We start from the raw sequence: 144,179 nt of genomic DNA, 5'->3' as shown, positions 1-144,179 counted from the left end.
GAAAAGAAAAGGGAAATTTTCTTTATTTATTTATTTTTAGGCATGCATTTTTCTTACTTTATTTTATTATCAAAATTTTCCAGAGACTTTTATAAGTGAATATAGTTTTCCAATCATTTTTCTAATATAAATTAGTTCCTGAGAAATAAAGAGTGTATATTGGACGTGGGACCCGCTAGTGGCGTTAAGTGCGATAAATTCGACCAATTAGGTTATGTTTTGTATAATATACTAGGTGTTAAGAGATGATTAGAGGTTACTTAGATGGTTTAATTTTGGAGAGACAAAAGGATAAGATTAAAACCCTAATAGGGTCAAATGTCATGAAACCAATGGAGGGTGGACTTTGACCACTATTCATCACCTTTACTAAATACCCAAAATTGATCAAAATTATCTTCATTCTTCAAGCTTCTTGGCCGACCTTCACCTTGAGAGAAAAGAAAAGAAAGTTTCGCCTATATATTCCATTTCTTGCACAAATCTTGGAATCTAACCGATTAAACCTTGAATTAGTCCACACAAAAGACTTGCTAAGGGAGTTTAAAGATCTTGGTGGAGTTGTTTTGGAAGAAAAACCACTAAGCTACTACCTTTCTTGAGGGGTTAAGATATTTTGCTTGGAACCCACTCTTTGTTCCTAATAATGGCCAATTGGTGCCTTATGGTAGCTAGTTAGGTGATTTTATGGAAGATTTTATGGATTGGAGTGGAGTTATCTAAATTTCTATTTTTTTTTTGACAATTTTTCTGTTTTCCTATGATAGATATGGTTGGCTTGAATTGATGGCTCTAAATGGTGTTAAATAGACTTCTTGTGCGTTAATTGCGATTATTTGCGGAAAATTTCAGCTTGTGCGGAAAATTTCAGGTTAGGGATTCAAATCTGCCATGTTCTGACCGGATTTATTTGAGCATGTTAGAGGCCGAATCAGGCTTAGGTTAAAACATAAAAGTTATAGAAAATGGTGTTAACTATCTGCCTGTAAAATTTCATCTCAATCGGAGCACTGTAGCATATGAAATGACCGAAATACCCTTGACTGCCCATGAGCCCTATTTTGCGCCTAGATTTCTATTTTCATGGAGTTTTCCATTTTTGACCTTGAAAATGCATGGTTTAGCTTTGGAGGTCTTCATAAGAAATGTAGGTTTATGTCTTGGTTTCGAAACTCCATAAGATTCGTTTCAATCCGATAAGTGTTGTTTCAGATATGGATATTGTGCCGAAAGGTGTATTTGATAGTCTATGATGTGTATGTGGTTAATTTGAGATAAATTGGTGTTGCTTGTAGGATGGAAAAGTAAGAAAATTAAGGGGATATGCTGTCCAATCTTTGAAAGCATTTGATTGCTTTGAGTTTGAGTTGAAGGGCTTGGATTTGGGCAAGGCAATGATATATGATGGATGGTTCCTGAGCCGTGGAGGTGAGTGACCCTAAACTATTTCCAAAGCTACTTATGAACTATTTCCTACATTCTTTATTCAATTGCATATCATGCGTGCTTGCATGGGAGTTCATGGCATGATTTGACTTCAATGAGTTCTTAGGGAGTCTTGTGCTGAACACCAACGTTTCCATCACTTGTTTATGTTCATCTGGAGCTCAAAAAGGGGCTCCCTCTTACTGTTCAACGTGAAATGATCTATTTGAGCGTTGGATGTTTAAGTGCAATGATTTCACTGGCTCACCAAAGCAAAAATACGTACATTTGATCTTGGAATCATGACATCATCGAAATGCATTATTGTGAAATATATTTGATTACTGATTTTACTGGTTACTCGCTGAGTTTCTAACTCACCCCAAAACTATTTTATTTCCCCTCCACAGGGCTCGAGGCGAAGGAAGCGTTTGTATTAAAGTTCTTCGTATGAATGGTTGGATGATCTCCTGTACCGTTGGAGTTTTAGATTTATCTTGTGTAATATTTGAGACTATGATTGTACTTGTACTTATGTGAGAACTGAGGACTTTTGTTTTATTCTGAAAATTAGTATTGCTCGTATCTCTTGCGGTTTTAGTTTGTAGTATATGTAAATTGTGAAATTTTTGATGTATATTTAGGACTTATCTTGTAATTTATTTGAGAACTGTAGTGAACGACTGAGTCCCGACGAGAGTTGGGCAGGCGGCCCGCCGAACCCTTTGGTTCGCCTTAGGGGGAGGTGGGGCTGTCACAATTCTAATAGCCATATTGGGAAGGATCCTTCACACTTAACATTCTTAATCAACTTGACTGCAAATTGAGTCAGAGAATGACTACAACCATTTTTAGCTCTGGGAACAAAAGAAAATATGCAACAGTCAAAACCTGTTTTAGGTCATCAATGTCTTCTAGGATTGTTTGTAAGTTACAATCCTGAACATTGCCTGTGTTAATTGGGCTTACTACTACACTTTTGCAATCAAATTGGATCTCTATATTTGTCAATCCTACATCTTTTGTCATTTTCAGTGCACTTCTTATGGCTAGTGCTTCCTCTTTGGTTGCTTCCACTCTCCTCCTTTCAGTGATTCCTTTTGCTTTCATAATCCCTCCACGCCAGTTCCTAGCTATTATCCCCAACCCTATTCTTACTATTTTAGCTGAGATTGTTGCATCAGTATTTATTTTGATCACACCTTCCTTAGGTGGTTCCCAACCATGTTGCAGCTATCTGTCCGCTTCTGATGAAGTATTTGGTCTTGTATCTGTTTCAGTCTCTGCTTCATATTCAGTCCATTCCTACTGTGCTTTGTCCACTATCAGTTTTGCATCCACGTTCTTACTCTGGAATGTCATCTTGTTTCCAGCCTTCCAGATTTGCCATAATATATTGACCGTAAGCTTAATTCTATCCATTCCTTGTTCCTCCTTAGCGGATTGCATCACTGCATCCCACCATCTCCATATGTTACTTTGCAACTCAGTTATCCTCTCCCAACTCACAGGAACTATCTTCCACACCACTTGAGCCTTTGGACAAAAGAAAAAGATGTGCTCAATGGTTTCAGTATCCTCACCACAGCAATTACATAGGCTGCTTCCCTTCCTAATTCTCTTATAGATGGCTTCATTAACTGGCAAGCTATTCTGCAGGCACCTCCATAGAAAATGTTTTAGCTTCATCTTAATGTTTATACTTCATAGTCTTTTCCACATAGCGTGTTTCCTAATTTCCCAACTAGTTTTTGAGCTAGGTTCTATCCTTCGACCCTGAGTCTCACCCTCTGGTTTTGCTGTAGCATGTCCAGTCTTCACTATATACACACCAGATTTGCTATGTTTTTAGTAGAGTCTGTCCTTTCTTCTATATAAGCTGAGGGGAATGCTAGTTATGTACTCTACATCTTTTGCATTAAACCATTTCTGCAGGCAATCTGTCTTTCACTTCCCCTCTCAATCAATTCATGAACATGACATAACTGGCAATCAGCAGGCCTTACTATTGATACTCTTCCATTTTTCAAGCCAGGGATCCATCTATCCTGCCAGATCTTCACTGTCCGTCCATCTCCCACTCTCTTCCATAATCTCTTTTGTAATAACTCCCTCCTTGTGAATACTTTTCCAGCACTTGGATGCAGTATTTGGAGGATTCTTCTCTAGCCACTCTTTCTCTTTCATATATTTAGCTTTCAAAACTTTGCTTACTAACAAATTTGGATTGGTAACTACTCTCCATATTTGTTTTGCAAGCAGAGCTAGGTTGAAAGCTTCCAAGTCTCTAAAATCGAACCCGCCTTTCCCTTTGACTTCTAACAGTTTACCCCATCTAACCCAATGCAACTTGTTTTCTTTGTCCCCATCCCTCCACCAGAATCTGGCAATTCTAACACATATTTCCTTGCACATACCTTTAGGTAGTTTAAAGCATGATATAATGTATGTTGGCATTGCCATGAGAACTGATTTGATGAAAACCTCTTTTCCCCCTTGACTAAGCACCTTCTGTTTCCATCCTTGTAGCTTATTGTTTATTTTATTTTTCAGATATCCAAACACCTGGTTCTTAGCCCTCCCTATAGTCATAGGTAAGTCTAGATATTTTTCATTGTGTGCCTCTCTCATGCTATCCAGAACCTCACTGATCTCCTCTCTTATCTGGTTGGGAGTGTTTCTATTGAAAAATATTGCAGATTTGTCAAAGTTAACTACCTGTCCTGATGCTTGTCCATATTGCTGGAGGATCTCCTTCACCTTTAGTGCTTCCTGCTTGCTTGCTTTGCAGCACAATAGTGAATCATCTGTAAAAAACAAGTGAGAAGCCGTAGGGCTATCTTTGCAGATTTTAATGCCAGTTAATTGCTTCCCTTCCACAGCGTTCTTGAGTAAGTTAGAAAGCCCTTCAGTACAGATGATAAACAAGTAAGGAGATAGAGAATCTCCTTGTCGGATTCCTCTGTAAGGCCTTATATAGCCCACCTTTTGTCCATTCAGATTAAAGGAATATGAGACTATGGAAATACAAGCCATGGTCTAGTGAACAAAAGTAGGACAGAATCCCATGTGCATCATAAGTCTTCCTAAAAATTTTCATTCCACACTATCATAGGTTTTAGACATATCTAACTTTAGGGTCATGAAGGCTACTTTACCAGTCCTCTTACTTTTCAGAAAATGCAAAATTTCATGCGCAATAATAACATTGTCCAAAATTTGTCTCCCAGGGACAAAAGCAGATTGAGAGGGACTAATGCAGTGTTTAAGAACTTTTTTCAATCTATTAGCCAATACTTTAGAGATGATTTTATACAACACTGTGCATAAGCTAATTGGTCTGAAATTGGTCAACAGCACAGGATTGTCAACTTTTGGAATTAGGGAGATGGTGGTCTCATTCACAATTCTAAGTAAGTTGCCAGTATGAAAGAAACTGTTAATGGCATTGACAATATCAACTTTAATGATGTTCCAGTAGGTTTGGAAAAATAATAGAGGCATACCATCTACTCCGGGAGCTTTGTTAGGAAACATAGAGAAAGATAGCTTGCTTAATTTCCGTCTCATCCATATGTTTAATCAACTGCTCATTCATTAGACTGGAAATAGTGCGAGGTATACCCTGCAGCACTTCATCAAATTCCTTAGGATCAGTAGAGGTGAAAAGCTCCCTATAGTGCTGGCACAAATCGTCTTCAATTTCCTGTTCACTCCTACACCAATCCCCATTCAGCTTTTGTAGCATGCTAATCCTGTTTCGTTTTCTTTTTGTCATTACACTTATATGGAAAAAAGCTGCATTCTTGTCCCCCTCTTTAAGCCATATGCTTCTTGATTTCTGACTCCAGAACAGCTCCTCATCCTTGTAAGCTTTACTTTTTTTTTTTTTCTCAAACGGTATTCTTCTTATACATATATGAACTTGATAATACAAGATTTTAGTTACATAAAGGGACATTGGTCCTATTATCCTCCTGTATACTCTCTTAATTGTCCTCCTGTAAGCTTTACTTAATTGTCATCCTTGTAAGCTTTACTTAATTATCTTTTCAGGGATGCAATGACTCCATTATTGCATGGATCACATTTCTCTATTGCTATTTTCAGTTTCTCCTTGAGCTCTTGGATCTTTACCTTTGCATTACCTTTCATTTTTCTATTCCATTCGATCAAAGCTAGTATGCACTCCTTTATCGTTCTTACCACTTTGAACATTCTTGATCCATGTTGTTCCACCCCCATGCTCTTTTGATTACTGTATCTGATTCTTTGTCCTTTGCCCATCTTTGATCAAAATAGAATCTTCTTTTCACTTTCCTTTGTTGTGGGTTTGTATCCAGGATTAAAAGGTAGTGATCAGATGCCTCTTTCTCAATACGTTCACAGGTAGCTTTCTCAAATTTCTGCACCCAACTAACACTGCCTAAGCACCCATCCAATCTCTTCCTTATTTCTTCCTCCCCCTCCCACGTATTACTCCAAGTCCATGGTACCCCCACAGACCCTATATCCACTAGCTCATTCCCTTTAATGAAGGTATTAAAGGCCCTAAAGCTTCCCTCTGGCCTCTCTCTCCCTCCCTATTTCTCCCCATTGGAGCAGATATCATTAAAGTCTCCCACCAACACCCATGTCTCACCTCACCCTCTCTTTTTTTCCCCTATAACCTTCCATTGTTGCTTTCTTATGCTATCTTCAGTACTTGCGTAGATTTCTACCAGCCACCAGTGGCTATTGGTAGCCTGATCTACCACCCTTGCTTCAATGTACCAATCAGTACCATTCATATCCAGCAGACACACGTCATCTTTCCAGAACAGGGTTTGACCCTTTGCTCTCCTATTTGAGCTCATCACAAAGCTATTCTCAAAATTAATTTTTTTTGGCACATGTTTCATGAATTTTTCCTGATTTTTTGTCTCACTCAAAAACACTATGTTAGGAGAATGGAGATGCATTACCTCATTCAGTTGGGAATTGTCAAGGGACCTCCTGCACCTCGACAATTCCACACCACCACCTTCATTGGAAATGTGGAGGCATTTCGGGGCTAGCCTCCAATTCCTCTCCAAGATAACCAGCAGCCTTGTCCACTTTCATTATCTTATTTTTAGGAGCTTCTGTTATGTCTTCTTCCATTAAGTCCATGTCTTGCTTTGCTTCCTACACTTTCCTTTTCTCTCCAAACCCCCTAACATTTCCTCTATCAGTGATATCTCTTAATAGGGTCCTACTAGTTTTTAGACTCCTTCTCCATTGCTTCTTGTCTCCTTTCTTGCTTCCACTGACTGATGCCTGAAATTTGTCATCCACAGCTTCACAGTCTTGAGCCGATATACTTCTCTTATCAGACTTGTCCATCAATTCTTTTTTTGGATTTTCTTCTATAACCATGTCCTCTATGTGATGATCTTTATTTCTGTTCATATCTTTTTCCAGATCCACAGTTACCTTCATGATCTCTATTTTTCCCTCTCCTCTTTGCCATTTGCCTCCTCACTTCCTCCTCCCATCTGTTCCCCTTTCTCTACTTCTTTTTCCTGCTCTTTGTTTTCTCTCAGGATCTCTCTCCATTTCCTCTCAATTTCATCTTTTTTCTAGTTTCTATCCTTACTCTCCTTGTCGCTCCCTCTACATCTCGTTCCATCCATATCCTTAGCCCCTTTACTAGCTTGTTTCTCAGCTCTTGTTCCAGTCTCATTGTTTCCTTTTGTTATCACCATTACATCTTGATTCTCTTCTGTACTAGGCTTTTTCCAGGCTCTCAATGGTGACACCATGATGTTCCCCACTCTCATTCATGCTCCAAACTGTCCTTCTTTATTCGACTGCCTCTCACTCCTTTCTCCAGTACATGACTTATCCCTATGTCCTAAAATCCCGCAGTTATAGCAGAAATCTGGGCACCTCTCATATCTAAACTCAACCCAAGTATTTACTCCATCCATCTTCACTGAAGTTCCTCTCAGCAGAGGTTGAAAAATGTCAATCTCAACAAAGATCTTCATATGCTTGCCTTCTTCCCCCCCGGATGGGACTGTTACTTCCCTCACAGAGCTAAATAATTTCCCTAACTTGAACCCCACTGCTCTACATATCCAATGGACTGGAAGGTTCCAAATTTGTATCGATAGATGAGCAAGCCTAAAGTGGTTGAAGCTCCTTTCATACCCAACTTCCCACTCTTTTACCACAAGTATCTGGTTATCCATTATCCACGATGCTCCCAACAGGATTTTGTCACGATCCTCTTCTTTTTCCAGTTAAAACTAAAACAAGTTTGGTCCTAACTCAGTTACAATCATGTTTCTTGGATACCCCCAGGCATGGTTGGTAAAATTTTTTACTTCTGTGAAATTTGCTACCTTTTCACCTATCAACTTCCCAACTAAACTTCCGCTGCAATCTTGGACTCCCTCCTTTATATCATCACCACTGAGATCTATTCCCTCCAGCTCAGACTTAGAGAGATCAAATTTCCTAAATGCACGCTCTAATTCTTCTTCCATCCTTCAGAGTTTTAGAAGTGTTGGCACTACCTTTGCACTATTTCCCTTCTTAGAAGCACATATCGATTAAACCTGCAAATAAGAGTAAAAACACTGGATGAGAAAAAAAAATACTAAAAATTTCTAAAACACAACACAGCCAAGGCGACATCTCTCACTGCTACTATCTCGCACAAACTTAGCTTGGCAAACTACGACACACCTAGTGAGTTCCATCCTTCTAAAGTTTAAAGGATCATGGTTTCTTGCACACGTAAAAACAAAATACGAAGCTCAAAGATTGATTCTTTGGTGCTAAATAATGGCTTTGAGATTGTACGGAAGTTGAAGGGTCACTATTGTTAAACTTTGAAAGCTAAAAAGTTCTATCTGCTTTAGGTTGGCGCTAAATTTTCAAATTTTGAAGACTCCCATGTACAGGAGAGGAGCTCTCAAAGTAGAGAGAGAGGCTCTCAACATAGAGAGAGAAAGTTGGGCACATATTTTGTGGTTGTTGAAGTACAATTTTTGCTCACTGTTCATGGAAGAAAATAACAAGCTTTTAAGTCATGAAAATGAAGAGAAATTTTTCTTTCTTAATCTAAACAAAATAAATTTGAAGATATGATCTGCCACGAATTCCTTAAAATGCTGGAAATACATAATGGAAATGGGTGAAATGAGCCATAGGAACACATTTTTGTTATGTCTTTCTTTTTTTTTAAAAAAAAACTATTACTAGCAGGGGAGGAATGAAATTTAAAAGATGGGTGGGAAAGAAGGATTAGATTCCAGAACTTTTAAATTCTGAAATTTCAACCTTAACCTCTATATTTTTTCTTTAATCTAATACATCATATATACTGGTGTACCTACACACACAAGAAAACTGTGCATAGTAAAAAAACACGTGTCCATATTCCTTTTTTATATCTCCTTTTATTTTCTTCTCCATGCTCTTCCATTTATATATATATATATATATATATATATATATATATATATATATATATATATATAAATCAAGCATGCCTTTTGAGGATAACAAGCGAAAGTGTTCTCGAGTGACAATAAATAATAAAAAAGTAAAAGTATTCAACATCCTAATGCAAAATTGCACGCCCTTTGCAGATAATAGGTGAACATGTTCAAACTTTTATGGCAAAACTGCACTCCTTAGTATTAAGCATAAAACCAGCTGTGCTTCCCTTAAAATAACCTTCCCTCCTTCAAATAGGTAAGCATGTATATACCAGGAGAGAGCTCCAATTTTATTTTTAACTGACATCTGAATAGGTCTTTTGAGAATGGTAAAATTATAAAAGTATTAATAAAATAAATTGTATAAGTGTGTGTTGTAATTATAATATACTATTATTAGTTTTGTTATATTTGATAATTATTTCTTTTTAAAATGTACTATTATTTGTTCAATAAAAAATTTTATTTAATCATAAATACCAAACACCCGCGATATGCGGACACTCCACTAGTATTGTTCGAAAAAATGTAGCAATCCAAACACACATGGCCGTTTTTCATATTTGTGGGTAGTTCAAAACTGTCTTCGTGGTTTTCCATCAAGGACATTGTGCTCGTCATTCAAGTTGCACGGACTGGACCCAAGTATAGTGTAATTCACAGTCTAAGTAAGCCCAGTCACATGTACTTGAATTCTTCCGGCAGAAGTCCACACAAAATCTCCTGCCCAACATGGTCAAAAAATCCCTTTTCTTTTAGTATTTTTTTTCTGTTTGCAAAAAAAAGTAAAAAAAATCGTTAACATAGCAAAAGGTTAAAGATCTGTTCACTCGGACTTCCGGCATTGACTAGTATTCGCTCGTGAGAAGGCTGACACATCCCACGTTACGATGGAATGCTCCAAAAATTGAAATCTGAGCAGAGCTCCGACAGCAACAGGGAACAGCCGCCTCATAATACTGCATGCTTTGTGGAACCATCACATTCATATTCATGGCAAATATGTGCCTGCAAAATCAAAATCATAATGCAGCAGCCAAGCCACCGTTTGGTTGTTTGGAGACAAATGCCACAGCTCTCCTGTTTAGGTCCTTTGCCTAGTTCTTCTACTAACATGGTGGGGCTTTAGATGAAGTGTTGATAATAGAAAGGAAGGCCTAAAGTTAATCCAAATATTCCCAACCATACACTCATTATCTAAAGGATGGACTGATAGTGGTTTCAGAAAAAGTAATTTAAGTCCAAGGAGGCAAAGGACAAAGATGGAGAAATCATCCAATAAGAGCAAAAGCCTGTTTAGGTTTAACTGCCCAATGGCATGGCTGCTACTTACTACGACATTTCTCCTCCAGTGTGAATGGTAGTTTAGCAGGAATATTAAGTGACGATCGCTATCAAGTTTCCATCAATACAAACTCACTGTCCCAACGCTAGAATTTTATCATTCTTTGGATTTATTCCGTGATGTATTTGTACAATTTCTCTTATGTTGTAACTTTTCATAAGTGGTTTTTAACCGTTTCTTCAAACTAGGAGGCATAAGCCGGGAATGCGAGGTAACAAGCTATGTTTTAAAACTTGGACTGGGGCAATGACTAGGCTAAGTTCAGGGGCCGAGCGTCAATGAGTTCGACCTCGGCCAAACCTATTTAAAATCGGATGACATTATCATCATATTATAAATATATATAATGTTATAAACTATAAAAAGTACATACAGTTTGGTATTTTCTTTTTCTCTTACACATTTCCTACATATCATACACGCAAAATAAAACCAAACTTTGAAAACTCAAGCACATATAACCCAACCAATAACATCACAAATTAGGGATAACACATAGCTTAATAAAATTCAAAAGCATTAAAGTCTGACTCCAATTTGATATTTTCAAATTCTAAGTCTATAACTAAATGTATGAGACTTATTTGAAAATAGACATCAAAATTGATGCTGCAAATGACATTAGAAAAAGTTTTAGCAACTTTGATAATAATTTAAAAAGTACTAGGGGAAAACTGAAATGTTCAAAAACTTAAAGTAGCTATCTTTAGTTTCTCAATTCTCACTCTATGGCCTACATATGCTATCAACATAGTTGCATTCACGTTTCTGGAACTTCCGTTCCTATTGCCTCTCTTTCACACTTTCGTCTTCTGGCTTTCCTCGTGTCTTTTAATCTTTTCTTTTATCAATTTTGGCTTGTAGTTCTGGATTTTCATCTTTGATTCTCTTTTCTATATTTATCAAACAAAAACATGAAAACTTATTAATTTTTTTCTCTTCTATCCATTTGCCTTTCTTTTTTTCTTCTCTTATTTTGCTTCTTGATTTAGATCTGCAAATTTTTCTTCTTGATCTTAGATTTGTATTACTTGTTTAGATCCATAAATGGCAGCAAATTCACTGTTATAGATTTGCTTGAAAAACAAGGAAAGAAAGACTGATTCTTCTTCTTCTTCTTTTTTTTTTGGAAAAAAATGTTGCAAAACTTTGGGAAATCAAGAACCGAGTTTTCAAAATTCCAGGTTTTCCCCATTCAACCCGTTTGTTGAACGGATTTGACCAAGTCTTTTGCCAATTGGTTTTCTAACTAAGCTTGGACTGAATGCCTCACCGGTTCTTGGCTCAGCTGATTGAACCAGTCGATCCAGTCCGAATTTGAGAACTTAGATAACATGAAGCTTTCTGCGTGCCCACTTGAGTACATATCTAACAATTAGTTATTACGGCAGCAAATGGACGGCTCAAGTCCAATTTTAATTTAATCGAATCGAATTTGATCCAATTTTATCAAGTTTGAACTCGGATTCGAACTTGATGAGGTCTCCATGTAAAACTCTGTAAAACTTGCATTAGAATTCAACCTCAAGTTTGAGCCAAATTGAACTTAGACAAATAAAATCTATTTTTAAAATAAATAATATAGACATTTCACTTTAATAAATAATTACAAAAATATGAGATACACACATGTAATGTCACTGTTAAACCTGCAGGATTAGCCTGCAAATCCAATGAAATATTGGCCACAGGATTCTTTACGTCACTCTTCCAAGAAAGTCGACTTCTCTCACGGATGGAAATCAATCATCTCATTCTAAAGAGAGCTCTTTCCAACTTCATTTGGATCTTCAAATTGTCTCCCTGTCTTATTTTTTGTCGTTGCTGAAGTACAATTTTTGCTCACTGTTCATGTAAGAAAATAACAAGCTTTTAAGTCATGAAAATGGAGAGACAAAATTTTCTTTCTTAATCTAAACAAAATAAATTTGAAGATATGATCTACCGCTAATTCCTTAAAATGCTGGAAATACGGAATGGAAAATGGTGAAATGAGCCGTTTGAACACATTTTTGTTATGCCTTTCTTTTTTGTTTGTAAAAAAAATTTTAGGGGAGGAATGGAATTTAAAAGACGCAGACGAGGAAAGTAGGATTAGATTCCAAAACCTTTAAATTCTGAAATTTCAACCTTAGTCAGAATATTTCTTTTTTAATCCAATACCTCGTATATACTAGAGTGCCTACGCACGCAAGAGAAATATGCACAATAAAAAACACCTGTCCATATCCCTCTTAGTCTAAATTCATAAGTAGCTGATAAAGTTACTCCTTAAAGGATGCAAAAAATTTCCAAAGAAACTATTCAAAATGGATTCCGTTAAGTTTAATGGATTCCGTCATCTTTACAATTTAATTCAAAATATGAGATGTCATATTGTATGTTTCGAAGCGACGAAGAGCTTTTCTGTATATTAGATCTTCTGTATATTAGATTTATCATGGTGGCTTTTTTGTCAATTTGACTTCGCACCTCTTGGTTTTTTGCTTTATCTGGATAGATGATGATTGATCCCAATGAGGTCCCATGGGCGGTAGCCATTTACATATTACTTCTCCAAAACTCAAATTCTTCGATCATCCATTCACTGAAAATCAACATGAATCAGATATAAGCCAAAGTTTTTGAAACCCCAGAAAGCAATTTAGATAACACTAAAATCAGTATGATGAAAACACACTTGATATTAGACCTCCTCATGTAATACTTGAATAATAAAAGACTAATCTTACCATGTGATGGAGAAGATTTAGTAACATATAGCATACACGCTATACCCATAAGTGGCTTATATGTATCATGAACATGCTTATTCACAACAAACATTCTAAGAACATTTATTTCTGGTAAATAATAACCTTAATTTAAATTCTTGGTAAGATAATCAGTAGAAGGTGAATGATGACTATACCCATGATATCTTGCATGTAATATCTATATGCCTATTAATATAATATCAATAAGCTTATTAAAACCAACTTTTGGAAACTTTCACTTTATGAAAAATAATCACAAAGAATACATTGTCTAATGAGCAAAACACATGCAATTTTCCATTCTTGTCATCAAACATTTGTACCTGGAAGTCATCTTTGGTGTCTATGCATAGGCTTCCAATTTCTTTATTCAGGCGGGCCAGGCATTTGTCAACATCACTAGTTGCTGATAAATGTTCGACTGAACTGAACCATGTGAATTCATCCTTTCAAGCCTGCAAAAACATTTGAAGTGTGCAAGGTTACAAGTTCATGACTAATTTACCTAGCTAGTGGAAACAAGATAAATGGTAACTTAGAAAAACAACGAATGTGTAGACTGGAAAGATTATTTTGAGTTTCATACTTCTTAAAGCTTTGTCGACAGTAAATGATATTAAATGAAACAAGTCCTAGAACTAAGAAAATGAAATTATTGGATTTTTTATCGTCTTTACTAAATTCATGATAAATAGCAAGTAGACTTTTGTGTGATTACTTTTCTAGGCTATTACATCCATATTGTAGACTAACATTTGCCATTTTTTGTAAATGCAGTAGAGGGAATTCGAACCGTGGTCTTGGACCATCCTGACAATGTTTGCTAACTCCGTTTTCCTGGACCATGTGATGTCAACTCCAATTTACCATGCCCAGATCTTTGTAAATCGAAAACTCCAAAAGATTGGGGCAATATTTCTGGCTATTGTCTGGGAAATTCTACCGAGTCCAATTGTCTTTGTGATTATGAATGTTAGAAGAAGCCGATGCTAACACATCTTGAAACTCTACATTTTTCATTAATAAAGACTAATGAATTTTCTTGATTTTAAGCTTTGTTGCAATGCCAAAAAAAAAAAGGAAACCTTTGTTGCAAACATTTTGATAGATGAACATACCAAATGCAAATGATCACCCAACATTTGAAAAAAAAAAAAAAAAAAACCGAGAAACCAGTTACATAGCAGTCTACCAGGAAGAGGTATAGCTCTTGTGAAAATTCGACTAAAGGAAAAATATTTTAGAATCTACAAATACGAAGAATCTCATATATAATATCCAATAATTGTATTTAACATAAATATTCGGAATTGAATTTTATACAAACTTGTATAAACATTTTTTACAGGGATGACATCGATTGTGATGATTTTGTTAGCTTGATTTAAAATCTTATATATAACCTATGCACAGACCAAGCCAAAGGGACCGTATCATATACTGATTATGTCTGATTTTCAATAAATATTAAGCCAGCTGACCCAATTTTTTTTTTCGATTAAAGTTTGAGTGAATTCGACACCAATCGCTACTGTGGTCAAACTATATTCTTCGAATCATAATTTATAAGTTGTTTAGCGAGTTTTTACATATCATCAGCCAATATAATCCTGATAGAAGTTTTACACACGTATATTGGGAGTCTTGTTAAGAATGTTAGTGCTTGGTTTGAGTCGTAATTTCGGTGCTCAACTTCACAAGATATATAATTTGTTTGGATACAAACTCTAATAAAGCTAGAGGTAAAACCCATACCAGAGCCTAATGGATTTGGGCTTCGGGATCTATTTGTCATTAGACCATCTTAGATCCACACCACAATTAATTTGTTTAGATTCAAACCCTGGTCTAAAGGCGTATAGACATCAAATTTTTTTTAATTTTTAATGTTTTTTTAAATTTTTTCTATCTGTTGAATTATTTATTTTCTTACATTTTAATGTGCATTTTTCTCATTTTCATAGGTTTGTTTTAGAAAAAAAAAACAACAAAAAAAAGAGAAAAAAAAGAAAATCAAGAAATAAAAATCATTCTAATCATTTTTGTTTTACCAAAATCATATTAACCCATTTCTACTAAGGATGGCAATGGGGACGAGCACCCGCGGGGGTACAAATGGGGGCAGGGAATGGGGCGGGGGATGGGGTAACATACACCCGCCCCATCCCCCGCCCCGTCCCCCGCATAATATATATATATATATATATAAATATACAAAAGTAACAAAATCCCTAACTGTTCAAGGTATTTTTGGTTAGTGTTTGGGAATTCTTCCTCTCTCCTATTGTTCTGAAAAATGCTTGGACATACAAGGAGAGTTTTGCTTTCCGTATAGGCTTGCTTCTGATTTTTTTTTGCTTCATGTACTAGGCTTTTGTGTGCATAAATTTCTGAGTTGTTCAATCCTTTTAGATAGCCATGAATATAACTTATTATGGTGGGGGTCATCTTTAACTAATTAGTTCTAAAAAATGCTTGGACATACAAGGAGAGTTTTGCTTTCCGTATAGGCTTGCTTCTGATTTTTTTTTGCTTCATGTACTAGGCTTTTGTGTGCATAAATTTCTGAGTTGTTCAATCCTTTTAGATAGCCATGAATATAACTTATTATGGTGGGGGTCATCTTTAGCTAATTAGTTCAGGAGACTTGTGAATGCTATTACTTAATGGAAAAAGTTCTATATTGTTGTAAAACTATGATGTGGCTTTGGATATGAATCTCTGGCATCTTATGTACTAATACTTATTTTACGGCAATTAAATGGTTTAACATTTTAGTATTATAAAAAAAAATAGCCATGGATATATGTATAATGCTGAAATAACTCCAAATGATATATTTTGCTTAGGAGATGGGCTGGTAACTGAAAAGTCAGATATACATAGAGGAGCAATCAAGTGTAATGTAATAAAAAATTTAATAAATTATTGTAAATGAACATTTTATGATAAATTGATTTCTTTTCTCCCAAGAGACCGCGGGTGACCGCAAGGAAAACGGGACGAGGCGAGGCGGGGGGTGGGGAGCAAGGGGCGGGGGATGGGACAGGGGACAAGGAGAGTTATTTGACAACAGGGCGGGGGATGGGGGAAGGAACCCCCGCCCCATTGCCATCCCTAATTTCTACACTCCATCCGCATAACATTTCTTCTCATTTTGGCAAAAAAAAAAAAAAATTCATGATTTTAGCTCATGCACCTTCCTTTTCATTAGGTGGGAAGACCGTCATTTTGGCTAACCTAATACTCCACCCTCAATTAACTCTCTCGGCGATTCATTTTTCTTGTTTTCAACACTCAACATTTCCAGAGAACAAAAGGGCAGACAGAAGAAAAAATTGAGAAGACAGCTCTCGGCTCTCTCTCAAAAGGGTTAGACTCAAAAAAAAAAAAGGAGGAACCAACTTACTCCAACTCTTGAAGTCACTCTCGGCTCTCTGTTTTCTCTCAACTAGAAAAGCACACAAAAGGAGCAAGAAGCACGGTCGATCACATTCGGCTCCCTCTCTTTTCTCTTAACACACTCACACACAAAAAAGAGACAGCAACCGGTTGGATTGGAGCTTGTAATTTCATCAAAATTTTAGTCAAGAGACTACAATCTTCATTGAGGTATTTCTTTTTTTTCTTTTTTCCAGCTTTTTTCTTTCCTTAATTTATTAAATTGAATACATGTTTTGATGCTTATTTGTCCCTTGGTTTCGTTTGTTGTTGTTGTTACTAATGTTATTGAAGTTTTGGGATAACCCATGAATAAAAGTTAAAAGAAAAGAGAATCGGCTCTGTGAATGCATGTTAATTGTTTGAAAAAATGCCAAAATGGAAAAGACGAATTTTAGGGACTGTTTTGCCTTAATGTAGTCTTTTGTTGTTGTTTTCTTGTTAACTAAGATCATAGTTGTATTGTTGAAGTTGTGAGGAGTGTTATAGTATAATTTTTAGGATTTTTGGTGAAACATTTAAGTGTTTAAAAAATATAAAAACTGGGCTGTCTTTTGCTATTTTGGCCACTTTGGGGTCAATTTTTTGTAAAATCTAACCTCAAAAACGGATTTTACGCGAAAAATCGAGTGAGGGTGTGTATTTTGGTAAAATTTGGCGACAGGAAACTTCGCCGGCAGTCCGCCGGCGGCCGCCATGGCCACCAGCTGAAGCTTCTTCAGTAGGCCGGATAAGAAGAAGACGAAACGGAAGTGGAATGAGGAGAAAAAGAAGAAGAAGAAGAAGAAAAGAAAGGAAAGAAAAGAAGGAAAAAAAAAAAGGGTTTGGGCTAATGTTTCTTTTAGGTGGGCTTGTGGTTATCTTTGGTTGGGTTTTGGTTTATTTCTTTTGGGTTTCGGTTTGGGCTGGAGGTCAGAGATCATGTTTCTTTGTTGGGTTTTTGGGATAAAAAGATAGGCTGGCCTGCTCGCTGCTCTGGACTTTTGGCTGGGCTTAAGTAGTGTTCGGCCCAAAGAAATAAAATAATGGCCCGATGGCCTTTTTCTTGCCCATATCAGAAACTGAAATTTGCACTTTAACTCCTGATCTTTGGAGTAGTTTTAAATTTCTTTCAATTAGGTCCTTAAATTAATTGTACTTTGGTCCTTAAACTTTATCTTTTATTTAATTTTGACCTTTAAACTTTGGAAAAATATATTTTTGACCCTAAAAGTTTATCAATTTTTGCAATTCAGTCCCTAATGAATTTTGACTCTTTTTATTATGATTGTTTCTTTTCTTTAATGGTTAATTATGTTACTTTTGAGTATATTTAACTTATAATTTTTAGATGTTCTTAAGTTTCTTTACATTTGACATGTTAAGGTGAATTTAGTATTTTTTATCATTATTATTATTTTCAATTAAATTGGTACCATGATTCTTTTGTTTATTTTGAGTATAAATAGGGCAATTTGACTTCCATTTAGTCACCGCTTCAAAAGGGAGATACCCCTATTATTATTTAAATGTCAATTACGTGCTCTTATGTGCTCCTACGTGTTCCTATGTGTTTATATATTTTCATATGTTTTATTTATTTGATTTAAATGTTTATTCAAATTTTCTTATATTTGTTTAGTTAATTTTTTTTATATATAATTATTTGAGAGGCATTTAAATACCTTAAGATGTAATAGATAGGTAATATTTTTTACAAAAATTGTAATTAGATAGACCATTGTAATAGATAGGATAGGTAGGTTTATTTCATTCTTTCCCCATATAGATTGTAATTAGGCTCTCCGATATAATAGGTAGATTGTGTGTTTATGTGGCTTATGTGTTATATGCTTTATCCGCTTTCCTTAGGATTTTTGCATCTAGTTATTATGTTTACGTGTTACGTGCTATGTGTTCTTATGTGTTTATTTGTTTTAATTTATGCCTTATTTGTTTTATTATGTATTATTAATGCATGACGTCACCATACTAGTCCAACGCTAGTTGTGGCTTCTCCCTCCGTTTATTTGCTAGTTCAACGCTAGTAAGGATTTTTAGAAATGAACTAGTCCAATGTTAGACCCTTATATCGTTCGTGCGTTAGATTCATTTTGTGTGATATTCATTACATTTTCATGCATATTTTTAGGATCTTTTGTCATTTGCATAATATTTCTTATTATATTATCCCTACCCTCTATATGTGTTAATTATATCATTTAGAATTGCATCTCATTTAAGAAATTGTAAAAATAAGTTAGTTTATTTGCTTGTTCATGTTAGGAGAATTATTCTTCAAACATGGGAAATGAGTGATTATAACTTCTTAGTTTAAATACCCCATCGATCCCTGTATAAGAAAATTATATCACGAGTTTTTGTTTTTCGTACCCATTATGTTGCATTCCTATTCTTTGGCCACTTATATCTAGATATATAATTTAAGTTTCTTTTCTATGCATGAATTTCATTCATGCATGCTCGTGACCTCTTCAAGGAATTATTTTGGCCTTCGCAATCAATGCGATTGGTATCAATTAAACTCTTGAATGGATATTTTGTCCCTTTCGATATTTATAAATTTAGATTTGCATCCATATAGAAAACATCCAAATGTGATAAAATTAAGGGTTAGATTAGGAAAGTTTTGACTAAATCTCGCAATTAGCTTAGACTAGGTTGAAAAGGTGCCTTAGATTTGAGTTAATCGAACCTTTGCCTTCCCTTTCTTCAACCGTGACTCCCGAATTCATTTTCTCTTGTTTTTCAAAGACCTGGAGTTGTCGAAAAGGATTTTATTTTATTTTATTTTTGTAAAAATATTTTTGGGGTGATTTGGTACACCCAAACTCAATACCAAGTGGCGACTCCTATTTTCCTTAAAACCCTTTTTGACTAAATTTTTGGATCCAAACTATCACATTTTTTAAAGACCCATTTTAGGTTCTTTTTCACATATTCTTTTCACATATTTTAAATAAAATCACATCTTTTATAAACACCTTTTATTTTCATCGCGAAAAATAGGGCGTGACAAGGCGTACAGGGGACCTAACGTGTACTGACCCATGAAATCCATAATTTCACATAATTCTTGTGACTTTGCGTCATTGACCAATTTTATTTACCATGATTAGTGTTCCGCAAAATGTTGTTTGAGAAAAAAATTTAAGTTTTAATAGTTTTGAAACTTGCTTGAGGAAAAATATGTTCTGATTAACAAAATATATGGTGAAAGATCGACAAAGATTCTTCCAAAAATAAATGTGTTAACATGAATATATGTAGTAACTGTAATACAAAACATGCTTGTACGCATATACATTTATGTATGTATGCACTATTCTATGTGGTATTATCTAAATACGTATAAATGGGTGAAATTTATATATGTGCTATTATCTTAATAATATTATGTGTTATTATCTATGTGTTTATAGGCTGAGTTTGGGTTGGGTTTAGATGGAAAAAATTTAGATCCCAACCAAACACATATGTTGTCACCCTTAATTTGAGAAATATGCATTATATATTTATATTTCATGGGCTATACTTGTTGATTTCTAGCTAAAACATTTCCATTCACATTTTATACCAAATGTAATTAGTACGGCTGGTGATACTGTCAGAGCAATAATTTTCTTGCCAGAGCAATATTTATCCAAATACCAACATGACCCTCAACTATTCAACACCATATATTCTCATCGATTCTCTTGGCCCATTATCCACCAATTATTTCTTTTCTTCTCTCTCTAGTTAATTGAATTGAATAGCTTGCCTACCTCTTCTATCTCTTTAATTTATTTATCTATTATTTTCGTAACTCATTGATTTGGTTTCGAGTTTTTTACCATATTTTTTTCTTATATCGTAATTCTTTTACTCTAAAGCACTCTTATTCTTAATTTTCAAAGTCATACTTAAAAGTTATTTTGCTTTGCAAATACAATATGATTTAACTCAAACAACTAACAATCTAAAATGAAAATAGTCAAAAAAATGTACACACACTTTTCCTTCAATATTCATGGGACATAGAATGTAACAATTAAAAAAAATTTAATCTAGTCATTAGAAAATATGGACGCACGTTGAAATCAATATTCATATAATAATTAGAAAAGTGGAAAAGATAGTGAAGTTTATAAGAAGATTAATTGCACACTAATACATTAAACAAGCAAAATTCAAAGAAATAGAACATGTTGCATATATCATAGGATTGTATTTGAATGACATTATAATAGCAATCACACAGTTTTTCCATGATCTTTAATAAAAAAAATGCGAATTAAAAAAAATATAGTAGACCCTCAAGATTCTAATTTTATAAAATGGAAAAAATGACATTAGTATTGATGATTAGATGTGGCCTAATGACCTCTCTCTTCTCTTGCTAATGAATATGAGCTTGTCCATTAAACCAACCATTGCACCATAAAGATTTAAGGTTCAGGTAAAACTGATGAACCATCCAAGAGTAGGTAAAGCACTCATAATAAGATGCACTTGGAACATGGAGGAGGTATAAGCAAATCGCTGGAATTTGTAATAATGTACTGATAGTGATGAAAAACATAATGGAATAAAAGAAAAAAAAAATTTGTGAGCAGAGATTATTTAATAGAAAACATAATGAATAAAAGCAAAGAAGGAAGAAAAAAACGCTTACTGATAGTGATGGAAAAATAGCAAGAGCAAAGTGGAGAAGAGTATTGTGCAAAAGATCTTGAATCACATGCTACAAAAGTCTCAACAAAATGAAAACAAATTGCAAAATAGGAAATAGGGAGAGAGATGGGAAGGCAAGAATTGAAGGGGAAGTGAGAGAAGTAGACAAAACCTCGTTCTGTTAATGAGAAAAAGAAAGGAAATGAGTAATTGGTAGATAATGAGTTCAACAACAACAATTAGAATATATGGCATTAATTAATTGAGAGTAATATGGGTGTTTGGATAAATATTACTCTGGTAAGAAGATTATGGCTCTAGCATTATAGCTAGCCAATTAGTACTCATCAATTCTATTGCCCTATAAGTATTAATCACAAGTATATAATTAATGTTTCAAAAAAATATAGCAAGGCTAAAACTGGTGCAGTACAGTTCTAGTTGAAAGCCAGCATTTACTTCATTATTGCATTCAAATGGATCCTAATCTAACAAGTCAGTTAATATTCAAATGGTTAATTTTATACGCTAGGAGTACGCTAAGAGGTCATGGCTTTGCAATTTAGAAATGATATGAATCCATTCGGTTCTCAGTCATTATATGTACAAAATAATCTACTTGACTAGAAAAGAAGGTGGATTTGGAGAGTTTGGCTAGTAAGGGAGTGTAGTCTCCTGGTTCCCAAAACACTCTGGAGGTCAGAGGCATGAGTCTTTACTCAAGGACTTAAAATAGGATGACGTTTAAAAAACCAGACGCAATCAAGGATTGTGCAACAAAAAGATTCATGGAGTTTCTAAGGCCAATAGTTCATAAATCATTACTCAATGAAAATGGTAGAATTCGGATTCCTACAAACCTATTTGTGGTTAATTTTCTGAAACAAGCATATGCTTCTTGTAATACATGCTTTGTCTTTAATTGTCAAGTCGTTGAATTTAGGCTAAAGAACGCTAACCATGCATTGCTAGTCTTTTGAAAGATAGAGTTTAGATGCATATTTTGCTGAATTCACACGGAAATTAACCAGTGAAGTACAGATATGCAAAGCAGAGACTTTGTAGTGGTGCAGCTGATTCCATAATTATCTTTTGTTTGACAAGATAAGATTTGTACGCATGCATTTGTGGTCTTCCTGATTAGGACAACTAGCCCTCTAAAAGGATCTCTTAAAAATCAAGTCTGCAGATTGATTTTCTAGCTTGAACCTAGTCAGAATTATGTTGCAAGTGAAAAGATAAGAATAAACCTACTACCCTTGTACCCTCTAGAGCTCAACCACTTGTATCCCAACTCTCATATCCTTAACTCCCAGGTTTATCAACAAAATTATGGTTTTTAATGCAACTAGAAAGTGATGCGAATTGCTTGGACAAACAATCCCGCAGTTTTTAGTATGTTTAAGATGGATAATTACCATATTTATGTTTCTAGCTGACTAGGTTTAGCAGTTGTATGCTTCTGCCATATTAACATGCATGAGATTGACAGATTCGCCATTCTTTTTTTCTATGGACAAATAATATCGTTATATTCCTGAACAAAAAGTTGAAAAAGAGAGATCAAAGGGGATACCTACCGAGTGAAAAGGTTGAAGAAAGATGACCTCTCAAGTTTTGTTGGTTATCCATCTTTCGTCTGACCCTATATCATGACTAGGTTCATCCATTCTCCAGAAAACAGCATGTGGCTTGTGAATGGTAATTACATGCAGAAACTGCATGTGTGGAGACAGGAGAGCTCTATAAATAGAGTGAGCTAACAAGGGGCAAAAGCATAGATTATTTAATAGAGCATTAGATGCTCTCTAGAGTTCCCTCGAAACACTTCAATGGGGACAATTATTTTCTGCCTCAGTTAGGCCAAAGAATTCAGCCTAGTGAAGTGTTTGGGGGAACTCCTGAGTTCATTTGATACATATCAACAATTTTGACAAAGCGAGTTTTTTATAGGCGCTCTTAGAAGACCTCATCATTATTCTCTCTCTAGCCTTTTTTTTGTTTTTTTTGTTTTTAATCTTTTTCAATACTGGATAAACTTTCTCAACAAATTTCTCTCTTAGCCTTCCGTGGATGCTTTTTCATGTTAAACAACTATGTAAATTTCTTATCTCTTATCTTTTGGACTTGCAGGTACGTTAGGAAGGTTTCGACTTTTATTTTCTTCATATTTTTTGCTCGAAATTCTTTGGGTTTAGTAATGGTTCTTCTTTTTGTCTTCATATTTTTTTTTTCTTAATAGGTATCGAATTTTTTATGTTAATAATTTCACCTTGTATATTAAGGAGGATGAATATGATGAAAGTAATAAAAGGTACTGATGAAATTTCTTCATTTTATTTATAATAGTCTTTGCTATGTTCTTTCTGATTCATTCTCCAAATTAATAGAGGAAAAAAAAAACATAGTTTCACTTAAACTAAAGAAAACGTAAAAGCAAAATAGATGCTGGTGCAATGCACTAGGTGACAACTAGTTAGTAATGAGATAGTTGGCATGACCACATTCCAAAGTATCTTCTGCATAAATTAATTATTTGTACCATAACATAACAACTAGTTGAACTTTGAAGCTCTTGTTTTGGTAAGTTAGGGAAAGAAAAAATTCGTGAACAATTTTGTCTTTAAAGCTTGGTTAGTCAACTTCATATTTTGATGCTCCATTTTAGAAAAAGGAAAATGGCCATTTTCGTCCATTATCTTTGGAGTTTTGATCAATTTAGTCCCTTATTTATCACTGTAGCCATTTTAGTTTTTTATCTTTAAAAAAAAGATAATCTAGGATATCAAACAGAAAAAATGAAAATCTCTAATGGAATTAGTTAAGTGCAAGCCATGTGAAGTGCTATGACTATTTTGGTCTATTACCATCAAGATCATGTCTAATTTTATCTTTTCAGTAATTTAAACTCACATTTTCACAAAATAAAATCAATGTAGGACTTTTAATGAGAAACTAGAAAACCATAATAGACATATAAGGGACAAAATTGGACATGATTTTGAAGATAATAGACCAAAACCATCATGTCTAATAGTGCACATGCCTTATATGTGACTAATTCTGTTAAAAATTTCTAATTTTCCATTAGAGGTCTTAAATTGGCATTCTTTTGTAAAGATAAGAGACTAGAATGATCATGAAGATAGACAAGGGACTAAACTGGCCAAAATCCAAAAGATGAAGGATCAAAATGGCCATTTTTCTAAAAAATACGAAGACTATTATGAGCATTACTCCCCACACTACACATACTCCCTTCGTCCCAATATTAGAGCCGTTTTTATGGAAATCCAATTTTTTTACGGAGACATGATAATCATATGTCTAGATGAGGTGGCATTAATAATTGACAATAGCATTCTTTTTAAAAGTTGCTTTTTCAAATGACAAAATTGGAAAGCATGTGTTAAATTTAAAATGGTGACTCTTATTTTGAGGTATCAATAAAGTGAAAATATGACAATAACAATGGGATGGAAGGAGTAAAGAGGATTATAAAAATTCAAAATGGTAGATTATTAATTTAATGCACATATATTTCTACACTAATATGCGTTTAAGTATATATTAATTTTCTTTCGTATAACATCATGACTCCGCCAGTAATTCACTTGACATCTCCAATTATGCTTCATTCACGTACAATTTCTTTAATAATTTCTATGAACAGTCTATGCTTTAAAATGATCTCAGAAACAGATACGAAGACAATATGACCTCATGCTGAATGTTGAGTTATGCTTCCCCTTCCCAGTTGTTAACTGTTGAATTTAGTCAGGAAAATGAGCAATATCTGATCATTTAGGTGGCAAAATTACTAATTGCAGCTTCATGTGTTTACGTGTTTGGCCAGTTTTCACAACAAAATGGTATTGTTAGTCTGCATGGACGTCAAACATTTTAGAGCTGTGCTCTCAATTCCAAAAAGCTAGTTGAAAACAATTCAATTATTTTTGAAAAACCAATTTCGGAAAGATTTAAGCCTCTTAAATCTGGAAAATATTTTGAAAAACCAATTTGGGAAAGATTTAGTCAAGGTTCAACCAGTGATTCAAGCCTCTTAAGTTTCAGAAATTTTCCCTTGAGTAACCAGCTTCTTGTCACCCAATAGCTCAAGAGTAACATAAAAGAAAAATTAATAGATACTTAGAATCATATTAGGGTAGAAATATATGCGTTTTAACCTGATATTTTACCATTATGAATTTTTATAATCCCTTTGTGTGTAGGGTGGTGTAACTTTTGAAAAATTGTTGTTGACCGATCGATGTGGCTAATAAAGTTATCTTGAAAGCTGTTACATGATTTCAAGGTACATCTAAATCATGGTAAAGCTCAAACAAACAATTCATCTTTCATCAAGATGGTAATGACATAACAAAGGGCTAATACATCGCTAAAGTTTGTACTTTCGTTTGAGTTTCTAATTATAGACACATACAAACAAGGTCTATAATATTTATGAAGTTCTTGACATTATGGGGTCAAATTCATGGGTCATGCTATGGCCTAATATGTCGAGCTGTTTGCTTTCCAGAATTGCACTTTTACCTCTTACCATTACGAAATCCTTTAACTCAAAAGTAGTTTCCAAAATGGTATCTTGGAGGGACTATTTATGACTATGGTTTTATGTACAATGAAAGTTACAGGTGAAAATATTTTAGTAGTTTTAGGTGAAATTCCTAATATCGAAATGATTTTTATAGCTTTAAAACAAATTCTTGGATGATGGTTTTGGGATTCACCATTTGAGGGTGTGGCAGCTTCTAATGATGAATTTATAGGTTTTTTGGATGGTAAAGCTTTGTATTAGCTTATGAGAGATTGGAATTTCATTGATATTTTGCTATTGCCTTTAATCTTCAAACTGAGATTGGAATTTCTTTGATAGCTTTGTTGCTGCCTTTGATCTTCAAACTTAGCAATTACTTGATCATCATGGTGATAGCATTCACCCGAATTAAGAGAAAGGCTTGCTATAACAACATATACACAACATACCAAACAACAATGACTTGTGGTAAACGTTTAATCCTAATATGCAGAAGTAATTATCTTCTTTCTCACAAAACAACAACAAAACAAGGAATGAAAACTTATAAAAGTTAGTCAAATGGTAGGGTTGGCTAAACCCCACCATACTAGGTGGTTTTCTTTGAAGGGAAAAAAAATAAAACTAAGAACATATCACATTAAGCACAAGATTTGCTCCTACGCAATTTTATTTACTTAAAAGTAATGCATAAAGGATTTTGCTTACTTGAATAAAAGATATACAATGGAAATAAAGGTAACTTGAAATCTTGAATATATTATGGCTTCACTTGGAAATCAAGTTCCATCTATTCAGTTAAGAATTTTTTTGTAAACCGCCACAAAAAGCCAAATACGAGTTCTATGATATAATGTAATAGAAAATTTGGAATTAACTTTTTGCCCCTTTGCTAATTTTTTCTAAGTTTAGACTTAGAGGAGTCTTTTTCCAAATGAATTTTTATGTATTATGCATCATTTAGAGGACTATATTTTTTTGATTAGTAGTCTATGCCTTCGGGAGGACTAACTACTTGGCTTGCATCCTTAGGACGATTGTCCGTTTATTTTCACGAGATCTCATTTAAGTACAGTGTCTTTCAATAATCCAAGATAGCTAAACTTTTAAGAGTTTTCTTAGAATTTTTTTGAATATAATAGGAATTCATTAATCAACTAGAAGATATAAGATGATGAAGCTTGTCCACCCCTGAGTTGATTACATCATGACCTTTTGGATCTCCTAGAAGGAACGTGTTAGAAGCTCTTGTTGAAAATAAAACTTCAAATGGAACAAGTTAGAAACCCAGGATTTCTCCACACAACCTGTCATACTTATGTCCTTCTTCTCAAAAAGAACTACTTTGCTAAGTCTTTTGAGATACTCTACTAGATGGACGAAATGGTTGTTGATAACTTGGAAAAGTTCCTCCTCAGTAACTTCCTTTGTTTTTCTTTCTCCTTGAGTGAAGTCATCATCACCATACTCACTTCATTCATGTTCTTCTAGGATATCCACAAATACTTGCTCGAGCTCTTGATCAGAGGCATTTCCTTTTTTTTTTCTATGTTTACTTCATGACCATCCACTCTTTCTCTTTTTCTTTTTAAGGTGCATGCCAATTTGTACAATAAATAAAATTTTCTTTCTTTTGCCCTTTAAGAGATGCAATGTAGCATTTCCAAGCAGCAACTTGAACCTCTTTCACTTATTCTATGCAAGCTTTAGTAGTTAGGGAACTTTATTATTTGATGGACAAAAGAGAGCATAGCCTCAAGTGAAGTGATAGTAAGACTCCCGATAATGCATTGCACGGAGAAGAATCTTTTATCACTTCAAAGTCCACCCTCATATTTACTACTTTTGGTGGTGGCCTAAGAAAATAAGAGCACTAGTTTCCCCATAGAAGTTCACTAGTGGAGTAGAGCTTGTCTATACTTTTAGCTTTTGCTAGAATTGTTACCTACTAGTTTCACATTAGGATAATGCTATGGTGACTCATCGTCACCTCACTTTTGAATATTTTAGTGATAAAACTAGTTATAAGCAGTTCCCATAGTCTAGACCAGTACTTTTAACGATTATTTTGTTACCAGTCATTCAAGTTTCTTGAGTTCCAGAAACTTGAAAAGCACGGTAAGAAGGTAAAGTAGTAAATTTGACCATAAAATTGGTAAATTCAGCCATAAAAATAGTAAGCTTTAATATCAGATAAGAATTACTTCTTCATTGCAAAAATGGTAAAATGAAATTTACAAATTCTTTCACTAATTTTACCAAAAAAAAAAGTGTCACATGTCCTCTTAAACCATCTCTAATTATTAAAAAAAAAAAGATTATTGTTGAGCCCCATTGTTTCCCCACCCCTTTTAATCCATTTTGATCTCAAGGCAAAATATATGCGACTGTACTACCAATTTTTCATCAATACTTCATAAACTAATACCCAAAATCCTTAGCAATTTGTTATTGATATCAATCCCAAAATCTTTCTTAGCTTTGAAGAATCTCTTAAGTTCAATTGATGTTGCTTTGATCTCCTAATCAGAAGTGGCCGAGGAGTAGACAATGTCAATTATTTAGAATTTTTGTATTAAAAAAGTATAACCTTTTGAGAATAAGCAAGCTGCAATATGATTATCTCCGCGTTCTGCAGCTGAAAACTTTTTGCTCAATAGAGTTTGTCAATTTTTTGCTTTATCTGCAGCGTTGATGAAAATAGTTGTTTCCTTTCCGCTAAACATGCATTGCTAATTCAAAAAGTTATGTTCTTTCTACCAAACATGCATTGCTAGTTGAATTCTTTTGCCATTATAGTTCTCTGTGGTCAATAATTTGCATGCCGGCTTCGCCCTTTCTAAATTTAGAGGGAGTAGTTAGTCGGAAGGATAGTGCAAGAACTGGCGAAAGGAAAAGGGAGGGAGGATTGAACGAAACTTAGCAGCTATATGTTGCCAGGCCAATTAGAGCAAGGTAATTTTTTTGGTATGGTTCAATGATTTACTTGAGAAACAGTACAATGAGATGAGAAAATGGGAAGGTATTTTGATTATAGGGTAAATTGTGCTATGAAAATAATAAGTTTGAATACTGATTTGGTAAGCATTAGTTTTGCCAAATTCACTACTTAATAGCACAAACTTACTATTTTATATGTGAAACCTACACGAAGTTGGATTAGAATTAATTACACTAATAGTAAGTTTTGAAAAACAAATGGTAAGTCTTATTACTTTATTGTCTAAACTTACCATTTTACTTGAACAACTTCCATACAGTTAGACTAGTAAGTTTAATGAGATCAATATTAAGTTTTGTCAGATAAATGGTAAATTTGACTAGTAAAAAGGTAATTTTCAAAATTTACTTTTTTATTGCACAAACTTACTATTTTACTTGAAAAACTTACATACAGCTAAATTAGTAAGTTTAATCAAAATGATAGTAAATAAAAACGTAACTTTTAAAATTTGCTACTTTATTGGACAAACAAACTAATTTACCTTAGAAACTTACCTATCACTAAAGTGAGTAAGTTTGACAAAAAAAAATATAGTAAATTTCATTACATAAATGGTAAGATGCAATATTAAAAAGGTAAATTTTGTTAAGTACTTAGAACTTACCATTTTACAAGACAATCTTATGCATTGAGTTGAAAAAGTTACATGTACTTTTGGATGAATTATTTAATTTACAAAAAAGGGATGCAAAAGACTCTAAACTGTCACAAAAGGAAAGAAAACCGAACGTTCAAGTCAATTGCCATTATTTTATATTGATTCACCTATCGGCATCTGTACCGTAGCACTATTCATCAATAATTTTAGATCCATCCATCCTACATTGAAGACAGACAACTTAAATGTTTCATGTGCTATCATAAATATAACAATTTAATTTACAAATGCAAAGCAGACTAAACGAGAGATTACACACAAGATAGAATATTTCCGGTAAATTAAATCTAACACATTTGTGAGCTATCAGTATAGATTTAGAACATATGTTGATCACCAAATTTGCAGTGCATCGATAACCTCTGCCATCAGAAGCATCAAAATTTTAAAATTTTGGTTAAATATCTAATAGTATTCTTATATTTTTATGGGAATCATTAATTTTGCACTCAAATTAAAGGATTCGTGCAATATCTAAAGGACTAATGAGACAACACTATAATTGCAAACTCAAAATGCAATATTTTGTAAATCTACAAATGAATTTGAACAAGATTTGGCTCTGTTTGGATATTGCTATCTTTTAAAAATTTATTTTTTAGATACAATGTTACAGAAATAAACAAACAAAAACAATTTCAAAAACATCAATCCGTAAAAAACAATTCACAAATACAATAATAATAATAATAATTCTATCACTTCTTTTTCTTTCGTAACCCACCATCGCCATTGCCACCTACCACCACCACTACCACCATCCTCTCCCTCCTCTCTTCTCTCACCTTCTCTTTCTCCCCCTTCTTCCTTTTTCCTCTTCCTCCCTTTCCCTTCTTCCTTCTCCTCCCTCCTCCTCTCCTCTCCCTACCCTTTCCCTATGCCAGAAACTCCTTCCCCTCCACTTCAGATCTGGTTGCTGGTGCACGGCCATCGATTAGATGGTCGCGACTAGCTTCTGATTGCGACCAGTTACTACTAGATCTGAATCTCTGGTTGAGGCCCTTTGGCTGTGACCAGTCACGGAGGGGGAGAGAGGGGGGAGCAGAAGGGTGCCAGCGGGAAAAGGGAAGGGAGGGGAGGAAAGGAGGGGAAGGGGAGAAGAGAGAGAAAGAAGAAGGGGGAGAAAGAGAAAAAGAGAAAAGAAAGGAGGAAGGAGGATGGAGAGGATGGTAGCGGCTGGTGGTAGCAGTCAGTGGTGTAAACTTTTAAAAAATACCTTAAATGTTTTAAATTCTAAAAATACCCTAAAATACATCTAAAAAATACCCCTGAAAACACCCTAATACATCTATTAAAAAAATTTTCAAATACAATACTACAACAAATTTTTGAAAAATACTCTAAAAAATACCTAATCCTCAGCACACAGAGAGAGAGAGAGAGTAAACATACCTCTCCAAACAGCTGCTCCAAATGCAAATTACGATCAGCTGAACCAACAATCTTTAGTATTAACAACTTCCGTTATTATATCCAAAAGAAACTGCCCAAAAAATGCAAAAGAACTCGAAGGCGGCTTCAGTTACACTTGTAACGGCCAAGAAAACTGATTCTTCACCTATTACACGAGTTTATTTTCACAATGACATTCTCCTTCGAAACTATTGCCAAATTATTGCATTTCAAAATTTATTCCTTTGTTAATTTACTTGTTGCCACGTTGTCCTCTTATATTCTTTCTTTATGATAGTCACAATCCGCATCGATTGTTAATGACATTTCAACAGTTTAAATTTTACTACTTATGACAGTCTCAAAGGTAAATAAAGTTATGTCTTCATCTATTATTGAGTTAATTAGTATTTTCTCATATTAGATTGGCTCATATAATAGTGTGTTAACTTGGGTACTAATAATGACCTAGTTATATTCTCTTTTCTCTCTTTTTTTGAAAGGGTTTTTGTTATGAGTCCAAAAATGCAAGAGAATTTTTTGTTAATTATCTTTTCCCTCTCTAGTGGAATTTTTGCTGTTCACAAAAACTGTGATCATCACATATCTTGAAATGATTACTCACGTGTCAAACAATTTGAATTTTTACAAACTTCTTAAAATGTACAAAGTTAGGAGACCGCCATATATAAAATTGCATGTTACAAGAAAAAAGAGAGGAACTTGTAATATTATGATAAAAAATAATGCTATGTAGGAATAATTGTAGGAAAAGAAGTTCCTCTGCAAATTTGCAATGTAGGAGGTGGTCGATACTTTTGAAGCACTAATTCTAAACCCACTTTCCTTTTTCAATTTGCTTATAGAATGTCCTTGGGGCACCAAACAAAGAAAAATCATGTAATAAATGGAAGGAAAGATCTACAAGTGATTCTTTTCCTTTGATAGGGAGCCTATGTGGCAATGACTAGATTAACAAGGGAATAAAAACTGAAAGAGCATTACTTTGGATTATTTTTTGAAAAGTAGGTTATTTTAGCCAAAAACTCCCTATTACACATTGAAATTGTCTTAAACATGATTCAATTATTGATTTGAATGAGACCTATTATTTCAACGAGTTTTTATTAGAAATTACAGGTTTCCATTGATTTTTAAACTGATGGGCTACCTCTTTTATGCTAATGAAAAAATTGATGGTTACATTAGAGGATAAGCTAGTCATTTTGCCTCCATAAACACTATTTAAGATGCTGATGCACCACGCACCAATTACATAAAAAGAGGGTACAATAGTCATGCTATGCTAAAGTCCCTATTAGGGCTATAGATGAATCAAACCCTTAACTAATAGTTTAGCCTTGATTCCAGTTCGATTTTCAACGAACTTGAGGTCGAATTCGAATAAGAATTAAAATTCATTTATAGTATCAAATTGAGTTCAAATTGACTATTCCGGTGTATAATCGTCCTGTTGATAAAAGAAAAAGACGTCAAAAAAAATCTATATTTGCATGCAATTGGGCTAATTTCTTTGATCTTGTATATGAAATTAATGTTAATGAGAAGAAAAATATCACAAGTTTATTCCAATTCCAAATTATTGGAAACATTTAAGTTCACTTGGATATTTTCTTGGATGGCTTCATATGACCGCTAATATGGCAGAAACTCTACAGCTGCAGAAGAATTCAAGGACCAGTTGTCTATTTTGCTGTCGACTTAATCCACAATAAGCTTTTCTGCAAGATTTCTGCGATTCTTCATACTTTTCTGCAAGATCCACAATAATATCTTTGCTGGAAGGCATGCCAGTGATATCTTCTGCAGTATGGAACTATTGACAAATTCAAACTAGTGCATGATATAAGGATCATGTAAGCAATCTAGCTATTGAAGAACCAGAGCATGCAGACCCCTCCTATGTTAATTTTCCCAACAAACATAGTTTTGCACTTAATCAATGTGATGGTATCAAACAGTAACTAGGCAACAGAGCTGCTCCCAATGGAATGGATTGATAAGACTAGGGAAGAGCAAAAGATTAATAACAGGAAGAATCAAATAACGAACTGATGAATAACCCAATGAAATGATATTGATATTGATCAAATAAGAAGATTACAGACTTGGCGGGAAAGGAAAGAAAATGACAGAAATGAAGGAAAACAGAAGAAGAGAATTCTCAGGGAATGATCCCTTACAATGGCTAACAAAATCCTGATCGTCTACTACTGATCCTATCTTTACATAGAGTTAGCTAACAATCAGCTCCTTTGTCGCTTCCTAATCCAGCTCAGCCATGTGAGGGGTTAACAAAATCTGTTGTAGAGCCACTTGCTCAGAAACTCACGTTGCTCGAGCTTGTTTCCAGGAAAGGCGTGATTCTGATTTCCACGCCTTCACCTGCAATCTTCTTTATTTTGCATGTCTTCTTACTTCATAAAGGCGTGATGCCAATATTCCATGTCTGCAGCTTGTTTGAAGTTACCTACTAAAGGCGTGGTACTTCATTTCACGCTTCCAGCGTCTCTTAGCTAACTTCTGCTCGATGACAATTGCTCTTTCTTCAATCAATCTTGTCCTCAAGATTGAAATTCAGGGAATTCCCTCCTTATCTTCTCCGCATATTCCCAAGTAGCTTCAGCAGGAGTGGTTCCCCACCAGTGAATGAGCCACTGTACTGCTACTGCATTTCTCCTCTTGATGCTCCTGCGATCCAGAATTGCTGCTGGTGCCACCCTCAAATGTCCCTTTTCATCTAAGTTTGGTAACTGGAGCACCGGAGTTGTATTCTCCCCTACTTTTCTCTTTAGCAGGGATACATGAAACACAGGGTGAATTTTGGACCCTTCAGGTAGCTTAAGTTTATATGCTACCTCTCCTATTTTCTGAACCACTTGATAAGGGCCAAAATATTTAGCAGACAGCTTAGTGTTGCTCCACAGCTCCACAGACATTTGCCTATATGGCTGCAACTTCAAGTAGACCCAATCCCCTACATGGAATGACCTTTCACTCCTACTTTGGTCACCATAGAACTTCATTCTGTTTTGAGCTTCCTGCAAGTTGTTTTTGAGAATTCCATCCATCCTCTGTCGATCCTTCAGATGATCCTCTACTGTTGCTACTCTAGAATGAGAGTAGGGTCCTATTGCCAACTGGAGGGGAGCCATTCCATACAAGTCGAATAGACTCATCTGAATGGCTGTGTGGTAGGTAGTGTTATACCACCACTCAGCAAGGGAGAGCCATGCATTCCATCTTTTTGGCTCCAAATGTGTCATACATCTTAAGTACATTTCCAGTACTTGATTTACCCTCTCAGATTGGCCATCTGTTTGGGGATGATAGGCAGTGCTTAATTTCAATTTCGTACCCAACAAGGTGAAGAGTTTAGTCCAGAATTGACTGGTGAACACCTTGTCTCTGCCAGATAGCATACTTAAGGGAATCCCATGTAGTTTGCAGATGTGATCCAAAAAAAGTCTGGCTACTGTGAGTGCATCAAAAGGATGTGAGAGGCTGATTTGGTGAGTCTATCCACCATCACCATAATAGTGTCCTTATTCTCTGATACTAGTAGTCCTTCAATAAAATCCATTGTGACATGACTCCATGAGTACTGTGGTATAAGAAGAGGTTGCAGGAGTCCAGCATAAGCAATGTGCTCATCCTTACATTTCTTGCATGTGTCACACTGCAATATGGTATCCTTGATATCCTTGTGCATCCCTGACCAATGGAACAGTTGTTTGGCTCTTAAGTAGCTAGCTTGGATTCCAGAATGACCTCCCAGCTGTGAATCATGTATTGTAGCAATGATTTTCTTTCTTACATCTCCTGTTGAGCCAATCACTATCCTGCCTTTGTATCTGAGCACTCCATCCTGATAAGAGTGTTCTGATGGATTACTAGGTATGAGTATTAGCTGCCTGACCAGGTTCTGTACTTCTTCATCCCTCTGATAGCTTCCTATAACCTCCTTCATCTACTCAGGAATGACACATGTCAGCTCGGTACAATCTCCTTCCTCTCTGCTTACCCTCCTGGACAGGGCATCTACTGCTACATTTTCTTTCCCTTTTCTGTATTGAATTTCATAGCTAAATCCTAGTAGCTTGGTGAGCCATTTCTGCTGAAGTGTTGTAGTAACTGTTTGGTCTAGGAGGTACTTAAGACTCTGATGGTCAGTCTTAATAATGAAATGACTCCCTTCCAGGTAGTGCCTCCATTTAGTGACAGCAGTTACCAAGGCTAGTAGTTCCTTCTCATAAATAGACATTCTCAAGTTCCTGGGACCCAAGCTTTGGCTCAAGAATGCTATTGGCCTCCTGTCCTGCATCAGCACTACTCCAATTCCTCCATAGCAGGCATCAGTTTCTACTTCAAATAGCCTGGTGAAATCAGGCAAGGCTAGCACAGGGGTGCTGCACATTGCTAGTTTGAGCTTCTGGAAAGCCTCATCTACTTATGTACTCCAGTGGAATCCATCATTCTTCAGCAATATGGTGAGAGGCTTTGCAATAGCTCCATACCCCTTGACAAATTTTCTGTAATATCCTGTTAGACTAAGAAATCCTTTGAGCTCTTTAACAGAAGCTGCTTTGGGCCATTTTAACATACTATCCACCTTTTTTGGATCTGCCCTTACTCCTTCTCCTGAGATAATGTGGCCAAGGTATTCTACCTCTGTTTGTGTGAAGGAGCATTTACTCCTCTTGGCATACAGCTGGTGTTCCTGCAATATGTTTAGCACCTTTGCTACCTGCTGCAGGTGCACTTCCAGAGAGGGACTGTAAATCAGTATGTCATAAAAAAAAAACAGGACATACCTCCTCAACTGATCCCTGAAAATGTGATTCATGAGGCTCTGGAATGTTGTTGGGGCGTTTGTCAGGCCAAAGGGCATAACCTTGAACTCATAAAGGCCTTGGTGAGTTCTAAAGGTTGTCTTGTGTATATCCTCCACTTTGACCCTGATCTGATGGTAACCAACCCTCAAGTCAATCTTGGTGAAGTATTTTGAGCCATGTGATTCATCAAGAAGCTCATCTATTAATGGCATAGGAAATTTGTCCTTCAAGGTGAGTTCATTAAGTTGCCTGTAGTCCACACAAAACCTTCAACTTCCATCCTTTTTCTTGACTAGTAACACTGGGGATGCAAAATGGCTATTACTAGGCTGAATGATTCCCATTTGCAGCATTTCCCTCACCAACCTGTTTATTTCTGACTTTTGTACATAGAGGCACCTATATGGCCTGACTTGGAATGGGGTAGCTCCTTCTTTTAATAGAATGCTGTTGTCGTGGCTCCTCCTTGGAGGTATGCCTTGGGGCTCAGCAAACACTCCTTCAAACCTGTTCAGCAAATCCTTCATCTCTGCTGGAATTACTTCAGTGTCCTCCTTTTCTTCCTCCATCACATACAGCTGGGCAGTTATCCCATATGCCTGCTTTCTCCTCCATTTTGCTAGTTTACTCCCTCTGATGGCTTTGAGCTTAAGCTCACTGACTTCCCCCTTCAGCTCCACTGGTTGACTCCCTTGCAGGAACCTCATGGAGAGTTGCTTGAAATCAAACTCAATAGGGTTGTACCTGGCAAGCCAGTCTACTCCCAAAACCATGTGACAGCTTCCCAGTTTCAAGGTATTAAATTGATGTGTGAACTTGTTTCCCTGCATTTCCCACTGTAAGGCTCCTTGCAGTTGCCTAGATTCCAACAGCTCACCATTGGCAACCCTGACTGTCAATGGATTCCCAATAGCTGGTAGTTGTATGGTCTTTGCTAACCTTTCATCAATAAAACAGTGAGTACTCCCACTATCTACCAGAATTATGATCTCTCTCCCTGCTATCTTCCCTCTTAGCTTAAGGGTCTTATGTTCAGTTCCCCCTACCAGTGCATGGATGGATATTTCAATATTTTCATTACTTAACTCCCCTTTAGACAATCACAGAATTCTTCTGTATCCTTCCCTGGTTCATCTAAGGACTCCCTTACCCCCCAAGGATCATCTATCAGTATGTAATTCAGGTGAGCTTGTTTGCAAACATGCCCCAATGTATACGGTTTAGCACACTTAAAACACAACCCTTTTTCTCTCCTGTAACTCAGTTCAGAGGGGGTGATTTTTCTGAACTGGTCTACTGCATGAGTTCCTGTTTTGGCATTTCGACTGAAAACATGCTCTAGCTTCTTATATTGGAAGTTAGGCCACTTCATTTTGGTATGTGGAGTGAAATTCTGTTTGTTAATAGGTGGGGAACTAGGTGAGGGTGAGTATTTGTGCATCATCTTCCCTTGTGTTTTCCTAATGGCTTCCAAGTTCCTTTCCTGTAATTTAGCAGCTTCAATGGTGTCTGCCAAGGTGAGGGGCCTGGTAATCCTAACCATACTTACTATTTCCTCTTTTAAGCCACTAAGAAAGCATAATTTGTAGTAGGAATCAAGTTGACCAGGAAGAGATAACATTACCATAGATTTCAGTTGTTCAAACTTCTCTAGGTACTCAGTGACACTCCCAGTCTGCATCAGCTTGTTGAATTCATCTATGGCCTCCTCTGGATCTCCCTCCCCAAACCTCTCACACACTGCCATTGCTAGTTCCTTCCATGGAACTATCCCCTTCTTGTGGTACATGCCATGGAACTAGATGTCTGCCTTCTCCTGGAAATGAAGTTGAGCAATGTCTGATTTCAAGCCTTCCCCCACTCCATGGATCTAGAAGTATTTGTTTGCCCTTCTAACCCACTTTCTGGGATTATCCCCATCGAATGTAGGGAAGTCCATCTTTGGTAGGCTGGCTCCCCCTTTACTCCCCACCCTCTTAGTTGTATCTGTGGCAATTGCTATCCTAGTCTCACTTCCAGAACTACCCCCTTCTACCTCCTTTCCCTTGTCATTCAGTTTGGCTATGATCTGAGCCATCATGTTCATCATCCTCTCATAGTTCTGATCTAAATTTTTGATGGCTTTATCTGTGCTCTCCTGCTTATGCTCCATTGTCCTCACTGACTGTTCTATCCCATCATTCCTATTGGCAAAAGTCCTCACCACACTCCCTAACTCAGTGAGCTCCCTCCTCAGAGCTTCCTCCTGAGTTTTAGTCATTTCCCAATGGCTCGTAGTTAGCTCTGATACCACTGTGATGGTATCAAACAGTAACTAGGCAATAGAGCTGCTCCCAATGGAATGGATTGATAAGACTAGGGAAGAGCAAAAGATTAATAACAGGAAGAATCAAATAACGAACTGATGAATAACCCAATGAAATGATATTGATAGTGATCAAATAAGAAGATTACAGACTTGGCGGGAAAGGAAAGAAGATGACAGAAATGAAGGAAAACAGAAGAAGAGAATTCTCAGGGAATGATCCCTTACAATGGCTAACAAAATCCTGATCGTCTACTACTGATCCTATCTTTATATAGAGTTAGCTAACAACTAGCTCCTTTGTCGCTTTCTAATCCAGCTCAGCCATGTGAGAGGTTAACAGAATCTATTGTAGAGCCACTTGCTCAGAAGCTCACGTTACTTGAGCTTGTTCCCAGGAAAGGCGTGATTCTGATTTCCACGCCTTCACCTGCAATCTTCTTTATTTTGCACGTCTTCTTACTTCATAAAGGCATGATGCCAGTATTCCACGTCTGCAGCTTGTTTGAAGTTACCTACTAAAGACGTGGTACTTTATTTCACGCTTCCAACTTCTCTTAGCTAACTTCTGCTCCATGACAATCAAGTAATCATGTGCGGAAAGACATATGTCTCCAGGGCTATTATCAACTAAACAAGTAATAATATGACCTTTCCCCCTTGAAGCGGTAGCTAATTCTGATTTCATTTGGTGGCTCCAAAATACATATGGTAATTCAAATAGACTCGAATGATCTAGCAAACCTGCAAGTAACTAATCAGTTCGACCTAAAAAGTACAACTAATACCACCGCTTGTAGTATGAAATATGGCACTAGACTTCAAAAAGCTGATCTCTGCAAGCAAATAATATCAGCATACACATCAAATAGCTTCTCTTTTAGTGCAATATATATCTTGAACCACTAAAATGAATACTAAGGAAAAATACTAAAGCCGGATGAGGAACCAAAAAGATATTTCAGCATATGAGGTTTTAGTGCTTCACAATTTTGCAGGAAATCAAAGTTTGACATAACAAAAAAACGTATCTATGCACAATCAAGTTGAGAAAATAAACAGAGGAAATACTGAAGACATTTCCAACAAGATCATAAATTGTTTGAAAAAACAAGTAGAATGGTTTACTTTTATAACAAGTTAACAACATGAGAAAAATGAAGGGCAAAGATTACCTTATACCATCTGGGGTTCTCAGGTCGCGTGTAAGAACCATGAGTAAGTGCTTCAACAAGGAGAGAAGCATCATGGAATGAGTATTGATTCAAACGAGTCTCAAAAATTTGAGATCGACCACCTTCTCCGGATTTGCAGGGAGTGGCCTTATGTAAGGCACATAAATAAGTCAACTTCAATACCCATCCACTCCATAAACGCTAAGGCTGATAATTCATTGGTAGAGCAAAGGAATACACCAATGAGCACCTCAATTACATAAGCAACGGTCTTAATTTTAATCATCCTCTTCTCCCTTTCATAAATAGTTCTAGTAGGTGAAAGCTGCTCTTTCTCCAGTGTGTAGGTTCTAGAGTTACCACCAGGTATGATCCATGTTTTAGGATCAAAACGATCAATCCGGATAAAGCTCTAAAGTCGAAAATTGAAATCCGATGAGCAAATAGAACAGTTTGTGTCTATTGCCCAAGGCAATAACTAGCAGCGCAATTTAATACAGTAAATGATAAAGTAAACCATGAAGGTGCAGAGATAGAACACCATTGATGATGATCAAACGATGATTGACCATCATGCATCAATGGAGTAGCCAAACACAAAATCCAATACTCAATTCATAAAGCAAAACAAATATTACTGTAAGCTGAAGAAACTTCATGAGACTAAACTGAATTGATCAAGCATGTATAATAAATTGAGTTGACTATTGAGGTAGTCTAGTAGCTAAGATTAGACCCACGAATTAAAGGTCTTGGATTCAATTCCCGTCTTCCCCCTCCCCACTTCGCAAATTCCACCCCTCTACTACTTAAAAAAATTGAGTTGACTAATTTGGTAATTCTCTGGTCTAAACAGGGAAAATTTTGAAAAGACAGTTTTCAGCTAGACAAAAATTTTGAACCAAAACTAAATGAAGATAACTCTGTTTTGTGGTGCTCTCCATGAAAAAGTTTAAATATACCAATTGTGATATTTTGATGATGCAATTACAATATGCCTCCAACCTTCAATCCCCACTTTTGATCTATCCTAACTATTCAAGTTCTCAGTATAGTTTCTTTATCCTGTTACCATGATGTATTTATTTATTTTGGCTTGATCACCTTGATATTCATTAAGCCTTCAATTATTTTGGTTCTGCAAGTCAATTCTCCTTTTGTGAGATTTGTCTTGAATCTAAATGCAAAATTTGTGTTTTGCATTTCTTATGTTTTAGTTCCTTTTCAATGCATAATTGAATCTAGCACTTCATCTAGTAATTCTTTGGTACTAAATTTTTGTACCCTTTTTATGCATCGAAAAACCTTCCATTTCAATTTCTTCCAAGTTTTATTGTGAAATTGTAGGATGGGAATTTTTACTTGATAGTGTCTTGTTTGAAAAGAAATAGTGGTGAAATTTTATGCATTTGTAATTACTAGAAGGCATAACCGCGCTTCGCGCGGAAATATAAAATGCCCTGCCCAATTTTCAAACAATAAAAAATAATAATTTATTCAGAAAAAGTACACTTTTAGCATAGGATTTTCACAAGTTTGGATAGTGTATCGGTGCTTTAAATGTATAAATGTCAAGAGAGGTATAATTCATATATAATCATAATTCAAGATGGCTTATAAAGTTATCATTAGCCATGTGCTTTTTGCAACTGAATAGCAAAGTGGGTATTTGGTATGCCATAGTTTAAAGACAAACATAGATGTATAAAAATTTAACAAAGAAAATAAAACTTGGAAATGGGTAACAAAATATCAGCTTCATGCCCCGCGTCTATCTTCATAGAATTCAAATCCAAGGGTTGATAACTAAGAACCATGGAACACAGCCCAAGCCAACATCCAAATTAAAGCTCTCGAATTATGCTACGAGCATTCCACACTTGTGGCAACCCATAGATCCAGCAAACTACAACAACACGTCAATCCTTCCTCAGTTCCATACATTCACATCGAGTTCCCTCAGCATTCAAGACAAAAATTTCCAGCTTGTCATCCTACAAGCACCAAAAATATGGTAAAACAAAAATAATAGGCAAGACTATACAACATGAAAGGGAAGAAACAAGTTAACCATAGTCCCACACAAATGCCTCGATCAAGTGGTCTGACAATTTATAAGGAACTCTACACCACTATTCAAAAACAACTTTCAAGTAAACCAGGCCATCTAAGAGTTGATGTTGCAACAAAAAATTTCAACACAATGTCACTTACAACTGAGACATCAAACACCACTACATAGCCTAAGTGAAGCCTGCAAATGCACCTTAAGACCAAAACTGTTTTATCTGGCTACCAACCCAATAGGGAAAAGAAAAAGGGAGCAAGCAGGGAATAGGCTTTTTTTCTGTGCATACATACTTCTAGATGACAAAACATGAGCTTTTTACACATATCCAATAGATATGGTTTACTTACAAAATTCATTAAGTAAACACCAATAAGCAAATCCCACTACAAGGTATCATTTATCTTGTTAAGGAACCATCTTACAGAGCTTGCAATTAACTTCATTGGGCTAAATCAAATTAGAAGTTTCACATTCTTTTTGCCTTGCAGACATATGGGATCTACACTGGAAACTTATAGAAATTGTTCTGAGGTTTCTTGAACGTTCTCAATTAAGAATAACATGGGAAAGAGAATAGGCAGAATCAACTTACAGTGTAGATATCTCTTTCTGTTGCAGAAGTAAAACATGTCTTTGCCAGGTCGTAACAACATACTGACAACGCATGATTTGTAACTTAGTCAGAATAAACAAAATAATTACCAAACTATATTGTTAAAATTTAGAGAGAAGCTAGACCTTTGCAAGTAATAAGCGAGAGCTAGGAGACTTTAGCTGGTTGTCCAAGAAAGGCATGATCAAGGTAGAACCAAAACCTTGTTAACTATATCCAACCATTTCATAGAATCCAACGGCGTCACATGTGAAGACACACCCCTTCCCTAGTGTTGTTTAACAATGCAAAAAGGGCTAGATGAAAATTGGAGATGATTAAAGTGAATAAAATATACATCTATCAATGAAAGCATACCCTGACCATCAAGCTCCCCCAGAACATAAAAGCATGGTAAGCAAAGAAGCGCTTGTAGTAAAAGGTGTTCAACAGCAACTGAGCCATCGCAGGAGTGCTCATTTGTTTATTGTGCTGATGCTGATATATCTACATTTGAGGAAGAAAGCATTAAAACATCAGTTATAGCACAATAGTTCACTCTCACTTGCAGAAGGAAACTTTTGGTTATAATGAGTCATTGAAGCACACTATATTGTGATCATATCTACAGATTTTCCAATGATTTAAACAGAACCCTCTTTTCAAAAAAAATTTTTAATCCTAGGAAAAACCAAAATCTGATCTCTAAATACATCTTGAAAGACCCAGAATATTTACCTTCCACGTTGGAGCAAGATCCAAGAGTTCTTTTACTGAAAATATCATCCCATGGGAACTAAGTTTTGGAATTGCCAACCTAAAATCAAGGCAGATCTGTAACTGTAGATTCCTTAGCATAAAAGGACTCACAAAGCAAAGAAACAAGCCAGAACAGGTCTTACCTGAGGATACACAGAGCTAGAGCTAGATATGATGCTTCATTTGTAAAACGATAAGATGCATGTAAAAGCATGAGCTGAGACTTGCTGAATCATTTGTCTTCAAGAATGTTGTGGAGATGTAGGGGATTAGATAGTCTGAAATCAAGATCGATATCCCCAAAACTAATATCAATAATAATGTAGAATTAAAGTTTCAAAGATAAATGGTTCGACTAAATAGAGAAACCAGATTGCATCCCAGTCTGCCTTAAGAATTCTATTGTGACACTCAATCATTCTGCCCTAAATCAACCCATAACATAAATCAAGTATGGGTAAAATGGCAGACTTCCCCATAGCCATGAGAAAAGAATCTAGTCATAGGCTAGAAGTCTTGGAGGCAAGAAAAATAACATAAATCAACCCAGAAAAATCCCAATCGGAATTTAGACTTCACCATCAGCTAAAGTAATTAAATGACACATTTTGGATCAACACATAAAAGATATTTCAGAAGTCTTTCCCTCAAAAAAACTAAAAGAACAACCGCAATTATATTTCTTACTAAAGTGCCGGAAGATTCTACAAAAAGAAAAGCTTAATCAAATAAGGAAATGACAAATACATCATGATAAGCCACTACACGGGGAAGGCTATTTTCATGCATTATGGTAAACTCTTTCTCATTCACATTCAGAAGAAAAAATGCATGCAAAAGTCAATAGAGGGGCACAAAGATTAAACTGGTAAAACTCACCACGATCAATATCAACTCCAAGGATACTGCAGCAAGAAAACTTCTTTGCTGCCAATATGGATAAACAAACACATTGGAGCCACCAGTATTACACCATCCCAATACTCTAGCTTCTTCGTGTGCAAGAGGAGAACCACTGCTCCTCCTATTGATTCTCCTAGTAATATTCTCATCTTCTTCCTATTTTCTTTCCTGAAAATCAAAGCACCGAGAAACTCAACCAACCACTCATTTTAAGTCCTTTATATTCTTAAAAAATAAAAACAAGAAAAGTAGGAAATTCAACTATAGAATCCTACTATGATAAAAAGGAAATAGCGGATTTGTTTCAATTTTACAACAGATATTGTTAAAATGATGAAAGCAGTCATTAACAAAACCAATGACCTTCCATTGCAAGACGATTTCATGATCTGTTATAGCCATGAGAAAATCATAACGTTAACATTTCTATTCTACTTAGACCTATATGTTTCACTGAAAACCTCAACCAAAGCACATTTAAGAGAAAATGAGAAATTTGGTAGCCTTCACAAGCCAGCAAGAAAAGTAAAATCAAAGGGAAAAAGGAAAAGCATCGGCAAAAGTTAAGAGAAACAAAATCAGGGGTGACATTGAATCAAGTAATGAGATTCCAAACCGAACTACTAATATAAACTTGTGCGGATCTTCAACATTTCACCGGATGCCCTGCTTTAAAGGTTTTCAGCGTATAATTAGTGGTCAACATTCGCCCACCGCCGGCCACTATTCCACTACCACCCACTTAGGGAGAGAGAGCAATGGGCGTCGCAATATGAAGAAGACGGTGTTGGTGAAAGAAAAGGAAAAAAAAAAGAGAAAAGAAAAGAAAAAAACTCAAAGCAGGAGAGAAGGAGAATAACCTCATCCAACAACTTCAACATCTGTCCCACTTGAGCATTTCTGCAAAACCGCCATACGAACACACCGAAACCAACTGTAGTCAAAGCGAAGCCTCTATGAAGCATTTCATCCAACACCTTGCGGGCATCCTTTAGGTTCTCCCCTCGGAAGACAGAGCAGCGAGAAGTGAATTGCAGATTTCAGATTGGATTTTGAAAGCTGCAGAACGGAGGAGTTGTTGGAAAATCGAGAAAGCAATACGAGTTTTCCTGCCTGCAAGGAGCAAATAAGTGACTGATGGGCCATGGAGAGAAATTTGAGGACCGATTGAAAAGTAGCGGAAGTGTGCGAGAAGCTCAGCTGCTGAGAGGTCCAGATGAAGAAGGCAAGAGCCAGGTCGAGAAATGCAGAATAAATACGAGCAAGAGCTGGGGAGAGAAAGAGAGGAAGAGAAAGGGAACGGAGAGAGTTTGAGAAGAAGAGATGTATCTAACCCTAGAGGAATGGACAGAGAGAATAGAGAAGAAAAGGAAGAGGAGAAGATGAGAAGCGGCGGCTCAATTCTTGAGTCTGACGTAGGGTTAGAGAACAGGCCTAACAATCTGAACTCGCGCGATGCGCTAAACGAACGGGAAAAAAGGATCAAGTGAACACGACGAAAGTCACGTGAAAACCAATGTAGAATAAGACACGCTTTTGGCACGTGATACCGATGACGACGACGATGAAAAAGCAAATGAACAGTAACACCTTTGGCTCTTAGAGTGTTATGTTAATAATAGCATGATGTTTGAGTTTTATGAAGCATATACCATTTATGTTAACATTGAACTGGTTTTGCATTTTTCATGTGTTTGGTTTTTAAATTCTTTATTGTTATTTGTCCATACAATACAACAATATATCTCTACTACATTACAATAAGCAAGTGCGAGCAAACTTTTGAAACATTTTGCTAAAAATAAACCTTATTTTTTAGGCTCATTTTTAGGAATTGTAATTGCTCTTTATTTGAAAACAAATTATGATGTGATGCATTTTAACCAGAATTTTATAGGTAGAGCTAAGCTATGCTTGCACAACCTGATTCCTTCTAGTTGTGTGTGTGTATATATATATACATAAACATATATAGATGTTACACTACGTCAAAATTTAAACGAGGGATGGAGCGTGGTATGTTCCCCCATCCCTTGCCCCATTTGAGGCGGGGTTAGAAAAATCCCCCACTCCCACCCCTGCCTCATTTCTCCAACCCGAGCGAGTTGGTTGCCATATCTAACCAGCTGTTTGGCATACACTACGGAATAGCAATAGCAATGGCTATCAAAAATTCTTCAATGGCAATGAGTATTGCCAAAACCTTATTGATTGTTTGGTATTGTAATCAAAAGGAATGGGTTTTCAAATTTTTTTAATTTTTTTTCATTTCCCCTTCTTCTTCCTAAGTTCCAATACTAAACCCCAACCACCTTCAACCACCATCACCCCCAACGTGGCAAGTCCACCACTTCAACTAGTTCAAAAAATTTATAAGCCAAATGACTATCAAAACAATCATCTCACTTTGGAGAAGTTAAATTTAAAATTAATTTGACATCAAATTGTCCAATAACACATGGAGTCAAACTTAAAATCTTGAAGACCCAAAAAAAAAAAAAACACACACACACACACAAAAGGTGACGCTATGTTTTGCCTGCAAATCAAAAAATTAAGGGTGTTAAGGTTTCATAAAGAAAAGTTTGTCAAAGTCACAATAATTGCCAGAAAAAAAAAAAAGCTTCACCCAAGCAACAATGGCCACCAACACCACCGCCACCTACTGGCCATCAAGAGAAAAGAGAAAGAAAAAGATTGGAGGAGAGAATAAAGAAAAGGAAGGAACATGAGTATGCTTACAAAAACACAAAAAGAAAAGGAAAAAAGGGGAAAAAAAAGAGTACAAGAAGAAAGAAAGACTGGCGTCGCTATGGACAGATAGCCGTATCTTCATTCTTTTTTGTATATTTCTTATGTCATTTAGTGTTAAATTCGTCAATGGGGTTCATTCCCCCACAAATTGGTCAGTAATGACCATTACCTACTTTTGGGTTTTTGATTGTGATTGAACAATACCCATAGAAGTATATCAAACATCATCTATGGGTATAAAGCACTTTCTATACCCATTGAAGAGTAGAAAACCCACCAACCAAACGGTTGGTAAATCTTTTTTGAAAGTTGGTCTTCTATCAGTTTCATTTAGAAACGGTTCCACATCAAAAACCACTCAAGAAAAAAAAAAACAAAAAACGACAATAGCCAATTAATGTGCGAATTGTCGCACTCGAAGACGATGATGGACCGTATAGCGATTGCAAGTTTGTTGGTACATGCACCACAAGACATGATTGCAGGATTTTGTTAGTCATTGTTAGGGATCATTCCCTGAGCATTCTTCCCGTCTGTTTCCCTTCATTCTTGTCATTCCTTTCCTTTTCCCGCCAATTCTGTAATCTTTATATTCAATCAATATCAATACCATTTCGATTGGATACTTATCAGTTCATTATTGATTTTTCCAATTATTAATCTTAAGTTCTGCACCAGTTATTGATTTCTGTTCGATACCATCACATGATTGAATCGAGCAGTGTGGGTACGTGGACTTACACATCAATAATGTTTTATGCGTTCCGGGATTTAGTGGTCTTCAATGCTGCTGCATTGTGCATGATCCAAGATAAAAGAAGCTGTAGATCCCAGAAAGGTCTGCCTATTGTGATGCTTGAATTTGCAATCAATTTGACTAGCATTTAATCAATAAAAATATTTTATTTAATTTGAATTTCGGTTCAATTTTTAATGATCACAGGTTAGTTATTCAGAGTAGAATGGTTATATATGAAAGAGTCTGTCAAACGAATGTCCAATAATGGATTTCAGGTGTTCATATTTTGAAAAAAGTAATATTAATTAGAAAAAATATATAAATATAAGATAGGATAATAATTGTTAATGTGTGTATTTATGTAGCTAATAAGGTATGATTTATAGGCACTCGTTAGAAATCTCCTATATGAAAATCTAAGGTATGAACCTAAGTATGGATTCATCACTTGTACCCATCAAGAGAGGTCTCATGAGCAAGCTATTTAGTAAATTAAAATTAAATAAGGAAAGTGTTTAAATTCAAGAAGGACAAGGAGCGTAAGTACGTGCTTTCACATTGTAATCTTTGGTATAAATCAAGTGCATTAACTAATGCCCATTCTCATTAAAAAAAATTATAATTATCAAAAGATTTTTTTAATGGAGAACTTGTTAATACAACTAAATTACACTTAAATTACCCTATGAATAAATTTAATCATAATTATTGAGCCTCATGTATTTAAACACTCCCTAAATTCACTATATTTTTTCGAAAAAAAAACTAACATTTGAATGTTTGTGACGAGTGCTCATTGACCAACCGTTAGCTAAGTTGATTATTAAATATAGAAAATAAATTGAATAATCCATTTTTAAATTTTTTTTGTTACGATTTATCATTTTACTACATACACTCATGTCTATTGCTTTCTTATACTGAGACACTTTCCCTTTCAAAACACTAATACCTTTTTTTTTATTCGTCCGCTTTTATCTCACTTCATTACCTTTTTTTTTTTTTGGCCCTTTTCCTAGCTCATTAACTTTCCTGCAAACACGTCGAAAAGAGAAACAAAAGATGTTCCCCCCCCCCCCCCCCCGCCCGGTGTCCACTACTTTATTTTGTGTAATTTCACTGCTAGTATCCACAGGCCACCACTCTAGCTTGCCAAGTATTTTTTTTTTCTAGCAAATGAGTCTTTTGTGAAGTAGTCATGTAATTAAGATTGAAGTTTTAAAATCAAAAGTACATATTTCCATGAGTTATAACTTGTACATCCGATGAGTTCTTGTAAATCAACTCTGTGTTGTATTTCTTCTGCTATTAAGGGATTATTTTTAGTTTTGTTTTTTGGGGGGTAGGGGTTGAAGAGCTTTTTGAAGTCTTTTGGAGACCAATGCCCAAGAGAAAGGAAATTGCTAAGTGTGCTCTACTATTCACGCATTTTATTCATCAATCTTTTTTCGAGTTGTATTTTAATACCAAACCCTACAACCAACACCAATAAAAAAATTAGACCATCCTTTTTTTTTCTCATTTTTGTGTGTCACCCTTGCATAGTCTTTGCAAATCTTCTCTATATCGTTCCAATTTTATTGGATGTTCCAAAGGACAGACCATTCCTTTACATTGTATGATAAAGGGAAATGAGCACCTGAACCAAGATATGCATAATAATTTTTAATGTTTACAGTATAATTTGATATTTTTTCGATTGAAAAAGAAATTTTTATTCATTATAATTTCAAAGATAACTTACAATTGTCCTCTAAAAATGAGGATCATTTGAATTTAAAATAAGTAACGTTGTTCAAAAAGCTTGCTCGAGGATGACAAGAAATTATAAGAATTTAACTCCACCACTAGAAAGGAGAAAACTTCTATGTCCTTATTCCTTCTTTCTTGCTAAATTATCATGGATGTTCTCAGCATCTCTGCACCCAAAAATCAAGTTCTGATCAATTAAATGTAAATCCTCATATTTCATTCTCACAGCTATGGTAAATAGATTTTTGTACCCAGCACCTTCGCCCAAAAATTAAAAAAAAAGACCCAATTAGTCCCTTATTTTTTTACACTTACAATGGTATAAAATAAGAGTAAATCTTTTATATACTGATGATGTATACACTATCACAATTGGATATATGACACATATGCAAAATTTGAATTTCAAATTCAAATTCGGATTACATGTCACACATCTAATGGTGAAAGTGTATACACTGTCAGTGTATAGAAGATTAATTCATAAAATAATGCTTATATTTTGGAAATATACCACTTTAGTCCCATAAATCAAATTCGATCAAAACTCCAGCTAAGAATTGCATACCCCAATCACGAACTTAATATATTAGGGCCAAAATCGAAGGAAAACTCTTCCCCTCTAAAATTCAATGTTTTGAAAATCGGATCGAACCAATCGATTTGATCGGTTGAATTGCGAATGGGCCGTGGCACTGGTTCGGTTCTATACTGAAGTTGACTTTGTAAGAAAACCGGTCAAAACCGATCAAAACTGTCAAAACCGGTGAATCAGGTTGAACCGGTGATTTTTGGTTTTTCAACATTCCTCTCAATATTTTTTTAAGTTTTGGATTGAACTCAGAACTTTTGTGATAGAAGACTAATGTAGTAACTATTGTACCAGCGCATCCTATTAGTTTTATTTGATAACACATTTATATAAAACAAATATCCATTTTTCTTTTCTTCGTTTTCTTATAAAATCTCATCCTTTCATGATTCTTTCTTTCTAATTTTCAACTCTTTCCTCACTCCTCTTTTCTTTTGTCAGTCCCTTTTTAATCAAACCTCTTTAGTTTTAATTTATTGATGTTTTCTTCCATCTTTTAATCTTGTTTTTGTCCATTAAATTGAAAAAATTTAAAAAAGAATTATTTTTCTTTAACTCTAAAGACTAATTATTAAATGCCACAACCACTCGTTTTTATCTCATTTTTTGTTTCTTATCAAGTTTGCATTTCTATTTTCGATTCTCCTAACTTCCTTCAAATTCCAAACTTCTTTTTTTTAATTCCAATCTCTAAATCCCAAAAACATAAATTAAATAAGTTCACAACGTCTAAATTTCCATAGACGTGAATTTTCTATAATTTCAAAATATTTTGGTATTTTTGGGTTGGATTTAAGTTTTTTTTTGATAGATATAATTGAGATTGAGATGAAATTTATTTGTTTCAACTTACAATTTAAAAAATTTATTCTTGAAAATCCAAGTTATTCGAAAATATTAAACTTTTCATCATATAAAGTTTTAAATTAGTTCATTTCATGTCTTATTTTGTGCATAAATATATTGATATAAATGATTTTTAAAATAATTTGTTGAACCAGGATTGAACCGGTCCAACTGGTTGAACCTGGGCTGAACATCTCAACGGTTCAATTAACGGTCCAAACTTTAAAACATTTCTAAAATTAAATGAGGAAATGACCAACTTTGTCCCTCACTGATTTGAAAATATTTTCTTTCATCCATCACATTCAAAAGAATGGAAAACCACCGTCATTTTGAACATGTACCAATTCCATCCCAAAACCAAATCTAAATTAACTATCCACCCGAGAACATTCAGCCTGACCATGTCTCCATACACTTTCATACCCAACCATATGTAAATCATCTCAAGGCCTATTGGTCAACCAAATGACGAAGCCAAAAGTACATGTTGCACTAGAATCTCGTTGCTTCACTAGTTATTACATGTTGATTATTTGAAGAAAATATAATCATGCCCATGGAACAGGAAAAATTCGTCTATGAATCTGCTGATAAAACAACAGATGAGAGCAGTGTAAAAGTAGAGCAAGCCAAAAAAAAAAAAAAAAAAAAGTAAGCATCATTGAAACATAGAAGAATTTTATCTAGCTTTTACAAATTACTACATAAACAATTTGCACTCGAATTTTTCTGGCTTGGTGGCTATGCATTACTATTTCCTTCAAATAACGAAACATGTATCAGTCAGCGAAGCAACGAGGTTTAATTCGCCGTTTGCTTTTGTTTTGGTCATTTAGTTGATTAATAGCCTTGAAATATTGTAATGTAGCTAGGGTGTGCAATCCTTTGCCTAGAAGTTGATAAAAACTTGATTTTAGGACGAAATTAGTAGTACATCTCTAACTTGCAAGAGTATAGATTTTACAAGCTTTAAATATGTGAGGCATAAAAAATATTTTGCAAAAATATAAGGGATGAAATTCATCATTTTCTCTTTTAGTTTTGATTGGGAAGAATTTGTTTTTCCATTTGGATCCTGATATAATACGCATGTGGTTGGGGCATATGACTCTAAGCCACAAACTTGGTCGGAATTGGGTTATGGAGCGATATTGGTTTGTTTTTAAAATTTAAAGCAAGTTTTGCATGGTTTGAAAGTGACAATTTGGATCATTTTCTCAAAAATAAAATTAAATTACCGAGAGAATGCATCATACTTCTAAGCCAATTTTGCTCCATAATTCTAGGTTACATAACCATCGATCAATCATGTAAGCTTAGATCAAGAAAACCCCGATTAAATGCAAATCTTGATGACTTCTGCTTGAAATTAAAAAGAGAGAAGTGCAACAAATTATTTGCCAAGGTGCAGCTGCTTCCGTAAGCTTTATTTGGGAGAATAAATCTATACGCGTGCATTTTATTGGCCTAATGACTTGACGCATTAAATCTGCCCAATGACTTGACTTTTCCAACTTAACAAGTCCACGCTTAGAGAGTTCATTTTAACAACTTAGAGAGTTCATTTTGACAATGCCATCCTCACTTCATGATGTTAATTCTGCTACCGTTTCCTTCTTCATCTGAATCAGTGAATTGGGGACTTTAAATTCCACAACATTTCTTCAAGACAAATGGTGATATCCCAATCCTACGCTTCAATGGAATAACGACCAATTTTTCCATCAGAACATTTGAGCCGAAAAATATATATTTTTTCTTGCAAGTCTTTGCTCTAATGTTCACTCTTCTTGTATATCTCTGCTTTCTCTTCAATTTGTTGTTCGTCGTCGCTTCCACTGGCAGTACTCCGCCTTACACCCCCACAGATTATATCCTGATCAACTGCGGCTTATCCTCGAATTCAACTTCAACCTCAGTTGATGGCCGGAACTGGGACGGTGACGTGGGCTCAAAATTCTCACCGAACGACATGGCAAATATTTCAATAGCAGTCAACTCCTCAGTTAGCGAAGTCCCTTTTTCAAGCGCCCGAATCATCCTTTCTCGATTCTCTTACACCTTCCCAGTCAGCCTAGGCAAAAAGTTCCTCCGCCTTTACTTCTACACTACCTCGTACTCCGGCGGTCTTCAAACAACTGAGTCATTCTTCAGTGTCACGGCTAATAACTACACCCTTCTCAGTAACTTTAGTGCACATCCCACAGTTTCTACCGAGTTATTCTCACTGGGCTTTGTTAAAAAAGAATATATCATCAACGTTCAGGATATGAATCAATTCCTCAATGTCACCTTTTTGCCCTCTTCAAATTCTTATGCTTTCGTTAATGGAATTGAAATTGTTTCAATCCCAGACAATCTTTACATGGGCAACAATGATCCCCTCAAAGTCGTGGATCAGGACAGGACTGCCTTTGAAACTCTTTATAGACTCAACGTAGGAGGTAATGCTGTTTCTGTGGTGGACGATACTGGGATGTTCCGGGAATGGGCTCCAGATGACGATTTCCTCTGGGGCGCAGATCAAGGAAATCCATTGAGCAATGATGAAATTGCCCTCAAGTACACTCCACAGGCCCCAAATTACACCGCGCCCCCAGTAGTTTATACTACTGCCAGGGCGATGGGAAAGTTCAGCACCCGCTTCAACTTGAGCTGGAATTTTCCTGTTGATTCTGGGTTTTATTATCTCCTGAGGTTGCATTTTTGCGAGATTAATCCCGACTTGACTGCAGCGGGGAACGAACGGGTGTTCATAATATTTATCGGTGATAGAATAGCTGAGCCAGAAGCTGATGTTATACTTTGGGCAGGCGGCCCAGAAGTCCCGGTATTCAGAGACTACCTCGTGTTCGTTCCAAACCCACAAGACGATCGCCAGACCAAGCAAGACTTGTTTCTTGCTCTGCATCCGAATCTTGATGTCAAACAAAAGTATGCTGATGCAATCTTGAATGGCTTAGAATTGTTCAAATTGAATAACACCGACGGCAGTCTTGACGGGACCAATCATGATCCCAAGGGGAATCGTGGAAAATCTCGAGTACCTTTTGCTGCCATTGGAGGAGGGGCAGCAGGAGGGGCTGCCATGGTTTTAATCATTAGTTTCTTGTTTTTCCGGTGGCGATGGAAGAGAGGGGTAAAAGACGTGGACAAGAAAAGTGCTTCAAAGCCATCTTGGACCCCACTTTCAACCCCGCCAAGGTCAATAAAGACTGGAGCATCAGGTTCATCGTCGCTTAGGAGATTTTTGTTGGAGGAGATTGGATCCGCTACGGCCAACTTTGATGCCAAGTTTGTGATTGGGACTGGAGGATTTGGAAACGTGTACAAAGGGTACCTAGACAACAATCTAACAACGGTTGCGATAAAGCGATTAAATCCTTCATCAAGACAGGGTGCCCGCGAATTCCAAACCGAGATCGAGATGCTATCAAATTTAAGACATCTTCATTTGGTTTCCTTGATAGGCTACTGTGATGAAAAGGGCGAGATGATCTTGGTTTACGATTATATGGCTAATGGAACCCTCCGCGATCATCTCTATAGAACAGACAATCCACCGCTCCCATGGAAACAACGCCTTCAAATCTGCATTGGCGCCGCCAAAGGGTTGGATTATCTCCACGCGGGCACCAGGCAGACTATCATTCACCGCGATGTCAAGTCAACCAACATATTATTGGACGAGACATGGGTGGCCAAAGTTTCGGATTTCGGATTATCCAAACTTGGTCCAAGTGGGATTTACAGCCATATCAGCACGCAGGTCAAGGGGAGTTTTGGCTACATAGATCCGGAGTACTACACGAGACAGCAATTGACGGACAAGTCCGATGTGTACTCATTCGGGGTGGTTTTGTATGAAGTTTTGTGTGGTCGGGCACCTATTATTCTAGACTTACCCCAGGAGCAGGTGAATTTGGCTGAATGGGCCAAGAAGTGTTACAAAAAAGGGATTATCCATCGAGTCGTGGACCCAGATGTGAAGGGCGAGATTGCTCCCCAATGTTTGAGGATTTTTGCTGAAACAGCCAATAATTGTTTGAAAGATCAAGGGATTCAACGACCGGGAATGGATGATGTAGTTGGTGGCCTTGAATTTGCATTGCAAGTCCAGGAGGCAGCTGAAAATGAGGGTGGTCGACCTGATCCATTTCCCTTGCATATGCATGGAGGAGATGTGCAAAATATGACCGATGATGATACAGATGTGATTTCTGAATCAGAAGGCGATCAAGATTCTGCTGGCAAGATTGAGATGGTGGTATTACAACTTGGACATCCACGGCAAGCAGTGACAACTTCAAGGTGTGACAGTGTTTTCTCTGAGATTCTGAATCCCACTGGACGGTAAGGTTTTTTAATCAACAAACCAACCTTGAGGCTTGAACCTAAGATATTCATTTCAGAGGACTCAAGAGTCTGGTATGCTGTGTCGTTCTTCTTTATCTCTCTGTCTTTTTTTTTGTTTCTTATAGTACAGTCAAATGTATAGTGTAGTGTGGTTTTGATTGATGCAAGCGCTACGATAAATCCTTGATGGTTGAAAATGTGCCCGTAGAATATGTAAAATTGTGTTGCTGTGCCATATTATTAAGGAAACATTGGCAAGATGAAAAACATTTAAAGTTTTAAACTAAATAACACTCGAGGGTCTTAGTTGACATGATATGATAATCTAAAGGCATGTATTAATAAAAAAGCATCGAATTTTTTTTAAAATTTTTGTAGGGATTGGATAGATTGACATATTTAGGAGATGTAATCTTATACTAATCTCTTCTCTGTCTGATAATCTTATACTAATCTTGTACCCCTCTTTTGGTTGAGATTGTCTTGAGTTGAATTGCTATTGAGTAACGAGATTAATTAGTCATTTGTCACTCTTAAATGTAAGTTGCATTTATTATATCCACTGCACTGTTCCTTTTCTTTTTCTTTTCAGTTGATTTTAATATTTTCTTTTGTTATTGGATTTTTTTTAGTGTTCATAAAGAAGGGGGCTTCTTGGCCTATTTTAACGCTATTGAAATGTTAGTGTTAATAATAAGGGATGTTTGGAGATTGATTGAATGTAGCTTGAAGTAAATGCAATGTTTTGAAAACCGGATTGGACCGGACGGTTCGACCGGTTGAACCACGAACCGTCCATGGCACCGATCCGATCCTATGTCATAGTTGACTTTGTCAGAAAATTGGTCGAACCGTGAAAACCGTCGAACCGGATTGAACCGGTGGTTTCCGATTTTTAACTTTCCCTTTTTTTTAAGTTTTACAAAATGCAATTATCAAGATTTGAACTCAAGACCTTTGTAATAGAAGACTAATGCATTAACCGTTGCACCATCACATCTTATTAGTTTTTTTTGATAATTTATTTATATAAAAGAAACACTCATATTTCTTTTTTCCATTTTTCTTACAAAATCTCATCCTCTCATGAGTCTTTCTTTTTAGTTTTCAACTCTCTCTCTCTCTCTCTCTCTGTATCCTCTTTTCTTTTGTCACTCCCTTTTTAATCAAACCTCTTTATTTTTAATTTATTGATATTTTCTTCCATTTTTTAATTTTGTTTTTGTCCATTAAATTAAAAAAAGTTAAAAAAGAATTATTTTTCTTTAACTCAAATTATTTAATGCCACAACCACTCACTTTTATCTCATTTTTTTGTTTCTTATCAAGTTTACATTTCTATTTTCGATTCTCTTGACTTCCTTCGAACTCCAAACTTCCTTTTTTAAATTGCAATCTCTAAATCCCAAAACGTAAATTAAAATTTAAGTTCACAATGTCTAAATTCTCATAGAGTGAATTTTGTATAATTTCAAAATATTGTGATATTTTTGGCTTGGATTTAGATATAATTGAAATTGAGATGAAATTTATTTGTTTTAACTTATAATTTAAAAATTTTATTTTTAAAAATCCACGTTATTAAAAAATAATAAACTTTTCATTATATAAAGTATTAAATTAGTCCATTATATGTCTTATTTTGTGCATATATATATTTATATAAATTATTTTTAAAAAATTCATTGAACCGGGATTGAACCGATCTGATCCTTTCACTTCACCGGTTCAATTAACGGTCCGGTTTTTAAAACATTGAGTAAATGTTGGGATCCTTATCACAAAGGTGCAGAAGAAAGTGCCCCACGTAACATGCATGGCTGATCCATCACTTTTTTTTTTTTCATTTGGTGATGTATGCCATTGTTTCTTCAAAATTATTTCTCTACATTAATTTTTTTCCCCTTAGAAATGAAAAATTTTGGAGCTGCTTTTCGTAACACCTTTGAAAATTTGGTTTAGTTTCCTTCATATTTAAACATCATGAGAATTGCCCCATATATGTTCGAGAGAAGAAACTTTTCTTCTTCCAAAATTTCAAGTTAAAACAAAAAAGTTTAATTACTTCTTGAAAGTTGAAACAACACTTTTTTTTTATTTTTTTTATTTTTGTCAAACAATCTTAAGAAATTAAGACAGACCTCAGAGTGACCTAACATGGTGGGGCTTTAGATGTAGTGTTGATAATAGAAAGGAAGGCCTAAAGTTAACTCAATCCAAATATTCCCAACCATACACTCATTATCTAAAGGATGGACTGACAGTGGTTTCAGAAAAAGTAATTTAAGTCCAAGGAGGCAAGGACAAAGATGGAGAAATCATCCAATAAGAGCAAGAGCCTGTGTAAGCCTAACTACCCAATGGCATGGCTGCTACTTAATACGACATTTCTCCTCCAGTGTGAATGGTAGTTTAGCAGGAATATTAAGTGATGATCGCTATCAAGTTTCCATCAATACAAACTCTCTCACTGTCCCGCGCTAGAATTTTATCACCCTGTGGATTTATTCCCTGCTGTATTTGTACAAGTTCTCTTATGTTGTAACTTCTCATAAGTGGTTTTTAACCGTTTCTTCAAACTAGGAGGCATAACTCATAAGCCGGGAATGCGCGGTAACAAACTATGTTTTAAAATGTGGATCGGGCAATGACTCGGCCAAGTTCAAGGATCGAGCATCAATGGGTTCGACCTCGGTCGAATCTGTTTAAGAATCGGATGACATCATCATGATATCATAAATATATATTAAATACATATAACATTAAAAACTATAAAAAAGTATATACACTTTGATATTTTCACTTTGGTATTTTCCTTTTTTCTTACACATTTCCTACATATCATACGCGCAAAATAAAACCAACTTTGAAAACTCAAGCACATATAACCCAACCAATAACATCACAAATTAGGGATAACACATAGCTTAATAAAATTCAAAAGCATTAAACTCTGACTCCAATTTGATATTTTCAAATTCTAAGTCCATAACTAAATGTATGAGACTTATTTGAAAATAGACATCAAAATTGATGCTGCGAATGACATTAGAAAAAGTTTTAGCAACTTTGATAATAATTTAAAAAGTAGTAGGGGAAAACTGAAATGTTCAAAAACTTAAGGTAGCTATCTCTAGTTTCTCACTCTATGGCCTACATATGCTATCAACGTAGTTGCATTCACGTTTCTGGAACTTCCGTTCCTATTCCCTCTCTTTCACACTTTCGTTTTCTGGCTTTTCTCTTGTCTTTTAATCTTTTCTTTTATCAATTTTGTCTTGTAGTTCTGGGTTTTCATCTTTGATTCTCTTTTCTATATTCATCAAACAAAAACATGACAACTTCTGTTAAGGAAAGAAAGACTGATTCTTCTTCTTCTTTTGGAAAAAAAAAAGTTGCAAAACTTTAGAAAACCAAGAACCGGGTTTTCATAATTTCGGGTTTTTCCAGTTCAACCCCGTTATTGAACGGATTTGACCGAGTCTTTTGCCAGCTGGTTTTCTAATTAAGCTCGGACTGAATGTCTCACCGGTTCTCGGTTCAATCTATTGAACCAGTCAGTCCAGTACAAATTTGAAAACTTAGATAACAAGAAGCTTTCCGCGTGCCCACTTGAGTACATATCTAACAATTAGTTTTTACGACAGCAAATGGGGTGGCTCGAGTCCAGTTTGATCTAATTGTTTCGAATTTGATCCAATTTTATCAAGTTTGAACTCGAAATTCGAACTTGATGAGCTCTCTATGTAAAACTCTGTAAAAACTTGCATTAGAATTTAACCTCAAGTTTGAGCCTAATTGAACTCAGACAAATAAAATCTATTTTTAAAATAAATAATATAGACATTTCACTTTAATAAATAATTAAAAAATATGAGGTACACGCATGTAATATCACTGTTAAACCTGCTGGATTAGCCTGCAAATCCAATGAAATATTGGCCACATGATTCTTTACGTCACTCTTCGAAGAAAGTCGACTCCTCTCGCGGATGGAAATCAATCATCTCATTCCAAAGAGAGCTCTTTCCAATTTCATTTGGATCTTCAAATTGTCTCCCTGTCTTATTTTTTGTGGTTGCTGAAGTGCAATTTTTGCCCACTGTTCATGTAAGAAAATAACAAACTTTTAAGTCATGAAAATGGAGAGACAAAATTTTCTTTCTTAATCTAAACAAAATAAATTTGAAGATATGATCTACCGCTAATTCCTTAAAATGCTGGAAATACGGAATGGAAAAGGGTGAACTGAGCCGTTTGAACACATTTTTGTTATGCCTTTTTTTTTTTTTGTTTGTTAAAAAAAAAATTATTTCTAACAAGGGAGGAAAGGAATTTAAAAGACACAAAGGGGTAAAGTCGGATTACATTCCTAAACCTTTAAATTCTGAAATCTCAACCTTAATCAGGATATTTCTTCCTTAATCTAATAACTCGTATATACTCAATGATGGAGCCAAGGGGAGCAGAGGGGGGCCATGGCCCCCCCTAAGTTTTGAAAATTTTAATTTATAATATGTAAATATATGTATAAGACAAAGTTGGCCCCCCCTAATTTTTTACAATTTTAGTTTATATTATGAGAGTTTATATATATAGATATATATATATATCTCTGTGTGTGTATATGAATTAGCCAACTTTGATTTAATTTTTTCTTCAAAAAAAAGTTATTTATTTTTTTATTGTGCTAATTATTTAACATTCAAAAAATTAAACATATAATTTGATAATCCATAGTAAATTGACCCAATTTGATATATCATAATAAAGGACTCAATTCATAATTATCAATTGGCTACAACAAAAATAATTACTTTATTGGTCTGTATACAAATATACAACTTAGCCTAATTGATAAAAAATTTAAAATTAGTGATCTATACTCTTGTTGACCCATATACAAATGTACAAATAATTACTTGAAGGCTTTGTGAAAACAAGAAATTGAATGTCTATTCTGTTGTTGACAGATTGATTACATTTGTTCTCACTCTTCCTATATCAACTTCAACTATAGAACGGACATTTTCAATTATGAATATAATCAAAACAAAGATCCAAAACAAGATAAAAGATAATTTCTTGAATGATTATCTAACAATGTACATAAAAAAAAGGAAGTTGTTCAAAAATTAGTATTGATTCAATTATAGATGAATTTAGTTCTATGAAAGAACGTAAAGCTCAGTTTACTTTTAAAAAAAGAGGTTGAAATTCAAGGTATGCTAACATAACTTTTATCTTTTATTAATTGAAAATAGTTATATTTTTGTTTTTGCACAAGTTACATATTGGAGCATTTTCTCATAATGTACAATTTGGGTAATTTGTGATCTTATAAGATATTTAATCAAAGATTATTTCTTATCCTAATTTTTGTTATGACTACGCTGCACATTTATGAAATAGACATACCTTTATAATTAAAATTAATATTTGATATTTTAAAATGTCATATATTTAAATAGATGAAAATTATTTTGAATATAACATATTAAGATGATTTTGTTCAGAAAAATTCCCCCCCCCCAAAGGAAAAAATCCTGGCTCCGTTCTATAGTCTATAGAATGGACATTTTCAATTATGAAGATAATCAAAACAAAACTCCATTCTTGAATGATTGCCTAACAATGTACATAAAAAAAGGAAGTTGTTCGAAAATTTAACATTGATTCAATTATACATGAATTTAGTTCTATAAAAGAACGTAAATCTCAATTTATTTTTAATAAAAGAGGATGAAATTTCAAGGTATGCTAACATAACTTTATCTTTTTTTAATTGAAAATAGTTATATATTTGTTTTTGTACAAGTGACATATTGAAGCATCTTCTCATAATGTGCAACTTAGGTGGTTTGTAATATTATAAGATATTTAATCAAATGTTATTTCTTGTCTTAATTTTAGTTATGACTATGTTATATATTTATGAAATAGACATACCTTTATAATTAAAGTTAATATTTAATATTTTAAGATGTCATATATTTAAATAAATGAAAATTATTTTAAACATAACATATTAAGGTAATTTTGTTCGAAAAAATTTTGGTCTCCCCAAGAAAAAAATCCTAGCTTCGTCACTGTATATACTAGAGTGCCTACGCACACAAGAGAAATATGCACTGTAAAAAACACGTGTCCATATCCCTCTTAGTCTAAATTCATAAGTAGCTGATAGAGTTATTCCTTAAAGGATGCAAACAAGTTCGGAAAAATCTATTCAAAATCCCAATTTTCTTTGTTCCTTTTTCTCTCTTTTATTTTCTCTTTCCCATGCTCTTCCATTTATTTAAAAAAAAAAATCAATCATGCCTTTTGAGGATAACAAATGAAAGTGTTCGAGTGGCAATAAATAATGTAAAAGCGAAAATATTCAAAATCCTAATGCAAAATTGTACACCCTTTGCAGATAATTGGTGAAAATGTTCAAACTTTTATAGCAAAACTGCACTCCTTAGTATCAAGCACAAATCCAGTTGTGCCACTGGACTTCCCTTCAAATAGCCTTCCCTCCTTCGAATAGGTAAGCATGTATATACCAGGAGAGAGCTCCAAACATATTACTTGATAATGGAAAGGTCAGCTATCCTTTTTTTTTTTTTTTTTAAAAAGGTAAAAAATAAATCTTATGATAAACCTAATACTCAGAAAAGTCCCCCGTAGTTTCAAAACGTACAACATGATACCTCATGCTTTGAATTAAATTGTAAAAGTGACGGAATCCGTTAAACTTAATGGAAATGGCTTATTGGAACCTAAAAAAAATTTTATACCTAATTTTTAACAAATATACATGTTCTATCCCTTAACCCTCAATTCTCTCTCTTTAGAGAATAAAATAAATGATTTTGTTGAACTGTCTTTTGCTTAATTATGTCAGAGCATTTTTGTCACTTCATCCATTTCCGTTAAGTTTAATGGATTCCGTCACCTTTACAATTTAATTCAAAGTATGAGGTATTGTGTTGTATGTTTTGAAGTCACTTAGGACTTTTCTGTATATTAGGTTTATCATAGGAGCTTTTTTGTTTTTTATCCAAAAAAAAAAAAAGGGAATGACAACATTGTGTTCATAATTCAAATCAATTTGACTTCTCACCTCTTGGGATGTTAGCTTTATCTGGATACATGATGATTGATCCCAATGAGGTCCCATGGGCGGTAGCCATTTACATATTACTTGTCCAAAACCCAAATTCTTCGATCATCCATACACTGAAAATCAACATGAATCAGATATAAGCCAAAGTTTTTGAAACCCCAGAAAGTAATTTAGGTAACACTAAAATCCGTATGATGAAAACACACTGGATATTAGACCTCCTCATGTAATACTTGAATAATAAAAGACTAATCTTACCATGTGATGGAGAAGATTTAGTAATATATAGCATACACGCTATACCCATAAATGGCTTATATGTATCATGAACATGCTTATTCACAACAAACATTCTAAGAACATTTATTTCTGGTAAATAATAACCTTAATTTAATTATTGGTAAGATAATCAGTAGAAGGTGAATGATGACTATACCCATGATTTCTTGCATGTTATATCTATATGCTTATTGATATAATATCAATAAGCTTATTGAAACCAACTTTTGGAAAATTTCACTTTATGAAAAATAATCAAAAAGAATACATTGTCTAATGAGCAAAACACCTGCAATTTTCCATTCTTGTCAGGCATTTGTCAACATGACTAGTTGCTGATAAATGTTCGACTGAACCCTGTGAATTCATCCTTTCAAGCCTGCAAAAACATTTGAAGTGTGCAAGGTTACAAGTTCATGACTAATTTACCTAGCTAGTGGAAGCAAGATATATGGTAACTTAGGAAAAACAATGAATGTGTAGATGGAAAGATTATTTTGAGTTTCATACTTCTTAAAGCTTTGTCGACAGTATATGATATTAAATGAAACAAGACCTAGAACTAAGAAAATGAAATTATTGGATTTTTGTCAAATAGTTAAGTAGAAAATAATGAAGAAAGAAAGAAATCTCAAGTTTGGCTAAATTTGCACCAAAGCATAAACCTACTACCAGCTCCAAAAGGAATCAAGATTCTTAGCTCCTTTTCGGATTGCTATTTATAAGAGTTTTTATTTAAAAAAAATGTATTATATCAATTTGATATATGTGAGGTAAAAAAGTGATTAGAAAATGTGTTTATAAAAAAAAATATAGAAAATTTTCTTTAGAAAGCTGCGATCCAAACAAGGCTAGTTTTTTTTTTTTTTTTTTTTTGCACTTGTTTATTCATATGAAAATTTTGACATTATTATTTGTATGAAAATTGGAATTTCCGTTTTCAAATTGTGCGAATTAGGTTCAAATTTGGGATAATGTGTTTCCAAGTCGAAATTTCCGTTTTCAAATTCATAAATCGAAAACGGTAATAATACCTCTAACTACTAATTAAATTATATAATAATAGTAAGTATAATTAAGTTTGTTTCATAAAAACAAAAATTAGGATCTAATTTAGCAAATTATGTTATAAACTTATAAGTTAAATTTGCTAAATTCGGTGAATTCGATAACCAACCGAATTTCAAAATGAAATCGAAGTAAATTCGAATTCGAAATTTGTGAATTTGAAATTGAAATCGGTCAAAATTTCCAACTTCCAAAATTTTGAAACTTCCGAATTCATGGTTCTGATTTACCGAATTGAAATTCGATGCATACCCTAGTGGATGCAGACAGCAAAGCAGAAGAGAGCAGGAATTGCACATTCGTGGGAACATGCAATAACAGACCTTTTTTTTTTTTTGAGGGAACCAACAACGGACTAGACTGCATCAACCAATGTGAAAGGACTGGCCCAGGAATAAACAAACTAAAATTAGAGCAAAATAGGCGGTATAACTGACCATATAATGGTTAGGCAGTAGATACCAGCCATATAATAATTAGGTGGTAAAACCGACCATATAAAAGGGTTGTGGCAACCCAATAAAGACAAAATAACAAAGCAAATAAAAGACACAGAAGATTTACGTGATTCGGTCAAATTGACCTACGTCCACGGGTGGAGGAGGAGCAATATTTCTACTATGAAAAAGAAATGCAAAAACCGTAGAAAAGTGATTCCTAGGCTAAAAGGTACTTATAAAAGGTTTGGGAAATATTTCTAAACACAAAACAAGAAAGTCTAAAATATTTGACTACAGATGGGTTAGATGATTCAAGAAACTAATAGCCCATATAACTCTCTTAAGTGGTACAATTAACTTCAACGCCAAGCCCCCTATTTATAGGTAAACAAGGGAAGGCTTTCCTCCTTGATTACCTATGTGGGACGGAAGCAAAATGAAAAATTATGCCACAAAGTCAAAGCTTGCGGCTTTGACAAATCAACAAATCTCCACCTTGGCATAATTTTAGTTCCACCATCGATAATAATAAAACTGTTCCACCTTCTCCACATAAGTCCCAATGGGCGTAAATCACCAACAATGAATACCAACCAAGTCCAAGCACTGCTTGAACTTATAAACTGAAAGAGGTTTTGTAAACATATCGGCTAGATTGTCCTTGGTATTGATTTTCTGAACAAGGATCTTTCCTTCAGCAATGATATCCCAAATGAAATGATACTTCACATCAATGTGCTTCGTCCTCTCATGATACATCTGATCTTTAGTTAAGTGTATGGCACTTTGACTATCACAGTGAATATCAGTAATACCTTGATATAGACTAAGTTCGCTAAACAAACTCTTCAACCACAAGACTTCTTTGATTGCCTCGGTCACAGTCATATATTCTGCTTCTGTAGTAGACAAAGCTACAACAGGTTGTAGAGTAACTTTCCAACTGACAGCAAAACCTCAATGCAAAATATATAGCGTGAAAGTGATCTTCTCCTGTCAACATCCACAGTGTAATCTGAGTCTATAAAACCAATCAAAGTGTTATTATTTCTTCCAAACTCTAAACATGCATTTGAAGTACCTCGCAAGTATCTGAGAATCCACTTCACAGTCTGCCAATGTGCTTTACCAGGGCAAGACATATATCTGCTAACAACACTAACTGCATGTGAGATATTTGGACGAGTACAAACCATTGCATACATAACACTGCCGACTGCACTGGAATAAGGAACTCGTGCCATATAATCTTCATCTTCATCTGATTTTGGTGATTGAGCATCAGATAGCCGAAAATGGGCAGCAAGAGGAGTAGATATTGTTTTAGCATCTTTCATGCCAAAACGCTCCAAGACTTTCTCAAGATAATTTTCTGAGTTAAGAACAACTTCCCTACTCCTCGATCTCGATTGATATCCATGCCAAGAATTTTTTTAGTTGCTCCCAAATCTTTCATTTCAAATTCACTATTTAACTGCAGTTTCAAAGTGTGAATTTCTGACAAATTCTTGATAGCAATGAGCATGTCATTAACATATAACAATAAGTAAATGAAAGAACTATCATTTAACTTTCGGAAGTAAACACAACTATTATACATGCTCCTTAAATAATCATGACCCAACATAAAGGAATCAAATCTCTTATACCACTGTCTTGGAGACTGTTTCAATCCATATAAGGATTTTTTTCAATAAGCAAACATGATCTTTTTTACCTTCAATTTCAAAATCTTAGGGTTGTTTCATATAAATTTGTTCTTCAAGTTCGCCATGCAAGAAAGTTGTCTTAACATCAAGCTACTCTAACTCCAAATCATACATAGCAACTAAAGCAAGCAAAACACGAATAGAGTTATGTTTAACAACAGGTGAAAAAATTTCATTAAAATCAACACCTTGTACATGACTATAGCCCTTTGCAACTAATCGTGCTTAATACCTTGCATCTTCAACCCCTGGAATACCTTCGTTTTTCTTGAATACCCACTTGCAACCAACTATTTTCGTATTTGACGGCTGCTTTACAAGAACCCAAGTTTCATTTTGATGAATAGATTCAATTTCTTCATTCATCGCAATTAACCATTTTGCAGAATCATCACAAGAAACTGCTTCTAAATAGGTGGAAGGCTCACTAACTGTATCAGTTTCTTCTGCACCAGACAAAGCATATGCAACTAAATTTGCATATCTTTGTGGTAGTCAAATGTCTCTCCTTGTTCTATTTCTGGCTATGGAATACTCATCTTCTTCTGAACTATCTTCAACAGTAGATTCAGGTGCATCTACTGACTCTTGCTGAATAGAAGATTTGGACTGAGAAGGATCGGAACTGCCAATATCAAGCTCCACCTGCTTCTGTGTACTATCAGTAGTACAAGGACTAGAAGAGTCCTTCTTGGAAGATAACATAAACAATTCATCAAAAGTAACATCTCTACTGATTACAAATTTTGAAAATTTGAGATCAGGACACCATAATCTGTATTTTTTCACTCCAGAAGCATACCCAAAAAAAATGCACTTTTTAGCCATAGACTCCAATTTTCCATCATTCATGTGCATGTATGTTGGACACCCAAAAATTTTTAAATTTGAGTAATCAGTAGGAGTACCTGACAAAACTTTTTCAGGAGTTTTAAAATCAAGAGATGCAGAAAGAGAACGGTTGACAATATAACAGGCATATTGATCGTCTCTACCCAAAAGTCGTTTATCAACCCTGCATTGGAGATCATACACTGTGCTCTCTCGAAAAGCATTCTATTCATACGTTCGGCCACACCATTTTGTTGAGGCGTCATCCTGACGGTATGATGCCAAACAATTCCTTCATTTTTACAAAATCTATCAAATTCACCTCCACAAAATTTCATGCCATTATCTGTTCTCAACCGCTTAATATGTTTTCCTGTTTGTTTTTCAATCAAAACTTTCCATTGGTTGAAAGTTAAGAAAACATCATTTTTATGTTTAAGAAAATATACCCAAACTTTCCTTGAATAATCATCAATGAAAGTCAACATGTACCTGGCATCTCCTTTAGAAGGAGCACGAGAAGGACTCCATAGATCTGAATGAATGTAATCAAGAGTACCTTTTGTCTTGTGAATTGCTGGTGAACTGAAGCTGACTCTTTTCTGCTTCCCAAAAATACAATGTTCACGGAATTCCAATGGCCCGGTACTTTGTCCACAAAGAAATCCTCTTTTGCTCAGTATGTCCAAACTTTTTTCGCTCATGTGCCCCAAATGCATATGCCATAATTTGGTGATGTCTGTATCTGATAAAGATGATGTTGAAACAGCAGCAGCACCTGTAACAGTAGATCTCTGCAAAATATATAAAGTACCAAATCTGTGTGCTTTCATAACAAAAAGAGTACCTCGAGTGATTTTGAGAACTCCACCTCCACCAGAATACCTGTACCCAATAGACTCAAGAGTGTCCAAAGAGATGAGAGTTTTCTTCCAATCTGGAACATGTCTAATATCTGTGAGCGTCCTCACAATACCATCGTACATTTTAATCCGGATTGTACATTTGCCAACAACTTTACAAATGGCGTTGATACCCATTAAGACAATTCCACCTTCAGTTGATTCATACTAGTATTGCAGTAGATGAGAATGATGGAACCATTTTCTGTGCAACAGAAAATAATTTTAAGTCTAACAATGAGTGGATTATAGATTCGGGTTTTTCATATCATATGTGTTCCAATAGGGACTGGTTTTCAACAAATGGTCTTTTTCTCCTTTTGCTTTTCTTTATTTTTCAATTTAAAACAATCAGAGATAACATGACCCTTCTTTTTACAATAGTTGCACACCATATTTTTATGTCTAGATTTGGATCTACTTCTACTTTCTGTATTTCTCTTTTCAGATCTACCCCGAACAAACAAGCCATCGGCTTGACTCCCACTAGTTTTTCCAGTAATATCCCTATCTATCTGTTCTTTAGATTTTAATGTAGATTTAATTTTTCGATACGAAATTGTTTCCTTTCCATAAATCATAGTATCATGGAAATGCTTAAAGGATTGAGGAAGGGAACACAAAAGTAATAGGGTCTGATTCTCATCATCAATTTTCGAATCTATATTCTCCAAATCCATAATAATGGAATCAAATTTATCAAGATGGGAGAGTATAGATCGATTTACCTTCAGACATCCGAAGCATGTACAAACTCTACTTCAAATATAGTCGATTATCGACTGTCTTCTTCATATACAAGCTTTCAATTTATCTCACATAGTCTTGCCCGAAGTCTCCGTTGCTATCTCCCGTAAAACTTCATTGGAGAAATTCAAAATTATGCTGGATTTAGCCTTCTTATCCATATCGGAAAAATCCGCATCCTTTACATCTTTTGGTTTGTTCTCGATTCCGTGAATCGCTAGATCAACTCCATCTTGAACAAAAATAGCCTCCATCTTGAGTTGTTATATGCCGAAGTTGTCATTCCTGTCGAATTTCTCGACAACCGTTTTTGTTATCGTCATTGTTGCCACAAAATCTATAATTTGAAGTTTGTCTCAAAAAACTGGTCAAACAAATATGCAAGTCTCGTGATCGGACACCACGGGATGAGCGGGCCTCACGGGATGAAAGGGCCCCACGAATAAACGGGCCCCACTAGATGAATGGCCCCACAGGTTGAACGGGCCCCATAAGATGAACCTGTCTTGCAAAATATATCAACTAACTCTGATACCAGTTTGAAAGGACTGGCCCAAGAATAAACAAACTAAAGTTAGAACAAAATAGGCTGTATAACCGATCATATAATGGTTAGGCGGTAGATACCAGCCATATAATAATTAGGCAGTAAAACCGACCATATAAAAGGGTTGCGGTAACCCAATAAAGACAAAATAACAAAGCAAATAAAAGACACATAAGTTTTACGTGGTTCGGTCAAATTGAACTACGTCCACGGGCCGAGGAGGAGTAATATTTCTACTATGAAAAAGAAATACAAAAATCGTAGAAAAGTGGTTCTTAGGCCAAAAGACACTTATAAAAGGTTTAGAAAATATTCCTATCAGATTTTGTTGGTAGAAGTTTTACTGGAATTAAATTGTGGTAGATTCCAGGATTAGTGATCAGGTATCTTATTCTACGGATTTTATCCCATGTGTTTTGAGCAACGTTTTACAAGATTGAATTTAAAATTACTCCAAGCCGTTGGCTTTTATACTTGTTCCAGTAGTAAATTTGACCAAAAACCCTATAGTTCTTGTTATTCAGAATAAACTACTTTGTTCATTGTTGGGGTTTTGGTTGTGGGGTGAGGAGAGGGGGTAGTTTGGGTGGAGTAGTGAGGTGGTAGAGACTGTAAGGTAAGAGATCTTGGATTCAAAATCTCCCACTTACAAAAAGGAAAAAAAAAAACTACTTTGTTCCTTGAACTACATCATTTTAATTGTGATTAATTTTATATGCATTGACATTGTAAAAATTCATACTAGCAGGTTTAAGACACAATCCATGATTTCAAATATGAGCGCAAGGCATTGATTAAGAGTGGAAATATTAGTTTTTTAATTTGAGAAAAGCATATAGATATAGGACTGCAATAATTGTGATTGTCTGTGTATTCACATCATATGTTAGGGCTAACTTAAATGTGCTAACCGATACTAGAAAATGCTAATTCTTTTAGCTTTGCAAAATGGAATGAATGTTATCCAGTAGGGAAAAATTAGAATCTTGATTTCTGTTCCTCTTTAAGTTGTTTGATTACAACTTACAAGTAGAGCAAATCAGCCATCCGCCAAAATACAGTACCTGTTTGTTACCACAAATACCCTCAATCATTGAACAAATCCTGGGAAAACAGGAAAAAAACAAAGGTACAAAAATTGAAAGGCTAACTCCGGTACGTAGCAGGATGTTATGGAGAACTTGTCTTTGGTCAGGGAATCCTTGTACAAAGCCTCGACCTTTTTTTTTTTTTTAAAAATATTGAACCGGAGGCCAAGATTCATATTAACAAAGATTTTACTGTGTAGAACTAAGTTAGGAGTTAGAGGAGGGTTTTTAGAGTTCTTCTCTCTGTGAAGTTTAAGGTTCGAATTTTATAGTTGATAGTTGTGGTGAAAAGAGTGTGGAGAGAGATATGAGGGTAAAATGGATCGAGCTTTATACCTGACGAATAGGGATGAAAAAAGTGCGGTGAGGGATGAGAAGATTAAAAAAAGTATAAGTTACCTTTGCTAACACGCTAGCATAGAATGCACACTAGAAGCTTGAATTCAACGGGAAAATAATCTGAAACAAATTCCTACTAATGTGTTACATTGATTTAGTGGCTAAAATTGATACGTTTAGAAATTAGAGGTCTTGGATTTTAATTTTTCTTCTCCCTTTTTGCTTCTTGTATCCCACTTCTCTCATGCTAGGAAAAAAAACAAAAAAAAAAAAAAAATCTCCTGCTTAAAAAATAAAAAAAAAGTCGGGCAGTATCTGTATAATTAACACACATACATTATCAACAAATGCTTGAAAATATTGGATCTGACAATTCAGCCCTTGGACTTCTGCTGGACGATATTTTTTGTTAATCTATAGAATTTTATTACTTGGGACTTGTGAGGCCAATTGGACTTCGTAGGGATCCAAAAGTGGCTGCTCAATTATTTGCCAGGAATGCGGCCAATTGTTAATCTATACATATGTACTTGGAAATCTTTTCTATCATCTTTTCTCCTTCCACAATTGTCGCGCATGCGCTATCTTCCATCTAATAAAATTTCCAGATTTTTATCAATGAAATATATGAATGAAAAATTCTATCTTCCACGCCCATAATCAACTCGTCAGCGGGAGCGCCCCATAGTAAAATTTCCTATAACTATATAATTTCATGTCAAATAATGTACGCGTCTGTCTATTAGCCCATTGCTTCAAGTAAAATATTCATTTAAATCAAGTCCTTTTGAGAAAAAAAAAAAAATCTTTGCCACTTACAATCTTTAGGGTGAAAAAATGATAATAAAAGCTCTAGGGTGAACATGCTTATTACAGTTACTCCATTGCTCTAAAAGAATTACTGGTTGATTCATGGTTCAAACGGAAAAATTGAATCAAGAGGAATTTGCAGTTTATCTGCGTCTTCACTTAAAAGTAATCCTGGCCTCACCACTATGCGTGTTACCGTGCACAATGCATCCTATCCTGCCCCCTAATTGCCCAATGAGCCTAGGTGGCCTAGTATAATGTTATTGTTATCCATTCTAATACTGTTCCAGCCTAAATACAATTAATTTCGGAATTCTGATGAAATTCGGTGCATTAGTACTAATATCACTAAAGAAAATGTTATTGTTACAGTATAATCAAAAATTTCAGAGGAAAATGTCATCTAGCATTTATAATCAAGGGACTAAACATCCTAGGCTTGCTAGGACCAAAGTCATAATCTGTTAAGAACTTAGTCATGGATTGCTATATTATTGCAGCACTTCATTTGAAATGAGTCATGTCAAAATTCAATTTTAATTTTCAACATAATGCACAATAGTTTCTTGGATATATTTCTTCCGTTGACTTCACCTGCCTTTTATGGCACCATAAAAGCAAGAGCAACACCATTGTTTCAGCTTTAACATAGTGAGAGCAGATATGTTGATGTAACATTTTTGTGCTTCCTAACAATACCCTCGCTAAACAATTGTAGGTTAATTGTACCTTTTAATTTTCCATAACTTCCTATCCTCAATTTATATCCATATTGTAGAGTAGAGGGAATTCGAACCGTGGCTTTGGACCATCCTGACATTGTTTGCTAACTCCATTTTCCGGGACCATGTGACGTCAAGTCCAATTTACCATGCCCAGATCTTTGTAAATCGAAAACTCCAAAAGATTGGAGCTATATTTCTGCCTATTGTCCGGGAAATTCTACCGAGTCCAATTGTCATTGTGATTATGTATGTTAGAAGAAGTCGATGCTAACACATCTTGAAACTCTACATTTTTCATTGATAAAGACTAATAAATTTTCTTGATTTTAAGCTTTGTTGCAATGCCACAAAAAAAAGGAAACCTTTGTTGCAATTTTTATAGTTGGACATGCAACACACCAGTTGAGTTTATGATTTTAAAACCAAAAGGGGTAATTCCTGTCAAGTGCCAGGTAGGGATATTAAGGCCCTGTTAGGCAAGTGAGTTTTTTGAGTGTTTGTCTAAAACTTTATTGCAACTTATTGTAGAAGTTTTTTAAAAAATTTTTGAAGTGTGTTTTTTTTAATATTTTGAAGTGTATAGTTTAAAAACTTTAAGAAGTTTTTTGAGATTACTGTAATTAAAGTTTTTAAAAGACTTGTAGCAAACAAACTTGACAAAAAACTTGTCTGGCAAACAAGGCCTAATTATTAACCCTTCCAAGACTTTAAAAATTATATTTCCTGCATTCTAAAAGTGAAAAGTTCCTAGACAAGTCTTTAAGAAAATTACATTAAAAAAATTACATTATATTCTCAGGGTGAGATGGATTGGGTGGTATTGGGGTAGGGAATAAGCGAGAGATTCCAAATTCAAACCCTCTTATTTACGCTAAAAGAAAAAAATTACATAATATTCCCTTCGCTTCCCTGCTCTCCCACCCTGGCCCCAAGAAGATTTTTTGTAAAAGTAGAGGTAAGCCCCTTTTATCGATTTGTTAAACTAATATTTGCCCTCAGTCCACCGCTGCATCTTAGTGTTCTGCATTCATATTTGATTGACAGCGAACATTTTGATAGATGAACATACCAAATGCAAATGATCACGCAACATTTAAAAAGAAAACCGAGAAACCAGTTACATAGCAGTCTACCAAGAAGAGGTATAATAGCTCTTGTGAAAATTCCTCTAAAGGAAAAATTTTTAGAATCTGCAAATACAAAGAATCTCATATATAAAATCCAATAATTGTGTTCAACAAAAAAAATTCGGAATTGAATTTTATACAAACTTGTATGCACATTCTTTACAGGGATGACATCGATTGTGATGATTTTGTTAGCTTGATTTAAAATCTTATATAGAACCTATGCATAGACCAAGCCAAAAGGAGCGTATCATTATACTGCTAATGTCTGATTTTCAATAAATATTAAGCCAGCTGACACAAATTTTTATTTTGGGATAGAGTTTAGGTGAATTCGACACCAATCGCTACTGCGGTCAGACTATATCCTTCGAATCATAATTTATAAGTTGCTTAGCATGTTTTTACATATCATCAACCAATATAATCCTGATAAAGGTTTTACACACGTGTGTCGTGATTCTTGTTAAGGATATTAGTGCTTGGTTTGGGTTGATATTTCCGGGCTCAACTTCATAAGATATAATTTGTTTGGATACAAACTCTAATAGGGCTAGAGGTAAAACCCACACCGGAGCCTAAATGGATTTGGGCGTGGGGATCTATTCGTCATTAGACCATCTTAGATCCACACCAAAATTAATTTGTTTAGATTCAAACCCGGGTCCAAAGGTGTACAAGGGACCTAACGGGTACGGACCCATGAATATCCATAATTTCACACAAATCTTGTGACTTTGGGTCATTGACCTATTTTATTTACCATGATTAGTGTTCTACAAAAAGTCGTCTGAGAACAAATTTAAATTTTAATAGTTTTGAAACTTCCTTGGGGAAAAGTATATTCTGATTAACAAAATATATGGTGAAAGAATGACAAAGATTCTTCCAAAAATAAATGTGTTAACATGAATGTATGTAGTAACTATAATACAAAACATGCCTATGCGCATATACATATGTGTATGTATGCACTATTATGTATACAGCATTCTATGTGGTATTATCTAGTGTTTTGAAAACCGGACCGGGCCGGCCGGTTCGACCGATTGGACCACGAACCGGCCATGGCTCCGGTCCGGTTCTATGCTATAGTTGACCAGGTTAGAAAACCGGTCAAAAACCGGTTAAACCGTGGAAACCGCCGGACCAGATTGAACCGGCGGTTTCCGGTTTTCAAGATTTCTCTTTTTTTTTTTATTTTTTTTTACGTTTTACAAAATGCAGCTATCAAGATTCGAACTCAAAACCTTTGTGATAAAAGACCAATGTAGTAACCATTGCACCATCACATCTTATTAGTGTTTTTTTGATAACTTATTTATATAAAACAAAAACTCATATTTCTTTTTTTCATTTTTTTACAAAATCTAATCATCTTATGGCTCTTTCTTTTTAATCTTCAACACACACACACACACACACTCTCTCTCTCTCCTCTTTTTTTTGTCACTCTCTTTTTAATCAAACCACTTTATTTTTAATTTATTGACGTTTTCTTCCATCTTTTAATTTTCTTTTTGTCCATTAAATTGAAAAAGATTAAAAAAGAATTATTTTTCTTTAACCCAAATTATTTAATGCCACAACCACTCACTTTTATCTCATTTTTTATTTCTTATTAAGTTTGCATTTCTATTTTCGATTCTCTTGACTTCTTTCGAACTCCAAAATTCCTTTTTAAATTGCAATCTCTAAATCCCAAAACGTAAATTAAAATTTAAGTTCACAAAATCTAAATTCTCATAGACATGAATTTTGTATAATTTTAAAATATTATGATATTTTTGGGTTAGATCTAAGATTTTTTTGGTAGATATAATTGAAATTGAAATGAAATTTATTTGTTTTAACTTATAATTTAAAATTTTTATTTTTAAAAAATCAAGTTATTCAAAAATAGTAAACTTTTCATCATATAATGTATTAAATTAGTCCATTACATGTCTTATTTTATGCATAAATATTTATATAAATTTTTTTTTAAAATTCATTGAACCGAGGTTGAACCGGTCCGACCGGTTGAACCTCGACCCTTTCACGTTACCGGTTCAATTAACGGTCCGATTTGTAAAACATTGGTATTATCTAAATACATATAAATGGGTGAAAATTTATATATGTGCTATTATCTTAATACTATTTTGTGTTATTATCTATGCATTATAGGCTGAGTTTGGGCTGGGTTTAGATGGTAAAAATTTAGATCCCAACCAAACACATATGTTGTCACCCTTAATTTGAGAAATACTTCATGGGCCATACCTTTTGATTTCCAACTAAAACATTTCCATTTTTCGCATTTTATACCAAATGTAATTAGTATTGTGAGAACCCTGAAAATAGACATATAATTATCAGGGCATATTTTATTTTATTTGCATTTTAATTCTTTAATAAATTTTAGCACTAAGTCCAATTGTTTTTAAATAAGTACGTAGAAATAAAACGTTATGTGCAAAATAAAAGAATTGTGCTAGACTACTAAATTTCTTAGTTTTGTTACATTAACTTCATATTTCGATGGTAAACTATTTCATTGATCTAACAATTAATTTCCTTGAATTCTAGTATTGTAATTAATTGTTTCGAAATGAAAGCGTAAAGATAAGTTCTATGTAATAAATAATATAATTGTGCCAATATTGAATTACTCGGTTTTGCTATACTAAATTAATATTTCTTGAGTTAGATTAATTCTATTACTTTAAAATAAATTCTTTGATTTCCGATAACTAGTTTTAATCGTTAATAATGTTAAATGTTAATAGGAATTTCCGCGTTAAGATGAAAACCAATGAATTTTAGATAAATATGATTCTAATATACTAAACATACTTAATGCGTGAAAATTTGATACATACATCCTTATCTTTCTTTGTTTTCGCAATAAGTGCGTAAAAATACTTTTATGTGCAAATTGACACCCTTGGATTAAATTATTATTTCACTTGACTTTACATTACTAAATCGATAAATTTCGAGTTAGACTAACTCTAATTCTTGAGAAATAATAATTGGAAAATTCTAATAACTAATTTAATCGCTAAATAATATAAGAATTATTAGGAACCTTAATACTCAAGTTTAATCGATAATTATTCGATAAAAATGGTTTAGGTATATTAGGGTATAATTAGGCGTTTAAATCACGCTTGGGGATAATTTTTGGAATTAAGTTAGGAGTGAGAAATTAAGTTGAGGTGAGGGAGCAAAGTGAAAAGACTAAAATGCCCTTACATTTCCATGCAAACCAAACAAACCCTCTGATAGCAAATTCAATCACCGCAACTACCGGCCAATCACATTTTTTTTGCTAAATCGATACGCAATCGATTCCTACACGCAATCTCTGATCCAAAACAGCGGCACCCTATACCATACTCTCCAATTCATAACACAAACCGCAAACCATTTCCTTTCCATTTCATATCACAAAACCGCGATACCATCCCACTCCATCTTCATTCCTATATCACAAAACACCTTCGCACTCCACCCTCTTGCACACCCAACCCCCTTAACCGCGCCTATTGCTTCACTTCAACCTCACACAACCAGTTCCATTTCCTCACACCGTGAGCATTGACCAAGAGTTAGAGAGGGAGGGCTTCACCTCGTGATCATCGACGAGAGAGAGAGAGAGTGAACTGCACCTTGCAGCCAAGAGGAAAGAAAGAAAAATCGCGAGCTGAATCTTCTCTGGTCTGTCCGTGAGCTTGAGGGAAGAAAGGAGAGAGCAAGTGGAAGTCGTGGGAGCTACTGATCGTCACCACCTTCATCAGTCCCAGCTGCAACTATTGCAACCAGAACCAGCACTTCAAGCCTTGCGCGCGTGCCGAGTGGAAGAAAAAAATTCAGCTCTGTCGTGTGAGTGAGTTGCACTGTGAGGTAAATTCTGGACCATTTTAGGTTGATCAAGAGGTAGATTGAGCCATCGAGGGGCATGCATGTATTGTTTGTGCAATCGGATGATGAAATCAAAACACTAGAAAAATCTGTTTTGAAAAGAAAATGGGTTGCCGAGACTGATTAAGAATGCCGTGCTTAATTTGTGTAATTTCGACAATCTGAGCTTGAAATTGTGTTTAGTTAATTAAAACTCGGATGGTTAAGCTGATTAGGGCCTTGCATGATAATTTTATGAAGTTGGATGATGAATTAAGGAGCTTAGGAAAATTCTGTTTTGATGAAAAATTTCTGCCGAGAGCTAAGCTGGAAATTTGTAGCTTTAATCTGCTAATTCGATGCAATTTGAGTTTAGATATACGTTTAGCTAATTATAAATGGGATGATTATACCTTGCATGATGTTAATTAGTGGTGATCAAACAAGAAAATTAGAGAGATACAAAATCTGTTGCATGCAAGCTCATCCGAGAATAGTTGTAGGAATTTCTGGAATTGGGGATAGTTATAGCTGCTGACCGAACTTGTTCTGAACTGGATATGATAAGTAACTTCATTAGGTAGCCTCGCATGTCAATTTTGGGGGCCTAATATAATGATCCAGCCAGGGAAAAGTTTACATTTTATGACCATTAGCTGCTGGCATTTTTTTTTGTGATAGCCGAGAGCTTGACTTGAATAATGCAACCTTAATTGGTTTAATCCTGTTGTTCTGAGCTTATAATCGTGATTAGCTGGGAAATAACAAGATAATTGAGCCTTGCATGTAGTTAATTAATGGGTTTAAACCAGAAAAATAAAATGAGATAGAAATCTGCTACATGCATGATCATCCGTGGCTTGTTGGAAGATTTCTGGAAATCTTGGATGATTTTCGTTGTTAATCGAATTTAATTCTTGAGCTAGAAATGTTAACAAATTAGTTAAGTGATGGCATGTTGAATTTGAGACCTTAATACTCTGTTTTAGCCAAGGAAAAAGTTGTAATAAGAACATACAATTGCTGGAAAATTCTTATGAACTACCGTGAGGTTGAACCTGGAAATTTTGAGATTTATGACCATTGTTTGAATTTAATTCCGAACTAGAAGTGTTAATTGGTTAAGATAAGTTGATGCATGACAAATTTGAGAACCTAAAACCATGTTTTAGCTAAGGAAAAGTTGGATTTATAAACACCTAAGTGCTGGAAAAATTCTGGATAGCCGAGAGGTGTGATCAGAAATTTTCAATTTGTTTTCTTTTGGAATTTTAACCTATTTCTGGATTTTCCTTGGAAAATGATGGTTTAGAAATACAGAGGAGTTGTAAGTTTTAAGTGGTGTAAGTTGTTTAGCGATGAAATATTTGATAAATTGAAGCTAGAACCAGAAAAAGGTTGGGTTACATGCTGGAAATTTCTTATGTGATAGTCAAAGGTTGAATTGGAATCTTAGATTGATTTTAAATTGTTACTTGAATCATGATTGATGGAAATACCTAGAAATTATTGTTGCGAAGTCCTATAAGAAGTGTATGGATGGTCTGAATAAAAACATTTTTGAGTTAAAAGAGAAAAAGGAGTTTTCACAAGTGAAAAATTGAAATTTCAGATTTTCGGATGTCCCTGACCAGTCTCAGTAAAATGCTTATATCTTGGTATAGAAAAATCCGTTTAAGGCACCGTCAGTGGCATTTGAAACTAGAATCATAGGCCTTTGTCCTGTAGAAATTTCGCACTTTTCCTCCATGTGTACTGCTGTCTGTAAATCCTTGAAGTAGACTGTTTTGGTAGGAATGTCCTGTTTCTTTGTGAAATTAAAATTTGGTTTTGGATTGAGATTTTAGCTTACTTGTGGTTTAAATTCTTGATTAAATTGTGGTTGGAAGTAATTGATTTTGTCAAGGGCTAATGATTGATGAAGCCCTTGGCCATTTGAATGATTTTATAAGTACTACAGGGTGATGAAAGTTAATTGCTGGAATGTCTTGGAGGCTTTACTTTTATTTTTATTTGCTTATGATGGGCTTGCTGAAACCAAGTGCTAATGATTGATGAAGCCTTGGTTGATCATTTTATTTTATTCAGAAACGCACTTGTTGAAATATAGGGCTAATGATTGACGAAACCCTAGTAATTTGATATGTGATTTTTGCCATATTTTGATCCATATTATGATTTCGAAACGGAGTCGGAGCTGTGGAAGTTGTATCGACCTTGCGAACTCGAGTAACTGTGATCAAATTAATCAGAAATATTTTTCCAGCTAGTATTATATTATAAAACTCCATATCTAGTGCTTTGCCTAAAACTTTCCAACTCGATAATTTCCTTTAGCTTAAACTAGCCTCGATAGCTATAGTAAATAAGTTCTATAGCTTTTGAAAACTCTAAGTCTTATTTTAATTCCTTTTCTTTCCTTAAGCTTTGCACTTGGATAGTTAACTATAGGAAAAGTTTCAAAATACGAGTTTTACTAATTTTAGTGAAAAACTTGGGAAACTTGCTCGGCAAGAAACCCTATTTTAGGAAAAATAGTTTTTAAGGATAATTTCTGCAAAAGCCGTAACTTTAGAGGAATGTTCAAAGTAACTTTCTAACATTGATATTAAGAGTTTTGTCGACTTATTTCAAGAAAATAATACTAGTTACCTTTTATAAGGAAAAGTATCTTAAAGAAAACTATAAAAACATTTCTTCCACTTTTGCCAAGTTTCAACCTAAGTAGATCTTTGAATTTACTCCGAAACGATAAACTAGTTATATACTCGATAAACCTTTATAGTTATAAACCTGGAACTTGAATAGAAATTGAAAGTATTATATTTGTACTTTAAAGGTCAAACTGGATTTTAATAATTTTAAATAAAAGGCGCAGAAAACTTGTTGGCAAGAAATCTTATTCAAAGCAAATTGGTTCTGGTCTGCACCTCTAGAAAGAAAGAAATCCTATGAAGTATTTCATCACTTTCACTAGTTTAACTCTAGGGAAATTGTTAATTTATTTGGAGTAGATAAACTAGTTATATACCAGATAACTTTGTATTTATAAACCAAGAACCGTACAACAACATTTATAGTTTTAAATTCTGGATTTCTAGGGTATAGCGAGGACGTGGAATTTTGAATCCCAGCTTGAACTCTGAACTTCACTTTTGGTGAGTGTCCCTGCCTGTTCTATGCCTACCCGTTTAAAGTGTTTTCTTGACTTGTTATGTGATAGGTTGAAAAATTGGTTTCTGATCCATCGAAGTGAGCTGTGTGTACTTTATCACACTAGCCGTTCGAGTGGTGACTTGTGCAAAATATTTTCTCCTAAATCCGTGAATCTAAATGTAGTTACGTCGTTGGGTGAATCCCTCGACGCACGAATCTAACTACCATAAATCAATATGTAGTTACGTCGGTGGGTGAATTCCTCGACGCATGTATCTAACTACAATAAGTCATTGGGTGAATCCTTCGACGCACGTATCTGATTGCAATCACGTTGTTTGGTGAATTACTTGACGCATGTATCTGATTGCAATCACGTCATTGGGTGAATTCCCCGACTAATTTTATACGGGTATATCTCGAGTATACTGCGTCGGTAGACGAAGTTCGGGCCCGAAGCAGAGGTATGAACGGTGACGGGTTAGGATTAAAATAAGTGGATCTACATGGACTATAAGTAGTGAAAGTTGACGGAGGGTCAACTACAAGGGTATCTGATCAAGCGAGGAGAATGGCTCCCGAGAGCCCCTGTATCCTACCTTGTGCTGTTACACGCTTTCCTAACTGTTCAATTTGTTTAAATTGTTATCCGTTGTTTGGTTTATGTGATTGCATGTTTTGGGGCACCACTGAGCTTTAGCTCACCCCACGTTTATTGTTTTCCTTAACAGGTTCTGGAAACTGAAAGCTGGATGCTTATTTATGTTTTCTTTTTGGGATTGTATTTGAACACTAATACTTATTCTGTGGGCTGTAATGTGTTATTGGGATAAGGTATTTTCCTTTTTGGATTGCCACTTGAAGTTGGAAAATGTGTAAACCCTAATTCGATTATTTGGCTTGTAAGCTTGTATTATGGATTATGTATTTATCTATCTGGTTGGGTACGACTTATACTTCGGTACGTAGCTCGTAGGTTGTTTAAGGGCCTCGACTGGTTATTTTATCATTGCTATCTCTGAAGTTAATGTGGCTTTAGGTATGATGTTATTCGGGAAAAATTTATTTTGTAATAGATTAGTATTTCTTCGAAAGGTTTTGGGGTTAAATTGCTCGCGTGAGTCCTGGCGAGAGCTGGGCAGACGGCCCGCCAACCCTTTGGTTCGCCTCAGGGGGAAGTGGGGTCGCCACAGGTGGTATCAGAGCTCTTATCGAGCTCAAACCGGGGAAAAGGTTCTCGGACTGTGGGGATTGGCTTGTTAAGTGTGGAACAAAAGTCTATAGTTGGGGATATTAGATATGTATGTTGGGTAGGAATCTCAAATGTAGGTGATTCATGTCTGGGACTGGCCTGCCTGAGTTGTGAATTATCTTATTTTCGGATTCTTGTACCCGAGTACTAAATATTACATTTAATGGAGTGTTTGCAAATTGGGAAGAATTTAGTATATTGCATTACGATGTTACTAGAGATTAAATCCAGAAAAGTAGAACCGAAAGTAACAAGTTTAGCTTTTGAAAGTTAAAAGGTGAAGAGCCAATAGTGAGACCTTGAAGATTAGTACCAATTCTATTTTTGAGGTGAAGTTGCCATATGAGGTGAGTTCTCGATGACATTGTGGTTCCTTAAGTTTTACTTGAGAATTATTGGGGCTAATGTTCGAAAGGATAAAGATAACTAGTTGTTAGGTTATTGGAAAAGCCAATGTATGAAATGTTTGAGATCATTTAGAATACTTAAGAGTCAATGATGAACTTAAGTAATGATCATATTATTTGACTTGGCACTAGACGTAGTAGATCTATATTTTACCAAGGAAATTTGATTAGTGTTACTAAGGGGGTCTAGTGGGATTGTCCAGGACTAAACTAATGAAGGTTAAGTTGAATCTAAACTAAGGGTTAGGCTATTAGCTATATGGTTATAATAATTTGTATATTGTTGTATTGTTTCCTTTCATGCTTATAAAGATTGAAGTTGAGTTATGTATGAAAATGTTGAATGTATACATGAATTATCTAGTTTTCAAAGTTGTATGAATTTGGTATGCAATGTGACTTATATTGTGAGTATATAATTTGATGGTTACGTGTTTAATTTTTGTAAACGCTGTAATAATTATTAGTCCCGGAAATTAAATAATTACTAACCTGAGTGAAATTTTGGTAACCAAAGTGGTGTATAGAACTATGAGATTAAGAAAAAAAAAATAATAATAATAAAAATAAAATTTTTTTTTATTAGTTACGTTTATTAGATTTAAGAGTTGACAATGGCTCTTTTCACCGTGTAAAAATTTCCAAATTTTCTTAAATTCTATGAGCATCAGAAATTTTCCTAAGATAAATGAAATGCCAAATCCATTCTTGTTGTTCCTATTTGTTAAAGCTGTAATTTCAGGTCAAGATCCATTTATTTACAAATTTCATCTTGAAAGAATGCCTTTTGGGACAAATGTAGAATTTTGAGTGGTATAGGACTGGTGTTTTTGGATTTATGGAACTTAAAAATACAAACAAGTTTAGTTTGAAATAAAAATGTCCTTTTAAACTTTATGGCCTTAAATTTGAAAATATCGATCCGATGTGAACTTGAAAAGAGACGCGAGGAAAAGTTAAGATTAACTCGTCAAAGGATATTAAGGGTTTGAAACCGTTAGAAGAGTTGTGCTGATAAAAGAAGGAAAGATTGATAGATAGTCTTGTACAATCCAAAGGGGATCCTAGCACTTGATCTAAGTTGAAACTGAACAAGGAGATGAGATCTACTGGTATTATGATGAATTGACCTGGTTGAGTAACTAGTGAAGTCCTTCCTTGTGAACGTAATGATTATTTTACATATATCTTGTGATTGGCCCTATAGGCATGTTTTAAACTTTTACGAATATTTGGACTTCTCTTATAAATAAGAATGAATATTGGTCGTGAAATGGGAGAGTAAATAGTTAAGTTTTATGTGGCATAAAAGCTAATTCTCAGATTAGGTGTGAAGAGTAGAGGCTTTGGACCAAAGTTTAAGTATATACAAACTTGCATGTCTGTTTACTTTCTTAAAAGCATTTTATTCTCAAAAGTGATTTGTGGGGTTAAATGGTTTTTTTTTTTGATCAAACGTCCAAATAACAAACGTTAAACTTCTTATCAAAAGTCAAATGCATTTAGAAATTTTGACTATCAAGATCAGAACCAATTTCTTTTCTTCTTGTCTTCCATTCGAATAGCCATTTTTATTTATAAGTACATAGACCACAATTTTTCCAAATGTGTATTTGATATTCTGTTATTAGTCACGAAAGGTACGTAAAATTTTGAAAGTTGAGCCTTTAATGATGTATAATTGTTTCAAGAGCTAATGGTAGACAGACTTCGACAAAGCTGCTATAAATGGGAATTTAGAAGGAACCCACCCACGTAGCTACCCCTATTGACCATATGACTGATAGTGGAGTACCAAAGCTTTAGGCCAATCAACTAACCTAGGAACCAAAAAGAGTTGCGAAAATGGAGTGACTCTTGAAATTCATCTACCTAGGTTCATTGGGGAATCTGACCTCAAAATAATAAGAATGAATCGAAGGAATACAACAAGGCCTAGCAAGAATCAGAAGTATGACTGTTGTTTTAAACAATGTTGAAGGTAAGTATTGAATAATGCACTAAGACATGAAATTTTTTCTTTGGGATAAGGCTTCCTTATTCTGTCGTGGTAGTGATTAACGATGGTAATCTCGGTAACATTTAAAGAACTCGCTGGATTAAGTAGAAAGTAGTAAGGTTTATATTTTGGAGTAACCATTAGTGAAAGGATGAAAGAGCATTACGGCTCAAGCTTCCAGTATGAATAGTTGCTTATTTTGATCCTATGATTTGTCCGGCAGGCTAGCTATTTGACTTAAGCCAACTAGTAAGATGACAACTTTGGAAGACATGCGTAAGGAAATGGACATCCTCCGAAATGAAGTAGAATTTCAAAGGAAATTGGCTGACTACTGGGAGGGACGATGGAAACAAGAATATGCAGAGAAAATTGAGCTACTACGCCAAAATGTAGAACTGGAGAAGGAAAATAAAGAAAACTCTCGAAATAGCCAGGCCACCACTTCTCATGCAAATTGTGGGTATTGTAGAAAAACTGGCCATACTAAGGACGGATATTGGAGGAAACAGGGAAAGTGCTTGAGGTGCGGTAGTACCAAGCACAAGATTTCGGAATGCCCTAGAGCATTTAAAAAGAGGAAGTACTCAGCAGACAACTAGGTCCGCTGCAGAGTGACCAGGAGCTAGATGGAAGTAATTCGTGCCAATGGTCATGAACGAGGTCCTAGTAGTGAATGTTTCACAAATCAAGAGGGTTTGACCTCACCCGAGGAATAAAAGTTATAGTTACCCTAAACTAGAATAGCACTTTTAGAGGTTGTGATCTTTCGCTATGAATTATATGTACGCTACGAATTGTATGTACACTATAAATATCCTTTATTTTAGTTACTTTGCTATTAGAAATATTATAACAAATAAATGGTTAAATTAGTGCCCAATTGAACTTATAAAAAAAATTTTAAATTTTAAATTCTAGAAATATTCTAGAATAGTGCAATATATATATATGAATCGAATATACACGATAGGTATATTGTAATTTGAGCTATTGGAATACATTATATAGTTGAATAAATTACATGACTAATTAATTCTCCTTAAGGCCAAACGAGTGGAAACCTACTAAATTGATATAAGCGAAATTTTTCGAGGTACACATAAATTAGAACCAACGAAATTTTTGGTCAACGCGTGAGACAATAAAAATATGACCTTGTAGCAAATAAATGATCTAAAACTAAACGACCGCACTAATCTTGGGAACTAGAAGAAGAGATGCAAAAAGTAAACCGACCTATCTCTTGAGAAAGTAAAAATTTTGAGGACAAAATTCATTTTAAGGAGAGGAGGATGTGAGAACCCTGAAAATAGACATATAATTATCAGGGCATATTTTATTTTATTTGCATTTTAATTCTTTAATAAATTTTAGCACTAAGTCCAATTGTTTTTAAATAAGTACGTAGAAATAAAACGTTATGTGCAAAATAAAAGAATTGTGCTAGACTACTAAATTTCTTAGTTTTGTTACATTAACTTCATATTTCGATGGTAAACTATTTCATTGATCTAACAATTAATTTCCTTGAATTCTAGTATTGTAATTAATTGTTTCGAAATGAAAGCGTAAAGATAAGTTCTATGTAATAAATAATATAATTGTGCCAATATTGAATTACTCGGTTTTGCTATACTAAATTAATATTTCTTGAGTTAGATTAATTCTATTACTTTAAAATAAATTCTTTGATTTCCGATAACTAGTTTTAATCGTTAATAATGTTAAATGTTAATAGGAATTTCCGCGTTAAGATGAAAACCAATGAATTTTAGATAAATATGATTCTAATATACTAAACATACTTAATGCGTGAAAATTTGATACATACATCCTTATCTTTCTTTGTTTTCGCAATAAGTGCATAAAAATACTTTTATGTGCAAATTGACACCCTTGGATTAAATTATTATTTCACTTGACTTTACATTACTAAATCGATAAATTTCGAGTTAGACTAACTCTAATTCTTGAGAAATAATAATTGGAAAATTCTAATAACTAATTTAATCGCTAAATAATATAAGAATTATTAGGAACCTTAATACTCAAGTTTAATCGATAATTATTCGATAAAAATGGTTTAGGTATATTAGGGTATAATTAGGCGTTTAAATCACGCTTGGGGATAATTTTTGGAATTAAGTTAGGAGTGAGAAATTAAGTTGAGGTGAGGGAGCAAAGTGAAAAGACTAAAATGCCCTTACATTTCCATGCAAACCAAACAAACCCTCTGATAGCAAATTCAATCACCGCAACTACCGGCCAATCACATTTTTTTTGCTAAATCGATACGCAATCGATTCCTACACGCAATCTCTGATCCAAAACAGCGGCACCCTATACCATACTCTCCAATTCATAACACAAACCGCAAACCATTTCCTTTCCATTTCATATCACAAAACCGCGATACCATCCCACTCCATCTTCATTCCTATATCACAAAACACCTTCGCACTCCACCCTCTTGCACACCCAACCCCCTTAACCGCGCCTATTGCTTCACTTCAACCTCACACAACCAGTTCCATTTCCTCACACCGTGAGCATTGACCAAGAGTTAGAGAGGGAGGGCTTCACCTCGTGATCATCGACGAGAGAGAGAGAGAGTGAACTGCACCTTGCAGCCAAGAGGAAAGAAAGAAAAATCGCGAGCTGAATCTTCTCTGGTCTGTCCGTGAGCTTGAGGGAAGAAAGGAGAGAGCAAGTGGAAGTCGTGGGAGCTACTGATCGTCACCACCTTCATCAGTCCCAGCTGCAACTATTGCAACCAGAACCAGCACTTCAAGCCTTGCGCGCGTGCCGAGTGGAAGAAAAAAATTCAGCTCTGTCGTGTGAGTGAGTTGCACTGTGAGGTAAATTCTGGACCATTTTAGGTTGATCAAGAGGTAGATTGAGCCATCGAGGGGCATGCATGTATTGTTTGTGCAATCGGATGATGAAATCAAAACACTAGAAAAATCTGTTTTGAAAAGAAAATGGGTTGCCGAGACTGATTAAGAATGCCGTGCTTAATTTGTGTAATTTCGACAATCTGAGCTTGAAATTGTGTTTAGTTAATTAAAACTCGGATGGTTAAGCTGATTAGGGCCTTGCATGATAATTTTATGAAGTTGGATGATGAATTAAGGAGCTTAGGAAAATTCTGTTTTGATGAAAAATTTCTGCCGAGAGCTAAGCTGGAAATTTGTAGCTTTAATCTGCTAATTCGATGCAATTTGAGTTTAGATATACGTTTAGCTAATTATAAATGGGATGATTATACCTTGCATGATGTTAATTAGTGGTGATCAAACAAGAAAATTAGAGAGATACAAAATCTGTTGCATGCAAGCTCATCCGAGAATAGTTGTAGGAATTTCTGGAATTGGGGATAGTTATAGCTGCTGACCGAACTTGTTCTGAACTGGATATGATAAGTAACTTCATTAGGTAGCCTCGCATGTCAATTTTGGGGGCCTAATATAATGATCCAGCCAGGGAAAAGTTTACATTTTATGACCATTAGCTGCTGGCATTTTTTTTTGTGATAGCCGAGAGCTTGACTTGAATAATGCAACCTTAATTGGTTTAATCCTGTTGTTCTGAGCTTATAATCGTGATTAGCTGGGAAATAACAAGATAATTGAGCCTTGCATGTAGTTAATTAATGGGTTTAAACCAGAAAAATAAAATGAGATAGAAATCTGCTACATGCATGATCATCCGTGGCTTGTTGGAAGATTTCTGGAAATCTTGGATGATTTTCGTTGTTAATCGAATTTAATTCTTGAGCTAGAAATGTTAACAAATTAGTTAAGTGATGGCATGTTGAATTTGAGACCTTAATACTCTGTTTTAGCCAAGGAAAAAGTTGTAATAAGAACATACAATTGCTGGAAAATTCTTATGAACTACCGTGAGGTTGAACCTGGAAATTTTGAGATTTATGACCATTGTTTGAATTTAATTCCGAACTAGAAGTGTTAATTGGTTAAGATAAGTTGATGCATGACAAATTTGAGAACCTAAAACCATGTTTTAGCTAAGGAAAAGTTGGATTTATAAACACCTAAGTGCTGGAAAAATTCTGGATAGCCGAGAGGTGTGATCAGAAATTTTCAATTTGTTTTCTTTTGGAATTTTAACCTATTTCTGGATTTTCCTTGGAAAATGATGGTTTAGAAATACAGAGGAGTTGTAAGTTTTAAGTGGTGTAAGTTGTTTAGCGATGAAATATTTGATAAATTGAAGCTAGAACCAGAAAAAGGTTGGGTTACATGCTGGAAATTTCTTATGTGATAGTCAAAGGTTGAATTGGAATCTTAGATTGATTTTAAATTGTTACTTGAATCATGATTGATGGAAATACCTAGAAATTATTGTTGCGAAGTCCTATAAGAAGTGTATGGATGGTCTGAATAAAAACATTTTTGAGTTAAAAGAGAAAAAGGAGTTTTCACAAGTGAAAAATTGAAATTTCAGATTTTCGGATGTCCCTGACCAGTCTCAGTAAAATGCTTATATCTTGGTATAGAAAAATCCGTTTAAGGCACCGTCAGTGGCATTTGAAACTAGAATCATAGGCCTTTGTCCTGTAGAAATTTCGCACTTTTCCTCCATGTGTACTGCTGTCTGTAAATCCTTGAAGTAGACTGTTTTGGTAGGAATGTCCTGTTTCTTTGTGAAATTAAAATTTGGTTTTGGATTGAGATTTTAGCTTACTTGTGGTTTAAATTCTTGATTAAATTGTGGTTGGAAGTAATTGATTTTGTCAAGGGCTAATGATTGATGAAGCCCTTGGCCATTTGAATGATTTTATAAGTACTACAGGGTGATGAAAGTTAATTGCTGGAATGTCTTGGAGGCTTTACTTTTATTTTTATTTGCTTATGATGGGCTTGCTGAAACCAAGTGCTAATGATTGATGAAGCCTTGGTTGATCATTTTATTTTATTCAGAAACGCACTTGTTGAAATATAGGGCTAATGATTGACGAAACCCTAGTAATTTGATATGTGATTTTTGCCATATTTTGATCCATATTATGATTTCGAAACGGAGTCGGAGCTGTGGAAGTTGTATCGACCTTGCGAACTCGAGTAACTGTGATCAAATTAATCAGAAATATTTTTCCAGCTAGTATTATATTATAAAACTCCATATCTAGTGCTTTGCCTAAAACTTTCCAACTCGATAATTTCCTTTAGCTTAAACTAGCCTCGATAGCTATAGTAAATAAGTTCTATAGCTTTTGAAAACTCTAAGTCTTATTTTAATTCCTTTTCTTTCCTTAAGCTTTGCACTTGGATAGTTAACTATAGGAAAAGTTTCAAAATACGAGTTTTACTAATTTTAGTGAAAAACTTGGGAAACTTGCTCGGCAAGAAACCCTATTTTAGGAAAAATAGTTTTTAAGGATAATTTCTGCAAAAGCCGTAACTTTAGAGGAATGTTCAAAGTAACTTTCTAACATTGATATTAAGAGTTTTGTCGACTTATTTCAAGAAAATAATACTAGTTACCTTTTATAAGGAAAAGTATCTTAAAGAAAACTATAAAAACATTTCTTCCACTTTTGCCAAGTTTCAACCTAAGTAGATCTTTGAATTTACTCCGAAACGATAAACTAGTTATATACTCGATAAACCTTTATAGTTATAAACCTGGAACTTGAATAGAAATTGAAAGTATTATATTTGTACTTTAAAGGTCAAACTGGATTTTAATAATTTTAAATAAAAGGCGCAGAAAACTTGTTGGCAAGAAATCTTATTCAAAGCAAATTGGTTCTGGTCTGCACCTCTAGAAAGAAAGAAATCCTATGAAGTATTTCATCACTTTCACTAGTTTAACTCTAGGGAAATTGTTAATTTATTTGGAGTAGATAAACTAGTTATATACCAGATAACTTTGTATTTATAAACCAAGAACCGTACAACAACATTTATAGTTTTAAATTCTGGATTTCTAGGGTATAGCGAGGACGTGGAATTTTGAATCCCAGCTTGAACTCTGAACTTCACTTTTGGTGAGTGTCCCTGCCTGTTCTATGCCTACCCGTTTAAAGTGTTTTCTTGACTTGTTATGTGATAGGTTGAAAAATTGGTTTCTGATCCATCGAAGTGAGCTGTGTGTACTTTATCACACTAGCCGTTCGAGTGGTGACTTGTGCAAAATATTTTCTCCTAAATCCGTGAATCTAAATGTAGTTACGTCGTTGGGTGAATCCCTCGACGCATGAATCTAACTACCATAAATCAATATGTAGTTACGTCGGTGGGTGAATTCCTCGACGCATGTATCTAACTACAATAAGTCATTGGGTGAATCCTTCGACGCACGTATCTGATTGCAATCACGTTGTTTGGTGAATTTCTCGACGCATGTATCTGATTGCAATCACGTCATTGGGTGAATTCCCCGACTAATTTTATACGGGTATATCTCGAGTATACTGCGTCGGTAGACGAAGTTCGGGCCCGAAGCAGAGGTATGAACGGTGACGGGTTAGGATTAAAATAAGTGGATCTACATGGACTATAAGTAGTGAAAGTTGACGGAGGGTCAACTACAAGGGTATCTGATCAAGCGAGGAGAATGGCTCCCGAGAGCCCCTGTATCCTACCTTGTGCTGTTACACGCTTTCCTAACTGTTCAATTTGTTTAAATTGTTATCCGTTGTTTGGTTTATGTGATTGCATGTTTTGGGGCACCACTGAGCTTTAGCTCACCCCACGTTTATTGTTTTCCTTAACAGGTTCTGGAAACTGAAAGATGGATGCTTATTTATGTTTTCTTTTTGGGATTGTATTTGAACACTAATACTTATTCTGTGGGCTGTAATGTGTTATTGGGATAAGGTATTTTCCTTTTTGGATTGCCACTTGAAGTTGGAAAATGTGTAAACCCTAATTCGATTATTTGGCTTGTAAGCTTGTATTATGGATTATGTATTTATCTATCTGGTTGGGTACGACTTATACTTCGGTACGTAGCTCGTAGGTTGTTTAAGGGCCTCGACTGGTTATTTTATCATTGCTATCTCTGAAGTTAATGTGGCTTTAGGTATGATGTTATTCGGGAAAAATTTATTTTGTAATAGATTAGTATTTCTTCGAAAGGTTTTGGGGTTAAATTGCTCGCGTGAGTCCTGGCGAGAGTTGGGCAGACGGCCCGCCAACCCTTTGGTTCGCCTCAGGGGGAAGTGGGGTCGCCACAAGTATGGCTGGCGATACTGTCAGAGCAATAATATTCTTGCCAGAACAATATTTATCCAGATACCAACATTACCCTCAACTATTCAACACCATATATTCTCATTGATTCTCTTGGACTCATTATCCACCAATTATTTCTTTTTATCTCTTTCTAGTTAATTGAAAAGCTTGCCTACTTCTTCCATCTCTTTAATTTATTTATCTATTATTTTCATAACTCGTTGATTTGGTTTTGAGTTTTTACCTATTTTTTCTTAGATTGTAATTCTTTTACTTTAGAGCACTCTTATTTTTAATTTTCAAAGTCGTATTTAAAAGAAGTTTTTTTTTTTTGCAAATACAATATGATTTAACTCAAACAACTAACAATCTAAAATGAAAATAGTCCAAAAAAATGTACACGCACTTTTCCTTCTATATGCATGGGGTATAGAACATAACACAATTAAAAATAAATTTAATCTAGTTATTAGAAAATATGGACACATGTTGAAATCAAGATTCATATAATAATTAGAAAAGCGGAAAAGGTAGTGAAGTTTATAAGGAGATCAATTGCACACTAATACATTAAACAAGCAAAATTCAAAGAAATAAAGCATGTTGCATATATCATAGGATTGAGTTTGAATGACATTATAAAAGCAATCACACAGTTTTTCCATGATCTTTAATAAAAAAAATATGAATTAAAAAAACATAGTAAACCCTCAAGGTTCTAATTTTATAATATGAAAAAAATGACTTTAGTATGGATGATTAGATGTGGCCTAATGATCTCCCTCTTCTCTTGCTAACGAATATGAGCTTGTCCACTAAAGCAACCATTGCACCGTAAAGATTTAAAGTTCAATTAAAATTGATGAAGCCGTTCAAGAGTAGGTATACCACTCATGATAAGAAGCACCTGGAACATGGAGGAGTTATAAAAAAATTGATGAAATTTGTAATAATGTGCTGATAGTGATGGAAAACATAATGGAATAAAAGAAAAAAATTGTAAGCAAAGATTATTTAATAGAAAACATAATGGAATAAAAGCAAAAAAGGAAGAAAAAAAGAAACACTTACTAATAGTGATGGAAAAATAGCAAGAGCAAAGCGGAGAATAGTATTATGCAAAAAATCTTGAACCATATACTACAAAAAGTCTCAACAAAATGAAAACAAATTGTAAAATAGGAAATAGGGAGAGAGATTGGAAGGCAAGAAATGGAGGGGAAATGAGAGAAGTAGACAAAAGCTCGTTCTGTCAATGAGAAAGAGAAAGAAAATGAGTAATTCGTGGATAATGAGTTCAAAAACAACAATTAGAATATATGGCATTAACTAATTGAGAGTAATGTCTGTGTTTGGATAAATATTACTCTGACAAGATGATTATGGCTAGCCAATTAGTGCTCATCAATTCTAGTGCCTTATAAGTATTAATCACAGGTATAAAATTAATGTTTCAAAAAAATATAGCAAGGCTAAAATTGGTGCAGTACAGTTCTAGTTTGAAAACCAGCATTTACTTCATTATTCCATTCAAATGGATCCTTATCTAACAAGTCAGTTAATATTCAAATGGTTAATTTTATACGCTAGAAGTACGCTAAGAGGTCATGCTTTGCAATGTAGAAATAATCAGAAGCCATTTGGTTGTCAGTCATTATATGTAGAAAATAATCCAATTGACTAGAAAAGAAGGTTCATTTGGAGAGTTTGGCTGGTAAAGGGAGTGCAGTCTCAAGGTTCTCAAAACACTTTGGAGGTCAGATGGGTGAGCTTTTACTCAAGGACTTAAACTAGGATGATCTTGAAAAAACGAGACATAATCAAGGATTGTGCAACAAAAAGATTCATGGTGCTTCTAAGGCCAATAGTTCATTAATCATTACTTCAATGAAAATGGTAGAATTTGAATTCCTACAAACCTATTTGTGTTACAAAATACAAAATTTGTCTTTGATTAATCAACCATACACTTCTTGTAATACAAAATTTGTCTTTGATTGTCATGTCGTTTAATTTAGGCTAAAGAACGCAACCACTCTTTTTGAAAGATAGAATTTAGATGCATATTTTGCTGAATTCACATGGAAATTAACCAGTGAAGTGCAAATATGCAAAGCAGAGAATTTGTAGTGGTGTAATTGATTCCTTAATTATCTTCTGTTTGAGTGGATAAGATTTGTACGCGTGCATTTGTGGCCTTCCTGATTAGGACAACTAGCCTTCTAAAAGGATCTCTTGAAAATCAAGTCTCCAGATGGATTTTCTAGCTTGAACCTAGTCAGAATTACGTAGCAAATGAAAAGATAAGAATAAACCTATTACTCTTGTGACGGGCTTTTAATATACATACAAGTTAAAAATCTGAAATACACCTGTTTCACTGCAAGTATACAGGTCAACTAGTAGTTTAGGGTATATATCGGGTCGATCCCACGAGAAAGATTGAACAATTACCGGCACTACTAAAGCTTCTTTATTATTTAGACTATCAATGAAATATAAGAAATGAAACCTACTGAACTTATGCAAAATAACAAATGAAAGCTCCTTAGGTTATGATATCCCTAACTACTCATGCAAATGCTATTTTTGGATCATTGATTACCACTATCTTGGTTAATTATGATGTAATTTCCTTATGCATATGAATCCTACTTTCGTAGTGAATCAACTATACTTATAACTAATTCATACCTATTCTCATAGTTATGAGATTAGCTACAAGTTCATTTCTTCAATGAAATTACATGAAATTAATCACTAAAACCACATAGGTGCACCTCTACTCTCATGAGTGTACTCCCTATGTTTAGCACTTCTTGAACCAGTGTTAAATCTCAATTTTCATTGCAGAAACAACACCTTAGATAATCACAATTAATGGTACCAGATTAATTATGATTTAGAGATCTAAAGTGCTAAATAACTTGTTCACATCATAGCAATCAAATAGCCAAATAATAAATACTAACAATCATAGAAAGATCAATCAAACCCAAGGCATAAACTTTAGAAACACATAATAAACATAAAATCCAAAACTTGTATATTAACCATACTTAAGAATTCAATGCAAAAGATAAAAAGTTTGAGAATAGATAACCCTTGTCACATGAGCTTCAACTTCAACTTCTCCTTCTTCATCTCCATCTTCATCCTAATCTAGTCAATATACAAGAGTGGATGAGCTATACTACTCTATACTAAACTAATCTAACACACAGAAAATGGAAGAGCTACATGTCTGCAGACCCAAGCTTTCTCCCGTATGTCTCTCCAAGCTCTCCAAGTGCTTTTTGCAAAAATTGCTGGCTAGAGAGAATATCACCAGCCTCAGTTTTTATGCTAAATTCTGATGTCCCTTCCCTCTCCTACCGTATTTTTCTTCTCCCCCCTTGATTCTCCAAATCTAAGGTGTTAACAAAGTCAACAAAACAATGTTCAGCCTCTTGATTCTACCGTATCTTTTTGACTTGACAATAAACTATTTTTCTTCCTTTGTGCATTAGGAACATGTGCAGCCTAAGTTTTCTCTCCAACTACAGCTAGAAAGTAGTATGAAAATGAGAAAAATGGCTGAGCAATTTGCAAAAATTCGGCTGCCATACGCGTATTCACTTTTGACCTCATTTCAACTACAATTTTCTCTATGATAGCCACCAAATTGGCTGTTGTGTAAAATATGAAAGTTGTAGCTCTTTAACTTAGCATTCCAATGCTTCAAAAATCATCTAATTTGGAGCTCGGTGGATGGAGATATGATGAAAATACTATAGACTGGTCAATTCTGTGTTTCAGCTCTCGAATAAGCTTCTATGTTTCGACTTTTTGACCAGGAAAACGGCTGAATTGGACTTTGATGTCTTCATACCAAATGTAGATCTATCTCTTACTTCAACATGGTTCAAGAGTCATCTTCATCCAATATGTATAGCTCAAGATATAGCCGAAATACAGAAACATATCAAAATAGTCTTGTCTTGCAATTCTTCATTTGATTATTTTGCATTTCATTTCTTCTTTAAACACCTCAAATCATCACCAATCATCAAATTTTCTTCTCAATTCACACTCTTTGATGAGTAAATCATTAATCTTGCAAAATCATGAAATATTTGCCGTAAAAGTTTATAGAAATGCAATTTTCACACTTTAAACCATAAAATACATATTTTCATTTGAATCTTAGTTTATTAGCTATAAAACTAATTAAAACACACCAAAACTAACTAATAAAACACACTTAAAACACATAAAATATATTCTTGTCATCTTGTACCCTCTAGAGCTCAACCACTTGTATTCCAACTCTCATATCCTTAACTCCCAGGTTTATCAGCAAAATTATGGTTTTTAATGCAACTAGAAAGTGATGCGAACTGCTTGGACAAACAATCCTGCAGTTTTTAGTATGTTTAAGATGGACAATTACCAGATTTATGTTTCTAGTGGACTAGGTTTAGCAGTTGTATGCTTCTGCCAAATTAACACGCGTGAGATTGATAGATTCGCCATTCTTTTTTTCTATGGACAAATAATATCGTTATATTCGTGAACAAAAAGTTGAAAAAGAGAGATCAAAAGGGATGCCCACTAATTGAAAAGGTTGAAGAAACATGACCTCTCAAGTTTTGTTAGCTATCTGTCTTTCATCTGAACCTATATCATGACTAGGTTCGTCCATTCTCCAAAAAACAGCATGTGGCTTGTGAAAAGTAATTACATGCAGAAACTGCATGTGTGGAGACAGGAGAGCCCTATAAAGAGAGTGACCTAACAAGGGGCAAAAGCATAGATTAGTTAATAGAGCATTAGATGCTCTCTAGAGTTCCCTCAAAACACTTCAACGGGGACAATAATTTTCTGCCTCAGTTAGGCCAAAGAATTCAGCCTAGTGAAGTGTTTGGGGGAACTCCTGAGTTCATTTGACACATATCAACAATTTTGACAAAGCGAGTTTTTTATAGGTACTCTTAGAAGACCTCATCATTATTCTCTCTCCGGCCTCTTTTCTTTTATCTTTTTCAACACTGGATAAATTTTCTCAACAAATTTCTCTCTCAGCCCTCCGTGGACGCTTTTTCATGTTAAACAACTATGTAAATCTCTTATCTCTTATCTTTTGCACTTGCAGGTACGTTAGGAAGGTTTGAACTTTTCTTCATATTTTTTGCTCAAAATTCTTTGGGTTTAGTAATGGTTCTTCTTTTTGTCTTCATATTTTTTTCTTAATAGGTATCGAATTTTTTATCTTAATAATTTCACCTTGTATATTAAGGATGATGAATATGATGAAAGTAATAAAAGGTATTAATGAAATTTCTTCAATTTATTTATAATAGTCTTTGCTACGTTCTTTCTTATTCATTCTCCAAATTAATAGAGGAAAAAAAACACAGTTTCACTTAAACTAAAGAAAACGTAAAAGCAAAACAGATGCCCGTGCAATGCACTAGGTGACAACTAGTTAGTAATGAGATAGTTGGCATGACCACATTCCCAAGTATCTTCTGCATAAATTAATTATTTGTACTATTAACATAACAACTAGTTGAACTTTGAAGCTCTTGTTTTGGTAAGTTAGGGAAATTAAAGAAAATAATTCGTGAACAGTTTTGTCTTTAAAGCTTGGTTAGTCAACTTCATGTTTTGATGCTCCATTTTACAAAATGGAAAATGGCCATTTTAGTCCATTATCTTCAGAGTTTTGATCAATTTAGTCCCTTATTTATCACTGTAGCCATTTTACTTTTTTATCTTTACAAAAAAAAAATTAAATAATCTAGGATATCAAACAGAAAAAATGAAAATCTCTAATGGAATTAGTTAACTGCAAGCCATGTGAAGTGCTAAAAATGACTATTTTGGTCTATTACCATCAAGTTCATGTCTAATTTTATCTTTTCAGTAATTTAAACTCACATTTTCACAAAATGAAATCACTGTAGGACTTTTAATGAGAAACTAGAAAACCATAATAGACATGTAAGGGACAAAATTGGACATGACTTTGAACATAATGGACCAAAACCATCATTTCTAATAGTGCACATGCCTTATATGTGACTAATTCTGTCAAAAATTTCTAATTTTTCATGAGAGGTCTTAAATTGGCATTCTTTTGCACAGATAAGAGACTAAAATGGTCATGAAGATAGACAAGGGACTAAATTGGCCAAAATCCAAAAGATGAAGGATCAAAATGGCCATTTTCCTAAAAAAAATGTGAAGACTATTATGAGCATTACTCCCCACACTACACATACTCCCTCTGTCCCAATATTAGAGTCGTTTTATGCGAATCCAATTTTTTACAGAGACATGATAATCATATATCTAGATGAGATGGCATTAATAAATTGACAAAAGCATCCTTTGAATTCAAAATATTTTCTTAATAGATGTGTATTAGAAATTTAAAAGTTGCTTTTTCAAATGGCAAGATTGGAAAGCATGTATTAAATTTGAAATGGTGACTCTTATTTTGAGACATCAATAAAGTGAAAATATAACAATAACAATGGGATGGAAGGAGTAAAGAGGATTATAAAAATTCAAAATGGTAGATTATTAATTTAATGCACATATATTTCTACACTAATATGCGTTTAAGTATATATTAATTTTCTTTCGTATAACATCATGACTCCGCCAGTAATTCACTTGATATCTCCAATTATGCTTCATTCACGTACGATTTCTTTAATAATTTCTATGAACAGTCGATGCTTTAAAATGATCTCAGAAACAGGTACGAAGACGATATGACCTTATGCTGAATATTGAGTTATGCTTCCCCTTCCCAGTTGTTAACTGTTGAATTTAATCAGGAAAATGAGCAATATCTGATCATTTAGGTGGTAAAATTACTAATTGCAGCTTCACGTGTTTACGTGTTTGGCTAGTTTTCACAACAAAATGGTATTGTTAGTCTGCATGGATGTCAAACATTTTAGACATATGCTCTCAATTCCAAAAAGCTAGTTGAAAACAATTCAATTATTTTTGAAAAACCAATTTCGGAAAGATTTAAGCCCCTTAAATCTGGGAAAGATTTTGAAAAACCAATTTGGGAAAGATTTGGTCAAGGTTCAACCAGTGATTCAAGCCTCTTAAGTTTCAGAAATTTTCCCTTGAATAACCAGCTTCTTGTCATCCAATAGCTCAAGAGTAACGTAAAAAAAAAAAATAATAGATACTTAGAATCATATTAGGGTAGAAATATATGCATCTTAAATTGACATTTTACCATTATGAATTTTTATAATCCCTTTGTGTGTAGGGTGGTGTAACTTTTGGAAAATTGCTGTTGACCGATGTGGCTAATAAAGTTATCTTGAAAGTTGTTACACGATTTCAAGGTACATCTAAATCATGGTAAGCTCAAACAAACAATTCATCTTTCATCAAGATGGTAATGACATAACAAAGGACTAATACATGGCTCAAGTTTGTACTTTCGTTTGAGTTTCTAATTATAGACACATACAAACAAGGTCTATTATAAAATAAACATGACATTTATGAAGTTCTTGACATTATGGGTGTCAAATTTATGGGTCATGCTATGGCCTAATATGTCGAGGTTTGCTTTCCAGAATTGCACTTTTACCATTACGAAATCCTTTAACTCTGACGGTACGAAATCCTTTAACTCAAAAGTGGTTTAAAAAATGGTATCTTGGAGGGACTATTTATGACTATGGTTTTATGTACAATGACAGTTACTGGTGACAATATTTTAGTAGTTTTAGGTGAAATTCCTTATATCGAAATGATTTTTATAGCTTTAAAACAAATTCTTGGATGAGGGTTTTGGCATTCACCATTTGAGGATGTGGCAGCTTTTGATGATGAATTTATAGGTTTTTTTATATGGTAAAGCTTTGTATTAGCTTGTGAGAGATTGGAATTTCATTGATATTTTTGCTGTTGCCTTTAATCTTCAAACTGAGATTGGAATTTCTTTGATAGCTTTGTTGCTGCCTTTGATCTTCAAACTTAGCAATTACTTGATCATCATGGTGATAGCATTCACCCGAATTAGGAGAAAGGCTTGCTATAACAACATATACACAACATAGCAATCAACAATGACTTATGATAAACGTTTAATCCTACTATGCAGAAGTAATTATCTTCTTTCTCGCAAAACAACAATGAAACAAGGCATGAAAACTTATAAAAGTTATTCAAATGGTAGGGTGGCTAAACCCCTACCATACTAGGTCGTTTTCTTTGAAGGGAAAATGATAAAACTAAGAACATATTACATTAAGCACAAGATTTGCTCCTACGCAATTTTATTTACTTAAAAGTAATGCATTAAGGATTTAGCTTACTTGAATAAAAGATATACAATGGAAATAAAGGTAACTTGAAATCTTGAATATGTTATGGCTTCACATGGAAATCAAGTTCCATCTATTCAGTTAAGAATTTTTTTGTAAGCTGCCACAAAAAGCCAAATACGAGTTCTATTATATAATGTAGTAGAAAATTTGGAATTAACTTTTTGCCCCTTTGCTAATTTTTTCTAAGTTTAGACTTAGAGGAGTCTTTTTCCAAATGAATTTTTCTGTATTATGCATCATTTAGAGGACTATATTTTTTTGATTAGTAGCCTACGCCTTCGGGAGGACTAACTACTTGGCTTGCATCCTTAGGAGGGTTGTCCGTTTATTTTCACGAGATCTCATTTAAGTATAGTGTCTTTCAATAATCCAAGATAGCTAAAGTTTTAAGAGTTTTCTTAGAAGTTTTTTTTGAAAATAATAGAAATTCATTAATCAACTAGAAGATATAAGATGATGAAGCTTGTCCACCCCTGAGTTGATTACATCATGAACTTTTGGATTTCCTAGAAGGAACGAGTTAGAAGCACTTGTTGACAATAAAACTTCAAATGGAACGAGTTAGAAACCCAGGATTTCTCCACACAACCTGTCATACTTATGTCCTTCTTCTCAAAAAGAACTACTTGCTAAGTCTTTTGAGATACTCTACTAGATGGACGAAATGGTTGTTGATAACTTGGAAAAGTTCCTCCTCAGTAACTTCCTTTGTTTTTCTTTCTCCTTTAGTGAAGTCATCATCACCATACTCACTTCATTCATGTTCTTCTAGGATATCCACAAATACTTGCTCGAGCTCTTGATCAGAGGCATTTCCTTTTTTTTTCTATGTTTACTTCATGACCATCCACTCTTTCTCTTTTTCTTTTTAAGGTGCATGCCAATTTGTACAATAAATAAATTTTCTTTCTTTTGCCCTTTAAGAGATGCAATGTAGCATTTCCAAGCAGCAACTTGAACCTCTTTCATTTCTTCTATGCAAGCTTTAGTAGTTAGCGAACTTTATTATTTGATGGACAAAAGAGAGCATAGCCTCAAGTGAAGTGATAGTAAGACTCCCGATAATGCATTGCACGGAGAAGAATCTATTATCACTTCAAAGTCCACCCTCATATTTACTACTTTTGGTGGTGGCCTAAGAAAACAAGAGCACTAGTTTCCCCATAGAAGTTCATTAGTGGAGTAGAGATTGTCTATCCTTTTAGCTTTTGCTGGAATTGTTACCTACTAGTTTCACATTAGGATAATGCTATGGTGACTCATCGTCACCTCACTTTTGAATATTTTAGTGATAAAACTAGTTATAAGCAGTTCCCACAGTCTAGACCAGTACTTTTAACGATTATTTTGTTACCAGTCATTCAAGTTTCTTGAGTCCCAGAAACTTGAAAAGTACGGTAAGAAGGTAAAGTAGTAAATTTGACCATAAAATTGGTAAATTCAGCCATAAAAATAGTAAGCTTTAATATCAGATAAGAATTCCTTCTTCATTGCAAAAATGGTAAAATGGAATTTACAAGTTCTTTCACTAATTTTACCAAAAAAAAAGTGTCACATGTCCTCTTAAACCATCTCTAATTATTAAAAAAAAAAAAGATTATTGTTGAGTCCCATTGTCTCCCCACCCCTTTTAATCCATTTTGATCTCAAGGCAAAATATATGCGATTGTACTACCAATTTTTCATCAATACTTCATAAACCAAAACCCAAAATCCTTAGCGGTTTGTTATTGATATCAATCCCTAAATCTTTCTTAGCTTTGAAGGATCTCTCAGGTTCAATTGATGTTGCTTTGATCTCCTAATCAGAAGTGGCCGAGGAGTAGACAATGTCAATTATTTAGAATTTTTGTATTAAAAAAGTATAACCTTTTGAGAATAAGCAAGCTGCAGTATGATTATCTCCGCGTTCTGAAGCTGAAAAACTTTTTGCTCAATAGAGTTTGCCAATTTTTTGCTTTATTTGCAGGGTTGATGAAAACAGCTGTTTCCTTTCCGCTAATCATGCATTGCTAATTCAAAAAGTTATGTTCTTTCCACCATACATGCATTGCTAGTTGAATTCATTTGCCATTATAGTTCTCTGTGGTCAATAATTTGCATGCTGGCTTCGCCCTTTCTAAATTTAGAGGGAGTAGTTAGTCGGAAGGACAGTGTAAGAACTAGCGAAAGGAAAAGGGAGGGAGGATTGAAGGAAACTTAGTAGCTATAGGTTGCCAGGCTAATTAGAGCAAGATGATTTTTTTGGTATAGTTGAGTGATTTACTTGAGAAACAGTAACATTAGATGAAAAAGTGGGCAGGTATTTTGATTATAGGGTAAATTGTGCTATGAAAATAATAAGTTTGAATACTGATTTGGTAAACATTAGTTTTGCCAAATTTACTACTTAATAGCACAAACTTACTATTTTATATGTGAAACCTACAAGAAGTTGGATTAGAATTAATTACAATAATAGTAAGTTTTGAAAAACAAAGGGTAAGTCTTATTAATAAAAAGGTATTTTTTGTAAGGGGCTAAAATTTACTACTACATGGCACAAACTTACCAATATATTAGTGAAACTTAATTAAAACTTGGTTAGTAAATTCTTTACAATTATACTAAATTGTGGAAGATAACTAGAAACTTTTGTGTATTGAAATGGTAACTTATATGGATGACTAAAACTTATTACTTTATTGTCCAAACTTACCATTTTACTTGAAAAACTTCCGTACTGCTAGACTAGTAAGTTTAATGAGATCAACAGTAAGCTTTGTCAGATAAATGGTAAATTTGACTAATAAAAAGATAATTTTCAAAATTTACTTTTTTATTGCACAAACTTACTATTTTACTTGAAAAACTTACATACAGCTAAATTAGTAAGTCTAATCAAAATGATAGTAAATAAAAAGGTAACTTTTAAAATTTGCTAGTTTATTGGACAAACTCACTAATTTACCTTAGAAACTTACCTGTCACTAAAGTGAGTAAGTTTGACAAAAAAAAATATAGTAAATTTCATTACAAAAATGGTAAGATTAATTATTAAAAAGGTAAATCTTGTTAAGTAATTAGAACATACCATTTTACAAGACAATCTTATGCATTGAGTTGGAAAAGTTACATGTACTTTTGGATGAATTATTTAATTCACAAAAAAGGATACAAAAGACTCTAAGCTGTCACAAAAGGAAAGAAAACTGAATGTTCAAGTCAACTACCATTATTTTATATTAATTCACCTATTGGCATCTGCACCATAGCACTATTCATCAGTAATTTTAGATCCATCCATCCTAAATTGAAGACAGACAACTTAAATGTTTCATGTGCTATCATAAATATAACAATTTAATTTACAAATGCAAAGCAGACTAAACGAGAGATTACACACAAGATAGAATATTTCCGGTAAATTAAATATAACACATTGTGAGCTATCAGTACCAATCCTGAACATACGTTGATCACCAAATTTTTGCAGTGCATCGATAACCTCTGCCATCAGAAGCATCAAAATTTTAAAATTTTGGTTAAACATCTAATAGTATTCTTATATTTTTATGGGAATCATTAATTTTGCACTCAAATTAAAGGATTCGTGCAATATCTAAAGAACTAATGAGACAACACTATAATTGCAAACTCAAAATGCAATATTTTGTAAATCTACAAATGAATCTGAACAAGATTTGGCTCCGTTTGGATATTGCTATTTTTTAAAAATTAATTTTTCAAATAAAATGTTACAGAAATAAACAAACAAAAACAACTTCAAAAAACCAATCCATAAAAAACAACTCACAAATACAATAATAATAATAATAATTCTATCACTTCTTTTTCTTTCGTCACCCACCACCCACCACCGCCATCGTCACCCACCACCACCACTGCCACCATTCCCTCCCTCCTCTCTTCTCTCACCTTCTCTTTCCCCCCCTCCTTCCCTTTTCCTCTTCCTCCCTTTCCCTCCTTCCTTCTCCTTCCTCCTCCTCTCCTCTCCTCTCCCTACCCTTTCCCTATGCCAGAAACTCCTTCCCCCTCTTCCTTCCCCTCCACTTCAGATCTGGTTGCTGGTGCACGGCCATCGACCAGATGGTCGCGACTAGCTTCTGATTGCGACCAGTTACTACTAGATCTGAATCTCTGGTTGTGGCCAGTCACAGAGGGGGAGAGGGAGAGGGAGGGGAAGGGTGCCGGCAGGAAAAGGGAAGGAAGGGGAGGGAAGGCGGGAGAAGGAAGGAGGGGAAGGGGAGAAGAGAGAGAAAGAAGAAGGGGGAGAAAGAGGAAGAGAGAGAAAAAAAAGGAGGAAGGAGGAGGGAGAGGACACTAGTAGCAGGTGGTAGCGGCCAGTGGTGTAAACTTTTAAAAAATACCTAAAATGTTTTAAATTCTAAAAATACCCTAAAATACATCTAAAAAATACCCCTGAAAACACCCTAATGCTTCTATTAAAAAAAATTTTTAAATGCAATACTACAATAAAATTTTTGAAAAATACTCTCAAAAATACCTAATCCTTAGCAGAGAGAGAGATAGAGAATAAACATACCTCTCTAAACAGCTGCTCCAAATGCAAACGATCAGCTGAACCAACAATCTTTAGTATTAATAACTTCCATTATTATATCCAAAAGAAACTGCCCAAAAAATGCAAAAGAACTCGAAGGCGGCTTCAGTTACACTTGTAACGGCCTAGAAAACTGATTCTTCACCTATTACACGAGTTTATTTTCACAATGACATTCTCCTTCGAAATTATTGCCAAATTATTGCATTTTCAAAATTTATTCCTTTGTTAATTTATTTGTTGCCATGTTGTCCTCTTATATTCTTTCTTTATGATAGTCACAATCCGCATCGATTGTTAATGACATTTCAACAGTTTAAATTTTACTACTTATGACAATCTCAAAGGTAAATAAAGTTATTTCTCCATCTATTAATGAGTTAATTAGTAATTTCTCACATTAGATTGGCTCATATAATAGTGTGTTAACTTGGGTACTAATGATGACCTAGTTATGTTCTCTTTTCTCTCTCTTTTTTTTTAAAGGGTTTTTCTTATGAGTCCAAAAATGCAAGAGAATTTTTTGTTAATTATCTTTTCCCTCTCCAGTGGAATTTTTGCTGTTCACAAAAACTGTGATCATCACATATCTTGAAACGCTTACTCATGTGCCAAACAATTTGAATTTTTACAAACTTCTTAAAATGTACATAGTTAGGAGACCGCCATATATAAAATTGCATGTTACAAGAAAAAAGAGAGGAACTTGTAATATTATGATAAAAAAAATAATGCTAAATAGGAATAATGGTACGGAAAAAAAAGTTCCTCTGCAAATTTGCAATTTAGGGGGTGGTCGATACTTTTGAAGCACTAATTGTAAACCCACTTTCCATTTTCAATTTTCTTATAGAATGTCCTTAGGGCACCAAACTAAAAAATTCATGTAATGTATGGAAGGAAAGATCTACAAGTGATTCTTTTCCTTTGACAGGGAGCCCATGTGACAATAACTAGATTAACAAGGGAATAAAAACTGAAAGAGCACTACTTTGGAGTATTTTTTGAAAAGTAGGTTATTTTTGCCAAAAACTCCCTATTACACATTAAAATTGTCTTAAACATGATTCAATTATTGATTTGAATGAGACCTATTATTTCAATAAATTTTATTAGAAATTACAGTTTTCCACTGATTTTTAAACTGATGGGCTGCCTCTTTTATGCTAATGAAAAAATTGATGGTTACATTGAGGATAAGCTAGTCATTTTGCCTCCATAAACACTATTAAGATGCTGATGCACCACACACCAATTACATAAAAAGAGGGTACAATAGTCATGTTATGCTGAAGTCCCCATTAGGGCTATAGATGAATCGAACCCTTAACTAATAGTTTAGCCTTGATTCTAGTTTGATTTTCAACGAACTTGAGGTTGAATTCGAATAAGAATTAAGATTCATTTATAGTATCAAATTGAGTTCAAACTTGTAGATACTTGGCTCATTAAGACTTGATTCGATTCCAATAATTTTTGATAGTTTTTATTTAAAATATCAATATTAGTAATAATTTAATATTAAAATTGAAGGATTAAATAAAACTTTGAGCCCTCGAATTGAGGTTGAACCCATCGAATATTAAATTGAATAGATGTCGAGTTTAGATTTTGAGTTCGTATAGGATTCGAGTTCGAAATCAAAACTTTGAATGGAACTTGAACTGTGGAAAGTTTAATTCGATTCGATTCATATACAGCCCTAGTCCATATCACAAAATTGTAAATTAGCTTAACCTATTGCACTAACATACTTGTCATTCCTTAACTACCCCTAAAAGTAACATCCAAGCTCCATTTATATATGCATATGAATCAAAGAGTTTGGCTAATGGGTGCCCCGGGCCAATCAAGAGGGTTTCATGTGCTAATTTTTTAGTAAAAATACATTTAATTTGAGAAAGTGTATTATATGCAGGGGTATAATAAGTGTGAGTGTATGTATTTACATCACATCTTTCTCGAATTTCAATTGTACCTTTATTTTCCTTACTGCAAATGGTTGCTCTTCTCATGCTTGGTGTTTCATATTTGATGTAAATTGAGACTCAATTTTATGGTTTCTTGGACTCTTTTTTGGGCAGTGATATTATTCTAGAAGACCATGATGAAGTCTTTTTTTTTTTTTTTCTTCTTTTGGGTTAAACCTGGACGAGTTCTTCTCTGATTGCAATTTGTACTGAATCAAACCATTTTTAGTAAATTCTCGACTTGCCAAAATAATTGGCTAAAACATGAAAGGTCATTCGACATTGTCATGAATAATTTCACCGAATAAGTGGTTCCTATTAACGCCATCATACGGTGCCAAAGTAGTTGTCTTAGGTCTAATTTAATTTTGCTTTTCTTTTTAATCATAACCACCAAAACACGACCAAAAAAACAGAACTTCTGCGGGGAACATGTACTCTCTGCCTCTCACGTTTTCGACTGAAATCTTTTGTCATCATTAATTTCAGAGGTTTGTAATAAGTTTCCTTTGCAATTAGTCACATTCAAATGTCTTGATTTTGTTTGCCAAAATTTTGTTCCAAATTATAATTTACCAGTACCGTTACAGAGTACAATGATGGAAACGGACACGGGGCAGGGACGGTCGTCAGAAGGACCATTCTTGAACAGTTTATGGCCAAAATTTAGCCAAAAAAAATTGTACGGTTCAGATTGTATCTTATATCTTGATTTTAACAACATGCGTGGAACCCATAAAATTTTGTTTTAAAGTTACACGCTGTTGAAAGTAAATTACACCATATGCAAATAAAGTTGTGTCGTGTACAAAATGCACATAACTGTCAGGAACGATTGCAGCTACAACCGTTCCTGCCCGTGGTCCGATGGAAACCGTGAAGGCAACAAAAACACCAACAACCTGAATCACCTTTCCGATGATGATGATGATAAGCAAGTTTTTTTTTTTTTTTGGAATAAAAACATCATCAGGATCTTATATGATCCAGCCATAAGGCTATCTAACTTGTCTGATATCACAAGACAGGCAAGGTTGTATGTGGCTCTCCCCGGTGTAATAATTTTTCTTTAGCATCTCGAGAATTCCCATGGATGCTATTTTTTCTGCTGTCTTATTGTTTGTTGCAGTTAGTCCACAAACATAAATGACACCATTTGCATTAACCTCAAGCTTGCCATCCTCCTCCTTCATGACAACAATTCCTTCAGTTCCCTCCCAGGTTGGAGCTTTAGTGTCTCAGGGGTAACCAGAGGCTCAAGAAGTGGCTTTATGCTTTGAAATACAACCTCTTTGTCATATCCAGAATCAACGTATATAGCCCCGGCAAGAGATTCTATAATATCTGCAAGAATCTGAAAAATATGAGGTTGTTAGCAACTAAATACTCAAAGAAACATATAAAAAAAAAAAAAAAAAAAGCTTATGATATCATAAGCAACACTGTGCTACAGCTAAAATAATAAAGATTGTTTTTTTTTTATTTTACATCAAAGATGGAGGATTACCTTGATTACTGGCTCTGACTCCCACCCAGAAGTCGAGTCTTGTGATGATTGCTTAAAATTTTTAACAATAGTGAGAATGCGCGGCTTCAGGTGTTGTGAATCGTGTAGTAGAATGTGCTGATGAAGTCCAGCTTTAATTGCAGTTCGTGCATAGCAGTCATTGTTCACAGAAGCTGACCTTAAATCTGTTAATAATCCAAAAGACAAATTGGGATGCTCATTATGGAGGTGCATGGTGATGAGATAATCCAGCACCGCATCCCCAAGAAATTCTAGACGCTGCAAATTCCATTGAAATGGGAACATAGGTAAACATGAAAGATCCACAATAATATCTTTACTAGAAGGCATGCCAGTGACATCTTCTGCAGTATGGAACTATTGACAAATTCAAACAAGTGCATGATATAAGGATCATGTAAGCAATCTAGCCATTGAAGAACCAGAGCATGCAAACCCCTCCTATGTAAATTTTCCCAACAGACATAGTTTTGCACTTAATCAAGTAATCATGTGCGGAAAGACATATATCTCCAGGGCTATTATCAACTAAACAAGTAATAATATGACCTTTCCCCCTTAAAGTGGTAGCTAATTCTGATTTCATCTGGTGGCTCCAAAAGACATATGATAATTCAAATAGACTCGAATGATCTAGCAAACCTGCAAGTAACTAATCAATTCGACCTAAAAAGTACAACTAATATCACTGCTTGTAGTATGAAATATGGCACTAGACTTCAAAAAGCTGATCTCTGCAAGCAAATAATATCAGCGTACACATCAAACAGCTTCTCTTTTGGTGCAATATATCTTGAACCACTAAAATGAATACTGAGGAAAAATACTAAAGCTGGACAAGGAACCAAAAAGATATTCCAGCATATGAGGTTTTAGTGCTTCACAATTTTGCAGGAAATCAAAGTTAGACATAACAAAAAAACGTATCTATGCACAATCAAGTTGAGAAAATAAACAGAGGAAATACTGAAGACATTTCCAACAAGATCATAAATTGTTTGAAAAAACAAGTAGAATGGTTTACTTTTATAACAAGTTAACAACATGAGAAAAAGGAAGGGTAAAGATTACCTTATAGCATCTGGGGATCTCAGGTCGCGTGTAAGAACCATGAGCAAGTGCTTCAACAAGGAGAGAAGCATCAGGGAATGAGTATTGATTGAAACGAGTCTCAAAAAATTTGAGATCGACCACCTCCTCCGGATTTGCAGGGAGTGGCCTTATGTAAGGCACATAAATAAGTCAACTTCAATACCCATCCACTCCATAAACGCTAAGGCTGATAATTCACTGGTAGAGCAAAGGAATACACCAATGAGGACCTCAATTACATAAGCAACGGTCTTAATTTTAATCATCCTCTTCTCCCTGTCATAAATAGTTCTGCTAGGTGAAAGCTGCTCTTTCTCCAGTGTGTAGGTTCTAGAGTTACCACCAGGTATGATCCATGTTTTAGGATCAAAACGATCAATCCGGATAAAGCCCTAAAGTCGAAAACTGAAATCCGATGAGCAAATAGAACAGTTTGCGTATATTGCCCAAGGCAATAACTAGCAGTGCAATTTAATACAGTAAATGATGAAGTAAACCATGAAGACGCAGAGATAGAACACCATTGGTGATGATCAAACGATGATTGACCATCATGCATCAATGGAGTAGCCAAACACAAAATCCAATACTCAAGTCATAAAGCAAAACAAATATTACTGTGAGCTGAAGAAACTTCACGAGACTAAACTGAATTGATCAAGCATGTATAATAAATTGAGTTGACTGTTGAGGTAGTCTAGTAGCTAAGATTAGACCCACGAATTAAAGGTCTTGGATTCAATTCCTGTCTTCCCCCTCCCCGCTTCGCAAATTCCACCCCTCTCCTACTTAAAAAAATTGAGTTGACTAATTTGGTAATTCTCTGGTCTAAACAGGGAAAATTTTGAAAAGACAGTTTTCAGCTGGACAAAAATTTCAAACCAAAATTACACGAAGATAACTCTGTTTTGTGGTGCTCTCCATGAAAAAGTTTAAATATACCAATTGTGATAGTTTGATGATGCAGTTACGATATGCCTCTAACCTTCAATAATCCCCACTTTTGATCTATCCCAACTATTCAAGTTCTCAGTATAGTTTCTTTATCCTGTTACCACGATGTATTTATTTATTTTGGCTTAATCTCCTTGATATTCATTAAGCCTTCAATTATTTGGTTCCGCAAGTCAATTCTCCTTTTGTGAGATTTGTCTTGAATCTAAATGCAAAATTTGTGTTTTGCATTTCTGATGTTTTAGTTCCTTTTCAATGCATAATTGAATCTAGCACTTCATCTAGTAATTCTTTGGTACTAAATTTTTGTACCCTTTTTATGCATTGAAAAACCTTCCATTTCAATTTCTTCCAAGTTTTATTGTGAAATTGTAGGATGGGAATTTTTACTTGGTGGTGTCTTGTTTGAAAAGAAATAGTGGTGAAATTTTATGCATTTGTAATTATAATAGCATGATGTTTGAGTTTTATGAAGCATATACCATTTATGTTAACATTGAACTGGTTTTGCATTTTTCATGTGTTTGGTTTTTAAATTCTTTATTGTTATTTGTCCATACAATACAGCAATATATCTCTACTACATTACAATAAGCAAGTTAGAGCAAACTTTTGGAACATTCTACTAAAAATAAACCTTATTTTTTAGGCTCATTTTTTAGGAATTGTAATTGCTCTTAATTTGAAAGCAAATTATGATGTGATGCATTTTAACCAGAATTTTATAGGTAGAGCTAAGCTATGCTTGCACAGTCTGACTCCTTCTAGTTGTGTGTGTGTGTGTGTGTATATGTATACATAAACATACATAGATGTTATACTACGTCAAAATTTAAACGAGGGATGGAGAGTGGTATGTTCCCCCATTCCTTGCCCCATTTGAGGCGGGGTTAAAAAAATCCCCCACTCCCACCCCTGCCTCATTTATCCTACCCGAGCGGGTTGGTTGCCATATCTAACCAGCTGTTTGGCATACACTACAGAATAGTAGTAGCAATGGCTATCAAAAATTCTTCAATGGCAATGAGTATTGCCAAAACCTTATTGATTGTTTGGTATTGTAATCAAAAGGAATGGGTTTTCAAAATTTTTTTTTTATTTTTTTTCATTTCCCCTTCTTCTTCCTAAATTCCAATACTAAACCCCAATCACCTTCGACCACCATCACCACCAACGTGGCAAATCCACCACTTCAACTAGTTCAAAAAATTTATAAGCCAAATGACTATCAAAACAATCATCTCACTTTAGAGAAGTTAAATTTAAAATTAATTTGACATCAAATTGTCCAATAACACAAGGAGTCAAACTTAAAATCTTGAAGACCAAAAAAAAAAAAAAACCACACACACACAAGGTGATGCTATGTTTTGCCTGCAAATCACAAAATTAAGGGCCACCCAAGCAACAATGGCCACCAACACCACCGCCACCTACTAGCCATCAAGAGAAAAGAGAAAGAAAAAGATTGGAGGAGAGAATAAAGGAAAGGAAGGAACACGAGTATGCTTACAAAAACACAAAAAGAAAAGGAAAAAAGAGGGAAAAACAAGAGTACAAGAAGAAAGAAAGACTGGCATCGCTATGGACAGATAGCCGTATCTTCATTCTTTTTTGTATTTTTCTTATGTCATTTAGTGTTAAATTCGTCAATGGGGTTCATTGCCCCACAAATTGGTCAGTAATGACCATCACCTACTTTTGGGCTTTTGATTGTGATTGAACAATACCCATAGAAGTATATCAAACATCATCTATGGGTATAAAGCACTTTCTATACCCATTGAAGAGTAGAAAACCCACCAACCAAACGGTTGGTAAATCATTTTTGAAAGTTGGTCTTCTATCAGTTTCATTTAGAAACGGTTCCACATCAAAAACCACTCAAGAAAAAAAAAAAGCAAAAAAACGACAATAGCCAATTAATCTGCGAATTGTCTCACTCTAAGATGATGAATCGGATTTTCAAAAGCTTTAATATACGGATAAGCCATTTGTCAAAGTGTGTATACAGGTCAACCTGAACCTAAATCTGAACCACATAAGTGATGACACGTTTCTAATTATCAATATCATTTCGTTATAAATAGGCAAGGCTAGTTCTGTTGTATTTGCTGTTCATATTGGTTTGGCATCAACATACAGCACAATGGCATCAAGAAGGGTTCAATTGGTTTCACTCATCCTCATGACTCTTCTTCTTTCTGGATATTCTAATGGTAATGCTTCTATCTAAGCTGTATCATACATTGATAGAAACTCGAAAGTGGAGTTCACAAATCAATCGAGCCTTTGATCAAAGATTTTGGCAAATGAAATTGGGTGTTTGATTTAAATCTCAAGTTTATCAAGTTGGAATTTCAAATGGAGTTTAATTTATTTGTTTATTCTACAGATTCTAAGCCCTTTGCATGTTGTGTCTTGGCTTCCAAACATTTTTTTTAAAAGCAAACCCAAAATTTTCACGGGGAGGGGAAGCTAATCCCAAAATTTTCAAACTAAATGGTTGCTTTGTTCTCTCCTGTCATATACGAATAATTCTTCCCATGTGAATGATTTTTATCTTGTATTTAACACTTATATTTGCACTTATAAACATATGCGTGTGCATGCCAGTGTGTACCTGTGTGGGTTTGTGCGCATAAATTAAAGAGAGCATTTTTACCAATACAAATAATATAATTTTGAGTATTATAAGATTTTAATTGCTTTTGGATTGGGTATCGAATGAAGTAATAATTCAACGGTGAATTGGTATATATATACATATATTGTTGCAGAGATTAACGACGACGATGATGGACCGTATAGCGATTGCAAGTTTGTTGGTACATGCACCACAAGACTTGATTGCATCCAGCAGTGTGGCTACGTGGACCTGCACATCAATAATGTTTTATGCGTTCCTGGATTTAGTGGTCTTCAATGCTGCTGCATTGTGCATGATCCAAGATAAAAGAAGCTGTAGATCCCAGAAAGGTCTGCCTATTGTGATGCTTGAATTTGCAATCAATTTGACTAGCATTTAATCAATAAAAATATTTTATTTAATTTGAATTTCTGTTCAATTTTTAGTGATCACAGGTTAGTTATTCAGAGCAATGTTTTAAAAACCGGACCGTTAATCGAACCGGTGAAGTGAAAGGGTCGAGGTTCAACCGGTCGAACCGGTTCAACCTCGGTTCAATGAATTTTTTAAAAAATAATTTATATAAATATATATGTGCACAAAATAAGACATGTAATGGATAATTTAATACTTTATATGATGAAAAGTTTACTATTTTTGAATAACTTGGATTTTTAAAAATAAATTTTTTAAATTATAAGTTAAAACAAATAAATTTCATCTCAATTTCAATTATATCTACCAAAAAAATCTTAAATATAATCCAAAAATATCACAATATTTGAAATTATACAAAATTCACGTCTATGAGAATTTAGATATTGTGAACTTAAATTTTAATTTACATTTTGGAATTTAAATTTACAATTTAAAAAAGGAAGTTTGGAGTTCGAAGAAAATCAAGAGAATTGAAAATAGAAATGCAAATTTGATAAGAAACAAAAAATGAGATAAAAGTGAGTGGTTGTGGTATTAAATAAATTGGGTTAAAGAAAAATAATTCTTTTTTAACTTTTTTAAATTTAATGGACAAAAACAAAATTAAAATATGGAAGAAAACATCAATAAATTAAAAATAAAGAGGTTTGATTAAAAAATGAGTGGCAAAAGAAAAGATGATAGAGAGAGAGTGTGTGTGTGTGTGTTGAAGATTAAAAAGAAAGAGTCATGAAAGGATGATATTTTGTAAAAAAAATGAAACAAAAGAAATATGAGTGTTTGTTTTATATAAATAAGTTATCAAAAAAAACTAATAAGATGTGATAGTGCAACGGTTACTACATTGGTCTTCTATTACAAAGGTCTTGAGTTCGAATCTTGATTACTACATTTTGCAAAAAAAAAAAAAAAAAAAAAAGGAAAACTCAAAAACCGAAAATAACCGGTTCAAATCCGGTTCAGCGGTTTCGCGGTCCGACCGGTTTCTTGACAAAGTCAAACCTGGCATTGAACCGGACCGGATCCATGCCCGATTCGCGGTTCAACCGGTCGAACCGGCCGGTCCGGTCCGATTTTCAAAACACTGATTCAGAGTAGAATGGTTATGTATGAAAGAGTCTGTCAAACGAATATCGAATGGATTTCAGGTGTTCATATTTTGAAAAAAGTAATATTAATTAGAAAAAATATATAAATGTAAGATAGGATAATAATTGTTAATGTGTAAATTTATGTAACTAATAAGGTAAGATTTAGGTGTATAGGCACTCGTTAGAAATCTCCCATATTAAAATCTAAGGTATGGATTCATCACTTGGACCCATCAAGAGGGGTCTCATGCGCAAGCTATTTAGCAAATTAAAATTAAATAAGGAAAGTGTTTAAATTCAAGAAGGACAAGGAGCGTAAGTACGTGCTTTCACATTGTAATCTTTGGTATAAATCAGGTGCATTAACTAATGCCCAATCTCATTAAAACAAATTATAATTATCAAAAGATTTTTTTAATGGAGAACTTGTTAGTACAACTAAATTACACTTAAATTACCCTATGAATAAATTCAATCATAATTATTGAGCCCCATGTATTTAAACACTTCCTAAATTTACTGTATTTTAAAAAAAAAAAAAAAAAACTAACATTTGAATGTTTGTGACGAGTGCTCATTGACCAACCGTTAACTAAGTTGATTATTAAATATAGAAAATATATTGAATAATCCATTTTTTATTTTTTTTCTTACGATTTATCATTTTACTACATACACTTATCACTCATGTCTATTGCTTCCTTATATTGAGTCACTTTCCCTTTTCAAAACACTAATACTGGAAGCCCCACTTTATTCGTCTGCTTTTATCTCACTTCATTACCATTTTTTTTGGCCCTTTTCCTAGCTCTTTTGTGAAGTAGTCATGTAATTAAGATTGAAGTTTTAAAATCAAAAGTACATAATTCCATGAGTTATAACTTGTAGATCCGATGAGTTGTAACATGTAAATCAACTCTGTGTTGTATTTCTTCTGCCATTAAGGGATTATTTTTAGTTTTGTTTTTTGGGGGGGCAGGGGTTGAAGTGTGCTCTATTATTCACGCATCTTTTTTATTTTATCCATCAATCTTTTTTTTGAGTTGTATTTTAATACGTAACCCTACAACCAACACCAATAAAAAATTAGACCATCCTTTTTTCTTTTCTCATTTTTGTGTGTCACCCTTGCATAGTCTTTGCAAATCTTCTGTATATCGTTCCAATTTTAATGGATGTTCCAAAGGACAGTCCATTCCTTTACATTGTATGATAAATGGAAATGAGCACCTGAACTAAGATATGCGTAATAATTTTTAATGTTTACAATATAATTTGATATTTTTTTTTATAGAAATAGATAATTTTATTCATTATAATTTCAAAGATAACTTACAATTGTCCTCTAAAAATGACGATCATTTAAATTTAAAAAAAGTAACGTTGCTCAAAAGACTTGCTCGAGGATGACAAGAAATGATAAGAATTTAACCCCCCACCACTAGAAAGGAGAAAACTTCTATGTCCTTACTCCTTCTTTCTTGCTAAATTATCATGGATGTTCTCAGCATCTCTGCACGTCAAAATCAAGTTCTGATCAATTAAATGTAAATCCTCCTATTTCATTCTCACAGCTATGGTAAATAGATTTTTGTACCAAGCACCTTGGCCCAAAAAAAAAAAAAAAAAAACCAATTAGTCCCTTATTTTTTTAGAAAAGATTTTTTCGTGCCCCACACTTACAATGGTATAAAATAAGAGTAAATATTGTATACACTGATGATGTATTCATTATCACGATTGTATATACGATACATATGCAAAATTTGAGTTTCAAATTCAAATTCGGATTACATGTCATGCATCTAATAGTAAAAGTGTATACACTGTCAGTGTATAGAAAATTAATTCATAAAGTAATGCCTTATATTTTGGAAATATACCACTTCAGTCCCATAATTCAAATTCGATCAACTCTCCAGCTAAGAATTCCATACCCCAATCACGCGCTTAATATATTAGGGGCAAAATCGAAAGGTAAAACTCTTCCCCTCTAAAATTAAATGAGGAAATTACCAACTTTGTCCCTCACATATTTGAAAATATTTTATTTCATCCATCACATTTAAAAGAATGCAAAACCATCACTGTCATTTTGAACATGTACCAATTTCATCCCGAAACCAAATCTAAATCAACTTTCCACCCGAGAACATTCGGCCTGACCATGTCTTTACACACTTTCATACCAACCAAATGTAAATCATCTCAAGGCCTATTAGTCAACCAAATGACGAAGACAAAAGTAGATATCGCACTAGAATCTCGTTGCTTCACTAGTTATTGCATGTTGATTATTTGAAGAAAATATAATCAAGCCCATGGAACAGGACAAATTCGTCTATGAATCTGTTGATAACACAACAGATGAGAGCTGTATAAAAGTAGAGCAAGCCAAAAAAAAAAGTAAACATCATTGAAACATAGAAGAATTTTATCTAGCTTTTATAAATTACTACATCAACAATTTGCAGTCGAATTTTTCTGGCTTGGTGGCTATGCATTACTATTTCCTTCAAATAATGAAACATGTATCCGTCAGCGAAGCAACGAGGTTTAATTCGCCATTTGCTTTTGTTTTGGTCATTTAGTTGATTAACAACCTTGAAATATTGTAATGTAGCTAAGTTAGAGTTGCTAACAAGTCGAGTCGAATTGAGTTTTAATTTAATTGAGTCGTAATTTAATTGAGTCGAACCTTGACTTAGTTTTATCAAATTCGAATTCGAGTTTGACCTAGACGAACTCTTGATATAACAACTCGAACTCAAGCTCAAGGTTAAACAAATAAAAATTATTTTATTTTTTAAAAAATGAATAAAATAATAGTTTTTTAACAAATAATAAAATATTAGAGATGTATATGTAATTTTACTATTAATATATACATATATATATATAATCGAGTCGACTCGCGAGTTAATGAACTAAGTATCTTTGAACTCGAGTTTGACTTGGTCACCTCAAGCTCGAATTGAGTTCGATATCAACCAAACTCGAGTCGAGTTTTAACTCGAGCAGTTCACGAGCAGTTTGATTCGTTTGGAAACCTAAACTAGGGTATGCTACCCTTTACCTAAAAGTTGATAAAAACTCATTTTTTTTGGAGGAAATTAGTAGTACATCTTCAACTTGTAAGGGTATAGATTTTACAAGCTTTAAATATGTGCAATGGAAAAAAATATTTTGCAAAAATATAAGGGGATAAAATTCATCATTTTCTCTTTTAGTTTTGATTGGGAAGAATTTCTTTTTTCCATTTTGCACCTGATATAATGCGCATGTGGTTGAAATTTGATATAATGCGCATGTTTTTCCATTTTTCGATTTTGCCAGAAACTTGGTCGAAATTGGGTTATGGAACGATATTGGTATGTTTTCAAAATTTAAAGCAAGTTTTGCATGGTTTGAAAAGTGAAAATTTGGATCATTTTCTGAAAAATAAAATAAAATTATCAAGAGAATGCATCATACTTCTAAGCCAATTTTGCTCCATAATTCTAGGTTACATAACCATCGATTAATCATGTAAGCTTAGATCAAGAAAATCCCGATTAAATGCAAATCTTGATGGCTTCTGCTTACGTAAGCTTTATTTGGGAGAATAAATCTATACGCGTGCATTTTATTGGCCCAATGACTTGACGCATTAAATCTGCCCAACGCCCTGACTTTTCCAACTTAACAAGGCCACGATAGACTGCCATCTACTAACGTTTCCTTCTTCACCTGAATTGGGGATTTTAAATTCCACAACATTTCTTAAAGACAAATGGCGAAATCCTAATCCTATGGAATAACGACCAATTTTTCCATCAGAAAATTGAGTTAGCATTTGAGCCGAAAAAATATACCTTTTCTTGTTTATTTTTTCCCTTCAATTCTTTGCTCCAATGTTCACTTTTCTTGTATACCTCTGCTTTCTCTTCAATTCGTTGTTCGTCATCGCTTCCACGGACAGTACTCCGTCTTACACCCCCACAGATTATATCCTGATCAACTGCGGCTCATCCTTGAATTCAACCTCAGTCGATGGCCGGAAATGGGACGGCGACGTGGGCTCAAAATTCTCACCGAACGACATGGCAAATATTTCAATAGCAGTCACAGCTACTGAACTCAATTCCTCAGTCAGCGAAGTCCCTTTTTCAAGTGCCCGAATCATCCGTTCTCAATTCTCTTACATCTTCCCTGTCAGCCTTGGCAGGAAGTTCCTCCGCCTTTACTTCCACGCTGTCTCATACTCTAGCGGCCTCAACCCGGCTGAATCTTTCTTCACTGTCACAGCTAATAGCCACACCCTTCTCAGCAACTTTAGCCCATATCTCACAGTTTCTACCAAGGGATTCTCACCGGCCTCTGTTGTTAAAAAAGAATATATCATCAATGTTCAGGATATGAATCAATTCCTTAATGTTACCTTTTTTCCCTCTTCAAATTCCTACGCTTTCCTTAATGGAATTGAAGTTGTTTCAACCCAGGACGATATCTACATGGGCAACCATGATGTGTACAGCAATCCCCTCAAATTCGCAAATGTCCAGTTCGGGTTTGATCAGGATAAGAGTGCCTTTGAAACTCTTTACAGGCTCAACGTAGGAGGTAGTGTTGTTTCTGTGGTGGACGATGGTGGGATGTTTCGCGAATGGGCTCCGGATGACGAATTCCTCTGGGGCGCAGATCTAGGAAATCCACTGAGCAATAATGAAATTGCCATCAAGTACACTCCACAGACCCCAAATTACACCGCCCCCCCAGTTGTTTATTCTACTGCCAGGGCGATGGGAGAGTTCAGCACCCGCTTCAACTTGAGCTGGATGTTTCCTGTTGATTCTGGGTTTTATTATCTCATCAGGTTGCATTTTTGTGAGATTGATCCCGATTTGATTACACAGGATAACCAACGGGTGTTCAAAATATTTATCAGTAACAGAACAGCTGAGCTAGAAGCTGATGTTATACATTGGGCAGGCGGCCCAGGAATCCCGATTTTCAGAGATTACCTCTTGTTCGTTCCAAAGCCACCAGACAGTCACTGGACCAAGCAAGACTTGTTTCTTGCTCTGCACCCAAATCTTGATGTCAAACCAAAATATGCTGATGCAATCTTGAATGGCTTAGAATTGTTCAAATTGAATACCTCCGACGGCAGTCTTGGCGGGACCAATCCTAATCTATCGAGGGATCCCAATTCTCTGGCATCAAACAAGAAGTCACCGATTAAGGGGAGTCCTGGAAAATCTCGGGTACTGTTTGCTGCCATTGGAGGAGGGGCGGCAGGAGGGGTTTCCTTGATTTTAATCCTTGGTTTCTTAATTTTCCGGGGGCAATGGAAGAGAAGGGTAAAAGACTTGGACCAGAAAAGTGCTCCAAAGTCATCACTTTCAACCCCGCCAAGGTCAACAAAGACTGGAGCATCAGGTTCATCGTCGCTTAGAAGATTTTTGTTGGAGGAGATTGGATCCGCTACGGCCAACTTTGATGCCAAGTTTGTGATTGGGACCGGAGGATTTGGAAACGTGTACAAAGGGTACATAGACAACAATCTAACCACGGTTGCGATAAAGCGATTAAATCCTTCATCAAGACAGGGTGCCCGCGAATTCCAAACCGAGATCGAGATGTTATCAAAGTTAAGACATCTTCATTTGGTTTCCTTGATAGGCTACTGTGATGAAAAGAGCGAGATGATCTTGGTTTATGATTATATGGCTAATGGAACCCTCCGCGATCATCTCTACAGAACAGACAATCCACCGCTCCCATGGAAACAACGCCTTCAAATCTGCATTGGCGCCGCCAAAGGGTTGGATTATCTCCACACAGGCACCAAGCACACTATCATTCACCGCGATGTCAAGTCAACCAACATACTATTGGACGAGACATGGGTGGCCAAAGTTTCGGATTTTGGATTATCCAAACTGGGTCCAAGTGGGATTTACAGCCATATCAGCACGCAGGTCAAGGGGAGTTTCGGCTACATAGATCCGGAGTACTACACGAGACAGCAATTGACGGACAAGTCCGATGTGTACTCATTCGGGGTGGTTTTGTTTGAAGTTTTGTGTGGTCGGGCACCTATTATTCTAGACTTACCCCAGGAGCAGGTGAATTTGGCTGAATGGGCCAAGAAGTGTTACAAAAAAGGGATTATCCATCGAGTTGTGGACCCAGATGTGAAGGGCGAGATTGCTCCCCAATGTTTGAGGATTTTTGCTGAAACAGCCAATAATTGTTTGAAAGATCAAGGGATTCAACGACCGGGAATGGATGATGTAGTTGGTGGCCTTGAATTTGCATTGCAAGTCCAGGAGGCAGCTGAAAATGAGGGTGGTCGACCTGATCCATTTCCCTTGCATATGCATGGAGGAGATGTGCAAAATATGACCGATGATGATACAGATGTGATTTCTGAATCAGAAGGCGATCAAGATTCTGCTGGCAAGATTGAGATGGTGGTATTACAACTTGGACATCCACGGCAAGCAGTGACAACTTCAAGGTGTGACAGTGTTTTCTCTGAGATTCTGAATCCCACTGGACGGTAAGGTTTTTTAATCAACAAACCAACCTTGAGGCTTGAACCTAAGATATTCATTTCAGAGGACTCAAGAGTCTGGTATGCTGTGTCGTTCTTCTTTATCTCTCTGTCTTTTTTTTGTTTCTTATAGTACAGTCAAATGTATAGTATAGTGTGGTTTTGATTGATGCAAGCGCTGCGATAAATCCTTGATGGTTGAAAATGTAAAATTGTGTTGCTGTGCCATATTATTAAGGAAACATTGACAAGATGAAAAACATTTAAAGTTTTAAACTAAATAACACTCGAGGGTCTTAGTTGACATGATATGATAATCTAAAGGCATGTATTAATAAAAAAGCATCGATCTTTTTTAAAAATTTTTGTAGGGATTGGATAGATTGACATATTTAGGAGATGTAATCTTATCCTAATCTTGTACCCCTCTTTTGGTTGAGATTGTCTTGAGTTGAATTGCTATTGAGTAACGAGATTAATTAGTTATTTGTCACTCTTAAATGTAGGTTGCATTTATTATAACCACTGCACTGCACTGTTCCTTTTCTTTTTCTTTTCAGTTGATTTTCGTAACACCTTTGAAAATTTGGTTTAGTTTCCTTCATATTTAAACATCATGAGAATTGCCCCATATATGTTCGAGAGAAAAAACTTTTCTTCTTCCAAAATTTCAACTTAAAACAAAAAAGTTTAATTACTGCATGAAACAACACTTTTTTTTTATTTTTTTTTTGTCAAACATTCTTAAGAAATTAAGACACACCTCAGAGTGACCTAACATGGTGGGGCTTTAGATGAAGTGTTGATAATAGAAAGAAAGGCCTAAAGTTAATCCAAATATTCCCAACCATACACTCATGATCTAAAGGACGGACTGATAGTGGTTCAAGGAGGCAAAGGATATCAAAGATGGAGAAATCATCCAATAAGAGCAAGAGCCTGTTTAACTACCCAATGGCATGGCTGCTACTTACTACGACAATTCTGCTCAAGTGCGAATATTATTAATTGACGATCGCTATCAAGTTTCCATCGATACAAACTCTCTCATTGTCCCTCTGCTAGAATTTTATCATTCTTTGGATTTAAAAATTTAATGGCTTAAAAATTATCTAATGAGATGATGTGATATAATTTGGGTCATTGAATTTTTTAATACCATCTTTGGAAAATAGGGAAAACGGACAAAGAATTTGGTTAGTTATGCAAACTTCTTATGTAAAATTTGCTGGGAATATGTAGATTAGAAATTGTGCTAATTTATGGCCTTATCACACATCTTCAATTGCGTAGTAATTAATCATTTTTCTGTTATTAAGATGTCAAAAAGATTTAGATGGTTGTGGAATGTTTTCTATTATATTCACTCGCATAATACTTTACGCATTTGTGATCAATCATGGTTGATTTTGGATAAGATTCAATTAGATATAAGTTTTAAGAAAAAAAAAAACAACAATAAACTTGTATTTTAGAAAAAATATTATGTATAATTTTAGCAAATTATTATTTTATTATATGAATGGGACCAAAGAACTATATAAAGTTTTTTTAAAAAAATATAATCTTAGAAGAAAATATTGTTTATTCTTCTTCTTTTATTTTTTTTTTCTGGTAATAAAAGTCTTGCTCATTCTTTTGACTGCCTGGTGGAGACGGTTTTCAAATTTCAAGGTCCAATGGATATTGGATTCTTCTTGGTCAAATTTTCTTGCTGTGATATGTTGAAACTTTGTGCAACGGTCTTAGGAATACAGGGAGAGGATTCTAACCGCATCAACTACAATTTTTTCCTCTTAATTAATAGTCGTTCGTGTGTATTTATTTCTAAAAGTTGAGTATGCCTTAGGGAAAAGGAAACTTTGGAGGACTTTGGGCTCTTTGACCCATGCTATTATTATCTACTATCTTATAAAGTCCATGTCGTTACGTGAATGAGAAGGTTTCGTGCTTGAACTCAACGGCAACGCTGCAATAAGATGAATGTTAAAAGAATTGGGACCATATATTATAGGATGGCAAACCATTTGACGGATGGTTACTTCACTACTACTAACTAAGAGTAAAGTTTTAGGTTCCCACCAGCTTAAGTGTAAATTTTTTTTTTCTTTCTGAGAACAGGAAAAAGATTAAAGAAGATCGAACCAATACAAAAATGTGAAAAAAAAAATTAAAGAATAAAACATAAAACCGAAAACCAAGTCTTGGCATTTTTCAATGATTTTGTGGTGACGAAACGTTTGCTGCTGCTTTAAAAGTTTATAATAAGGAAGAGCATCTTTCCCTCTACACTTCCATTCGTACAGGTTCTTTTATGTAACGTTTCATATCCGTTTCTTCAAACAAAAAGCCTTCTACGTGCCCACTTGAGTACATGTCATATCTGACAGTTATAATGACAGCAAATGGGACGGGCTCAAGTTCAGTTTTGATCCAATTAAATCGAATTCGATCTAATTTTATCAAGGTTAAATTCGAATTTGAATTTAATGGACTTTTTATGTAAAATTCTGTATAACTTGTACTTGAGTTCAAGCTCATGTTTAAACTTAATCCAACTCAAAAAAATAAAAACTAATTAGTATATATGTTTAAAATAATTACATGCATACATGAGATACAGAAATAATTACAGAAATATGAGATACATACATGTAACTTCACTGTTAAGGCTGCTGGATTAGCCTGCAAATCCGATGAAATACTGGCCACATGATTCTTTACGTCGCTTTTCGAGTGAAGTCGGCATCTGTCACTGACGGAAATCAATTATCTCATTCTAAACAGAGCTCTTTCCAACTTCTTTTGGAGCTTCAAACGTGTCTTACTTTTTGTGGTTGTTGAAGTACAATTTTTGTTCACTGTTCATGGAAGAAATTGTCTGGACAACAAGAATTTGGAATAAAAATTTCAGATTTTGTTTTGCTTGCATCATACACACAATTTCCAATCACCTTTTTATTTCACGTACATCACATCATAAAAAGTGTTACAGTAACTAAATCAAATATATCATCCAAATAAATTCTTATCCAAACAAAAATTTCTTTCTTAATCTAAACAAAATAAATTTGAAGATATGATCTGCCGCGAATTCCTTAAAATGCTGGAAATACGGAATGGAAAAGGATGAAATGAGCCATATGAACACATTTTTGTTATGTCTTTCTTTTTTTAAAAAAATTATTTCTAGCAGGAGAGGAATGGAATTTAAAAGATGGGAATTGGAAAGGAGGATTAGATTCCAGAACTTTTAAATTCATTCTGAAATCTCAACCTTAACCACTATGTTTCCTCTTTAATCTATACATCATATATGCTGGTGTGCCTACACACACAAGAAAAATATGCACAATAAAAAAACACGTGACCATATTCCTCTTAGTATAAATTCATAAGTAGCTGCTAAAGTTTACTCCTTAAAGGATACAAAAAATTTCAGAAAGAACTATTCAAAATCCCAATTTTCTTTGTTCCTTTTTTCTCACTCCTTTTATTTTCTTTCCAATGCTCTTCCTTTTATAAAAAAAATATATATATATATATATCAAGCATGCCTTTTGAGGATAACAAGTGAAAGTGTTCTCGAGTGACAATAAATAATAAAAAAGCGAAAATATTCAAAATCCGAATGCAAAATTGGACACCCTTTGCATATAATTGGTGAAAATGTTCAAACTTCTCCTTAGTATATATTAAGCATAAATCCAGCTGTGCCACTGGACTTCCCTTAAAATAACCTTCCCTCCTTCGAATAGGTAAGCATGTATATTACTTGATAATGGAAAGGTCAGTTATCTGTTTTTTGTTAAAAAGAAAAAAAAAAAAAGGAATGACAACATTGTGTTCATAATTCAAATCAATTTGACTTCTCACCTCTTGGGATGTTAGCTTTATCTGGATACCTGATGATTGATCCCAATGAGGTCCCATGGGCGGTAGCCATTTACGTATTACTTCTCCAAAACTGAAATTCTTCTATCATCCATACACTGAAAATCAACATGAATCAGATATAAGCCAAAGTTTTTGAAACCCCAGAAAGTAATTTAGATAACACTAAAATCAGTATGATGAAAACACACTGGATATTAGACCTCCTCATGTAATACTTGAATAATAAAGGACTAATTTCATTATGTGATGCAGAAATTTTATAGTAATATATAGCAAGCATGCTATATCCATAAGTGGCTTATATATATATATATATATATATATATCATGAACAGGCTTATTCACAACAAACATTCTAAGAACATTTGTTTCTGGTAAGATAATCAGTAGAAGGTGAATGATAACTATAACCATGATTTCTTGCATGAAATATCTATATGCTTATTAATATAATATCAATATGCTTTTTAAAACTAACTTTTGGAAAATTTCGCTTTATGGAAAATAATCACAAAGAATACATTGTCTAATGAGCAAAACACAAGCAATTTTCCATTCTTGTCATCAGACATTTGTACCTGGAAGTCATCCTTAGCTTTTAAACTTGTTCCAGTAGTAAATTTGACCGAAAAGGCCATTATAGTTCTTGTTATTCAGAATAAACAACTTTGTTCCTTGTTGGGGGATGGTTTGGGGGGGGGGGGGGGGGGGGGGGGGGGGGGGAGGGGGGGAGAGGGGCGGGGGAGTAGTGAGATGATAGAGATTGTAGAGTAAGAGATCTTAAATTCAAAACCTCCCACTTACAAAAAGGCAAAAAAAAAAAAAAACTTTGTTCCTTGAACTATAGCATTTTAGTTATGATTAATTTTTTATGCATTGACAGTGTAAAAACTCATGCAAGCAGGTTTAAGATGCAATCCACGATTTCAAATATAAGTACAAGGCACTCATTAAGAGCGGAGATATTAGTTTTTTGAAAAAAGTGTAGCTAATTTGAAAAAGTCTATAAATATAGGAGCGCAATAATTGTAATTGTGTTTACATCATATGTTAGGTCTAACTTATATGTGCTAACGAATACTGGAAAAATGCTAATTCTTTTAGCATCTCAAAATGGAAATCTCAAGGTTGTCCAGTGGGGAAAAATTAGAATCTTGATTTCTGTTCCCCTTTAAGTTGTTTTATTACAAGCAGGGCAATCAGGAACAAATCTTGGGAAATCAGGAAAAATAAATTAAAAAAAAAGAGGTACAAAAATGAAAAAAAGCTAACTCCGGTACGTAGCAGGATGTGTTATGGAGAACTTGTCTTGGTCTGGGAATCCTCGTACAAAGCCTCGACCTTTTTTTAAAAAAAATATATTGAAATTATGGTCAAGAGGCCAGCTATAGGATACTATTCTAATGGGACACATCCACAAGATTCATACTAACAAAGATTTTACTGTGTAGAACTAAGTTAGTAGTTAGAGGAGGAGTTTTAAAGTTTTCTCTTTTTGAGATTCAAAATTCGAATTGTATACTTAATAGTTGTGATGAAAAGAGTGTGGAGAGGGATGTGAAGGTAAAATGATTATTGTTATCCATTCTAATACTGTTCCAGTCTAAGTACGATTAATTTCGGAGTTCTAATGAAATTCGGTGCATTAATGCCGATATCATTACAGAAAATGTTATTGTTACAGTATGGCACCATAAAAGCAAGAGCAACAACATTGTTTCAACTTGAACATAGTGAGAGCAGATATGTTGATGTAATATTTTGTGCTTCCTGACAATACCCTCATTAAATAAGTGACCTAATGCCTTTTAATTTTCCATAACTTCCTGTCCTCAATTTATTTTGATTCTCTAAATTCATGTAGTAACTTCTGTTAATTTTCCTAAATTTAAACCCACAAAGAGTGTACCCTTCCCACTACTAATTAGATAATCCTTCAACCAACGATTTTTTCAAGTTCATAGATTCGTTATCATACTTTTCAAAAAATGAGGTAAAATATTTTGGATTTTTCTAACAGATGCCCATAGGGCATTCATTATCACACTTAATAATCACATAACATATCATATATATATACACACTAACAATTATTACCCTTCCCTATATTTATATACTTTTCCTAATTAATCTTACTTACCCTCTCTTGTATTTATTTACTTTTCCTAGCTAATCTTACATTTTCAAATATATAACATCTGAAATGTATTTTAATAAGGCACCCATTAGAAAGACCCAAATATTTTCATGAACTGAAATGCTCGTGTATTGGATCTGTTATCCAAATACTGATATAGATGCTAATGTACTGAAGTATCAGCCTGTTGCCTGATGTAACTTTTCCATTCACAGTTTCTAAAACATCTGTGGAGACAAAATTTGGTAACCAATTCTAGCAGCATTAATTCGATAAATACACAATTAATGATGCAAATTTTCTTACTATTCTTATTAGACATGATAAATTTTATGAAATCACATCTCAATTTTGATAGGGGAAACACCTCGAGAGAATCCATCAAAGAACCCAATATGTAAGTTAGAAATCTAACTCTGACCCAAAAACTTAAACCATTAGGTTTTTGGACCCTTATTTACATATTAATCACTCTTTCTCCATCTCTCGTACTAATGTGGGATGTAAACTTTTTATTCATGAATCTAACAAATTTTCCTTTTCATGAGTAACCCCCATATTAAACCCAAATTTATAAGCCCTTCTTCGAGCCCATTTTAATACTCAACGCAAACCTATCTTATCACATAAGATCACCTCTTCTCCCAAATATGGACCCACTCTTCTTCAACATCAAAACTGAATTTTTTTGGACCTCTGCCAACCCTTGGCTCCATCTTACACCAATTGGACCCCCTGTCAAACCTATGGCACACCTGGTCCAACACTAGCCAAACTCCTTAACACTTTGATCTACTATCAAGAAAAGAATTTTCACCGATCCAACTCCGAAAAGAATCCACTTGTCCATGAGTAGTCCAGTCTCACAACCTGAAGTTCTGATACCAATTTGATATGGGAAAATACCTCGAAAGAATCCATCAAAGAGCCCAATATGTAAGTCAGGAACCCAATTCTGACCCAAAATCTTAAGTCATTAGATTTTGGACCCTTACTTACATATTAATCACTCTTTCTCCATCTCTCGGACCAATGTGGAATGTAATCTTTTTTACTCATGAATCTAACAAGTTTTAGTGATTTACTTACTAAAATAACATATACTATATGATTAATACAATAAACACAAGATTTGGCATTAATAATCAAATCTTTACGTTGGTTAAAGTTTCAATATAAATAAGACCTTCTGGAACACTTGTAGGATGTAGTATTCTAGCTTAACCAAAAGCAAGAAAGACCAAAAAAACCAAAAATAAGATGACAGGTTGTCGAAACCTGTGCAATAATAAAAACCTGCTCAAACTAAAAGTAATTTCTGCAGATAGCGGTGAGCAGGGTCGATTCCACAGAGACTGGAAGTAATTATTTCTTTTCAAATTCACAGTAACAAGGGGGTGTTTTTGCGCAGAGAGTGACAATCAAATAAATGCAAATAAAATCCAAGGAACTACTAAAAATTAAATAATAATTTACTAAAATCAAATGAATGATAACTAAGGATTTAGCCAAGGAATAACTTCAGCAATGGTTCACCTAATTGATCATTGAAATAAAGGTAATTCCAATTATTTATCAATAAATAGGTTATAACTGTCAAACAAGTGATGACAGTCAACTCCTCCTTACTGTGCCGGTGATTAAGGTACGCCCGTTAATCACTGCCCTAATTGAGAAATAATTCTAGGTATGCCCATAAGATTTAATTCCCCAATTACCTTATGTATTAAAGGAGCCCTATTCTAACCAAATAACACACTACCAGGGTTATTTCAGATTAGCCCGCGTATCCCCCCTGACGCAAATCTAATTATGCCAGTTGCCACTAAATCAAGACAATTAAACAATTACGGATTTAATGCTCTAATTGACAAAAGATTATCGAGTTAACTAATTATCCGGATCCACGACAATTAATTAATTAAACAATCATAAGCACTGCAATCAAGGAATATGCGAATACCAATAAAAAAAAGGAAGAGATAAAATTAAACCGATCTCATAATTTCAGGTGAATCAAAGCATCCGTTGCTAAAAAGGATTTAACTCATTCCTTGTCTACTCCTACCGAAAGGAAAAGAAAAGGAACTAAAGATGAAAAGAAAAGTCAAAGGCTAAGAAAACTTCCGTAGTGCTTGTTCTCTGCCATATATATAATTGTCCCCATTCCTAATCTATTCTAATGCTTGGTTCTCATGTGCGGCGGCCCACCTCCGTTGCACTGGAATTGGAGTCCTACTCCAAAGCATCCGTTTTCAATTCCTATCTAATTGCAATCCTCTCTAATACCCAGCTATTGTGCGGCGGCCCACACCAGCAAAAGGAAGCCATGCCTTCATCCTTGTCTTTGCAGTAATTACCAAAATGGGGATAAGTTTTTCTTTTCCAAAAATACCCCTGAAATAAGCTCTATTATTTGGATTCTTCTTCTGTTAAATCGGCACTTATTATCATATGCTTGTTCTACTCCCTGAAATAAATGCAAAATACTAAAAGTGAGTAAAATCCAACAATTAATCCACATCGGGTCAGATAATAGGAAAAATTAATTATAAAATAAATGATAAAATTGCAACCTATCACAAGAAGATGGCAAAGGCATTGATGTTTTTTCTGCTCTTGATGACCTTTGATTATCGTGCCACAGGTACACCATATAGGTTACGACGTGTGTTTGCTTTCTTGCTAAAGTGAAATGCACAGTTATACATTTTTATGATGCAAAAAAAAAAAAAAAAAAAAAAAGAGGAACAAAAAATTTTAAAATTGCAATTAATAGCTTAATCCTGACAGATTATCACTGGAAGTATTGAAGTGATTTTCTAGGCTGCAATTAGTTATTGTACATAGTTTTTTTTTTCCAGTATTGAATATTGTCCATTTTCAAAGATTAGCTTAATCCTGATAGATTATCACTGGAAGTATTGAAATCATTTTCCAAGTTGCAATTAGTTACTGTGCATAGTTTTTTTTTTCAGTATTGAATATTGTCCATCTCAAAGATAAGCAATATAAATTATTTTCAAGAACCACACAGATAAAATTTTGTTCAAAATTTTTAGTTACCATAAGTTTTTTTTTTTCAAATACGAACAAACATTAGATCGATCCACAATTGAAGCTTCCGAAAACACACACACACACACAAAGAAACGAAGAACAAAAGAATTGACCATTTGGTTTGACATCCATGGGTAACTTTCTCCTTAATTCGTGTGATTACTTTTCTAGGCTATTATATCCATATTATAGACTAACATTTTCCATTTTCAAATGCAGTAGAGGGAATTCGAACCATGGCTTTGGACCATCCTGACATTGTTTGCTAACTCCATTTTCCTGGACCGTGTGATGTTAAGTCCAATTTACCATGCCCAGATCTTTGTAAATCGAAAACTCCAAAAGATTGGAGCTATATTTGTGGCTATTTTCTGGGAAATTCTACCGAGTCCAATTGTCTTTGTGAGTATGAATGTTAGAAGAAGCCGATGTGTTTAAATCTTGAAACTCTACATTTTTCACTAATAAAGACTAATAAATTTTCTTGATTTTAATCTTTGTTGCAATGCCAAAAAAAAAGGGAAACCTTTATTGCAATTTTTATAGCTGGACATGCAACACACCAGTTGAGTTTATGATTTTAAAACCAAAAGGGGTAATTTTTGCCAAGTGCCAGGTCGGGGTATTAAGTATTAACCCTTCCAAGACTTTAAAAAATATATTTCCTGCATTCTAAAAGTGAAAAGTTCCTAGATAAGGCTTTAAGAAAATTACATTAAAAAAATTACATTATATTCTCTGGGATGAGATGGATTGGATGGTATGGAGGTAGGGAGTATAAGTGAGAGGTTCTGAATTCGAATCCTCTTACTTACACTAAAAGAAAAAATTACATTATATTCGCTTCGCTTCCCTACTCTCTCACCCTGCCCCAGAAAGATTTTTGTAAAAGTAGAGCCTTTATCGATTTGTCAAACTAATATTTGCCCTCTGGTCCCAGGGCCTAAATCCTTCTCAGTCCACTACTGCATCTTAGAGTTCTGCATTCAAATTTGATTGACAGCAAACATTTTGATAGATGAACATACCAAATGCAAATGATCACGCAACATTTATATAAAAAAAAACCGAGAAACCAATTACATAGCAGTCTACCAAGAAGAGGTATAATAGTTCTTGTGAAAATTCCTCTAAAGGAAAAATTTTTAGAATCTGCAAATACAGAGAATCTCATATGTAATATCGAATAATTGTATTCAACAAAAATATTCGGAACTGAATTTTATACAAACTTGTATGCATATTTTCACAGGGATGACATCGATTGTGATGATTTTGTTAGCTTGATTTAAATCTTATACAGAACCTATGCATAGACCAAGCCAAAAGGAGCGTATCATATATACTCCTTATGTTGGTTCTCAATAACTATTAAGCCAGCTGACACAATATATTTTTTTTTTTGCTTAAAGTTTGAATGAATTCGACTCCGATCATTACCATGGTTAGACTTATATTCTTTGGATCATAATCCATAAGTTGCATAGTGTGTTTTTACAAATCACCTATTAATATATTCCTTATTGAGATTTTACACACGCGGGATTCTTGTTAAGGATGTCAATGTTTGGTTTGGGTTGAAATTTCCGAGTCTCAACTTCATAAGAGATAATTTGGTTGGATACAAACTCTAATAGTGCTAGAGGTAAAACCCATACCAGAGCCGAAATGGATTTGGGCTTGGGGATCTAATTCGTCATTAGACCATCTTAGATCCACACCAAAATTAATTTGTTTAGATTCAAACCCAGATCCAAAGGTGTTCAAGGGACATATATTCTCATTGATTCTCTTGGGCCCATTATCCACCAATTATTTCTTTTCGTCTCTCTCTAGTTAATTGAATAGCTTCCCTACTTCTTCTATTTCTTTAATTTGTTTATCTATTATTTTCATAACTCATTGATTTGGTTTTGAGTTTTTTACCATATTTTTTTCTTAGATTGTAATTCTTTTACTTTAAAGCACTCTTATTTTTAATTTTCAAAGTCGTATTTAAAAGCTATTTTTTTTTTGCAAATACAATATGATTTAACTCAAACAACTAACAATCTAAAATGAAAATAGTCCAAAAAAATGTACACACACTTTTCCTTCTATATGCATGAGATATAGAACATAACACAATTAAAAATAAATTTAATCTAGTTATTAGAAAATATGGACACATGTTGAAATCAAGATTCATATAATAATTAGAAAAGCGGAAAAGATAGTGAAGTTTATAAGAAGATCAATTGCACACTAATACATTAAACAAGCAAAATTCAAAGAAATAAAGCATGTTGCATATATCATAGGATTGAGTTTGAATGACATTATAAAAGCAATCACAAAGTTTTGACATGATCTTTAATAAAAAAATATGAATTAAAAAAAACATAGTAAACCGTCAAGGTTCTAATTTATAGTATGAAAAAAATGACTTTAGTATGGATGATTAGATGCGGCCTAATGACCTCCCTCTTCTCTTGCTAACGAATATGAGCTTGTCCACTAAAGCAACCATTGCACCGTAAAGATTTAAAGTTCAATTAAAACTGATGAAGCCGTTAAAGAGTAGGTAAACCACTCATAATAAGAAGCACCAAGAACATGGAGGAGTTATAAACAAATTGATGAAATTTGTAATAATGTGCTGATAGTGATAGAAAACATAATGGAATAAAAGAAAAAAAAATTGTAAGCAGAGATTATTTAATAGAAAACATAATGGAATAAAAGCAAAAAAGGAAGAAAAAAAGAAACACTTACTAATAGTGATGGAAAAATAGCAAGAGCAAAACAGAGAATAGTATTATGCAAAAGATCTTGAACCATATACTACAAAAGTCTCAACAAAATGAAAACAAATTGTAAAATAGGAAATAGGGAGAGAGATTGGAAGGCAAGAATTGGAGGGGAAATGAGAGAAGTAGACAAAACCTCGTACTATCAATGAGAAAGAGAAAGAAAATGAGTAATTCGTGGATAATGAGTTCAAAAACAACAATTAGAATATATGGCATTAACTAATTGAGAGTAATGCCCGTGTTTGGATAAATATTACTCTGACAAGAAGATTATGACTTTAGCAGTATCGCTAGCCAATTAGTACTCATCAATTCTATTGCCCTATAAGTATTAATCACAGGTATATAATTAATGTTTCACAAAAATGTAGCAAGGCTAAAACTGGTGGAGTACAGCTATAGTTTGAAAACCAGCATTTACTTCATTATTCCATTCAAACGGATCCTTATCTAACAAGTCAGTTAATATTCAAATGGTTAATTTTATACGCTAGAAGTACGCTAAGAGGTCATGCTTTGCAATGTAGAAATGATTAGAAGCCATTTGGTCAGTCATTATATGTAGAAAATAATCTAATTGACTAGAAAAGAAGGTTGATTTGGAGAGTTTGGCTGGTAAAGGGAGTGCAGTCTCAAGGTTCTCAAAACCCTTTGGAGGTCAGATGGGTGAGTTTTTACTCAAGGACTTACACTAGGATGATCTTAAAAAAATGAGACATAATCAAGGATTGTGCAATAAAAAGATTCATGGTGCTTATAAGGCCAATAGTTCATTAATCATTACTCAATGAAAATGGTAGAATTTGGATTCCTACAAACCTATTTGTGTTACAAAATACAAAATTTGTCTTTGATTAATCAACCATGCACTTCTTGTAATACAAAATTTGTCTTTGATTGTCATGTCATTTAATTTAGGCTAAAGAACGCAACCACTCAAAGACAGTCTTTTTGAAAGATAGAATTTAGATGCATATTTTGCTGAATTCACATGGAAATTAACCAATGAAGTGTAGATATGCAAAGCAGAGAATTTGTAGTGGTGTAGCTGATTCCATAATTATCTTCTGTTTGAGTGGATAAGATTTGTGCGCGTGCATTTGTGGCCTTCCTGATTAGGACAACTAGCCCTCTAAAAGGATCTCTTAAAAATCAAGTCTCTAGATGGATTTTCTAGGTTGAACCTAGTCAGAATTATGTAGCAAGTGAAAAGATAAGAATAAACCTACTACCCTTGTACCCTCTAGAGCTCAACCACTTGTATCCCAACTCTCATATCCTTAACTCCCAGGTTTATCAGCAAAATTATGGTTTTTAATGCAACTAGAAAGTGATGCGAATTGCTTGGACAAACAATCCCGCAGTTTTTAGTATGTTTAAGATGGATAATTACCAGATTTATGTTTCTAGCTGACTAGGTTTAGCAGTTGTATGCTTCTGCCAAATTAACATGCATGAGATTGACACATTCGCCATTCTTTTTTTATATGGACAAATAATATCATTATATTCATGAACAAAAAGTTGAAAAAGAGAGATCAAAGGGGATACCTACTGAGTGAAAAGGTTGAAGAAAGATGACCTCTCAAGTTTTGTTGGTTATCTATCTTTCATCTGACCTATATCATGACTAGGTTCGTCCATTCTCCAGAAAATAGCATGTGGCTTGTGAATTGTGTGGACCACGGAGAGCCCTATAAATAGTGTGACCTAACAATGGGCAAAAGCATAGATTAGTTAATAAAGCATTAGATGTTCTCTAGAGTTCCCTCAAACACTTCAATGGGGACAATTATTTTCTGCCTCAATTAGGCTAAAGAATTCAGCCTAATGAAGTGTTTGGGGGAACTCCTAGGTTCATTTGATACATATCAACAATTTTGACAAGGCGAGTTTTTTATAGGCGCTCTTAGAAGACCTCATCATTATTCTCTCTCCAGCCTTTTTTTTCGTTAGTTTTATCTTTTTCAATACTGGATAAATTTTCTCAACAAATTTCTCTCTCAGCCCTCTGTGGACGCTTTTCATGTTAAACAACTGCATAAATCTCTTATCTCTTATCTTTTGCACTTGCAGGTACATTAGGAAGGTTTCAACTTTTATTTTCTTGATTTTTTTTGCTCGAAATTCTTTGGGTTTAGTAATGGTTCTTCTTTTTGTCTTCATATTTTTTTCTTAATAGGTATTGAATTTTTAGGGCAAATTACATTTTACCCCCTGTGATTTAGCCTTTTTTTACACAACCCCATATGATTTCAAAAACTATACATAACCCCCTCATGGTTTGGATTAAAGTGTCAAAGTGACGGAAATAGCTATTCGTAACGGAACTTCTAAAAATGTCGAAATTACCCTTATAAATACATGACACATTAACCTCGTATGATTTTTATATTTTACCATATAACCCTCTTATGGTTTAATATTTTACCATATGACCCCCTTATGGTTTTTAAAATATACACATAACCCCCCTTGGTTAATAAATAATTTTTAACTTTATATAAGGGTATTTTTGACATTTTAGGTGACTCCGTTAAGAATAATCATTCCCGTCACTTTGACACTTTAATCCAAACCATGAGGGGGTTATGTATACCTTTTGAAACCATAGGGGGGTTATGTAAAAAAAATGCTAAACCATAGGGGGTAAAGTGGAATTTGCCCAATTTTTTATCTTAATAATTTCACCTTGTATATTAAGGAGGATGAATATGATGAAAGTAATAAAAGGTATTGATGAAATTTCTTCGTTTTATTTATAATAGTCTTTGCTACGTTCTTTCTGATTCATTCTCCAAATTAATAGAGGAAAAAAAACATAGTTTCACTTAAACTAAAGAAAACGTAAAAGCAAAACAGATGGCCGTCCAATACACTAGGTGACAACTAGATAGTAATGAGATAGTTGGCATGGCCACATTCCGAAGTATCTTCTGCATAAATTAAATATTTGTACCATAACATAACAACTAGTTGAACTTTGAAGCTCTTGCTTTGGTAAGTTAGGGAAAGAAAAAATTCGTGAATAGTTTTGTCTTTAAAGCCTGGTTAGTTAACTTCATATTTTGATGCTCCATTTTAGAAAAAGGAAAATGGCCATTTTGGTCCATTATCTTCCGAGTTTTGATCAATTTAGTCCCTCATTTATCACTGTAGCCATTTTAGTTTTTTATCTTTACAAAAAAAAAAGAGATAATCTAGGATATCAAATAGAAAAAATGAAAATCTCTAATGGAATTAGTTAAGTGCAAGCCATGCGAAGTGCTAAAAATAACTATTTTGGTCTATTACCATCAAGATCACGTCTAATTTTATCTTTTCAGTAATTTAAACTCCCATTTTCACAAAATAAAATCAATGTAGAACTTTTAATAAGAAACTAGAAAACCATAATAGACATATTAAGGAACAAAATTGGACATGGCTTTGAAGATAATGGACCAAACCCATCATTTCTAATAGTGCACACGCCTTATATGTGACTAATTCTGTTAAAAATTTCTAATTTTCCATTAGAGGTCTTAAATTGGCATTCTTTTGTAAAGATAAGAGACTAAAATGGTCATGAAGATAGACAAGGGACTATATTGGCCAAAATCCAAAAGATGAAGGATCAAAATGGCCATTTTCCTAAAAAATGTGAAGACTATTATGAGCATTACTCCCCACACTACACATACTCCCTCCGTCCCAATATTAGAGTCGTTTTATGGAAATCCAATTTTTTACGGAGACATGATAATCATATGTCTAGATGAGGTGGCATTAATAAATTGACAAAAGCATCCTTTGAATTCAAAATATTCTCTTAATAGATGTGTATTAGGATTTTAAAAGTTGCTTTTTCAAATGATAAGATTGGAAAGCATGTGTTAAATTTGAATGGTGACTCTTATTTTGATACATCAATAAAGTGAAAATATGACAATAACAATGGGATGAAAGGAGTAACCAGGATTATAAAAATTCAAAATGGTAGATTATTAATTTAATGCACATATATTTCTACACTAATATGCGTTTAAGTATATATTAATTTTCTTTTGTATAATATATTGACTCCGCCAGTAATTCACTTGACATCTCCAATTATGCTTCATTCACGTACGATTTCTTTAATAATTTCTATGAACAGTCTATGCTTTAAAATGATCTCAGAAACAGATACTAAGACGATATGACCTCATGTTGAATGTTGAGTTACACTTCCCCTTCCCAATTGTTAACTGTTGAATTTAGTCAGGAAAATGAGCAATATCTGATCATTTAGGTGGCAAAATTACTAATTGCAGCTTCATGTGTTTACGTGTTTGGCTAGTTTTCACAACAAAAATGGTATTGTTAGTCTGCATGGATGTCAAACATTTTAGACATATGTTCTCAATTCCAAAAAGTTAGTTGAAAACAATTCAATTATTTTTGAAAAACCAAATTCGGAAAGATTTTAGCCGCTTAAATCTGGGAAAGATTTTGAAAAACCAATTTGGGAAAGATTTAGTCATGGTTCAACCAGTGATTCAAGCCTCTTAAGTTTCAGAAATTTTCCCTTGAGTAACCAGCTTCTTGTCATCCAATAGCTCAAAAGTAACATAAAAGAAAAATTAATAGATACTTATAATCATATTAGGGTAGAAATATATGCGTCTTAAACTAATATTTTACCATTATGAATTTTTATAATCCCTTTGTGTGGAAGGTGGTGTAACTTTTGGAAAATTGCTGTTGACCGATGTGGCTAATAAAGTTATCTTGAAAGCTTTTACACGATTTCAAGGTGCATCTAAATCATGGTAAGCTCAAACAAACAATTCATCTTTCATCAAGATGGTAATGACATAACAAAGGACTAATACATGGCTAAAGTTTGTACTTTCGTTTGAGTTTCTAATTATAGACATGTACTATTATAAAATAAAACATGACATTTATGAAGTTCTTGACATTATGGGTGTCAGATTCATGGGTCATGCTATGGCCTAATATGTCGAGGTTTGCTTTCCAGAATTGCACTTTTCCCTCTTACCATTACGAAATCCTTTAACTCAAAAGTGGTTTCCAAAATGGCATCTTGGAGGGACTATTTATGACTATGGTTTTATGTACAATGAAAGTTACTAGTGACAATATTTTAGTAGTTTTAGGTGAAATTCCGTATATCGAAATGATTTTTATAGCTTTAAAACAAATTCTTGGATAAGGGTTTTGGGATTCGCCATTTGAGGGTGTGGCAGCTTCTGATGATGAATTTATAGGTTTTTTGGATGGTAAAGCTTTGTATTAGCTTATGAGAGGTTGGAATTTCATTGATATTTTTGCCGTTGCCTTTAATCTTCAAACTGAGATTGGTATTTCTTTGATAGCTTTGTTGCTGCCTTTGATCTTCAAACTTAGCAATTACTTGATCATCATGGTGATAGCATTCACCGGAATTAAGAGAAAGGCTTGTTATAACAACATATACACAACATACCAAACAACAATGACTTATGATAAACGTTTAATCCTAATATGCAGAAGTAATTATCTTCTTTCTCGCAAAACAACAACGAAACAAGGAATGAAAACTTATAAAAATTATTCAAATGGTAGGGTGGCTAAACCCCCACCATACTAGGTGGTTTTCTTTGAAGGGGAAAAAATAAAACTAAGAACATATTACATTAAGCACAAGATTTGCTCCTACACAATTTTATTTACTTAAAAGTAATGCATAAAGGATTTTGCTTACTTGAATAAAAGATATACAATGGAAATAAAGGTAACTTGAAATCTTGAATATATTACGGCTTCACATGGAAATCAAGTTCCATCTATTCAGTTAAGAATTTTTTTGTAAACTGCCACAAAAAGCCAAATAAGAGTTCTATGATATAATGTAGTAGAAAATTTGGAATTAACTTTTCACCCCTTTGCTAATTTTTTCTAAGTTTTGACTTAGAGGAGTCTTTTTCCAAATGAAATCTTTATGTATTATGCATCATTTAGAGGACCATATTTGTTTGATTAGTAGTCCACGCCTTCGGGAGGACTAACTACTTGGCTTGCATCCTTAGGAGGGTTGTCCGTTTATTTTCACGAGATCTCATTTAAGTATAGTGTCTTTCAATAATCCAAGATAGCTAAAGTTTTAAGAGTTTTCTTAGAAGTTTTTTGAATATAATAGGAATTCATTAATCAACTAGAAGATATAAGATGATGAAGCTTGTCCACTCCTGAGTTGATTACATCATGAACTTTTGGATTTCCTAGAAGGAACGAGTTAGAAGCTCTTGTTGACTATAAAACTTCAAATGGAACGAGTTAGAAACCCAGGATTTCTCCACACAACCTGTCATACTTATGTCCTTCTTCTCAAAAAGAACTACTTTGCTAAGTCTTTTGAGATACTCTACTAGATGGACGAAATGATTGTTGATAACTTGGAAAAGTTCCTCCTCAGTAACTTCCATTGTTTTTCTTTCTCCTTTAGTGAAGTCATCATCACCATACTCACTTCATTCATGTTCTTCTAGGATATCCACAAATACTTGCTCGAGCTCTTCATCAGAGGCATTTCCTTTTTTTTCTATGTTTACTTCATGACCATCCACTCTTTCTCTTTTTTTTTAAGGTGCATGCCAATTTGTACAATAAATAAAATTTTCTTTCTTTTGCCCTTTAAGAGATGCAATGTAGCATTTCCAAGCAGCAACTTGAACCTCTTTCATTTCTTCTATGCAAGCTTTAGTAGTTTATTATTTGATGGACAAAAGAGAGCATAGCCTCAAGTGAAGTGATAGTAAGACTCCCGATAATGCATTGCACGGAGAAGAATCTATTATCACTTCAAAGTCCACCCTCATATTTACTACTTTTGGTGGTGGCCTAAGAAAACAAGAGCACATTATGGGCGAAGAGGTCCTGAATCTAGTCAAATTTCACGTACTGTCTTCCATTTTCAACAAAACACAGATAGGACTTAGCAACCCATAGCCATAATCATTCAACAACAAAACAATGCAGCATGGCCAAAGCTTTGCTTTCTTATTTGCTGGTTTCCTTTCTCTGCGAATTTTCATACTGCTACTTCCCATAACTTCCGTAACTCAACAACCCAAAGATCATACAAAACCAATTCCAAACAAAACAAGATCCTGAACTCAGGCACTTTTATTTAACACTAAAGAGACACAAAACAAACAGCAACCAGGGAAACATCAAGAAGCAAAAACATGATAAAAATCATGAAGCCAAACCAGCAGCAAAGATAGCCCAAGGTTCACGTTCCACAGACTTGGATTTTCATGAATATAGCATCTAAGCAAGAAAGGGAGAAGCAAAAACGACCACCTGAATCACTAGGGCCGAAGCAAGAGTTTCTGCTGCGTTTTCGTTTGAAGCTGAAACTGGTGCAGTAGAGGCCGAGTCGCTTCTTCGTGGCCAGATTTGGCGATCTTCCCGTCGTTTTTCCTTCAAGATGTCTGAATAGAAATCGCTCCTATCACTTTGTAGATTGACCAGAAATTCATGGTTTCACCAATGAAGCTGAATCGGGGCAGAAAAATCCTTGCGAAAGCAGGCTTAAAAAAATCAGCCTCGTTGTGTGTTTTGCATAGGAAGAAAATTCTGCACTTTCCTTTCTGGTTTCTTGTCTGAAGCTTTCTCTTCCTCCCCCAGATCCTCAGCTATCTCCCTTTCTCTTTCACCGAGAGCCATTTTCCTTCTTTTCCTTTCACTGCCCGAAGTTCTTCCTTCCTCAGCCCCCCAGATCCTTCCTCGGCTTCCTTTTCCTCCCTCACGGTGCTCTTTCCTTTGTCTCTTTCCTTCGCTCCGTTTCTCAGCCGCCGCTTCCAGCTCTCCTCTAGACTCCTTCTCAACCCTAGCCGTCACTCCTCCCTCTCTATTTTTCCCCCTCCAGCTCTCTTACTCGAACTCTCCTTCTCTCCCTAGCCGTCCTCTGATTTCTTTTTCATACCCTAGCCGCCTCTACCCTTTTCAACCAGCCGTCAAATCCTCTCCCTATTCCCTCACTCAACCAGCCGTCCAAAAACCTCCTCCCCAAACCTTAGCTTTCTCCAGCTTTTTATATCAGAAACTCCCTCCTGAACCCTAGCATCTAAGGCACGGAAAACTCCATCTTGTTTTTGCATTTTTTACAGCCTTAGATTTTTATGTTTTATCACAAACCTTGGATCAAGTTAGGGATTTTTATTGGAACGAATCAGACGGAGGAAAAAAATGGAGTCAAGAAGTGAAATTGGAGTTTTCTTCACCGCTTTGTACCTTGTGGTGGTAAAAAAATGAAGGCAAGGGCTCAGATCCTGTGTGGCTCGGTGCATGAGCTTGCTTTCTTCTTTTTTTTCTTTTTTTTTTGTTCTCTTTCTTTTTCTCTTTTTTTTGTTTTAATTAAATAACGATAATCTTGAATCTAAAATAACTAAAGCATGTTTTTTTGATAAATTTCTATGCTAAAATGACTTAAAAAATAAAAATTAAAAATTAAAAATAAAAATAAAAATGAAAAACTAAAAGGAAATAAAAAACTAAAAAAACAAATAAAAATAAAAGTAAATAAAACTACACCAAAATTTTGGTGTCTACAGTTTGCCCCTCTTTGTCTGAATTTTAGAAAAACTTGAGACAAAGAAATAGACACCAAATATTTACCTGCGTTATTCGGCTGCTAACTACTCGAGCGATGGACGCTGTAGAAATGGGAACTGACCCCTTTGACAAAATTTCAAAATGGGATTGACCCAAACAAGAAATTTAAAACGGGACTGATCCGAACCAGAAATTTAAAATGAAACTGACCCAAACGAGAAATTTAAAATCGGGTCTGACCCGAACAAGGAAATTTAAAAATCATGAGACTAACCTGAATAAACTTAAAATAATAAACTTAAAATCATGGGACTGACCCGAATAAACTTAAAATCATGGGACTGACCCGAATAAAACTTAAAATCATGGGACTGATCCGAATAAAATTAAAGTCATGGGACTGACTCGAATAAACTTAAAATCATGGGACTGACCCGAATAAAACTTAAAATCATGGGACTGACCCGAATAAACTTAAAAAATCATGGGACTGACCCGAATAAAACTTAAAATCATGGGACTGACCCGAATAAACTTAAAATCATGGGACTGACCCGAATAAAACTTAAAATCATGGGACTGACTCGAATAAAACTTAAAATCATGGGACTGACCCGAATAAAATTTAAATCATAGGACTGACCCGAATCAAAATTTTAAAATTATGGGACTGACCCGAATAAAATTTAAAAGGGGACTGACCCCAACATGAAAATAAAATCGGGACTGACTCGGGGGACTGACCCCAACATGAAATTAAAAATCGAGACTGACCCCAACATGAAAATAAAATCGGGACTGACCCGAGGGCACTGACCCCAACATGAAATTAAAATCGGGACTGACCCCAACATAAAATTTAAAATCGGGACTGACCCGAGGGGACTGCCGTGATAAAATTTTATTTGTTTGTTTGTTTTTTTTTATTTTGATTTATTTTGATTTATTTTGTTATTATTTTTTTTATTTTTTTAATTTTGATTTTGATTTTTTTTGTTTTTGACCTTTTTTTTATTTTTTTGATTTTTGTTTTGTTTATTTTTGTTTATTTTTTATTTTTGAGAAACTTTCCAAAAATAATTTGCCCCAGTTTCTACCAATTATTGTGCAGCCGATCCTTTGATTTGCATTACGGCATGGTTGCTCCTCCTTAAGGTCTCGATTCGCAAGATTCTGACTTATGCTTCTTCATCGATTTCAAGCCATGGATTCCTGCACTCCTTAAATGGGTTACAAAAAATTTTGCCCCAGTGTGGTGTGTTGTCATTTTCACTTGAAACTTTCCTTCGAAAATCGTGTAAACATGAGTTTTCATGTGACCTTTCCAAATCTTATCATCCGTGATGTCCATTTTTGTTCGGCAAGCTGTTTTGACATCAAGCCATTTTGAGACTTCCTTCTGACATTCCATTGAGATAAACCTCTCTGTCTGGAATCAAGATAGTTAACTGTTCGTTGTTTCATCATACTTTTCTATGGATGAACAGATCCAAATGCTCTTTTGATTTGATCAGTTGGATGAATACCCGAGCCTACTTTTATTTGGGTCAGTGGGATGAATCCTGAACCTGCCTTTGATCATGGAATTTAGCAAAACGATTGATCACTGAAAACTTTTCTAGATTTTGACATTCCATTACCAAGTCCAAAACTGATACTCTCTTATCCAATCGCAAAACTTATCTCCAAGCTTTCTTGCTCTTGCTGTGAGATCATCCATGACTTTCAACAGAAGCTGATCCTTAATGCTTCCTGATGTTATCCTCTAATGCTAATCTGAGCAACCCACACTCCCATATTCTAAATTAGCATTCACAGACAATATTGCTGCTGGTGGAAGGCGACGCAATTTTTTCATAAGCTGTGTTGTCAAGTCAAGCCTTCTTTTGGTGTTAAACATCAGCGATCCATCATATCTTCGACCTTGTCAACAAGTCGATTTGCTGCTTTAGCCCACCTAATCTCCTCCATACTGATATTTTGAAAATCTTGGGAATCTTGTGACACTTCTTTGTGCCAGGGGTGAAGTTCATAAGTAGCACTCTCGCGCTTCTTCATCAATTTTCAGTTGTAAACGCCTGCGCAGGGGGCTTATCAAAGTACAACATCCAACTATTCCTCATGAAAAAGCAGTGTTATTGAAATTAAAAGTGTATTACTTGACTCTTGAGCAAAGTCCTCAAATGTGTTACAAAAATTTGCCCCAATGTGGGCTTATTTCGTGAAATCTCACAAATAAAAATTTGCCCCAGTGTGGGCTCCCTTAATGGTAAAAATTTGTTCAGATGATTCCCCATTTATTTGAACAAAGAGAAATCGCACTTTCTAAAACTTAGAAAGTAATCATATGTACAATGTGAAGAAATTTGAACGTTGAGTTTGAACTCATGCAAAAATTTCATGATGAATCTCTCAGAATAACACCAAATTACAGAAGATTTCTTCCTCACTTTTAGCATCTGTGCTTAGAGTAGCGGGTCACCACTTCTTGTTGGATCATTTTTTAGGACCAATCAAGTGGGCGTTATTTCCGATTTGGAAATGGTTAAGGGAAATGGGAGGTCAAGATTTGTCTTATTCTTGTGCTCAAATTGTATGTAATCTCTTCAATACCACATCTTAGTGAAAGCAAATAGTTTGTCACCCCTATTTCTTAAGAAAATTTAGTCAACATATAAGCTTTAAGCTTGCAACATATGGGTAGAAACGATAGCTAAACATGTGGAAACAGGTTATAGTCTTAAGATCACAAATGATTGATGGATTTCTCAGAAATATAATCCTCACTTCGAGTTGTCATGAAGGATAAGTCAACGATGGACTTTATAAGCTTGTAATGTGACTTGAAAACGACAGTTAAAGAATAAGACTTTCAAGAACATTGCACCGTAAATCGCATTTTTCAGAATTGCCCCTATTTTGAACTCGAAGATCCTGAACTTTGTTTGACCACTCAACAGGGACTTCACCATCGAATCTTTTGTATTTCATTTATTTTCTTGCTTTGCTTTTGCTCTTTTTTTTTTTCTTTTCCTCGACCTGGTGGGTTTTCACATGGTGAGTAGCGTCAACCCCATACCCAAGTAATTCAGAAATACAATTTAAATTTTCCGGGAACAGAAATTTTCTTGACAGGGCCATTGCAAAAAACAGACGTCAGGACTTTCGGCTTTTGTAATGGGGTCTGGTGGGGTACTTAAAAAAGTTAAGGCTTGAAAGCGGTTTTAAAAAGCGGTTTGAAGAATCCGAGATCGCATTGTTGCGCCAACCCTATTTTAGGGCTAAATCAGAATTTGCCCCTGTTTATTCTCAATTGAGACTCTTTTCTCTTTTATTTTGTTCTCTTTTGTCGGCTTTCTGCCATTCTTTTGAACTTTTCAAAATTTGCCCCAGTTCATGTTCAACTGAGGTTCTCTTTTCTCTTCTTTTTTCCTTTTCTTGGCCTTTTGCCATTCCTTTGAAATTTTCAAAATTGACCCCATTTTAACCGAGGTTCTCTTTTCTTCTTTTGTCTTTTGATTTTGTTGCCTTATCACTTTTCACCTTTTGAAACTTTTCTTCTTTTTCAACTCAAACTTGCCCCAGTGTGGGGTTTGCGATTCTCAGAGGTTGCCAAACGAAGTAATTTATTCTGAAGGCTCAAAAGGGATAACTAGGGATAGAATGTTTGATTGGAAAAGAAGAGGGCCTGACTTTTAATCCGTTCCTTACATTAACTCTGAAAGGAAAATTTTCATTAATGCGAAATTTTTTGCATGCATCTGAATCAATTAACCGAGGATGACTTCCGTTCATCCATATCCGCGAAACATAGAGGATCCGCCGGACAACTTTTCTTTCTTTTCTCTTTCATTTTTTCTTTTCTCTTTTTGTCCAAAATTGAAGCCCAGGTAGAATCAAATTTCTCCAATTTGTGATTCCTTCTTTCTTTTAATTTTAGCATTTTGTTTTTTCTCCTTTTTGGGAAAATTCTTCAATTTCCTTCTCCAATGTGGGGTGCGATCATAGGTGCTTTAAAAAGAACAACCGATTTTAGCTCAAATGAGGATGCAAGGGGTAAAACAGTGTTTAGGTTATAGAAACGATGGCCAAAGTATCATTCTTACACCTCATGACAACCAAAGTAAGGAAATGGTCATTGAAAATTTTCCAATGTAGGGTAGTGATCATTAAGGCTCTTATTTGAAACGAAATTATTCTTTCGAAGGCTCAAATGGGAGAGCAAATAATAAAATTTATATGGATAGAGAAATGAACGCTCGAAGTATCATCCCAAATTTTCAAAATAAACAAGGATAATGCATATTTTGCTTTCACTTAGATGTGAATTGAATATAATTAGATACAATGGACATTTTTCAAGCAAAGATTATCCCAATTTGTAATTTGTCAATCAATGTGACTGATTTTATTTTGGGGTTAAGTGAAGGAGAAAAGGTATCTCATTGGGTCTTTTGAGTGACCGCTCACCCTTTTTTTTCTTTTTTTTTCTTTTCTCTGAGCACT

The 144,179-nt window shown here is 34.5% G+C and overlaps 5 protein-coding genes, 3 long non-coding RNA genes, 3 other non-coding genes and 2 pseudogenes across 12 annotated transcripts; 8 read left to right on the top strand and 5 right to left on the bottom strand.

The window, feature by feature from the left end:
• Positions 1-2,730: 2,730 nt before the first annotated feature.
• Positions 2,731-3,114, bottom strand: LOC113693156 (uncharacterized). Its single transcript, XM_027211729.1, has one exon. It carries the CDS (start codon positions 3,112-3,114, stop codon positions 2,731-2,733), a length of 384 nt encoding a protein of 127 aa, XP_027067530.1.
• Positions 3,115-23,382: 20,268 nt separating this feature from the next.
• Positions 23,383-23,472, top strand: LOC113694381 (small nucleolar RNA R32/R81/Z41). Its single transcript, XR_003449337.1, has one exon. It is a non-coding gene; the product is annotated as a small nucleolar RNA R32/R81/Z41 (small nucleolar RNA).
• Positions 23,473-40,629: 17,157 nt separating this feature from the next.
• Positions 40,630-44,859, bottom strand: LOC113691817 (proteasome subunit beta type-1-like). 2 transcript variants are annotated; one of them, XM_072053302.1, is made up of 8 exons: positions 44,229-44,859; positions 43,345-43,536; positions 42,609-42,743; positions 42,445-42,523; positions 42,085-42,213; positions 41,853-41,995; positions 41,707-41,768; positions 40,630-41,037 (listed from the first exon to the last, which is right to left on the bottom strand). In XM_072053302.1, exons 3-6 carry the CDS (start codon positions 42,677-42,679, stop codon positions 41,912-41,914), a joined length of 363 nt encoding a protein of 120 aa, XP_071909403.1. In that variant the 5' UTR covers positions 42,680-42,743; positions 43,345-43,536; positions 44,229-44,859; the 3' UTR covers positions 40,630-41,037; positions 41,707-41,768; positions 41,853-41,911. The 2 variants fall into 2 exon arrangements, with proteins under 2 accessions (XP_071909403.1, XP_071909404.1); XM_072053303.1 differs by having other exon boundaries at positions 42,445-42,502.
• Positions 44,860-48,352: 3,493 nt separating this feature from the next.
• On the bottom strand, positions 48,353-48,464 carry LOC113694398 (U6 spliceosomal RNA; annotated as a pseudogene).
• Positions 48,465-51,629: 3,165 nt separating this feature from the next.
• Positions 51,630-54,726, top strand: LOC113692155 (receptor-like protein kinase FERONIA). The gene has a single exon (XM_027210521.2). It carries the CDS (start codon positions 51,832-51,834, stop codon positions 54,409-54,411), a length of 2,580 nt encoding a protein of 859 aa, XP_027066322.1. The 5' UTR covers positions 51,630-51,831; the 3' UTR covers positions 54,412-54,726.
• A 20,177-nt stretch (positions 54,727-74,903) lies between these two features.
• LOC113692371 (uncharacterized) lies at positions 74,904-80,131 on the top strand. The gene is made up of 3 exons (XR_003448934.2): positions 74,904-76,024; positions 79,123-79,179; positions 79,909-80,131. It is a non-coding gene; the product is annotated as an uncharacterized lncRNA (long non-coding RNA).
• Positions 80,132-84,829: 4,698 nt separating this feature from the next.
• LOC113692446 (uncharacterized) lies at positions 84,830-89,803 on the top strand. The gene is made up of 3 exons (XR_003448950.2): positions 84,830-85,696; positions 88,795-88,851; positions 89,581-89,803. It is a non-coding gene; the product is annotated as an uncharacterized lncRNA (long non-coding RNA).
• Positions 89,804-95,320: 5,517 nt separating this feature from the next.
• On the top strand, positions 95,321-95,410 carry LOC113694382 (small nucleolar RNA R32/R81/Z41). Its single transcript, XR_003449338.1, has one exon. It is a non-coding gene; the product is annotated as a small nucleolar RNA R32/R81/Z41 (small nucleolar RNA).
• A 10,707-nt stretch (positions 95,411-106,117) lies between these two features.
• Positions 106,118-106,969, bottom strand: LOC140008685 (endoribonuclease Dicer homolog 2-like). Its single transcript, XM_072053536.1, has 2 exons — positions 106,436-106,969; positions 106,118-106,282 (listed from the first exon to the last, which is right to left on the bottom strand). The coding sequence occupies exons 1-2, from the start codon at positions 106,784-106,786 to the stop codon at positions 106,118-106,120; spliced, it is 516 nt and encodes a 171-aa protein (XP_071909637.1). The 5' UTR covers positions 106,787-106,969.
• Positions 106,970-110,591: 3,622 nt separating this feature from the next.
• LOC140008050 (uncharacterized) lies at positions 110,592-111,559 on the top strand. Its single transcript, XR_011815465.1, has 2 exons — positions 110,592-110,721; positions 111,283-111,559. It is a non-coding gene; the product is annotated as an uncharacterized lncRNA (long non-coding RNA).
• A 2,181-nt stretch (positions 111,560-113,740) lies between these two features.
• LOC113694400 (U6 spliceosomal RNA) lies at positions 113,741-113,849 on the bottom strand (annotated as a pseudogene).
• Positions 113,850-116,343: 2,494 nt separating this feature from the next.
• On the top strand, positions 116,344-119,461 carry LOC113691844 (receptor-like protein kinase FERONIA). Its single transcript, XM_027210165.2, has one exon. The coding sequence runs from the start codon at positions 116,554-116,556 to the stop codon at positions 119,209-119,211; it is 2,658 nt and encodes an 885-aa protein (XP_027065966.1). The 5' UTR covers positions 116,344-116,553; the 3' UTR covers positions 119,212-119,461.
• A 14,332-nt stretch (positions 119,462-133,793) lies between these two features.
• Positions 133,794-133,883, top strand: LOC113694380 (small nucleolar RNA R32/R81/Z41). Its single transcript, XR_003449336.1, has one exon. It is a non-coding gene; the product is annotated as a small nucleolar RNA R32/R81/Z41 (small nucleolar RNA).
• The last annotated feature ends 10,296 nt before the right edge of the window (positions 133,884-144,179 follow it).

The sequence above is a fragment of the Coffea arabica genome, chromosome 6c (assembly GCF_036785885.1).
Source record: "Coffea arabica cultivar ET-39 chromosome 6c, Coffea Arabica ET-39 HiFi, whole genome shotgun sequence".
Taxonomy (NCBI): Eukaryota; Viridiplantae; Streptophyta; class Magnoliopsida; order Gentianales; family Rubiaceae; genus Coffea; species Coffea arabica.
This window is presented reverse-complemented; position numbering and strand designations above follow the sequence as displayed.

Coding starts and splice junctions, on each gene's coding strand:
- LOC113693156 (XM_027211729.1), bottom strand. CDS start 3,114: ATGAAGCTAAAACATTTTCTATGGAGGTGCCTGCAGAATAGCTTGCCA.
- LOC113691817 (XM_072053302.1), bottom strand. CDS start 42,679: ATGCTTTTACATGCATCTTATCGTTTTACAAATGAAGCATCATATCTA. Junction 42,214..42,444: donor ATCTTGCTCCAACGTGGAAG/GTAAATATTCTG, acceptor CCTCAAATGTAG/ATATATCAGCATCAGCACAA. Junction 41,996..42,084: donor GGGGGAGCTTGATGGTCAGG/GTATGCTTTCAT, acceptor AAACAACACTAG/GGAAGGGGTGTGTCTTCACA.
- LOC113692155 (XM_027210521.2), top strand. CDS start 51,832: ATGTTCACTCTTCTTGTATATCTCTGCTTTCTCTTCAATTTGTTGTTC.
- LOC140008685 (XM_072053536.1), bottom strand. CDS start 106,786: ATGCCTTCTAGTAAAGATATTATTGTGGATCTTTCATGTTTACCTATG. Junction 106,283..106,435: donor AGTCAGAGCCAGTAATCAAG/GTAATCCTCCAT, acceptor CATATTTTTCAG/ATTCTTGCAGATATTATAGA.
- LOC113691844 (XM_027210165.2), top strand. CDS start 116,554: ATGTTCACTTTTCTTGTATACCTCTGCTTTCTCTTCAATTCGTTGTTC.